Genomic DNA, 144,179 nt, shown 5'->3' with positions numbered 1-144,179 from the left:
GGAAGAGAAAATATATTTATGGTATTTCACTGAACTTATTATAATGAAACTTTACATCATCTGTGTACAGAAATTCAGAAAAATTCTGCATGTGAGTCCATACAAGTTCATTTCCATGTTGTTCATTGATTATATATATGTATTATATATAAATACATATAAATTCTCGCTTCATTCTTAACAACCTCCTAAGGTAGATACTGTTCTTTCCCCATTTTAGGGGTGAAAACAATGAGCTGGAGAGGTATTAAATAATTAACCTAAGATCTTATGAATAAAAAAATGAAAAAATGAAAATTATACTACCTGATTCCAGAAATAATGCGTTTAACCTCCAGGGTAAACAACCTTTCAAGGAATTTATGACCCCAGCAAACATTATTAAGAACCTCCCCTTTCAGGGTAAGGCAGAAGCAGGCAGTGTATAGGGAAGTAAAAACTACTTTGTTTAAGTATTTACTGTTTCCTGTAAAGTTATACAAGAGAATCTGATGCAAGGAATGCTTCCATCTGCATGCCAAAGAGGATGAAATGATAACAGAGCATTAAGTACTGAAAATTAATGTAACCATTTATCATGTGTTTGTACACAATAAGGATAGATTAGTATAAAATTTTGAGATATTTCTAGTCTCCCTTAATCTCTCCTTTTACAATGGCATTTTTAATGGCTGGAGAGATATTATGGGGATAAAGCATCTATCTGCCTTGCATGTGGCCACAGCGATTCTATCTTTGTGTAATGCATGTTGTTTCCTGAGCACTGCCAGAAGTGGTCACTGAGTACAGAGTAACTACAGTGCCAGAAGCAGTCCCTGAGCATCACTGGCTGTGGATACTCTCCAGCACACACACACAAAGAGGTGTTTGTGGAAACTGATTTACTGCAGAGGTGTGGACATGTATAGGGATGTTTGGTGAAATGAGAGGGTAGGTCAGTTGGAAGAGTAACGGTCACCGTCCTCCCGTTGTTCATTGATTTGCTCGAGCGGGCCCAGTAATGTCTTCATTGTGAGACTTTGTTGTTACTGTGTTTGGCATATGGAACACATCATATGGTAGTTTGCCAGGCTTTGCCCTGCGGGCAAGATACTCTCTGTAGCTTGCCGGGCTCTCGAAGAGGGGCGGAGGAATCGAACTCGGGTCGGCCGTGTTGACTGGGTGCAAGGCAAACGCCCTACCCGCTGTGCTATCGCTCCAGCCCAGAATATTAGGATATTTAGGGAAACATTTCACAACCCTTGGATATAAAGGTAAAGGCCCTCCCGTTGTTCATCGATTTGCTCGAGCGGGCCCAGTAACGTCTCCATTGGAGATTTTGTTGTTACTGTGTTTGGCATATCGAATACATCACGGGTGGCTTGCCAGGCTCTGCCGTGTGGGCGAGATACTCTCGGTAGCTTGCCGGGCTCTCCGAGAGGGGCGGAGGAATCGAACTCGGGTCGGCCATGTTGGCTGCGTGCAAGGCAAATGCCCTACCGCTGTGCTATCGCTCCAGCCCTTGGCAATTAGAGTAATTATAAGAAAGACTAAGCTATTCTAGAAGAATAGAGGAAGATTTTGGTAGTTGTGCTAATAACAGATTTTTTAGGGTCAAACGAGCTATGTTTTTTGTAGACATTCAGATATCTTAGTAGGCTTTGCAAGTAGGAAAAGAGGAATTACAGTCAGAAATATAAAAAGCACAGATATAAACAAGGTACTTAACTGTCATTAAAGGACTTTGTAATTTTGCTTTTCTAATAAAATTTGGAATACAGAGGTCAAAACCTGAACTAGGATTTTATTCTCATAGAATTTATTTCTGCTTGAAAGAAGTAGTTTCCCAAAAAGAGGTTTCCTGAGTCTCCTTTTTCCTGAGTCTCCTTCTATGGGTCTTTGTCTCAAAGGCTTCATGCATTTAGGACAGTTCAGATTCCAGACAGTGTTTTTTCCAGTACACATTACAAAGAAGACCACACAGCCTATATAAACTTCCAACTTTCTGCACTGGGTTTAACGTAAAACAAGTTTTAATGTAGAACAGGTTCACTATAATTCTAAGAATCACACTGAACTAGAGTGTGAATTTTTTAGGTACTTTCCTAATTGATAAATTTAGCACAGCGGTAGGGCGTTTGCCTTGCATGCAGTCAACATGGCCGACCGGAGTTCGATTCCTCCGCCCCTCTCGGAGAGCCCAGCAAGCTACCGAGAGTATCTCGCCCACATGGCAGAGCCTGGCAAGCCACCTGTGATGTATTCGATATGCCAAACACAGTAACAACAAAATCTCCAATGGAGACGTTACTGGGCCCACTCGAGCAAATCGATGAACAATGGGAGGGCCTTTACCAGTTTATTCTCTTTAATCTGGTATGTATAATTCTATCATGTGAAAGTATTTTGTTGTATTTATAAATGTAGGTGGACATTAGGCTCTTTCTCACTGTTTCATCTTTTATTTGATCTTATTTTTTGGTATTTGGGTAATGTCCCACTTGGCTGTGCTCAGGGATCACTCCTGGTGGTGCTCAGGGAACCGTAGTTAGTGCCTGGATTGGAAGCTGGTTTGGCTGTGTCCAGGGAAAGCTCTCTATCTGCTCTACTATCTCTCTGGACCCTTTTAATTTTTATTTATTTGTTTATTTATTTATTTATTTATGTAGGAGTACTACTATTTATTCAGCCACTGATTAAGCTGATTGAATTTTGCATGAACTCCACTCTCCAGATCCTTTTTAAAAAGTTTTATTTTGGGGGCTGTTGTAAATAATATTGCTATAATATCCCTAACTATATTTTCCTATCCACATATATAAAGTGTTTTCAATGAAATATAAATGCTACATTGATTGATGGTACAGCGGTAGGGCGTTTGCCTTACGCACAGCCAGCCCGGCTGAGCCGGGTTTGATTCCTCCGTCCCTCTCGAGGAGCCTGTCAAGCTACCAAGAGTACCTCACCCGCACAGCAAAGCCTGGCAAGCTCCCCATGACGTATTCAATATGCCAAACACAGTAACAACAAGTCTCAAAATGGAGAAGTTACTGGGCCCGCTCAAGCAAATGGATGAACAATGGGAGGACAGTGCTACAGTGCTATATTGATTGATATGTACAATTATCTATCAAAAACTGTCACAACATCAACAAGATCATGTTTTTCTTTTTCTTTTTTTTTTTTTTGTAGGAGTACTGCTATTTATTCAGCCACTGATTAGCTGATTGAATTGTGCATGAACTCCACCTTACTTTTTTTTCATTTTTTATAATTTTATTTATTGAATCACCGTGAGAGCAGTTACAAAGTTTTTGGGTCTAAGTCTCGGTCATACAATGCAACACCCGTACCTTCACCAGTGCCCATTCTCCACCACCAAAAACCCTAGTATACCCCCATCCCACACCCTCCCCCTCCCTGTGGGGCAGATGATTTCCATATTACTCTCTCTACTTTGATCACATTCAATATTTTGACACCAGACCCACCATTATTATTTGAGATTTTACCCCAACACTCAGATATGCTGAAAGGGCAACAATAGACAATTTGTGTTCTATTGCTGCTTATGAATATCATATGATGTCGCATGGCTGTAGTAGGGCCATGTGTTTTTGAAATTCCAAAATTTTAACACTTAAATCTGGAGGGATTTCTGCCAAAAGCCACTGGGTTTCGAGATTTGTTTCTGAGTCTCTGGGATCAAGGCCGTTAAGCAGTTTGATCAGGAGCTAGAGAGGCCATTCGTGGGTGATGACTTGGGGTCTCGTTGGGGAGGGGAGGACAGGCCCGGCTCCCTTCCCCACCCCCCCCAACCCGTGAGGCCCAACAAGTTTCGTCACTGTGGGCCCAAGCCTGACTGTCCAATGGCCTATGGAGGATGATGGCCACCGAGCTGCCAAGAGGGAGCAGGTGGAGTGACAACACCCTTTACTCCCTGGGGTGGCCCGGCGACAGTAATGTACTATGGGGTCCAGACGCATTTCTGCCAAAAGCCACTGGGTTTTGAGATCTGTTTCTGAGTCTCTGGGATCATGGCCGTTAAGCAGCTGGATCAGGAGCCAGAGAGGCCATTCGTGGGCGATGACTTGGGGTCTCGTTGGGGTGGGGAGGACAAGCCCGGCTCCACCCCCATCCCGTAAGGCCCTGTGTGTCTCCTCACTGGGGGCCCAAACCTGACTATCCAGTGGCCTCTGGAGGATGGCGGCCACCAGGCCGCCAGGGGGAACAGGTCAAGGCACGAAACCTATTCCCACCTGGGTTGGCCCAACACCAGTAACCTACTGCAGGGACCGGACACATTTCTACCTAAAGCTGCTGGTTTCCAAGATTCGTTTCTGAGTCTCTGGGATCATGGCCATTAAGCAGTTTGATCAGGAACCAGAGAGGCCATGCCTCCAATTATATAGCTGAGCCGGAGGTGGTTTGTGGGTGTGTTTCCCACATACCTAACTTTTGGCTGTTTACTTTCTTGGTAAACTTTGCCCCAAGTTTTTGGGGTCTGGCCAAAGGCACAGCAGCAATTTTGGGGTATCTGGAAGTCTGAAGGCGCCATTAGGCTGCTGATGCACTCGCCTCACAGGTACAGATTGACCTGCTGGCATCACCATACCCCCAAAGTCATGTTTTTCAATTGGTTTTTGCATCACTCATTTTTTTGTTCATTTGGGATTGAATTTTCCTTCCACTTCTGTCACAGATTTTTTTTTTTGAGGGAGGGGTTTGGGCCACAACTAGAAGTGTTCAGTGATTGTTCCTGGCTCTATGTTCAGGGGTTACTCCTGGTGGTGCGTGGGGGGACCATATGCAGTGTTGAGAATCAAACCAGGATTGGGATTGGCCTCATGTAAGGCAAGCACCTTACCTCCTCTAATATCCTGGTCACAGTTTTTTTTTTTAATGTAATAAGCATGATGTATAAGTATGCGTTATTGGCCACACTATCAAATTTTCCTTACAAAAAAATCCTATACAAATTGAAATTAAATTATATATTAACATTTTTCATAATTAATAACTTATTTTAACTCATAATTGATTAACATTTCTTTTCTTATTGCGGGGAGGGAGGTCCATTGGGCTGTGCTCAGGACTTACACCCAGCAATCACCCCTGTGGTGCTCGGGGGACCATATGGGTTACCAGGGATCAAATCCAGGTCAGCTGTGTGCAAAGCAAGTGCTCTACCTGTTGTACTATCTCACTGGTCCCAAGTGATTTTATTTTTAATGGGTTATCAGCTGATGGTTTAGGCAGGTTCTCTTTCAATTTATTAGAAAAACATGGAATACTCAACTTTCAAGAGGCTTGTTCGTTTGTTAATAGAATCATTCAGCTTCTTAATATCAGTATTATTACTTCACAGTCTTTCTTTAACTCCTTAAGCCTTTTATTTAGCAAATTTACCACATTTGGGGATTATTCAGTCTTTGCATTCAAAAAGAAAGAGGATTTTTTTTTTGAGGGGGGAGGGCATTGTTCACATTTGGCTGTGCTCAGGGCTGACTCTGTGCTCTCAAGATTATATGTGGTGCTGGGACTCAACCAGGTTTGGTAAAAGTGCTTTATCTATGCACTATCTCTTCTGCCCTGGGGATGATTTTTATTTTTATTGTTTTTTTTTGGGGGGGTGGTCATACCCAGCAGTGCTCATGGGTTACTCCTCTCTCTGTATTTAGGAATTATTCCTGGTGGGGATCAGGGGAACATATAGGATGCAGGGAAAGGAACCTGGGTTGGCCATGTGCAAGACGAGTGCCCCACCCCCTGTTCAGGCATCAGTGGACACCTTCTTTTCTTTTTCTTTTCTTTTCTTTTCTTTTCTTTTTTTTTTTTTTTTTGGTTTTTGGGTCACACCTAGGGATGCTCAGGGGTTACTCCTGGCTCTGCACTCAGGAATTAGCAGTGTTTGGGGGACCATATGGGATGCCGGGGATTGAACCCAGGTCTGCTGCATGGAAGGCAAATACCCTACCTGACATACTATCGCTCCAGCCCGGTAAATTTTTTAAAGTGGGAGAAAGGGACACTGTAAAATAAAAGGGCCCATGGAGACTAGAAACCCCCAGAGGCACTTAATCTGTGTAGGTTTTTAGGTAGAAAGGGCTAAGGAGCAATCATCTATAGAAGTCAAAGAGCTTTCTGAGCAGCTCCGATCTGTAGTTTGAAGACCGCTAACCCTGAGACTATAAAACCCAGCTCCCAGAAGAGAACAGCGCAGAGTCTCCTGCCCCCACACCTGGCTGTCCTCGCCGGGGCCCCTTGGTGGAAGCGGGTTGAGTTTCCCTCCCCGCCCTGACCAGGGCTCCAGCAGCCGAAGACTTCCAGAACCAGCCACCACCATGCTGAGACCACTCTCCACACGCATGAAGGTACCAGCAGAGGAACAAAGGCATGCGGGTCCCAGGGCTGAGGTTTCCAAGCCTGCTCGAATTGGGGCTGAGCATCCTCCACCCAGATCCTCCATATTCCAGTAGGCAGGGGTCACACCCACCAACTAGCCCCCTGGCGCCATGTAATCCCATCAACGGCCAAGACCCAGAGACTATAAAACCCAGCTCCCAGAAGCGCGCGGCCGCATTTGCGGCCGTGCGACATCTTATTATCTCATTCCTACTTTGGACAAACTGGTAGGCTACTGAATGTAACCTGCCCACGCAGCAGAGTCTGGCAAACTGCCCATGGCATACCCAATATGCCAAATACTAGTAACAATGATGGGTCTCATTCTCCTAACTCTGAAAGAGCTTTGGATATGGCACTTTTTAAAAAAATCTCAGGACTAGGATGCGAAGGAGACATTACTGGGGCCTGCTTGAGGCAATCGACGAATAACAGGATGGTCATGATCGTGATCGTGAACCCTGGGTTACGCTGACAGGTAGACTTACTGATGCTGGAGTCTCCCAAGCTGTGTGAGAGTTTCATTGGAAAAGCGTGATCATTTCAGAAAACTCTCATCTGTGAGAACATTTCTATGCTTCTCTAGGATTTGGGAGAAATCCTTCTGACGAGCCCTATATGAGTCACAGTTTTCTAACTTTGGGAAAATCCCATGAAAAATCTCACATTTTAAAAATAGCAGTGGTCACTCCCGTTGGTCCCCTGGGTGGAACACGCTGTGCCAGAGGTAAAACCTGGGCCTTCTGCACCCAAAGCCTATACTCAATCTCCAGACTCCTTAAATTTCTTTCTATAACTTGCTCTGAGACAAGCTCTATAAGTGCTTCTTGAAACCATGACTCTTAAGGGCATTCTTAGTCTACACGGATAAAAATGGTACAAAGGCAGCACTGTACTTGGTTTGTGTTCAGTGCCCTGAAGCAGAAATCCCTTTAAGGCCTTTTTGCTCGCTGTTAATTGAAAAATTAAACAGATGTCTAGTGGAGAATGTTACTAGAGACACTTTTTTGTGCAGTTTGGCAGGACTAGAGGTCATGATAGCTTAACCTAGCATCTAATGGCAAACCCTAGCCAAGAAAGCTAGCAAGGTAAGTATATAACCAAGGAAGATTATTCTTAGGGCAAAGAGGAAAAAAATCATTGTTTGCAAATTTCTGAACGTTGTTGAAAATAGCAGTATATTTTAAAAACAGAATATTATTCATTTCTGCCAAGAACAATTTAATTCTACTTTAAAGATTGAGATGCAGGGGCTGGAGTGATAGCACAGCGGGTAGGCTGTTTGCCTTGCACGCGGCCGGACCTGGATTTGGTTCCCAGCATCCCATATGGTCCCCAAGCACGGCCAGGAGTAATTTCTGAGTGCATGAACCAGGAGTAACTCCAGTACATCGCTGGGTGTGACCCAAAAAGCAAAAAACAAACAAATAAAAAAGATTGAGATGCAGCTGACTCTGTTTAGTCCCCAGTACTTACATGGTCCTGAGCAGTGATGGGTGCTGCAGCCCCGAAGGCCCCCAGATACTGCCAGGGTGGCCAGGTAATCTCCAGCTCTGCATCCTTAGGCTCCAGCATTGAACTATCAGTACAGTGGCTGAGAATCACCAGGAGTGTCCCCAAAGGCCCCTGAACACTGCTTAGGAGACCCCCACAATATAAAACTGAGAAGAGGTGGTATGCCAAATTCAAACCACAGGAAAGGGCAACAGTTAATGAAAGGCATGCATTAGGATTGTAAAATACACAGAATTTGAAATGCAGACAATGCTATTTTATAATTATTAGTTAAAACCCTGATAAAGATTTAACAATAAAATAACATCTTGGGGGCTTGAGAGTTAGCTCAGGGATTCGAGTGCAGGCTTTTCCTGCAGGAACCACTGGTTTGGTCCCTGGTTGGGTGGGTAGCATAGATGCTACCCTATGCACTGCCAAGAGTGACCCCCAAGCCCTGAGCAGGAAGTAGCATATGAGTATTACCATAAATAAATATTAAGATAAAATGTAACACTTTAGAACTATCAAGTCCCGAAGAGCACATTCACCACAAGGCATAGCTTAATTAAGATTTGATACTTGCTTTAACAGGTGGTAAAGGAAAAGGATAGTCCCATGAATCCTAGCAGCTGATAGTAGGCTAGGCACTCTATGCAGGAATGAAATTTCATTTAATATCACAAGCACATGAATTATGGTTCTTGGAGCTGTATGACTTGGCAGTCCTGTAAATGTCACTTTTCCACTAAGTCTACTAGCCAGTATCAGTTTCTTGTATATTCAAGAGAATCTTGAGGGGCTGGAGAGATAGCACAGCGGGTAGGGTGTTTGCCCTGCACGTAGCCGACCCATGTTTTACTCCCAGCATCCCATATGGTCCCCTGAGCACCGTCAGGAGTAACTCCTGAGTGCAGAGCCAGGAGTAACCCCTGTGCATCACCAGATGTGACCCAAACAAACAAACAAAAAAAGAGAATCTTGAAACACAGAAGCAAGGAGGAGAAAGATGAAAATGGGGTGGGGGGTGGGAGGTGGGAAGACCAGCAAGAATGAGGGCAGGAGAAAGAAAATGGAACTTTGGAAAGAAGAGGGTGTCTTTGTTCAGTATAACAAAATAACACAGATTCAGTGGTTTACCAGTAACATAATTTTATTGGTGTTATATTTGAAGGCTGATATCTCCAAACCAGCTTAGAGTATCAGCACAATCAGATTCTGGGTAAAGTGAGAACTGATTTCTAGATGGAACCCTACATGCTGTGGCCAAAGGTGACTAGAGTTGTGTGGTGTGTGTTTTTAGTTTTTCGTTTGGGGGCCGCATCTGATAGTTTCAGTTAGGGTTTGCTTCTGACTCTCTACTCAGGGGTCACTCTTGGTGGTGCTTGGGAGACCATATGGGGCTCTGGGGAATCGAACCTGGGTCAGTCATGTGCAAAGCAAATGCCTTACCCACTAGTGTTTTTAGAAATATATATATATATATATATAGAGAGAGAGAGAGAGCGCACTGTAGCACTGTTGTAGCACTGTTCTCCTGTTGTTCATCAATTTGCTCAAGCGGGCCCAGTAATGTCTCCATTTTGAGACTTGTTGTTACTGTGTTTGGCATATTGAATACATCACGAGTAGCTTGCCAGGCTTTGCCATGTGGGCGAGATACTCTCGGTAGCTTGCCGGGCTCTCCAAGAGGGGCGGAGGAATCGAACCCGGCTCTGCCGGCCCGCCTGTGTGCAAGGCAAATGCCCTACTATGGGTACAGATCTTTTTTGTGAGGATTCTGCCTTTATGAACTAATCACCTCCCCAAGGCCCAAATCACCTAATACTTAGGGATTACGGTTCAATATAAAAATTAGGAAAAGAGCCCATAGAGATAGTACAGTAGTTTGGGCATTTGCCTTGTACAACACACACCCAGGTTTGATCCCCAGCACCTCATAGGGTTTCCTGATCACCAAGAGGAGAGATCCCGGAGCATAGAGCCAGGAGTAAGCCATGAGCACAGCTGGGTGTGCCTCCCTCTCCCCCACCAAAAAAAAAAAAAAATGAATTAAGCGAGGAATTAGTAGGTTGGAGAGAAAGGATAAGAAAATTTCCCTTCCTCTACTGCAACTGTCTCTTGTGTGCATGGATTTTCTCTGCTCTCCAAATGCAGAAGTTCTTGTTAGGTATGATTTGGAAGGTTGTTTATCTATTTTTTTGATTCTGGAAATGCCAATACCATGAATTTACATTGAATTATATATATATATACATATATATATATATATATTTGCTTTTTGGGTCACACCTGGTGATGCACAGGGGTTACTCCTGGCTCTGCACTCAGGAATCACCCCTGGCGGTGCTCAGGGGACCATATGGGATGCTGGGAATCTAACCCGGGTTGACCGCATGCAAGGCAAACGCTCTACCTGCTGTGCTATCGCTCCAGCCCCATATCTTGAATAATTTTGCAGCATTCCCAAACCCAGCAAATGACTGACCAATCATGCCGAGTAAGGAATCTTCTACTTTTAGGCAACAGGGAGAAAATTGCATATTTATCTCTAGAAAAACAGAAGAGAGAGAAATGGGAAGAATGAAAAGAAAATAAAAAAGATCCAAGTCACTTAGGTCACCACACCTGGTGTGCTTGAGACTGTGAGGTTCTAGGCATTGAAAGAGAGTCTGAGTGTACAAGGCAAGCGTCTAACCTCTGTACTGTGCCACTATGACCCCAGTCCCATGTGTTTTGTTACATATTTTGGTTTGTAATTTTGCTATTTGGGTTTTGGAGGGAAATTCAGACCCATTAGGCAAGAACATTTGTGGAAATAATTGAGTCAGGATATAAGCCTCAACCACCCTCAAATAGACAGCTTTTAAGCAGCACAATTTAGCCTGATAGAATCCAAAATTAAATTTGATCTCTCCATTGATCTGCTCAGCCTGTGAGTAGATTCTTTGGGAGATTTGAGTCCTACTGCAGATACTCCTTTGCCTTTGAGCTTCAGCGTTTTCATTGACACCATCTCCAGCAGGTGGCAGTGTTCCCCACTATTCGCCGAGGCTTTTTAGCGTTCCTTGTCAAAGAACATGGTCCCTTTTCCTTTTTTTCAGTTTGCGTCTAATGGCTGCCTCCAGTGCATCTTTGTTTGGAAAATACTCTCCCACTGATCTTGGAACTGAGGACAAGAAGCAAATTTACAACATGCTGAATTTACCAATGTTGAATTTCCTGTTTGATCTTTAAGACCCTAAACCTGATGCTCACATTTCAAGACACTTAAAGGCAGAAAAGGTATCAGTAATTGTATTGCTCGCTTCTGCCCATCTTTCCCCATTCCAGAACCTGTCAATTGTCTCCAGTCAGACAATAATCTGTTCCCTTCACTCAGTCCTGTCCAAGATTTGGAAATACCACTGAAATCCATCTGTAGTCAAATTTCTCTTTGATTTATCTAATTTCCTAGAAAAGTGAGATTATTTTTTTCTACTAATTTTCATACATGAGGGGAAATTAGGACATTTTCCTGGTTTCAATCCAGGATTATTTATTAATGCTCATGTAATCTAAGCACATAAACCCTTTGGGCTTAGGTATCTTCATTTGTGAAGTGGGATGGGTGAACTAAAGCAGTGTTTGTCAAGTGTGGGGTATATGGTTTCCATCAGTGCTCAGAAAAAGTTTGAGAAAAAATAAAGTAAGGAATCTTTGAGATTTTTTTCTTTCCTTTTTCTTCTTCTTCTTCCTCTTCCTCCTCTTTCTCTTCCTTCTCCTCCTCTCCTCCTTCTACTTCTCTTCCTGTCTTTGGGCCATACCCATCAGTGCTCAGAGATACTTCTGTATGTCTTCAGGAATCACTTCAGATGGGGCTTAGGTGACTATATGTGGTGCCCGGGATCAAACCCCAGGTCAGTCGGATGCAAGGCAAGTGCCTTACCAATTATAAGACCTCTCCGGCCTTCTTTAGGTTTCTTCTAACTTGTATGCACTTATATCATAATGCAGTGTGCCACAGCTTAATAGTGAGAGTAGTATGCTACCAGATGGTTCTTTCTGGAGTTAGTAAGTAGTGCGAAGAATGAAGAAAGGATGAATATAGCTGATACTTGATCTAGGGAAAAGCAAGTCAGGTTCAACTTTCTACTACATAGCATCTCAAGTAGATGGCACTTATGCCAAATAATCTCTGGTACAACAGATACTTAATAGACCTTTATTCTTAAATGATAGAAATTCTTTGATATATTCATTTATTTAAAACTGAAATCTGACTTATTTGGTATGTATTTAATAACAGGCAATTTTGGTGTTTTTTTTAAAGTTTGCTTCTACAGAATGAAATAATAATTTTACCTTTGGAAAATAATAAATTTCTACTGACCATAATATTCAAATTACATAGAAAACAATAAAGGAAAAGTGAAATTCTTTTCCCTCCCTCCCTTTTCTGTCCTCAGAGACAATCAGTTATCTTTTCTCTTGTTCATCTAATTTGTTTAAAATTGGAAACAATTCTCGTCTTATCAAAAAACATTGTAAAAAAGGGGCTAGCTTGTACTACATTGGGTAGGGCGTTTGCCTTGCACATGCCTAAACTGGGTTCAATGCTCAGCACCCATATGATCCCCTGAAATGGTTCCCAGTAGTGATCCCTGAGTGCAGAGCGAGGAAGTAAGCCGTTGGCACCACCAGGTGTGGCCCCGTCAAATAAACAAGCAAAAGAAATGTTGTAAAAACTGTAAGAGTTCAGGGTTAGAGAAATAATATAGATATTCAGTTGTTTGCTTTGCATCCCATTGACCCTGGTTGGAATCCCTGACATCATATATGATCCTCCAAACTCTTCCAGGCTCACTTCTGAGCACAGAGCAAGAACAGCCCCTGAGTACTTAAACTGCTGCGTGTGCCCCCCACCCCAACCCGACGATAGAGTTCATGTGTGTTCCTTTTCCAGCTGTTTTTAATCTTAATAATTATACGGTCATAGTATAATGATCAAAACTGAGAAAACATAAGGCAGTGAAATAATTGATATGAAATAACCTAGATGGAATTTGCCACATTTTCTAGTGTTATTCTTGTTTTGTTCTAATCTAGGACCCCACATTTGCATTATTAGATTTGTCTCCTTGGTCTAGGAGGAGACTATTGTTTGCTCATTTAGTTTTGGGCCTACTCAGGATGTTCAGGACCACTCTCTACTCAGTGCCCATTACACTCCTTATGGTGTTCAGGAGACCCTGCAGTGCTGGGGAGGGAACTGTGAATAGTTCATGTACTGCTCTTGGAGGCTGGAAAAGTAGTGTTATGTAGATACAATGTTTGGAAACACTAGTGTGCAGGAAAACAGCAGATAAGTACCCAATGAACATAAGTACCTAATAAGCATAAAGATCTGAAAAAAGAGATTTTCAAGGTGAATGTTTTTTCAGTGTTTGTTACCTTTCTTAGTGATGAATAATAGTGACAGAATCACCAGAGAGAAATGTATTTATTTATTTCTTTTTGGTTTTTGTTTTAGAGCCACACCCAGCCATGTTCAGGGTTTACTTCTGGTTCTGATGTAGGCAGGTAGACAGGGAGGGCCCCCTCCCGAGGCAATGACAAAAGCCAGCCCTGCAGAAAATAGGGAAACAGGAACTAAGGCTTGATAAGACCCTCACCTGGCTCCAGCAACAGACCCAAAGAAGCTCCTCTAGGAACAAAAGGCCAGGAAAGGAATTGCAAAGAAGACCATCACCGCTCCCATCCTCCCTGGCAACCTCCTTAGCAACGGGACATTTACCTGGGAAGAAGCCCCACGTGGGGGCAGTGGGGCCCACCGACATCAGTTCTATGCTCAGGGATCACTCTTGGTGGGGCTTGGGGGACTACATGGGGTGCCAGTGATTGAACCTGGACGGGCAAGGTAAGGGCCCTACCTACTGTACTATCTCTCTGACCCTGAGACATGTATGTAATAATGAACTAACTATTGTGGACTGGAGAAGTAGTACAGGGGTTAAGGTACTTGCCTTTTCATGTAGCTGAAGAGGCTTGACCCAAGCACCACATTTGGAGCCTCTTGCACTGCTAAGAGTAATTCCTGAGCACTGCTGTTCCCCCCTCCCCCACCAAAGGAACTATTCAGTTGGAGTACGAGTGCTAGTAAACCACACCCTGCTGTGCTCAGGGGCCGCATGCAGTGTGTGCTAGGCAAGTCCCAAACCTTCCGGTCCCTGTAGAGTTAATTTATAGCACGTAGGAGTCTCTTTAGGCAGCAAATAAATCTCAAAGAAATTGCCTTAGCAGACTGTCTATAAAATGTGAGACTTCAAGGTGAAGATTCAATCAAGATTCTGTGTTAAGACCTCCACAAAATTTAAGATAATGCCCCATTGATCCTTTCATCTAGACAAAATATTTTCTAAGAATTTTAAGGAAGATCTAACAGCAGATATCTGATAAGGACCAAAAAATACAAAGGTTTGTTTTTGAAAAAAGTATAGATGTCAGTTTGTGGGCATGGAGTAAATGCAATAAAAAACCATTAACATTTTAATAGAATTGGAATGATAAAACCTCCATTAGCTTGGATTAAGGAAGAATGCCACAGTTAACAATGCACAAAAGTAGGCTCAAGAAATTGCCTGGGGTAAGACACTTGTCTTATATTGGCTGACCAAGTTTCTATAGCCAGACTGGCAAAAATGTCTTCCCTCAACTTCCCCAGCACCTACAGGAATGACTGCTGATCACAGGAGTAAACTCTGAGCACTGCAGGGTGTGGCCCCCAAGACAAACCAAAAAATGCTATAAAACAAGAGTCTATGGGCAGGAAGCAAATTGAAAGACCAATTCAACTATGAGTTAGTTTTCTTTTCTTTTCTTTCTTTTCTTTTCTTTTCTTTTCTTTTCTTTCCACTCCTTCCTTTTCTTTCCTTTCTTTTCTTTCCTTTTCTTTTCTCTTCTCGACTAGTCTCCTCTCGTCTTGTCTTGTCTTGTCTTTTTTTTGTGGGTTGTGGCCACACCCAGTGATGCTCAGGGTCTGTACTCAGGGATCACACCTGGCAGAATGGTGAGGGACCACATATGGTGCCAGGGATGGAGCCTGGGTTAGCTGCACGCTAGCAAGTGCCTTATCTACTGCACTATTCCTCTGGCGCCCATGAGGTAGTTTCTCATGGAAAGGCAGATTGACTTAGAAGTCATAGCATGACCTGCAGAGCTGGAATCCAAGGATGATGGCTTAGGAAAGGATTTTCAGCAAGAAGAACTAGTTCCAGATGGAGAACCGTCAACAGTCAGGGTGAGTGGCTAGTAGGAACCTTCAAGTTTGCCCTTTTCGAGTAGGAGTGTTCACTGTGGTTATTCTACCCTTGTTTTAGCATGACAGTGTTGTGATGGAACCTGTTTTGTCAGTTCACAGATTTCCTGATGAAGAGGAGCAAGAGCAGCATTAGATGTACTTCACGTTGGTGCTAGTGCATCATATTAGGTCCTGGACCTTTTCTATATAAAATTTTCTACCTTTAAAATTTTTTTATAGAACAAAGGCTCATAACCAAGTGACCAAAACCAACTGTTTACCACACATTTGGGAAAGGGGGTGAGTATAATGTGTATATTTAGTTGTGGGTGTACATGTGTGAATTATTGCAGCAAGAGAGTGGATTATAAGTAATCACGCTTTCCAAATATGGTGGTCGATGGCTGATAATTTCTCTCCTTCCAATGACTCTTTCCACTAAATTGTCTTTCTCCTTGGCCCTATTACTTTCTTTGATCAAAATAGAAACTGATACTTTCATCTTAACTTTAAGGGATCTTCTCCCTCTTAGTCACTATGTAAACACGATGAACACACAGAGAACCCCTCACCCCCAACACTTTCAGCTGCCCCAGAGGAGGCGCCAGGTTTGTGAGTCAAGTCATCTTGGCTATTCAAACTCCTGTTTCACTAATGGCTGAAGGCACCATATTACTGACCCCAGCTGACATCATGTAGAAACAAAGAAAGTGCTTAGCTTCGTCCTTCCCAAATTCCAGAACTGTGAGAAAATAAGGGGTGACTGGTCTTTTCACTCACTAAACTGCTGGCGATATGTGGTAAAGTAATAGTGAAAACAATTACCAAATGTCAAGATATTTTCTTTTCTTTTTGTATTTTGTTTTAGGGGGCCGTACCCAGCCCTGTTCAGGGCTTAACTCCTGGCTCTGTAGTCAGGAATCACTCCTGGCCAGGTTTAAAGGATCATGTGGGGTACTGGGGATCAAACCTGGCTTGGTCACATGCCAGGTATACACCCTACCCACTGTATCATCTCTCCAGCCTCCTGTCAGTGTATTTTCTATTATTTTAACTTTACTCTGTGGGCTGTCAAGATTGCAAGTGTCAGACAAAAACATCAACAAAAAAGCTGCTTCCTTTCCTTTTTAAAAATATGTGTGTGTGTATATGTGTGTGTATACAGACACATATACATATAATTTTTAGTTAGTCATTTTCTTGGGCCACAGCCTGTAGCACGGGGGCTGCTACTCCTAAACCATGCAAACTCCTGCACAACTAGCATTCTCTCTTTTAAACTATCTCCATGGCCTAATGTAGCCAAGTGTTCAAGGAGACTAAATTCCTGAAAGGCTGGCCCCTAGATGTTGTGGTCATTACTCGATCCACAGCTTAGCACAGTGGTGGCATAAATATCTATCAGTGCAATAATTTAACAATGGACACAACCTTCTTACCATACTATTAAAGAGACAGATGAAAAAGGTGCATTAATGCCCAAAGGTAGAGAGAGTATGGGGAATAATGTCTGCTGTGGAGGCAGAGGGAGGGTGGGAAAAGGGGGGTATACCATTGGTGGTGGGGAATGTGCACTGATGGAGGGATGGGTGTTTGATCATTGCGTGATTGTAACTCAAACATTAAAGCTTGTAACTATATCTCACGGTGAATCAATAAATTTTTTTAAAAAAAGGTGCATTAAAACAACGTGGTTTTTTTGGGTGTGGGGGTCGCACCTGGTGGTGCTCAGGGGGCCATTCCTGGCTCTGTTCTCAAGGATCATTCTTGGTAGTGCTTAGGGAACTATTTGCAATACGAGGATTGAGTGGTGTTGGCTAAATGCGAGGCCTTAACCTTTGTACTATCTCTCCAGCACCTAAACCAACTATTTTACCAAGGATTTTTTTTCTTCTTTTTTCTTCCTGTTAGCAAAAGGGATGCCTAAGAAGCCACTAGGATGATCTGAAGAAAAGATTTGTAGGAGTAAGGTAATGGTCATCACTAATTTTTTCTCAATATCCTCCTTTAGCCACAAATAAGAACTATTCTGCACAACATAATAAGTATCCATTCCCTACAGGTATGTAAAAAAACTTTGTCCTTTATTGTAAGCATTAAAAAGCAAACTATGAGTGTTTTTTTCTTTTTAGCAGTTTTTTTTTTTATAGCTAGACGAAGGAGGTGAAAACACAGTAACAACAAGTCTCACAATGTTACTGGGCCTGCTAGAACAAATCGATGAACAACGGGAGAACAGTGACAGTGACAGTGACAGGTTGGGAAAAATAGTTAAAGCTGTGCATTCATGCTAGATCTTTCTCGTCACTCTCCAGTTCAAGCCACAGTTTTCTTTAAAGAATATTATTTAAAAATTTTAATTGCATATCTGTAACATAACATGTAAACTTAATATATACCACATTTAGATCAGATATATCTATATATGACAGTATAATAGCCATTGTGGTAATAGCACCTGTATCACATAACATAAACGTTATTTCTTTTTAGTAACTGGAACTGGAATTCTAGCCTCTTAGAAAATTTGATGATAATAATACAATACCACTGTCTATTTTCACTCTAGCGATCCTTATATCTCTCAATGTAAGTTTTTACACTTACATAACTTTTTTTTTCTTTTTGAGCCACACCCAGCGATGCTTCAGGGTTACTCCTGGCTCTACACTCAGGAATTACTCCTAGTGGTGCTTGGGGGACCATAGGGATGCCAGGGATTGACCCCTGTCGTCCACGTGCAAGGCAAATGCCCTACCTTCTGTATTATTGTTCTAGCCATCTTACCATAATTTCTGTTGTCATCTTTCTTATTGGTTGTCTCCTCTTAATACTCTGAGAACCAAGATGTTCTTTTTGCTTTCACAAGTTTGGCTTAGTAAAATTTTTTCTATGTGATTTCAAGCAGCACTTGTCTTTCTTTGTCTGACTTTTCTCAGCATATTACTCTCATAGTCAAGTCATACTTTCACAAGTCATAGGTTGTCCCCCTTTTTCATAACTGGTTTTTGTTGTTGATTTTTGGGTGTGCTCTGGGCTTACTGTTGGCCTCTGGCTCTGTGCTCAGGGATCATTCCTGGTAGGGCTTAAGGGACTACATGCAGTACAAAGATGGGATTTGGAACTGGGTCGGTCTTCTGTAAAACAAGTGCCTAACTGCAGTGTCAACTTCCTTTATCTTGACTGAATACTACTTCATTGCATATACATATCTCATTTTGTTAATCCACTCAGGTTTGCAATGATCCCATTTACTGACTCTTGCTTTTGTTATTTGTGCTTTTGGTGTCATATTCAAAATATCATTCAGAAGACCAATGTTGGGAAGTGTCTCTTTATGTTGTTCTAGGAGCTTTAAAGTATCAGGACTTAAGTTGAGAGTCTGATACATTTCACCAAAGCCCTAAAGTTTTCATTGTTTAGACTTCTTACTCCCTTTCTTAGATTAATTCCTAAGAATTGAATTTATTTTTTAAAAGAATTATGCTTCTGATCCTAGTTTTTTCCTCTGTTATTTCATTCTCAGTGTATAGAATGCAACCTGTTGCTATGTGTTGACTTTATATCCTTAACTAAAATCATCCATTAGTATCTCCAGCAGTAGTTTGGTTCTCTTTCTCTCTCAGCTTTTTGGCCAAGCCTGGTGATATTCAAGCAGTACTCTTAGCTCTGTGCTCAAGGGTCACTCTTGGCAGTGCTCAGAGAAACATGAGAAGTTGGCGATTGGACCAACTGGTCAATTGCATGCAAAGCAAGTGCTTTAATCCCTGTACTAGCTCTTTGGCTGTTTGGTTGAGTCTTTTGGGATATATGTATATATATACATATATTCCATATATGTTCCTATAGATGAGGACCCTTATCCTATTTCATACTGCCAGCCACAAGTTTTGAATGCCACTTGAATGCAGTGAGAGTCTGATCTGCTCTGTGATTCTCCCGGAGTCCCAGACTAACCCTTATTTCCCTGAGTGGGATCGTTTCATGCAGTACAGCTCTCTACTGAGATGTGAGAGGAGCTACAAGTAATACAAATACCATCTGAAATAGCTTCAGAAGGGAAGGAAGACACAAAGAGCTTATAACTAATAATGGGAAGCTCTCTTTTAGTATTTAGTTATTTGTAGGATTCATACTAGTGCTTTCTGGAGAAATGTCTAGAAAAATATCTACATTTAAAAGATTTAAAAGCAATATTTGTAATTATGATAAATGACACAAGAGAAAGCTTTCAGACGGTTGGAAGAAAGAATAACAGGTTCACATCTATAATTATTATATTTTTCTATTCTGTATTATTTAGAAAACAGTGACAAAACAGATAAAAATAGAGATTGATTGCTTAAAAATTAAAGCCATTGATTTAGATCTCTATTTGAAAGGTCAGTGTGTGGGGGACGAGAAAGGCTCTGCAGTGATCAGAGTGTTCAACATAATACATTTTAGCAGAGGACCTACAAAGAGCGCATCAACTATTTATGTCATCTACATCAAGTTGCTGGTCATTTCACTTATTAAAGAAAATAAGAAAGGAATTTAATTTGGACAATCTTTGAGTGTAGTAACAATGCAGTTTTGGAAGCAACTGTTAAAACCACAATTAAGGCTGATTTATTGTGTTCACTAATTATTCTATACAGTTAGTCTCCCTGAAGTTTTACATAATTTTCTCTTTATTATAAGCTTCTATTTCTCCCTAGAGCATTCTCCATCAAGATAGGTAAAGAACACAAGTGCATAGAAGCTCATTTATTATAGTATGTGCACTAGATGAGCAAACATTAAGTCTTAAAAATATTTTTGTATATGAGGCTGGAGCAATAGCACAGCGGGTAGGGCGTTTGCCTTGCATGCGGCCGACCCGGGTTCGTTCCCAGAATCCCATGTGGTCCCCTGAGCGGGGTAATTCCTGAGCGCAGAGCCAGGAGTAACCCCTGTGCATTGCCGGGTGTGACCCAAAAAGCAAAAAAGAAATTTTTTTTTTGTATATTAGATACCCTCGACTATTTAGCAGTTTCAGCTCTAACCCCTGGATAAGGAGATCCCTTGGGAAGGAGGAGAAAGCAAAGAGAAACCAAAACGGAAAAAGGAAACCAGAGTATTGCCTTCAGGAATAGACTTAATGCTGGGGAAGAGGAGAAAAAAAATTGGTGTCTGTGTGGGGGGACAATACCCAGTGTTGCTCAGATTTTTTTTTTTTTTTGGCTTTTTAGGGTCACACCCAGCAATGCTCAGGGTTTACTCCTGGTTTTGCACTCAGGAATCACTCCTGGCAGTGCTCTGTGCTCAGGGATCACTCCTGGTGGGATCAAGGGCCCATGTGGAGTGTCAGGCATCAAACCACGTGGGCTGTGTGCAGGGAAAAAGCCCTAGCCACTGTATTATTGCTTGGCCAGAGGAAATTTTTATCCAGCGACGCCTATTAACTGCTTGATATTTCTTTCAGCCTTACTAACTTTCTGCCCATGTTAGTGATCTTTCCATTCACTAAAGAGAATTAGAGGGACCTGCTGTTTCGTGGCCAAACCGTTTCCTATTTTATTCCAACCCAGACTGGACTTGCCTGAGACCAGTGGAATTGCCTGGAATTGTGCTGGTCCTTTAGTGCTGGTGACGCACCCCTCTACTCCGGACAAAGGCTCTGCAGGGTGGAAACGGAAAAGGATCCCCTCTCCTCAAGCCTAACACCAACAGGCAGGAATGAACTCAGTCTTCCCCCCAAGGTATCGAATGACAGAACTTCTCAGATGCAGTGAGACTAATCCGCACCTCGGGTTTGCTCTAGGGAAGGAGCAAAGTAGGGCAGTGTTAATGACGGGGACTCTGGGGACAGGATTAACAGTCTGAGAAGCCAACGTGGGACATTTTACTCCTCCCCCGTCTCCCAGACCTATTTTGCGTCATTTAACTTCATCTTCATACTCTGCGTCATTTAACTTTGTCTTCATTTTGCCTCTCCCCACCAAGTTGTAGGAGATTCTCAAAGGAGCACAGATCAGGTTCTCACTAACAGCCTCCATTTAGCGGAGCACCTAGAAACCAGGGACTCCTTATTCTCGGTTATCCTAAACATAAAGATTTCTCTAGTAACCACAGCACGGTGTGATGGCGATTTCCCTCTCTGGAAACCCACATAGAGGCCTTTCTCCTACTCTTGCAGGATGTCCTCTACTTCCTTTTCCACTTGTCATCTCTGCTGGGTTTCAACTGACCAGATCCATACACAACACCGGATCTCCAAAATATTAACATTGATGATTCAGCAAGTTGCTAACTCCTGTAGAAGCCTCGCAAGAGGATTTTGCATATAAAGTCCAAGTTTTATGGTGCCTCCTAGATGTCTAAGAACACTGTAAATACCCCGGTTTAATTAGTAATCTTGGAGTTAGGTAATGGCCCTGTGGTTTCTAAGTTAGGTCTTCTGTGGTTTCTAGTCTTCAGGGGCTGCCTGCAACTCTGATGTGCTCATCTACAATCTTCCTTCTCCTATGCCGCATAAATTCTCTTTAGACCTTGCCAGGCACCTATTCGCAATTACTGTAATACACACGCAACTTCTATCTCCCAGATCCCAAAACATCCCAGTACCCATAGCCTGGGTCTCAATTCCGATGACTTCTGGACTCAGATGTTCTACTTGCGTTCTGCTTTCCAGGCGGGAAGGAAAAAAAAGAGCGGGTGGAATGGGTGGGAGAAATTCTGATACGGGTGTTAATTGATGCTGATTCTCCCCCAGCAGAAGGTCGACAGCCGGCTTTGGAGCTGATCTGAGTGGACGTAAATGCCCTCCAGTTCTCAGCGCGTCTGAAGCAGCTCTCCGCGGGGATAGGCCAACCAATGGGATTGAAAGCAGACTTGACAGGTTTGTTCTGGGCAGGCAGCCATAGACAAGGTTCTCCGACCAGATAAGTCACATGGCCAGAAGTCTACGGTAGGTGGGGCGCGCTCTCCAGCTCCGGGGTAGTGACTTTTTGTTCGTTGCAACATTGGCGACTCCGAGGAGCGGGATACCGCAGGAGAGACCTCTTTGCCCCGCTAGCACAGACCCTGAAGATTGCGCTTTAAGGCGCAGGGTATTAGCAAGCGAGACAACGCCAGACTCCGGGCCCTGCATGTTCTCCCACTATTGGAAATAAAACCACAGTGTTAGCCCCTGCAGAGCCAGAAGTTCTCAGCGCCTTTATCTCGCTCTGTGGCAGCGGAGGGAAGTGGGACTAGTGCTTGGGGGAGGAGGGCACTCCCGCTTCGAGCTCTGCAAGAATCAGACACGGTGGTCAGCGGAGCCGAGAGGTGGGGGCACGTGCCGGGATCCGGGTGCTTGTGTAACCAGCTCCTGAAGCGCCAGCCCCGACAGCGCCGCCGCCGCCGGCGGCTCCTGGAAACCAGTTTTCCCGCCGCCACTGGGTAGCCTCTGGGGTCCCGCAGCCCGCGCCAGGCGGGAGTCGCCGGGCGAAAGCGGCGAAGCACTTGCCTCCGGAGCTACCCTAGGGGAGTGGGAATTTGGAAAGTTCCCCAACTAGGAACACACGTGACCGCCTCCTGAAAGTAGTCCCGGCTGTGGCGCGTATCCCTCCACGTCCTTTGGAGCCCGCCTCGGTTCGGCGCCCCGCCCACTCGCCGGGGCTGCCTCTTCCTACCGTCCCGTCCTTCCCACTCGGGGCCCGGCCGGCCCGGCCTCCGGCGTGCGCCGCCCGGCCAGGGCAGCGCGGAACCCGGGGCCGTCCCCTCTCCCCGGGCGGGCCATCCAGCCGGGTTTTCGCTGTGGCCCACAAGGGGCGGGGCGAGGTGGCCTCGGTGGACTGAGCCCGGGTCCGCTGCACTGGACCGAACCCGAGCCCCGAGGGGAGGGACGCTGCTTATGTTCTCAGCGAGCGGGCGTGTGCACGAGCAGGGCTGCGGGGCGCATTCCTCCCGGAGCGCTGCGTGCACGTCTACCTGCACGGTGGTCCTTCGGGACCGAGACGCTCGGGGCCGATGTGCCCCTGACTCCTCGCGCCCTGCCGGGAGCTTCCGAGTTGCCTGGGAAGCGGGAGGTGGGGCAGTGAAAGGGAGCCGGATGAGGTGATCCACGCTGGAGACACAATAGGGGGTTGTTCTTTGTGCCGAGACTGACACCTTGAGGACACGGGGGACGGGGGAAGGGAGGAGAGGGGGCTGGGATTTCTGCAAAGGCTTGCAGCAAGCAAAACCCTTGCGAATGCTCTGTGACCCGACAGCGGTGCACAAGGGAGAGTGAGCCGTGTCCGTGAGCGGGGGGCCGGGGTAAAGAGTTCTCGCCGGAGGCACGGGCCTTGCCATTTCCCCTTCCACTGACCAGTGCAGCCACCTGGTCCCCTCCACCTGTGCTGGGTGACCCCACACTCCGAGCCCAGTGATACCCCTCCACGCACCCACCGCAGCTCTCGGCTTTCACCTCCCGTTACCACCTCCGCTCCCCTCCCCCCAGCCCCCTGCGCCTTCCGAAGAATCCTCGGCGAGGTTTCCGGGCACAAGCCGAGGCTTCGCCCGTTCTCCCCCGCTCTCCACCCCCTCCGCCCTGCGTTGCTGCAGAAGCAGCCGCGTCAAGTGCAGTTCCTGGCGGGCTCCTCGGAGCAAGCCCGAGCGAGCCCGGGCAGTCACACTGGGCATGCTCAATGGCGCCTGCAGTTGGTGGGTAGGGTGGGGGTGCTCAGCGCAGGAGACCGCGGCTGCCGGTCGTGCGCCCCCGCCCCCGCGTCCCGTCCAGGGCCTTCCCTGCCCGGATCGGCCCGGGGTGCTCGGCCGCCCGCGTCCCCGCTGGCTCCGGAGGAGCCCGGGCTCCTGGCGCGGCGGCCGCGGCGGCGGCGGCGGCGGAGGGGGCGGGCGGTGATGTGGCAGGACTCTTTGTGCGCTGCGGCAGGATACACGCCGGGGCGCCGGGCCGCGGCGGCGCTCAGTTCTCTCCTCTCGGAAGCTGCAGCCATGATGGAAGTTTGAGAGTTGAGCCGCTGCGAGGCGAGGCCGGGCTCAGGCGAGGGAGATGAGAGACGGCGGTGGCCGCGGCCCCGAGCCCCTCTCAGCGCCCGTGAGCAGCCGCGGGGGCAGCGCCCTCGGGGAGCCGGCCGGCCGGCGGCGGCGGCAGCGGAGGCGTCTCTCGCCGCCCCTCGGGCTTCGGTTCTAGCCGTGCAGCCGCTTCCTCGGCTTCTGCTGCCAGGGAAGGTGGAAGCCGCGGGTCGGGCGCGGGCCGGCTGCGGAGGCGCGGCGGCGGCGGCGGCGGCACCTCCCGCTCCTGGAGCGGGGGGCAGAGGCGGCGGCGGCGGCGGCGGCTGCAGCAGCGGCAGCGGCAGCAGCAGCAGCAGCGCGGCGGAGAGGCTCGGAGGCGCCTGTCACCATTTCCAGGGCTGGGAACGCCGGAGAGTTGCTCTCTCCCCTCCTCCTGCCTCCAACACGGCGGCGGCGGCGGCGGCACATCCAGGGACCCGGGCCGGCCGTAGACGTCCCCCCCGCCGCCGCCGCACCCCCCCCGGCCCGGGCTCCGGAGGCCGCCGGCGGAGGCCGCGGGGCCGAGGACCCGTCGTCTTCTCCCCGCGCCGCCGCCGCCGCTGCCAGGCCTCTCGCCGCTGAGGAGCAGCAGGCCCCGGGGTCGCAACCATCCGGCAGCCGCCGCAGCAGCCATTCCCCGGCGGCGGGCCAGGGCCAGGCGGCCGCCGAGCGCGGGGCATCGGCCCCCGCCAAGTCCAGGGCCGTCTCCATCCTGCAGAAGAAGCCCCGCCACCAGCAGCTTCTGCCGTCTCTCTCCTCCTTTCTCTTCAGCCACCGGCTCCCAGACATGACAGCCATCATCAAGGAGATCGTGAGCAGAAACAAAAGGAGATACCAGGAGGATGGATTCGACTTGGACTTGACCTGTATCCATTTCTGCAGGCGCCTCTCGTGTCTCTCTCCATCTTATTCCCCTGCTTCTCGCCGCTGTCGTTTCTCTCTTGTAACGTGGGAGTGGAGCCCCCCTCCCCCCCATTTGCCGTACTTGGGGTTGAACCTGGTGGGGTTCTAGGTCCTGTGCATCTCGGGTCTCTCGAGTGCATTCGAGCCAGGGCGTGTTCGGCTCCTCGGAACCTTTCCCTGGTTGCAAATGTCAGGGCACCGGTTGGTTTCTTATTCTTTGGGGGGGGGGGTGTGGGGGTGCGGGGTCCTCTTCCCGAAGGCTATTGTCCGCTAATACCGAAAACTGCACAGTTAGTGGATTAGTGAGCTCGTTAATCCGGTCTCCTTAAATGAACAGAAAAGTCGACGGTTTGAGATTGGACATGTTTCGATTAAATCTTGGCTTTAGGCCCTAGATCAAGGGTATAGATCAGATTAACATGAAAATTAGTGGTGCACGTAAGCATGTTGCATCAGAATCTTGCAGTGATTGTTTTAATTTCCTGGGTTGCATGGATAGATTTTTTTTTAAGTGAGTTGTGAACTGATTTGCATAACTTTGGGAGCAGAATCGTTTTCTGCACACGTGGAGCTCGTCTGAGGACAAAAGTAGGTTTGTCTGTTTAAACCTGGTTAATTACGACTTCGAACTGTATTAGAAGTTTGAGATCAATATACCTCCCTGTGCGCTCATGCTGGAGCTTTGTTAAATTCGCCTTTTCCTCTCCCGATGCGGTGATGGAGGATGGGACATGACGTTTCCAGCCCAGTAGACTTTCATATTCAGCCATACCTAATAATTTAATGGAGATTGAGTGCTTTTTGATCCCAGAGATAAGGTGCTGTAGGCTCAAGGGTATTGTGTGTAGCAAATGGTGATTGTCGAGATTAAACTTAAGTTCTCAGTGGAAATTTAAGTATTATTAAGTGAAGCCAGAATTGCTACTCACCATATTTGGTTTCAGGTCCTCTGACACCTTTGGGTATCAGTCCATTCGTATATAATACCAAGTATAGTCTACCAAGTAATGCCCAGAAACGCTGGCGCAAGTGCATCACTCAGACTTCAGATTGTATGTGTGAGCTTTTTTCACAGTGTATTAGATTCACTGAGTCAGCTAGTTGAATAAGAAGGAAACCCAAGAATTTTAACTGTATAGTTTTGGTTGTCTAAAACTTAGGCCTTTGTACCTCAAAAAGATAGTGGTTATTGAAAGGCTCTTTGCGGTTTCAGGTATAACAAACTGGTTTTGATGAAGGATAGGGAACACAGTCTTTCTTTTTTGCAGAATGGAAAGTATCACAGGAATTGAGAATTGCTGGTAGGCTTGAAAAACAGAATTAAGTTATTGTTGTGAAGTGACTAACATTACATTAAGGCCTCTGTTTAAAATCCAAAGTTTGATTGTGGATTGTAGCAGTGGGCAGTTTTCAATTAAATTATGTAATTGCATAAATGCTAATCGACTACTCTTAGTAAAAGTTTTTTCCTAAATATCTGTAAACATTTTGCTGAAGGTTAGAGTAGTATTAAAGCATCTTTGTCTTGCTAAAAATGGAAGATAGCATTTTTTGAAGAAAATGTTTTAATATCCAAGAGGTTTTTTTTTTTGATTACTTGCTGCATACAGATGTGCAAGGAATTTTTGCCTGCGTTTTGTTTTGAAGTAAAGATTTTGAAGAAGTAGTAACACAGTAATTTCATGTTGTTAAGTAGAATATTTGAAAGACTTGGAAAATGCAAGCTTTCTGTAATTGAAAAGCTTGACTAAGGGTGATTTGATCTGTTTCCCCAGAAGATAATTATGGAATAACTCTTGTGATTTGTAACATAACAAAAACAATTCACTATAGATGTGACTAAATGATAGTAAATCTATAGGGAAACTTGTTTTTTAACGGTATTTTGAAAAACCTTCATTGAAAAAAATTTTTAGAGTGCTGTTTGGTAGATTTGCTCTTAGTGTTCAGTACAGTTGTGTATTTTCTTTATTTAAATTTATTTGGACTGTAGGACTAATGTTTTAGGAGGTTCTTTTGTGTGAGTTGTGAGGTGATTGGCAATATTGCCTTTGCTGTCAGAGTATGTGTGTCTTTGTGAAATTCAGGTGACTTGAAACTTTTTCTAAAACTGCGGTATGCATAGAAAGCACTATTGAATTTTGCATTAAATGACTAATAACACCCAATTTCTAGAATTGTGGTTTTATTGAGCCAAATGTTGATATGAAAGAAAAGTCATTTAGGAAAAAGTCAGTGAAGGACTTGCTTTTTTGACAGCTGCGTTTACAATAATTTTGATATACCCAAGAGTTTTTGGTTTGCTTGGTTTAACTTTGGTGTCTTGTGTTTATTGTGGGAGAATAATAGAAATGGTCATTGAAGACTGTCTTTGGCTGGTTGTGTTACCTTATTTCAACAGCAGGTCAATTAAAAGTCAATTCTTTTATGAAAGTAGTGATTGGTGCATTTTTTATTTGATAAAGATTAATGATTTCTGAGGGAAATTGAGGGCCATAATGTAGTTTTAAAGTATTTTTACCAAACTGCGATATTTCAAAAGTAATTTGTTGGTAGGTCTTAATTCTCATTTTTAGTGTGGAAAGTAGTACTGAACAGGAGACTAGAAAAACTTTACTGTCTTTAGATTCCATGGAAACTTTGGGGCTTCTCTTGTATTTTATTGACAAGTTTGCATCTTTCCAAATATTAACCTTTATAGGTAGTGCTTTTAATTTGACTTTTGAAATGATCCATATTATCTTTTAAGATTAGCGATTACTGAAATGACCATATTGTTAAAGTTTTTCTAAAAAAAGATTTTATCCACAAGTTTTATTTTACACTGTTTTGTAGCTACTAAATTGTATTCTTTTCCTGCACAATAGAAGGGGCCATCTGATTACTCATAGTTAATTACAAACTTCATTTCATAACTCTTACTCGAGAATAGAGTATCTGGAAGGAGAATAGGCTAAAATTTATATGATCTTTCATACAAGAAATTTTATTGCTACTCATTGTAAATATTTGTTCAATAGTAACTATCATCAATACAGATTTACATTGCCTATATTTTACAAGTTAGTTTCCAAATGAATCAGCATCATAAAATATAATGATGAATAAAATCATCTGAATTTCAGATTTTGTTTTAGAAAGATGGTGGTATAGAAAACAGCATTTATGTGTATTTTAGGATTTTATTTTGGCAACGTGAGAATTTGATGTTGAGAATGAGATGTTGATGTTTAAAATTTTTTAAAGAAATGTAATTACTGTACTGCTAATATTGTTTCTGGAATATAGTGTAACTACCTCACACCGATATTTTAATTTTTGTGAGTAGTAGTAGATCTGCTTTTTCCTAATAGTCACAGAAAATACAAAAACCCTATAATACAGAATTCTTCATTTTTGATAAGTGAAACCTTCAGTTCCTATTTTCAGATGTTCTTATTTTGAAATTTGCCTCATTTTCTCTTTGTTCATTTGATAATAGCTTCATTTTTAAGCCACTTGGTGACTTTGCTACTTTCACCGAGGCAGTATTTATTATGAGAAAATCGAGTCACAGAATTGCAGCATTAATTAACTCGATGAGCATTTTAGCTTTAAATTTCTATTGTAACCTTTTTAGTTAGATTAAAAATGGTAGGAAAATGTTGTAACATATATGAAATTAGAGTTTGTAAGGAGAAATTTATTTATTTTAAAATTTTTATTAGTGAGAAACCATGAGGTACAGTTGTAGACTTACAAATTTTGTACTCGGGTTTTAATTATACAATGATCAAATACCCATCCCTCCACCAGTGCCCATTTTCCACCAACACGGATCCCAGTATCCCTCCAACCCCCCATCCCCCCCCCAGCCCCCCCATCCCACCCTGCCTCTGTGGCAGAGCATTCCCCTCTGTTCTCTCTCTGTAAGGAGAAATTTAAATGTGCGCATGTGTCTGACAGTTTTTCACTTCCTTGAAATGTTAGACCTTGGTAGAACTACATAGTAGAAGATATTAATGATAATATTAGAAAGAATTTATATGGTACATTTTTTCCCCCTGTAGATTCTTAGTTCTGAAATTTTATTTCTCTTGGAAATTTTTCTTCAGATGCTGTCTTCCTTTCCCTCTCCTCTTCCCTCCCTCCTTCTCTCCTTTTTTCTCCCTGTTTCCCAGTCTTCCTACCCTCCTACATAAACATGATTTTAAGCCAGTATTGGAGAATTCTTTTATGGCCTTGATTGAGAAAAGATGTTAGAATTTATTCTAAGGATACATTTGTGTCCTTTTGTGAGATTGGTATCAATAGTGAATACTCAGTTCTATATTACAATTGCTTTCTATCAGCTTTAAAATTAATGAGTTGCTTTCAGAAATATTAATAACTTTGTGGTTAGACAGAATAATCTTTTAATTGGTAAGGATTTGCCACGCAAACTTTAATTCTTTCATATGGACCGTATTACTGCTTCCTGCCACCATTACTAGGTGGTCAAAGTATTTTGGTCTGTGAATAATGATGCTTTTTGTAACTATTGAATATGTGTAGCTACTAATGTAAAACACTTTGATTTGTCAGCAAGGGTGAAGTTGATATATTTGATTTGTCTAGTTAATTCTCTCTAATTTTTGAAAATTTTTTTTTATTGTTAAAGAAGTTAGCTTTTTGTTTTCTTTTAACGTAAATAGGCACAGAATAAAAAGGCTATTGAAAATATATAAAAGGAATAAGAGCAATTTAGGAGGTGACTTAATTTGGGTTGGGAAGTTTGTGTTTACTTCAGTATAGTTAAAACAGATTCTGTTGAATTGCAGTAGTTATGAAATTAGAGGACCTGTATCTGTAATAGGTGTCCACACTTGTTGGTAGTGTTGAGAATATTGACAAATATTACCAGCAAAAAAAGTTTATAACCTGTATGTAATTGGAAAGGAAGACTGTTTATATGTTGTGTTTTAGGTTGTTAATATACTCACCAGCAGTATAAAACATGAAGTTTGGGAGTGAATCTTTTAAGTGTTTGAAAACCACATATGTATTTAGTTAGCAAACTGTTTCAAAACTATAAAGTCTTTGAAAGATATCCCTGGTGGATTAGGCTTTATAATTTTCAAATACGATTCACTGTTTAAATTATATTAGTAGTTTTATCTACACATTGCATACATATTTTATTTTAGATTTTTAGGTGACAGTGTAGGCTGTGGATGTTGATTGCCTGGGTTCATATTCTGGTTGTACATCTTAGTGACTGGATGACAACAGGTAGGCTGCTTAGTCTTTTTCAACTTATTTTACCTGGAAAATGAGCTGATAATGGTGCCAACCTAAGTTTATCCTGAATAAGCGAGATGATATAATTCACTTAGCATTTTCATTGCCACACTCTTAAGTACTTGTAAATGCTGCTCTTAAAATTTATGACTTCAGATTATCCTGATAATGAGAAATTACTTATATTTTTATTTATGGAGTAGTGACTGTAACTGATTTTCCTTGGTTTGGACATACTAAATTTTGTTGGGGCAGTGTGTTAAAATTTGGTTTTAACTACGAGGGGTTTAATAAAAGTAGAGATATTGTTTAAAGAGCTAAGTGGAACATGTCTGTGACTTTACTGTTTTACCAAAATAGTGTAGGAAGTTCTGTGCAGTCACACAGTTGCTTGAAGAACATTTAAATTTTATTAAAAGTAAAAGGCCCTTAAAAATAATTTTATTAAAATAGTAAAGTAAAAGCTTCCTATTATAATGGCATAATGCAGTTTTATTTTTTTACCTTTTTTTTTGCTTTTTGGGTCACACCTGGCGATGCATAGGGGTTACTCTTGGCTCTGCACTCAGGAATTACCCCTGGTGGTGCTCAGGGGACCATATGGGATGCTGGGAATCGAACCCGGGTTGGCCGCGTGCAAGGCAAACGCCCTACCCGCTGTGCTATTTCTCCAGCCCCCATAATGCAGTTTTAAAACAAGAACATGATGTTTTATTTTGCACTAAAGACAAGTCAGGTTAAACATATTTGTAATTTTAATTTAGGATGAATAATCTCTGCCTCCACTGAAAGAAAATTTATAAAGACTATGTAAGTGACATCAGTAAAGGTATATCTTAGCATTTATTTTAAGTTCAGGTTTTTGGGAGGTGTCATTAAATGTGGACATGCCAAAGTTTTATTTATTATGATAAAATTAACTGTAATCTGGCATGCATTAATATAACATTAAAATTGAGTTTAAAGCCTTGATATTTTTATTGGCTATACTTAGCTGTGCTCAGGACTTACTCCTGGCTCTGTGCTCAGGCATCACCCCTGGAGGGTTTGTGGAACAATATGGCATGCTTGGGATTGAACCCATATTGGACATGTTCAAGCAAAGCACCCTATGCGCTCAACTACTGCTCTGGCCCTATTTTACTCCTTTTCACGTTGATCGAGAATCTCAGTATAATTTTAGGTCCTAGCAAAGAGAAAAAAGCTGAAGAATTGTTTTTTTTCCTAATTAGATATAGGGAATGATGGAATGAACTAGATTTGCCTAGTAAAGACCATCATGTCTGTAAGGTATCTTTCTTTTTCCTCCTTTGTGCTTTTTTACCAGCTGTGTAAGAATGCCCTTTACAGTGAAAGCACTTGATTTCAAATGGGTTTTTGCTTATTTTTAGGAGTTGAGAGTGAATTACATACGTGACTGATTTGGTGAACTTTATGTTTTTGTTTTTGCTTTTTGGGTCATACCAACCCTGCTCAGGGCTTACTTCTGATTCTTTGCATAGGGATCACTTCTGGAGGTGTCTGGGATCAAATTAGGGTTTTAACACCTTATGCTATCTCTCTGGCCTGAGTTTTACATATTTTGTTGTGCTATATAAACTGCCTGCCTTTTTGGTCTAAGGCTAGGTTGTATAATTATACTAAATTATAATTCATAAGAAGTTTTGACATCTTATGTGGAAAAAATCTACATAGACATTTAAAAAAGAGATTTAACTAGTTGATACAGTATTAAAATACTAATTTTTTAAATAGTGAATTAGTGAATTTAGCATATTAAAGCTCTTCAAAAATAGTTTTGAATTTTATTTCCTTGGAGTTTTACAGATTTCAGGCAAAATATTGTTCTTTTTAGTGGTAATTGAAGGCATTGCATTTTGCTAATCTTGTATGCTTACATATTTGGTCTTTTGATGACAGTATTATTTAAGGTATGAAAAAGTGTTTTGAATTGTGATTTGAAGTAGGTATTCTGTGACTTACAAAAGATACTATACATGTTCACATTTGTAAAACCTACTTTAAACTGGCTGCCACTTCTTATAATTTAGGATATTTTTGCTTTCATGAATGAGTGAGATTTCCTTTTTTTTTTTTGTTTTTGGGTCACACCTGGTGATGCACAGGAGTTACTCCTGGTTCATGCACTCAGGAATTACTCCTGGCGGTGCTTGGGGGACCATATGGGATGCTGGGAATTGAACCCGGGTTGGCTGCATGCAAGGTAAATGCCCTACCCGCTGTGCTATTGCTCCAGCCCCGAGATTTCTTTTTGAGTATTATAGTTGCTCTTAACTGATAGGACCTCTCCTATCAATAGGATAGAAAAACTGTTCTACTTTTAAAATGAGTTTGGGAGCTGTTAAGTTTGACTTCATGTTTTGTTTTTTTTTTTAAATGTCTTTGAATTTGAATCTTTAGAGATGAAATGGAAGGCTGTGCTTTTCGGTTTAATTTTTTGTGAAAGTTTCTTTGTGCTGCTTTAGCTATGTAATGTTAATTTTAATATTTTCTTGATTTACAAAATATGAAAAATAAGAATTTAAAAACATTTTTCCCATTTTGAATGTGGAATAATTAGCATATTCCAGAACAATGTCTTATATTTGTTTAGTTTTATTTTATCCAATTAGCAAAGCCTTTTCTGATTCACTAGCTTATTTGCAGAGAAAATAAAGAGGCAACCTAAGGAAAGAGCAAACATCATTTTCTTTTTTTGTAGTTAGTAATCATAGCTTCAACAGAATTAGTAACTTGTTAAAAGCTAATAGGAAATTGAGTCCGTAGGATATGGGATTGTTGGGCGTTTGGTGCAGTATTTATTTTCTTTTCATTGATTTATGGTTCTCAAATTTGAGGGAGTATCAGAATAATCTGGAGTGTTTGTTAAGCCATAGATTACTTATACTACTCCCAGAATTTCTGACTCATTAGTTTGGGGTCTGAGAATTTGTATTTCTTTTTTTTGTTTGTTTGTTTGTTTTTGGCCCATACCTGGCGATGCTCGGGAGTCTGGGGACCATATGGGATGCTAGTCATCAAATCCAGTTGGACTATGTGCAAGGCAAATGCCCTACCTGCTATACTTTCTCTCAGCCCCCAAGATTTTGTATTGTTAAGTTCCAGGTGTGATGGGTTTAGGGATCATGCTTTATGGACATATCTCACCGCAAGCAATTTCTGAATATGTTTATCTCATTTAGATTAATAGAATTTGTACATATATTATTTAATTTTATCTATAAATCCTAAATTACTGTGTGTGGAGGACATTATCCTACTAATGTAGATGAGGAATGAATGAGCTTTGAAATGCAGTTTAGGGCAGGAGAGAAAGTACAGGGGCTAAGGCACTTGCTTTGCATGTAGCTGACTTTATTTCAGTCTTTGGCAACTCTATAGTCTCCTGAACACTGCCAGGAATAATACCCAAGCACATACTGGGTGTAGCCACTCAACATCTCTGGATGTGGTCCAGATGCCCCCCACCAATTCCCCCCCCCAAAGATGTTATAGTGGAATGGAAGTTGCATAGATTTGACAGATAGCTAGACCCTTGCATCTAAAAACAGTCACAACTACTTACAAGATTATATAATAATGTGGGGGTGATTTTAAAATAAATCTATGTTAATAATTGTAAATGCTTAATTTGTAAATGCTGATTTCTTGGGTTTGGTTTTTTGTGCCACACCCTGTGATGCTCAGGGTTACTCTTGGCTATGAATTTAGGAAATAATCCTGTTAGTGCTTCGGGACAAGATGGGATCCCCAGGATTTAACCCGAGTAAGTTGCATGCAAGGCAGGCGCTCTATCCCTGTATTATCTTTCTGGTCCCTATATATAATGACTTTATATATTAATATGTATGTTTCTTGGGGGGAAAGGGGTTTCAGGAAAAAAAGTTGTAAGGTCTAGTTAAATTCTGCTGAGCCACTTAGCAGTTATGTAATAAAAGACTCTCTACTTAACCTTAATGAACCCTAGTTTCCACATACCCAGTGTGGTGGTAAAAATTCTTGTAGGGTGGTTATTTAGGTTTCTTCTTCGAGAACTTAGGTACTTGTCTTGCACTCTGCTGACCCCTGTTCAAGCCCGGCACGACGAGTGTTCCCCTAAGCACATCTAGGAGTAATTCCTGAGCATAACTGGGATCAGGGCTTCTTCCCTTCTGTGACTCCCTCCTCCACAACTACTCTCCCCCCTCCCAATTATAAATGCTTTCAGTATATTGATTTTCAACTGGTGGTGATTCCATCTTGTCTGGCATTTGGCATTGGGCAATGCTAGAGATATTTTGGTGGTCACAGATGAGAGTTTGGGGAAGTGAATACTTTTGGAATGTAGAGGGCAGGAATGAGACAGAACATCTTACAGTGTATAGGACAGGCGTTGCTACAGTTGTCCTTCCCATCTCTCCAAACTGCCAACTTGAGACCCTAGTTTAGAGTTATCAAGTAACTGGTCCAAAATTTTATATTCATGACTTTCTATAAAAGTGACTATTTTTGCTCTTTGTGGTATTTAAGAAGGTTTAATATCCAAGTAATCCAAAAAAGTTTATTTAAAGAGGACTTGCATGTTGTTTGGCTGATTGTTAAAGTGTTGCTTTGAACTCCTGTTAGAAAAGACTGACAATATTTTCAGTAGATGTAATGCTAAAATATGATACTCAGATGGATGTTACCTAGAACTTATATGATAGTATAAATATGTTTTATTAAAAGCAGACCTTTTAAAAAATTTTACTTTTCTTAATTTGGGCATTGTGGGGCTGTTGACAGATAATTTGCTCCTAGTATGCTTTTTTTGATTAGTGCATTTTTCAGTCTTGAATTCTAAAGCTGTTTTTCTTTTAGTCAGAGACATTAAATTTATATTAAATGGCAAATTTTTGATATAAAATCTTTAAAGATGAAGATACTAGGACTGACTGAGGTTCCCCGAGATGCACTTTCTAAATCATGAATTTGCTTTTTGTGTTGAACTGATGTTCTTCGTTAAACCACTTAAAACATGTACTAATGTGAAGCTCTTAGGGTATGGGATAAGAGTTTTAGGTTCAGTGGGTGAAGAGAAGATATCCAATGAGTACTTGAGGGGTTTTTTTTCCCCTATTTTTTTCTTTTTTAAATTTTAAGTAAATGAAAAAAATTTATCCACTTTTGATCTGTCAAATTTCCTTTTCCTATTGTAGAAATTTTTATGATGAAAGTGGATATGAAAATTATTTCAAATAAGCGATTATGTTTGTACTCAAGTGATTTTTAGCCCTGTTGCTTTCCTGTCTTTAATCGGAAAGGTTATGGCTTGTCATATTACTGTTCTTTAAAGCATATTTTGATGGGTATGATGTACATTTATTTTAGACTGTTGCCTCAGTAATTGTGATAGTCATTAGTAAAGATTTGATGTACATTTGCATCTATTTCTTTGTGGTCAAAATTTTATTTTTTAAAGGTTTTATTTGTAAGATAACTGAAACGAAAATAATTTTAGCTATTAACTAAATAACATTTTTCTGTGATTTTATTAATATAGTTAGAGCAAAAAATAGTGAAGAACTCCTAAAATTTTTAATTTATTTTTCTTTTTGGGCCACACCCGGCAGTGCACAGGGGCCACTCCTGGCTGTGAACTCAGGAATTACTCTTGGCAGTGCCCGGGGGACCATATGGGATGCCGGAGACCGAACCCCGGTTGACTGCGTGCAAGGAAACTCCCTACCTGCTGTGCTGTTGCTCCAGCCCCCTAAAATTTTTTAGAATAGTTTTTTTTCTAAGTGAGAAAAACATAAGGAAATTTTGATCTAGTTGTGGTGTATACTTTTTTGGGTGTTATTCTTAGTGTATAACATTCTAAATACAACTCTAGGTTATAGTATAACTTTGTATTTCTGAGTTACACGCAATGTGAAATAATACAAATCATGAACATTAAGGCTAGTTGGAGTCTTTTTAATACTGGAAAGTTCACATAGAATGTGATTTTTGTGCAGTGTCCAAGAACGAAGTCTTGCCATCTCTTACTCAAATTTAGGAAAAAGTTAAGATAATGTAGTGATAGAAGTGGTTTTGACATTTCTGTTTTTGGAATCACCTCCTAGGAATTTTTAGACTAATATATATATATGTATTTTATATATATATATATATTTTTTTTGCGAGGACCCAAACCCTGCAGTACTCAGAGCTTACTCCTGGCTCTGCATTCAAGGATCACTCCTGTGGGCTCAGGGGGATCATAAAGGATTCGAGGAAATGAACCTGGTCAGCTGCGTGCAAGGCAAACATCTTACCCTCTGTACTGTCCCTCATATTAGTTTTTAAGCTTTTGTAAAAATAAAACTTAATGGTTTGCTATTTGCATTTTTCTGTACATTTAGACTGTTGCGTCAGTACAGTCTATTACTATATAGTTATTTTTACCTATATTTTGTACCTATATTTTATTTTATTTTTGGTTTTTGGGCTACGCCTGGAAGTGCTTAGGCCTTATTTCTGGCTATGCACTTGGATCACTCCTGGCAGGCTCTAATAGTTCCTGTATCTGTATTTTAAAATACAAAGATGCTAGTTGAGAACTAAAGATTGCCAAAAGTTTAGCTTTAGTCATTAACTTTTAAAGGCTTATATAAAATGTATATATATATATATATACACTTTTTTTTTTTTTTTTTTTTGCTTTTTGGTTCACACTGGTGATGTATAGGAGTTACTCCTGGTTCATGCACTCAGGAATTACTCCTGGCGGTGCTCGGGGGACCATATGGGATGCTGGGAATCTAACCTGGGTTGGCTGCGTGCAAGGCAAACGCCCTACCCTCTGTGCTATTGCTTCAGCCCCTAAAGTGTATATTTTGTATATTAAGTGAAAAGGTTTTAACATGATATTAATTTGCATAATTATTTTGATACTATTTTTTGTTGATGTTGGGGCTATACCTGGCAGTGCTTATTTTTGGCTCTGTGCTTAAGGGTCAGTATTGGTGGTGCTCAGGGGACCATATGTAGTGCTGGGGATCAAACTAGGGTCAGTCACATACAAGGCAAGTGCCTTAACCTTGTATTATCTTTCTGGTTCCCAAAGATTTTGATTCTACAGCTAGCAGGGTGTTGGCCTTTCATGCAGCTGGCCTAGGTTCGATCCCCCAGCATCCGTATAGTCCCCTAAGCATCTCCAGGAGTAATTCCTGAGTGCAGAACCAGGCGTAACCCCTGAGCATCGCCAGGTTTGACCCCAAAACAAAAAAGACTGAAACAAAAAGATTTTGATACTTTGATATTTTTAGAGTCCTAAAGGTTGAACTTAGGTCCTCATTTATGTGAAATAAATGCTACACCTCTGAGCTGCATCCAAGGCTCTTAAGATTTTTATGCTTTCAAGCTCAATACTTAACAGTTGAAGTGTAGGAATTTATTATTACTATATCTAAACATGAAACTGATTATTTTCCTTCTACAATCAGTTCTTATACCAGTAAATAATTTCTCTATTTTGTGTTTGTAAATTTTATACCACTACAGAAATTTTTTCTATTGTAATTTGTTTTCATCTTCAGAAACTTGGGTTTTGACAAGTATCATAGTGTATCATAGTATCAACTAGTACTGTCCTGTTGTTCATCGATTTGCTCAAGCGGGCACCAGTAAAGTTTCCATTGTGAGACTTCTTATTACTGTGTTTGGCATATTGAATACGTCACGGGTAGCTTGCCAGGCTTTGCCGTGCAGGCGAGATACCCTTGGTAGCTTGCTGGGCTCTCCAAGAGGGGTGGAGGAATTGAACCTGGGTTGACCGAGTTGGCCCTGTGCAAGGCAAACGCCCTACCCGCTGTGCTATCGCTCCAGCCCAAGTTTCATAGAAGTTTTTTAAAATTAATTGGGTATTAGGCTTAGTATTTGGTTTGTCATAATCAATTTTATTTTATTAGTGATATTGTTTTTTGAGAATCTTGTTTTCATGCCAAATTATTAATATCAGAAATAATAGTTTAGATATGATTTTGTTTTCACAAATACAACTTTAGTCTATTTTTTGTATCAGACAGTTTCAAATTAATGTCTGACAAAGTTTGCTTGGATCTGAGTTGAATAGGCCATGCAAAGAATAATGTTCCATGTTTTTTTTTAACTTTTTCTTTTGTTGTACTGGGGAACAATAGGATTTTGCGCAGTACCAGGCATTGCTCCACCCCTTAGCCCTCAGAATGTTGTCTTTTGAATAGTTAATGTGTAAAAAAATTATTTCTCTTATGTTAAGTGAGGCACATTTGTAGGTGAAATTATTACTAAAGTACTAAAAGCTTACTAGTATTTAAAGAGTATGAGGTATTAGGAGCCCCTTTCTGTTTTTTTCATTATACTCCCATCTAACTATTGATATTTTTGTCTTTGTGAGTTGAATGTAATGATTTTCTTAAAGTTTATTAAGTGATTGAAGAAATTGACTCCTGGGGACTGAAAGATAGTATAGTGGTGTTCCCCAAGCATCACTAGGAGTGAGCCCTGACCACTCTCTGGTGTAGCCCTAAAGCTAAATAAAAAAAACACCTTCCGGCTCCAAAAGCGAAACAATATTAAAAAATTGACTCCTTAGCTTTAGTTAAACATTGTTTTAGTGTTTTTGAATATGATAATTCTAAAACTAATCATTTTAGCAATTTTGCTTTTATCTCCAATTGTAGTTATTGGATCCTTCAGAAACAAAATTTCTAAAATTGAGTTACCTGTTTAAATCAAGCAATGCAGATGTTTTCATGTTAACATATTTAAAAATAGCATATAGGGGCTGGAGAGATAGCACAGTGGGTAGGGTGTTTACCTTGCATGCGGCTGACCCAGGTTCGATTCCCAGCATCCCATATGGTTCCCTGAGCACCGCCAGGAGTAACTCCTGAGTGCAGAGCCAGGAGTAACCCCTGTGCATCGCTGGGTGTGACCCAAAAAGAAAAAAAGAAAAAGAAAAAAAATAGCATATAGTTAAGTTTTCAGATAGAATTTTGGTATTTTAATATCTGCTTTCAGATTTATTTGAGATACTTTTATTTAGGTAATTATACTTAATTAAAATGTTTTCAGTGGGAGTATAAATTAATTTGTAATGTTATAACAGGTAATTTTTTTTTCCCTTTTTGGGGTCACACCTGGCAATGCTTAGGGTGTTACTCCTGGGTCTGCACTCGGGAATTACTCCTGGCGTTGCTCAGGGGTACATATGGGATGCCAGGGATCGAACCCACGTCAGCCATAAGCAAGGCAAATGCCCTACTTGCTGGGCTATTGCTCTGGCCCCATAGCAGGTGATTGTCACAAAATCCGTAATATTTTTCTCATATTTATGAATTCCAATATGTCTGTCTAATTTAAAACCCTTTTAAGTCTTTCAAATAAATGTTTTAAGATCACCTAAGATTAATAGGGATTTCTTTGATCGACAACTTTTTAAAGTGCAAATTGGTCATATATATTACAGTTTTGGTTAAATTAATAGGAATACTGAAACCTTGCCCAAGACATGTTTGACTAGAATTTTGTTAGTGGCTTGTGTGTGTAGTAGTTTTTTTAATACTTGTAGATTTGTTCTTTTTGCATCTAAAAAATCAGTAGTAAGAAATCTTGGAGTCTGTTTTTTTTTTTTTATAATTCTAATATTGAGCGAATTGTCACTAAATGTTACAAAGTTTTTGTTCTTAAACAATTGACATTTCAGGGCCGGAGTGATAGTGCAGCAGGTAGGGCATTTTTTTGCCTACCATGTGGCCGACCTGGGTTCAGTCTCTGGCATCCCTTATGGTCCCTCGAGCATCGCCAGGAGTGATTCCTGAGTGCAGAGCCAGAACTTAACCCCTGAGCATCACCAGGTGTGACCCAAAAAGCAAAAAACAAACAGTTGACATCTCTAGGCATCTTCTGTACTATGTTGAAATGTCTTCCCCCCGCCCTCCCCCCCCCCCCCTAAACATTTTTGTTTAACCAGAGAGTAGCCGAGTGTTTTCGTGTTTTTAGTGGGACATTTTTGGTAAAAATAAATGGTAAAAGCCTTGTATTGTAATAGAATGCTATTATAGCATAGCATACAAATTGGACTACAGCAGTTAACCATGAAAGATATTCTTAGGTACTTTAGTGCTGGGTCTGTGCTATAACTTTAACCTGTGTGATCTTTTCTATGCATCATTAAGATTTAGAAAATCCCGAGTTAGCATTCAAGTATATAATTTTGACAAGTATGTATAATGCATAATTGGAACTAAAAAATATTTACAAAGATTTTTTGATGGGGGTGGAGGTGGAGGATGGTACTCAATGGTACTCAAGTCTTATTCCTGGCACTGTGTTTAGGAATCACTCCTGGAGAGACTGGGGATCAATAGGCTGCCAGCAATCAAACTCAGCACGGCTGCATGCAGAGCACATGCCCTCTTGCTCCCCCTCCAACTCCCAGTTTTTTTGGTAGGAGCAGAACTATCTTGAGGGTACAGGGGTGTGTGTGTGTGTCTGTGTGTGTGTATGTGTGTGTATGCACATAGAACTATATATATAGAGAGAGTGTGTGTGTGTGTGTGTGTGTTTTAACAGCTAAGTTTTGAAACAGGAAATATCTCTTATCATATTCATCCAGAGACCTAGGAAGAAGGTCATTGTTTGGTATACTCATTAGAATTAGTTGGGCAACTTAAGGTCTTAGAAGAATACAGTTGTAGATTTGAGTAGTTGTAAGTATATTATTTACTAGTTAACAATTTCTATTAAATTTAGTTGAGGGGACTCATTCCTCAGTATTGTACAAAATATTTGTACATTGGATTTTATTAACATTTTTTTCCAGGCTTGCCTGCTTCAGTTTTATTGAAAGAAATTTAGAGAAATGTGAGGGGAGAGAAAGCCACATGTTGAAGAGAGAATATGAGCTTCTCCAGAGTGATGAAGCCAGTACATTCGATTGGAGTTTTGCTGGCATTATTAGTGCCTTGAAAAGATTTTCTTTTGTGATTCTAATTTTCTTAAATTTAAATAATTAACTACATATAGTCGTAATGTATCTGACTTGAAATGCCTTCAAAGCAACACTTAAATCATTAAGAAACAAAGTTGTTTATGACTGGAAATTATCTTTCTCTATTTATGTACCTGATTACATGTGCCTTTTTTCTTACTGTTGTGTGACCTCTTCACAAAATAATTTTTATCTGCCAGTGGGCATTTGCTATTTTTAAAACTGATATTTCTTCAGGCTAAGTACTATAGTTTCTTTACTGTGTTTGGATTATATCCATTTTTTTTTTTTGCTTTTTGGGGTCACACCTGGCGATGCACAGGAGTTACTCCTGGTTCATGCACTCAGGAATTACTCCTGGCAGTGCTCGGGGGACCATGCTGGGAATCGAACCCGGGTCGGCCTGGGTCAGCCGCGTGCAAGGCAAACGCCCTACCTGGTCTGCTATCACTCCAGCCCCGGATTATATCCATATTTTTAATCTTTTTCTTTCTTTTTCTCCACCCCCTTAGTTTCCTTTTCTCTTTTGCCCCATCACCCCTTTTTTCCACCCTCCCTCCCAGCAGTAGTCCGGGACTGCAGGCTTGATGCTGCATTGGGTATACTCTCCACTCTCCGGGTGTTCTGGGAATTAAGTCTGGACCTTCTGTATGCAAAATCCATGTTCCAACCCATTGAGCTTACTCTCCAGCTTAATTGTATTATTGAATTTTTGGTCATTGGGCCATACCTGGTGGTGCTCAGGGTTTCTAGGTGGTGCTGGGAGACATGTGGTTGTTATAGGGGATCTATTCCTGGGTCTCCTGCTTAAGAAGCCATGTGTTCAACTCTTTTGAGCTCTCTCTGCCTGCAGGAACTCCCCCCCCCCCATTTTTTAATTTAGAGCAACACTATTGTGAATACCATTTTTTTTTTTTTTTGCTTTTTGCATCACCCGGCGATGCTCAGTGGTTACTCTGGCTCTTCACTCAGGATTTACTCCTTACTGTGCTCGGGGGACCATATGGGATGCTGGGAATTGAGCTCGGGTCAGCCGTGTGCAAGGCAAATGCCCTACCCACTGTTGTGAATATCTTTGCAGTGCCTTCCTTCCTTCCTTCCTTCCTTCCTTCCTTCCTTCCTTCCTTCCTTCCTTCCTTCCTTCCTTCCTCCCTCCCTCCCTCCCTCCCTCCCTCCCTCCCTCCCTCCCTCCCTCTTCTCTCTCTTTCTAAACTTTGCTAGAGTATATTATTAGAGTGGGACTGCTAGAATAAAAGACTTAACACATTCATTGCTCTTTGTTATAGGTTGCAGGTACCTTGTCAAATGAATCAGTTTTTAGTATTGCTACTAAGTAGAAGAGTTACTAGCAATTATGTTACCTTTAAAAGATGTGTTTTGATTTGAAAAGTGAAATCTAAACTTCTGGGGTGTGTATGAGTATGTGCCCCGCACGTTTGGTTTATTTGATTTTGGGCCACACCTGACTGTGCTCAATTGCCCCTGGCTCTGTGCTCGGAGGTCGCTCTTGATGGGCTCAGTGTGCAGGGGATCGAATCTGGGATGACTGCATACATGGCAAGTGCCCTACTTGCTCAGTGGTCTCTCCTGCCTCTTCTCATAGGCTTTAAAATTACAAATTAAAATTTGTAATTTTAAGTTACAAATCTGAAAATGGCATTTAGTTTCCTATAGTAAGTGTTGGTACTTATTTAGTGCTTGGTACAGTATCACCTAGTACAAGTTCTTTTTGTATTTATTCTGTTTCTCTTTTTCTGTCTTTCTATTTCTGGTTTGTTTTTGGGCCACATCTGGCAATTAGTAATTAAGGCTTACTCTGAACTCTGTGGTCCCTGAGCACTGTCAGGAGGAGTTTGAGTGGAATAACCGCTGAGCATCGTCAGGTGTGACCGGTGTGACCCACAAAGACACACACACACAGAGCTTGCCTTGCATTTTGCTGCCCTGATTTGAATCCCGGCATTGCATTTGACCTCCCTAGTACTGCCTGTGGTTTCAATATAGAAAGCAGATCCAAATAATTAACATCTTTAATAGGGGAAAATGAAATCTAATAAATATAAATTCTTTTTTAAATGAAAAAGTCATGGAAGTCCGTGAGAGTGGTTGGATATTTAAGTGTAACATGATTAGAAAATTTAGTCATATGGCGATAGCTGGAACATAAACTTGGAATATATTTGTTCAGTTTTTTTTTTTTTTTTTGTAGGCTGGAGGACACAACTTTTTGGCAGTGTTGAGGGAACCCAGAGGCTCCTCCTGATGACTTCTGGCACATAGTAAATGCTTCTGATACTTCTTTTTTTGAGCGGCAGAGGAGCTTCCCCACCTGTGTTGGGGAGCTGGCAGTGGAGACCTTGTAATTAAGTGTACATGTGCTCAGGGAGTCTTGCGGAATGGGACTCAACCTGAGGTGGGTCTTGAGCTAACTCAAGGCATACAGTCTGATTCTTTGAGCTGTTGCCACGGTTCCATATTTTGTAAATTTTGGTAAATGCTTTTACAGTCATTTTTATTGTGCTTTTTTTTGGTGGGGGAGGTCTGGGGGTAGAAATTTAGCATTTAAATGCAGAGCTGATTCTAAATATACATGGGAGGGTATTTTATGATAATTAGGAAATAGACTTGTAGATAATTTAAAAGCAAGCATAATTTAAAATATGCTAGCAAAATAGTATAGGTTCATTATTCTAAGAATAGAAAATGTAAAGCAAAAATGAGAACAAATATACTTCCATTACTTAAAGATTTGTGTCTATGTTTTCTTTTATCCAATTGATATTTTGATTTCTTTTATCCATTTGTGTCTGTTTTCTTTTGTCCAATTGATATTATACTCTACATTTTCTTTTGAAACCCTTTTTATTGGTCAAGAATGTCAATATTTCCATTTCTGTAATTAAAAAAGTATCCAATACTTGAGATAATAATAGAATTCCTCTATTTGACTCAAATGCGTCTTCCTTTTGGCAGGGTTATCTAAAACTAGTGTTTCTCAACCATTCTCTGACCTTGGCCTTTTTCTGACCTTCTCTTCTTGTGGATCCCCTGTTCTAGTTGGCCCTTTGCATCATGCCGTGGCCCCCCCCATGTAGGGGATTGCTTTTTTTTGCCCTTGAAATATCCTGGAAGATATAGAAGCCATATATTCCCCAGTTGAGAAGCACCAGTCTAAAATAGTACCATGAAAGTATTGTAGTCATACCTGTAAGTTTGGCTTAGGTAAATTCTTAAGTGTTTTAGAATAAAGGGTAGTCAACCGACTCTCTCCTCCCTCCCTTTTAAAATGATAGAATGATGGGACATTTAAAAAAAGAAAACAATTGAGAGGGCCTAGGCGGTAAGCAGAGCTGGTAGGGCATTTGCCTTGCACGAGGCTGATGACTGTTTAGACCCCAAGCATCCCATATGGTTCCCTGAGCTTAACAGGAGTGATCTGAGCTCTGCTGATTGTGGTACCAAAACAAAAAATCACTCAGAAAATTTTGGAAAGAAACTAATTCATATCCTAGGGACCTTTTTAATTTGTTTAGTTTTCTTTTTGTATTTTCATTTAGCTTGTTCTATTCGATGTGTTCTCTGTAAATGTATAATAACTTGTTGAAGTCTGAGATTTTGAGGTTGAAGGTAGCTTGGCTATCATAGATGATGCTGTGTTACATGGAAAGAAATTATGTCATCACATTGCAAGTTAATATGATTATCTTGGGGCTGGAGCAATAGCACAGCGGGTAGGGCGTTTGCCTTGCACACGACCAACCCAGGTTCGATTCCCAGCATCCCATATGGTCCCCTGAGCACTGCCAGGGCTGATTCCTGAGTGCAGAGCCAGGAGGAACCCCTCTGCGTCGCCAGGTGTGACCCAAAAAGCAAAATAAATAAATAAATAAAAAAAAATAATATGATTATCTTGGTATGCTAAATGATCACTGACATTGAAAAATATGAGAATGTTTTCTGCTCAGTTGTCAATTTTATTTGTTTTTGTAGGAGGAAGTATTTTGTTAGGTGTCAGGGCTCTATAAGAAAGTTAACTTACACATCATCCATTCAACCTATTGGTTTAGCATTTTTTTTTGTTTGTTTTTTTGGTTTTTTTTTTTGCTTTTTGGGTCACACCCAGCGATACACAGGGTATCCTGGCTCTGCACTCAGGAATTTCCCTTGACGGTGCTCAGGGCACCAGATGGGATGCTGGGAATCGAACCCCGGTCGGGCCGCATGCAAGGCAAATGCCCTGCCCGCTGTGCATGCCAGGCAAACGTCCTACCGCTCCAGCCCCAGCATCATTTCTTGAACCTTGCTTTATTTACAGTTTAGTGGGACTTGTAAAATATGATTTAAAAATTATTTTTACACTTTTATAAACGTGTTTTATGAAATGGGGCTGATTGCTAGCCTTAAAACTCAGTTCCTGAACCAGAGCTAGTACAGAGGGTAGGGCACTTGCTTCGCACCCCATGGTCCCCCTGAGCAAGTCCAACAGTGAATTCTGAGCACTGCCAATTGTAGGCCCCCTCCGTTCCAAAAGAAACAAAACTCAAATACCTAGTTTCTACAAGAAAAGCAGACTAAATTTATACTCTTAACCTTTACTAATTTTCAAAGTGAAATACCCATTGCCACCTTTAGGTGAATGAATAAAGCATAATATTAAAGAAAACTCTTGATTAGTTTACTGGAATTTGTGAGTTTTGAGTAATGTTTGAATAGAATGAGTCCAGAATGGGCTTGAGTGATAGCACAGCGGTAGGGCGTTTGCCTTGCTCGAAGCCAGCCCGGCCGAGCTGAGCCGGGTTCGATTCCTCCGCCCCTCTTGGAAAGCCCAGCAAGCTACCGAGAGTATCTTGCCCACATGGCAAAGCCTGGCAAGCTCCCTGTGACGTATTCAATACGCCAAACACAGTAACAACAAGTCTCAAAATGGAGACCTTACTGGTGCCCGCTCGTCAAATCGATGAACAATAGGACAGTGACAGTGGCAGTGAGTCTAGAAGTAGATGTGCAAAGAACTTAAAAATAATCAGAAAGGGAGGCTGTAAACCGCTGCAGTGGAGGCATAGGTTTGTGCTAAAAATACAGGAGATTTGAGAGGTTTAATGGAGATTAAGAGGAAATGAGAATTGGACAGAAAGTGTATGATGTAATTGTAAGTTATATAGAGTTAATTTTGAGATGAATTCTTAAGTGTTGTATTTTTGTTTCTTTTGTTTTTGGCCCACACCTGGGTGCTAGGACCTTCCGGCTCTGCCCAGGACTGACCCTTGTTGCTCTCTGGAGCACTAGTCAGCTGCATGCAAGCCCAGCACCTTACCTCCTGTGTATTATCTCTCTGGCCCTAGAAGTTTTGTTTTCTACCAACTGTGGTGTGTGACATTGTTGAACATGCTAGATATTGATGGTCTTGATTGGAAATGAGATGAAGTTTCTACTTCAATATTATCATCGCATAAATTCTAAGCATTAAAAGAGATCTTAGTGGTTTGTTGCTGCTGCCGTTTGTTGCTGGAAATCCCAGACCTCACACATGCTACCCGTGAGCCACATCCCCAGCCCTCTTAGTGGTTGTTTGTCTTAATTTAATCATCGTTATAGTAGGAAAGTGAAAACCAGAAAGGTTAAGTGATTTGACCTATTATACAACTCGTTAGTGGCATAGCCAGCTATTTTTTTTCTGTTGTAAAGTGATTTTATTAAATTGATTTGGACATACTGTAGGTCAGATAATATTTTCCAAAAGTACCAATCATGGACTTTAAAACCTGACTAAGATTCGTAGCTTCAGAAGTGTTAATCGTCCCCCCCCAGAACAGCGTGTTAAAATAATTCAACTATGTAGAAATACAGAACTCTAGGACTAGACGAGAGGTCGGCTGGCGGCCGCTCGTCATCATGCCAGCTATTAATATGGCAACCTGACTGTTAATCGTCTTTACTTTTCTCTACAAAGTAGTGCATTTTACAAACATTGAAAATTTTGTTGCTGTTGTGCAGCCTTATTTCTTTGTTTATTATGGTCTGGGGGCCACACCTGGGGTGTTTGGGGCTTAATTCCTGGCTCCTGACTCAGCTGAGGATCACTCTTCGCAGGGCTGGTGCTGGTGCTGGGGATTGAATTTAGGTTGGTCACATGCAAGGGAAGTGCCCTACCTGCCTTATCGCTCTGGCCTCTATTTTCATTCTTGTCTCAAAATACTTTAGTTCTTTGACTATAAAACATAAAATGTGAAAGTGTGAAGTTTTTGTTTTTAATGCTTTGAATATGGAACTTTTCTTATATATAAGTACTTTTTTTATGTGTCTGTGGTGTGGTGGATCTTGAATGTAGGGGCCTGGCACATGTCTCCTTTATCATTCAGCTGTGTTCATTGCCAACTTAGGTATATTTTTGGTGTGCTAAGGAGAGGGATTTGAAAATTACCTTGTTGTGTATTGTTTTTATTGTTTTGGTGATCTTTTTAAGAGTTAATTGGCCTGAATTTCTTTTTTTTTATTTTTTCCTTTTTGGGTCACACACAGCGATGCTCAGGGGTCATTCCTGGCTCTGCACTCAGGAATCACTCCTGGCGGTGCTTGGTCACCATATGGGATACTGGGGATCGAACCCAGGTTGGCCGCGTGCAAGGCAAACGCCCTACCCGCTGTGCTATCGCTCCGGCCCTGAATTTCTTTTTAACCTGTATTTCATAATTATATATGATGGGTTTACATTATTAGCTTTTTATTAGTATAGGTGTGTTTTATATATGTAAAGCTTTCTTTTTTTTCCGGCTCATCCTATTTTTTTTTTTTGCTTTTTGGGTCACACCCAGCGATGCACAGGGGTTACTCCTGGATCATGCACTCAGGAATTACTCCTGGCGGTGCTCAGGGGACCATATGGGATGCTGGGAATCGAACCTGGGTCAGCCGCCTGCAAGGCAAACGCCCTACCCGCTGTGCTATTGCTCCAGCCCCTGGCTCATTCTATTTTTAAATTAATTATTTTTTTTATTGAATCACCATGAGATACAGTTACAAACTTTCAGTCATATAATAATTGAGCACGCATCCTTAAAGCTTTCTTTTTATAATTATTTTATGCCATTTATGTGTTTGCATTGTTGCGTATTTCAGATACTTCCTTAACTTAAGTACTCAGATATTTATCCAAACATTATTGCTATGGGATTTCCTGCAGAAAGACTTGAAGGTGTATACAGGAACAATATTGATGATGTAGTAAGGTAAGAATTTTTAATTTTCTATTTCATAATTGCTGCTTTATTTATGCTGTATTTTCAGTTTGAAAAGCTTTGTAAACTAGAGAAAACAATATGCTTGATGATTTAAACTTTTATTTTTATTATGTTAGTGCTTCATAACTGTCTTTTTTTTTTTAGTGACTTAGTGGACTTCTGGATTAAGTTCACTTGATAAGAACTGACCTTTTACATACTCAGGTGTATGTGATATGGCTTTATGGATTCTGTATAATGCCTCTTGCCAGATCATTGTAATGAGTTACAGTATGATTTTTATCTTTTATTTCATAATTGGGTACTACGCTTAAAAACTCTTTTTTTGCTTTTTGGGTCACACCCAGCCGATGCTCCTGGGTTACTTCTGGCTCTGCACTCAGGAATCACTCCTGGTGTTGCTTGGGGGACCATATGGGATGCTGGGAATCGAACCCGGGTCAGCCGCGTGCAAGGCAAACGCCCTACCCGCTATGCTATTATTGCTCCAGCCCCTAGGCTTAAAAACTCTTAGTTACTGGTTTGTGTACTTCAGTTTATTCATCCTAATATTTAGATAACTGATACCCTGTATTTTTATGTAGTTTATAATAGGGCTTAAGTATACTAAGGAACTTGGTAGTAGAGATGTAGAAAGAAATTTTTTGGCGTATCAGTCTAGTTTTGTCCACTTTATGATTTTTCATAATTTTTAAAGTGTATAATTCAGTTCAGATATATTTATGACAGGAATACTTCTAGTGGTCTCAGGAATTTGTGTCTGCTGTGTAAATCATGTTAATATATTTCCTGATTTCAGAGTAAAAAAAGTATTTTTGAATAAATTAAGTATAATTTGTCAGAATGAGCTTTAATGGACTATATATATATATATATATATATTTGCTTTTTGGGTCACACCCAGCTATGCTCAGGGATTATTCCTGGCTCTGCACTCAGGAATTACTCCTGGCGGTGCTTGGGGGACCATATGGGGTGTCGGGGATCAAACCCAGGTCAGCCACATGTAAGGCAAATGCCCTACCTGCTGTGATATCGCTCCGGCCCCTATAATGGATTTTAAAAGTTAAGAGTTGGTTATTTCTTTTCCCATTTGTTGTTTGTGAGAATTGTCTTCCAATGGTAGGAAAATACTTTGCAAAACATTTTACAGATGAGAATCTTTTTGTAATAGTTATATATTATATTTGCCTCCTTATAGCCTTACATGATAGCCATACATTATTTTCCTAACTTGTTAATTTTTATCAATAGACTATATTTTGGTGGGGGGTTGACATAACTGGCTGGGCTCAGGGCTTCTAGCTCTTTGCATAGGTATCATGAATCACTTCTAGTAGGAGTTGATGGCAATGTGGGGTCCTGGGGATTGAACTTGGATTTTCCATGTGTAAGGCAAATGCCCTATCCACCATACTATCTCTGGCCCCCACAATGTACTGTTTTAAACCAAAGTCTACTTATATTTTTGCTGTACAGTTTTCTCTTAGTGTCTCTGGAAGGTTGACTGCAGGATCCCATGTACAACAAAATCTACTACCAGTGCTCAAATTAATCAGTCATATTGTTTGTGAGTAGCTTGGGTACTTTAAGTCCACTTTAGATTGCTTAAAATACCTAATGTAAGTGCTACATAAATAATTTTTGTACTATATTGTTTAAGGAATATTGGCAAGAAAAGGGGTTATATGTATTTAGTAGAGGAGCCATTGTACACCTTCCAATATGGTGCATACCCACTCATGATTGTTGGAATTCACAAGGAGAGTCAACTGTATTGAATTGTGTCTAGTTGGGTATTTTTTCAGTCTTTATGTTAAAAATTAAATTCAGAATCTATAAAAATGCCAAAAATAGAATCCCTTAAAACTTCCATCTGATTTCTGTTATGATTATAGATGCCACATGAGACTGTCAGAGGTACTGTTTAAGGACTTAAAAAAAGGAAAATAGGGCCAGAGAGATAGTACAGCAGATGGGGCACTTGCTTTGCACGTAGCTGACCCAGGTTCAATCTCCAACACCACATATGGTCTCCTGGGCATCAGCATATGGTCAGAGGTGACCCTCAAACCAAAACCAAACCCAAAAAGGGAAAATGAATTTGCCTTCTCATAGTTAGATATGATGCAATTCAGGAATACTTATCATCACAGACCCATGAGAGGGACATTTAAATTGGCTGTAATAATACACATCTATGAGAATGCAGTGGGTGAGGCTGGAGAAATAGTGTAAGGGTCAAGGAACTTGCCTTGTGTGCAACTGGTCCAGGTTTGGTTTCTGCACTGCGTAAGAGTTACTGAGCGTTTAGCAGGGAAAAGCCCTGAGCACAGCTGGCCATAGCCCCAATACAGAACAGAACAAAACAAGACCAAAAAAAAAAAAACCAAAAACCCCAAAACAAAAACCCAAGCAAAAACAAACATGCAGTGGGTGATAGAAAAAAAAGTAAAGTAAATCTTATCCAGTGAAATGGAGAATACGGCGCATGAGCAGTGAGAGTCACTGGGCCATGCACTCTGTGGTACAGGAATATTGGTCAGTCTTATAGCTTAGATCAGAGCTTCCCCAAATCATTTGGTTTACTGTCCTGAAAAAAAAAAAAAGAGAAGAAAGAAACAAGCCCTGCATTTCTCCCTACTTACAGAAGTTGATTTTGCTTGTGAAAATAGTCAGGAAGCACCCCCAGTAGTATTCAAGGCAACTACTGCCCTCCTTAATTGTTTCAGTGTCCCCCACAGAGGTGGTATCACTTTGGGAAAACCTGAGAGATAAATGATCAGTGCAGTAGCAGTATTATTATCTTCTGTTGTTCTGTGGTTTTTTTTTTTTTTAAGGTGGGAAAGGGGGTTTGGGCTGCACTGTATACTGGGCTGTGCTCAAGGCTTATTCATGATTCTGCTCTGCTCTGGCATCACTCCTGGCAGTGCTTGGGGGAATCATTTGCAATGACAGGTTTTAATCAGCATCAGTCTCATGCAAGGCTAGTGCCTTCCCTCTTACTATCTCTCTGCCCTACCGTTTTTAAAATAGGTTTCATTTTAATATTTTTGTCTTGTGGCCACACCTGACAGTACTCAGGACTTACTCCTAGCTCTTAGGGCTCACTCTTGGAGGTACTGAGGGGACTATGTGTTGTGCTGGTGATTGATTAGACTGGGATCTCCCAGTGCAAGGTACGGACCCTAACTGCTGGACTATCTTGCTGACTTCTTCCCCCGATCCCCCGTTAAAACAACAGCAGCAGCAGCAGCAGCAGCAGTAGCAGCAGCAGCAGCGTTCGTTAAGGAAGTTATGCAGTCTTTCTCTGAAATAAAAATGAAAATGAGGGGTCTGGAGCAATAGTGCAGTGGGTAGAGCATTTGCTTTGCATGAGGCTGACCCAGGTTTGATACCTGGCATCCCATACGATCCCCTGAGCCTGCCAGGATTGATTCCTGAGCTCAGAGCCTATTTTCTTGTACCTTTTCTTTTCTTGAAGAGGGGATGGTGGCTTGGGACCACAACCAACTTTGCTCAAGGATCATTTTTGGTGGTGCTAGGGGACCCTGTGTGGTGCTAGGAATCAAACTGGGATAGGCAGCATACAAAGCAAACTCCTTAATCCCTATACTATCTGGCACTCTTTTTTTTTTTAAACCAAAACTTTTAGTTGGATTTTCTCTTGCCTTCTAATGGGATAGCTAAAACAATTTTAAATACTATCTAATTTTTTGGGGGGTTTGTTTGGGCTATGCTAAGGGTGACTCCTGGCTCTGTCTCAGGGGTCACTTCTGGTGGGTTTGGGGGACCATATGGAGTGCTGGAGATTCTACTCAGGTTGGCCATATGCACGGCAAGCATGCTACCTGTTGTACTATTTCTCTGGACTCCCAAATAGGAAATTTAATGTAGATTTAAGACTTGACCGTTGTACTTTATTGCTTTGAGTAAAATTAAATTGCATGATCTGAAGAGAGAGTTATCTGAGCCAGAGCCAGGAGTCAACTCCTGAGCATCCCCAGGTCTGGGCTCCTCTACTTTCCCAAATCCACAAATAATCTTCATCCTAAAATTTTCAAACATTCTTTAATTATTTTGGGATGTGGTTCGTAGTAGAGATTGTGAGGTAAATGCAAAGAATTTTGTGTCAAGTTTTAGCTTTTCCTTTTGAGGTTGCTTCTTAGGATCAAGAATTAATATAAAAAGTTGGGGTAAGAGTGATAGTATAGGGGTTAGGTTGTTTGCCTTGCATGTGGCAGACCTGGGTTTGATCCCTGACATCCCATATGTTCCATGAGCCCTGCCGGGAGTAAGCCTAGAGCATCGAGTGCAGAGCTTAGGAGTAAGCCCTGAGCATAGCCAGATGTGACCCAACCCTGCAAAAAGGAAACTGCAAACAAAAAAAAAGGGAAGGAGAAACAATCCAAGTCAAATTTTTTGGGTATCATTTGACTGCAATATTTTGTTTAATAAGTAATCAGACTTGATATGGTGAGATAGTTGACATTTCAAAGAAGGAAAACTGAAGAAGTGATTTTTTTCCTGATATTTTCTTCTTTCCTATTATTACCACCTCTCCTGTGTCATGTTGCTACAAAGCTCTTACTCTAACCTGTTGGTAATATGAAACAGTGTTTTATTCAGATAACTGATTATTCTTTGATATGTATGTTAATCTTTTCCCTTGGGTTAAAACTGAATCTGTGTGATCTGGTATAAATTTAAGCACTCTAACAAATTGATGCTTCATGTGTTTAATAGACACAGCTTTAAAACTGTTTGTCCATAATAAATCAGGAAAATGTATGCTTAATGGAGGTGAACTGACATTCTAACTGCAGAACCTCTAATAGGCCACTGTGCATTTTAAATCTCTGTAGAATCAAATTCTTATATGCTAGCATACTTTTCCTTCCCTGCCTTTTTCTCTCTCTTTCTCATGTACCTTCTCTCATCTTTTCCTTTTATAGTATTAAATATAATTTTTATTTTATTTTATTTCTTTTTTTGCTTTTTGGGTCACACCCGGCAATGCACAGGTGATTACTCTTGGCTCTGCACTCAGGAATTACTCCTGGCAGTGCTCAGGGGACCATATGGGATGCTGGGATTTGAACCTGGGTTGGCTGAGTGCAAGGCAAACGCCCAACCCGCTGTGCTATCGCTCCAGCCCCTAAGTATAATTTTTATAAAAATATTTTATGAAACAATTGGGTAACTTAAAATGACAGACTCCTATAACAATATTTTGTTCTAGCCTCAATTAGTATGAAATAATCCTTTTATTGAAAAAATTTCAAAAGTGGGAGAATTCTATTTAATAAGTAAATGTTTAGAGCTTAATCTGGTGACTATATATAATGATTAAAAAAAGGCTATTATTATTTTTGGGTTTTTGACCGCTCCAAGAAGTACTCAGACTTAACTTTTGATTTTGTGCTTAGAGATCACTTTTGGTGGTACTTGGGGGACCATATGGGGATTGCACCCAGATAGGCTGCATGTGAGACAAGCACTAAATCCTCCTATTATCTCTCTGACCTCAAGATTCTATCGTATTTTATTATTTTTTTTTTTTGGTCGTACCTGGTTGTTATAGCAGCTTATTCTTGGCTCTGCACTTAAGAGTTCACTTGTGGTGGGGCTCGGGGAACCCATATTGGGTGCTGGGGATTGATCCCGAGTCATTCATGTGCAAGGCCAGTGTTCTAACCCCTGTACTACCGCTCTGATCCCAAGACTGTATTATCTTTTTTTCCCTTCAAGTTCATATTTATTTATTTTCAAGGTCTTATTATTTTTTATTTTTATTAGTGAAACACCATGAGGTACAGTTGTAGACTTCCAAATTTTTGTGCTTGGGTTTCAGTTATACAATGATCAAGAACCCATCCCTCCACCAGCGCCCATCCTCCACCACCACGGGTCCCAGTATCCCTTCCACCCCCCATACCTCCATCCTACCCTGCCTCTGTGGCAGGGCATTCCCCCGTGTTCTCTCTCTTTTCTTTTGGGTGCTGTTATTTGTTAAAGAGGTATTAAGTGGCAGTTATGTTTGGTCTGTAGTCTAAGACTGTATTATCTTTTATATGATAGCTTTATTTGTTTTTACTGTATATTAGAAATTTTATTATAATTGAATCTATTGTTTTCCTCTTAAAAATGTTCCTTTATTTTAAAAAATACAGTTTATTGCTGAAGAAGTTTTCCAAGTATTTCCTCTTAATTAATATCTGATCTCAGTCAACTGATTTTCACTAAAAAGGAGAGTAAGGCTATTCTGTTAAAAATAATTGAAAAATGGCAAGAGAGATTATGTGGCAGGTATGGTGCTTGCCGTGAACATTGCTTCCTGTGTTTGATCTCTAGCACTCCTTTTGGTCCCTGAACCCTGTCAGGTGAGGTCCCTAAATACAGAACCAAGTTAAACCATGAGCACAGTCTGGTGTGGCCCAAAACCAAAATAAATAAAAAGAATGGGGAAGAAGGGCCAATAAAGTGGTTCAGTTGTATAGAATGTGCCTTGCTCCGCCAAAAGTAAAAAAAAAAAAAAAAAAAAAAAAAAAGAAAGAATTGGCAAAAGGTGAGTGAAGGGAAAGCTTCTAAATAGAGGGAGGATAGCAGAAAAATTCCAATAATTTTTTGTTTCAGGGCCAAATCTGGTGGTGCTGAGGGCTTACTCCTGCCTCTGCCCAGATATTTGTTTCTGGCAGGGCTCAGGATACCTTTATGTGTTGTGGGGATAGAACTCAGGTTGTTGGTGTGCAAGGCAAGTACCCACTGCTCTATCTGGCTCCTTTTCCTACATTTAAAAAATGTTATAAATTATATAGTTCAGCCACATTTATTTGGTACTGCCACAGGTTTTGTGACTACCATTTTTATTAGTTTTCAAAACATGTTTGTCAGCCCCAAAGAAAACCTTGTACCCATATGTGGTCCTAGGGATTGAATTTGGGTTGGCCACCCACTGTACTATGTATCAGGCCTCTACACGTGTTATTTTGTTAAATTCTTAAATCTACCCTCATTATATTATGGTTTAAAACAAATATATACTCTGCCCCATGTGCCACAGTTGGTAAATAGTGAGGTTGAGTGAAGTTGAGGGCTAGAAGTTCTGTCAGATTGCAAATGTGATTTATTAAATAACCATGTAATCTTCCATATTAGTGGACAAAAGCTGGAAACTCTAGACTAATTTAGCCTGTCCTTTAAGGAGAAATTTTGTTAATTTTAAAAAATTTAATTTCTTAAGGCATTGTGATTTCCAAAATTACTCATAAGGGCCGGTGAGGTAGTACAGAGGACAGGGCACTGCCTTGCATGAGGCACATCTGGGTTTGATTTCTTATTTTTGGCTGATTACAGTGTTTTCCATACACTGTGGAAAATCGTTAAGGAAGATGTTTTCTGGTATTATTACACCAGAAAATTTAGGATTTGGTTGTCTAGATTGAAAAGAACCATATATAGTGCCAAACACAAGTGAAATGAGGACAATAACAGAAATTATTATGAAATTTCTGTAAGAGTATCAGAAATAATGAGAGTGCCTCAGGAGTATTCAGGGTCATTTTGGAAGGACTGGGGATATGAATGGTATCATCTTGACAATAGAATTTAGAAAGGTGGTGGAATAGCACTTCAAAGAATCTGTGTTCAGCTTAGAATTGTGTACCAAGCCTGCCATCAATGAAGTGTGAAAGTAGGGGGGGAAGCAGCTCCAGAACTATAGAAATGTTCAGAAAACATTTCTTAGGTTATTAGTCATGATGCCCTCACAAAGCAAGGGAACAAACCATGAAGGTAAAGCTTTTATTTTAAATAGTCTCCAGCTCAGAAGTAACAAAAGAGGGTGCAGGATGCCATAAACTGAGTAGTCACCACTCATCGGAGCAGAGTTAGATTCTTGGGAAACTAGATGAATTAGAAACAGGAAGTAATTAGTAATATGTATTGATTCAACCCAAAATTGTAATATTGCTGTTTGAAGTGAAGAAAAGGAAACTTTTTGATACTACTTGGTTTTGCAAACCTTCTCTACCATGACAGAAAATATATAGGTAATCGTTAAATCTACAGTAGTAGTTTGTATAGTATCGAAATTTTCAAAGAATTCAGGTAATTGAGGGTGGTTGCTTTGTGGGATAAGAAATAAAGGTTTGAGAGTGAATGCCATGGAGTCAAGTATTCGTTTTTACTTGTGGTGGAAAATAAGTAAAATTCACTCCACGTTTACCACTTTTGAGTCTGCACTTGGATGTTATTAAGTACTTTTACTTTGTTATGCAGCCATCACTGATATTCGTCTTGTAAAAATTTTTCTTGAGTCCACATTCAGCAGTGTTTAGAGCTTACTACTGGCTCTGTGCTCAAGGATCACTCCTAGCAGGGCTTGGGAGACCATAAGTGGTTTTGAGTAGCATACCCAGGTTGTCTGCAGCAAGGTGAGCTCCTACCTACTGAACTATCTTTCCTAGCCCCCAAACTTTTTATTTTACTTTAAGAATTTTTTTAAAATCTGAAACTTTTTATTTAGTGTGGAGTGTTCATTTCTTTTTAATAAACTTAATTTAAGAGGGGGGAGTATTGTGGGTCACTCCTGGAGATGCTGGGGGAGCAGCAGTAGTACATATGTGGTACTAGGGATCAACCAGGATCAGCTGCTTGTATGGGAGATACCTTATTTTCTGTACTGTATCTCTCCGATCCCATTTTTAAGAAATAATTTTTACTGAAACATGGGTAGGGCGTTTGCCTTGCATGCAGCCAACACGGCCAACCCGAGTTTGATTCCTCCGCCCCTCCCGGAGAGCCCGGCCAGCTACCAAGAGTATCTCGCCCGCACGGCAGAGCCTGGCAAGCTCCCCGTGACATATTTGATATGCCAAACACAGTAACAAGTCTCACAGTGTTACTGGGCCCGCTCGAGCAAATTGATGAACAACGGGAGGACAGTGACAGTGACAGTGACATTATTTATTAATCGTCACTTCCCATTCCTCCTTCTAACTGCTCTCAAATACTGTTCTCCTCTCTCTGTGTTTGACTTTTCTAGCTACCTTATAAAAGTGGAATCATACAATACTTATCTTTTTGTATCTTGTTTCTTTTAGCATAATGTCTTTAAAATTTATTGATATTGTGATATGTTTGATTTTCATTCACTGATGGACTCGTGGTCACTCCTATCCCCCCTCCATTATTATTATTATTATTATTATTATTATTATTATTATTGCTTTTTGTTTGTTAGTTTGTTTTGAGACCTTACTCCTGGCTCTGTGCTCAAGGGATCACTCCTGCCAAGCTTGGAGATACCATATTTCAGGGATTGAACCTAGGTTGGCTGCGTGCAGGGCAGATGCCTTATTCACTGTACTGTCTCTTACTCCCATTATAATTTTTTTTAAGGCCTATACCCAGAAGTGCTGGGGTGCAAGGGCAACTCTCCGTGGTATTTAGACCTGCTGGTACAGTTTTGAAGGAAGGTGCTTAGAGTGCTAGTGTGAGGTTGGATCACACCTGGGGAGGTGAGGGGTGGTGCTTGCCTCTTCCCCCTATTTTATTTATTTATTTATTTATTTACAGTTGTAGATTTACAATTTTTTTGTGCTTGGGTTTCAGTTATACAATGATCAGATACCCATCCCTCCACCAGTGCCCGTTTTTCACCACCATGGATAATATCCCTCCCACCCCCATCCCCCCATCCCCCCCTGCCTCTGTGGCAGGGCAATCCCCTGTGTTCTCTCTCTCCGTTTGGGTGTTGTGGTCTGCAAAAGAGGCATTGAGTGGCAAACATGTTCAGTCCATAGTCTACTTTCGACATGCATCTCCCCTCCTGGGAGGATCCTCCAAACATCCTTTATTTGGTGCTCCCTTCTATATCTGAACTGCCCTTTCCTCTAGGATACCCGGCTGGCCTCTAAGTTATGGGGTAATCCTCCTGGTGCTGATCTCAGCTATTCTTGGGTATTAATCTCATACTTTGTTACTTTATATCCCCCAGATGAATGCAATCTTTCTATGTCTATCCCTCTCTTTCTGACTCATTTCGCTTAGCATGATACTTTCCATATTGTACCACTTGTATGTAAATTTCATGACTTCATCTTTTCTAAGAGCTACATAGTACTCCATTGTGTAGATGTACCAAAGTTTCTTTAACCAGTCATCTGTTCTTGGGCATTCAGGTTTCTTCCAGTTTCTGGCTATTGTAAAGAGTGCTGCAATGAACAAACAAGTGCAGATGTCACTTCGACTATACATTTTTGCCTCTCTGGGATATATTCCCAGGAGTGGTATTGCTGCTTCCCCCTATTTTTAATTAAAATAATGTTCTAGGTGTCTTCACCTTTTAAATTTTGTAAATAATTCTAGTTTAAATGTGGATGAACCAGTGTTTTCTGCAGCTGCTTTTAGTTTTGGTGTTAAGGTGTTGTTCCCTTTATGGTGCTTTGGCAACCATGTGATGCCGGGGATCAAGCCTGGGTCTCAATTCCTTTCAAATAATATTGGTTGCAGTGTTTTTCTTCATTCTTTCATTGGCTTTTTTACTATGTTGATGTCTTCTTTCATGAATAGTTTGTAATTTGATGCAGTCCAATATATTTTGTTGCCTGTATTTTAGATGTCACAGTCATGAAAGCATTGCTAATTTTAGTAAGGTCATGAAGCAGTTATCCGCTGTTTCCATTTTATAGATTAAAAGTTTTACATCTTTGTTTAGGTTTTTGATCTGCTTTGAGTTAATTTTTATATATGGTTTAAGATGACTTAAGATTTTATATGTTAAGATTTTTACATATGGTTGATTTTTATGCTTTTATGTTTAAAAGCTTTATTTATGTTTAAAAGTTTTATTTTTATGTTTAAAAGCTTTTGCACGCAGATATTCGGTTTTCCCAGTGCTGTTTGTTGAAAAGACTGACCTTTCCCCATTGAATGCTCTTAGCACACTTGTTAAAAATACAATTTTCATCATATATATTGGCTTTATTTCTTGGCTTTCAATTCAGTTCATTTGGTGTGGGTCCATGATTCCTAGCTTTGTAGCCAAGCTAGTGCCACGCTTTCTAGCTTTGTAGTCAGTTGAAATCAGAAATTTTGAGACCTAAAGCTTTTGTTCTTCAGGGCTTTTTTTGGCCATTCAGGCTCTTTTGATAGTCTATATGCATTTTAAGATGGAATTTTCTGTTTCTGCAAATAAAATTTTTAGAATTTTAATAGTAATTTGCAATTTTTGTGTTGGGCAGTATCAGTCTTTACAGTATCAAGTCTTTAGTTCAAGAGCACTTGCCTTTCATTTCATTTGGGTCTTTAATTTCATTAAGCTTTATTTTTTTTTAGTTATATATCTCTTACTATATCCATAGATTAAGTAAAAAAGAGGGGAAGGAGTGTCGCTGAGAGTATACTGGCTTTGGATTTGATCCCTGTATTGCATGCCCCACCCCTTACACTCAAGAGTGTAACCCTGATGGCTCCAAACATTGCCTGGAGTGGTTTCCTTAGTGTCTCCCAATAGCTTGTGTGTGTGGGGGGAGGAACCCCCCAAAACAACTGGATTATTTATTCCTTTCACTTGAAAAATATAAGTTTGAAAAAAATTCTTTTGGATTTTTAATTTTTAATACAGAAATACAACTGATTGTTGCATATTTTGTATGCTACTACTTTGCTGAACTTGTTTACTGGAATGGTCTTCTATTATTGTGTAATATGTTAGCTGTGGAGTGATTTTCTTTATTTCTTTTGGTTCTTGGGCCACACCAGGCTTTGCTCCTGGCTTGCTTTTGGCTCAGCACCCAGGGATCACTCCTGGCAGGGCTTGGGATTCTGGGGATCAGACTCAGTTTGATGGCATGCAAGGCCAATGCCTTACTCTCTGTATCATCTCTCCAGTCCTCCTTTTTTTATTTTTAATAGCCTATTGGTTTGTGTGTGGGCTAGTGTATGGGCCACTTCTAGTGTTGCTCAGAAACTATTTCTTGTCCTGTGCTAAGGGGGTAATTCTGGTGGTGCTCAGGGGATCATGTATGTTCCCTGGGATCATGTGGGTCAGTGGCAAGCAAGGCAAGCACTGCCCTATCTGCCTGGCCCCAAGACTTTTAATTTTTTTTAGAACTTTTTCAGTTTCACAAGTATATTGAATATAAGTTACAGAGATTTCCTGTACACCTCCTCCTTCCACATGTGCATTTCCTCCACCATCATTAAGTGATGCATCTACACTGACACATCATTATCATCCAAAGTTCATAACCTTGCGTTTGAGTTTATTCTTGGTGTTGTATATTTTGTGGATTTGGATATATTCATTATCTGTGTCCTCCATTTTATATCGTATTGAATAGAATAGTTTCATATAATTGGACTCATCTAGTATATTATATACTCAAAACTCTGACGCTCTGACCATGGGAGTGAAGGGAAGGAGGCAGGGAGAGAGAGAGAAAGAAAGAGAGAGCGAGAACATTCTGAGTCTGTGTTGAAGGCACAAGCCTTGCATGTCACCACCATGGTATGATCTGCATATGGTGCCCTGAGCACAGAGCCAGGGGTCACTCATGAACCCAGGAATAACATCTGAGCACTGTGGAATGTAGCCTCCCAAAGATAAGAAAACCTGTGCTTTTATACAATTTAGCAATTTATTTAAAATCAAATAAGTGAAAAATCATACAGATACTGAAGAAGACATTTTATAGTTCCATAGAAAACTTAAATATACTTTGACTGGATGGTCAAGCATATGTTCCTGTTGGTATTCACTCAGAGTTGGAGTTTCACATGGAAAACACCTATACGTGGATATTATGCTTGAATGACTGGCCTAAAGGAGGACTAAAAAATGAAGAAAGGAAAAAAAGGACTTAGGATAGTAAATCCTCTGGAAGCCATTTCAGTCAGTGGGGATTGCAACAGAAGCAGTCTGCTTACTTCTGTTCTCCAAGTCCACAATCAGAAGCTGCAGTTAACAGCCAAAACACAGATAGCTGGAGGATGCAGTCCCAGAAACTGGTGCAGGCTCCTTGTGGAGTGGTGCATAGCTGCTGTCGAATAAGGCTTGAAATAAACCAAAGCTACCTTATATTCTGTATGAACTTTCCCTGGAAAATTGCAAACTTTTGAATAGGGTCCACAGGGGCGGGAGCTATAGCACAGCGGGTAGGGTGGTTGCCTTGCACGAGGCCGACCCGGGTTCGATTCCCAGCATCCCATATGGTCCCCTGAGCACCGCCAGGAGTAATTCCTGAGTGCATGAGCCAGGAGTAACCCCTGTGCATCACTGGGTGTGACCCAAAAAGCAAAAGAAAAAAAAAAGGAATCTGAATAGAGTCCACAGCTCCAAAGTAGTGACATCAGACATTATTCCTGTACAGTTTTTGTCTAGGTAGGAAGATGGATTCCTGGTGCTTCCTATTTTGCCACTTTCCCTAAATTGTACTTTATTAATAATTTTCAATAACATTTTGACCAAAAAATGCACATTACTAGCTTTTTAAGAGCAATTTGATAGCAATTATTTGAGAAAACTAAAACTTTTAAACCGTAGAGATTATTCACTGCCACATTTGTCTTTAATAGAATTTAGACTTTTTATATATTGAACTTATCAGAAGTAAGTTTTGTTAGACTTGTTTTCTAGATTTTTCAAGTTTTGAGAGTCTTACCCCTGCTCTTGTCAAAATTTTTGGTTTCTATTTTTCAAGTGTCTACAATTAAAATTTCTCATTTTCCTTTGGAAGGTGCAGTTTTCTTGCCTTTTCCCACCTTTCCATTGTATCAAACTTATAAGGCTCTAAGCCAGTTGTGGGCATGAAATCCTTGGGAGGAGAGAGGAGGAAGTGGGAGGGGTGGCCATGGTGAGTGTTTCCTAAGTAATGTTTGAATTTGTTGAGAGAACCCACAAAGAAGTTTAATTTTTTTTTTTCCTCTCAAGAAAAAAAAAACAAAGCAAAATTAGGAAAATACTGTAAGCGAAGTCAAAGTTCTTGGTTGCATGTTGACAGTGAGTCTAAGTTTGGTCAGAAAGGAATGAAAAGTTCTATGACTTCTTTGATGGGCTTGCATCACATCCTGAGAGGTCTACTTTTAGCTTTTCCCTCTCTGGAGAAGCTCAAGTTCTTTCCTGAACACATTACTCGCTTGCTCTCTCTCTGTATATATATATATATATATATATATATTTTTTTTTTTTTTTTTTTTTTTTCCCCCCCTTTTTGGGTCACACCTGGCAATGCACAGGGGTTATTCCTGGCTCTCATGCACTCAGGAATTACTCCTGGAGGTGCTCAGGGACCATATGGGATGCTGGGAATTGAACCCGGGTCGGCTGTGTGCAAGGCCCTGCCCGCTGTGCTATTGCTCCAGCCCCATATATATATTTCTTTAAGTATTTTTTAAAAAATGGGCTGGAGAGATAGTACAGTGGGTAGGGAGTTTGTCTTGCAAATACTGCACACCCAGGTTTGATCCCTGGCACCCTGTCTGGTCCCCCGAGTCTCTCCAGGCTTAAGCCCCTCCCAAAACCAATTTTTTTCTTTTTCATTTGAATAAAACCCTTTTCACCTTAAAGAAGGTTATATATCATGTAATAGGTAGTTTTACACCTAGAGGTGCTCAGGACTCACTCCTGCCTCTGCCCAGGGATCACTCTTGGAGGGCTTGAGGGAACCATGTGTGGGGCCAGGGATCAAACACAGGTTGTCTGCTTGTAAAGCAAACATCTTACCCACTGTACCGTCTCTGGCCCTAAGTAGTTCATAGTTAGAGAACCAGGCTTGAAGGATTTGCAGAAGCTCACAGAAGCAAGGCATAGTTAAAGCATGAGAATAGTGGTTTTAGGAGATTTTGCTTAGATAGTTGTATCTTTAAGTCCTGATGCCATGACTGGATATTGTTGACTGTAATCATAAACAACTAGTTTTTTAGGAATTGCCCCTTAGCACACTGTACCTTGCTCTCAGTACCTAGTAAGGATTCACTGTGTAGGGAATAGGAGAACCTTATTGATTGTGACCTGCACACATGGTAAGAGTAAACTAGAAAAGGGACTGTCTTTTCTACCTCTTGAAAATCTCTTCAAACTGAATTGGTTTTTGGGAGCTTAGAAGCCTAAACATGACATATATCCCCTATAAATTTCCTCTGCCCAAATATATTCATAATAAACTACTTATTTTTTTTTTCTTTTTTGTTTTGTTTTTGGATCACACCTGGCAATGCTCAGGGGTTACTCCTGGCGGTGCTCAGGGGACCATATGGGATGCTAGGGATTGAACCTGGGTCAGCAGCAAGCTTGGCGGATGCCCTACCCACTGTACTACCGCTCTGGGCCTTGCTTCTTATTTCTTTAAATTTCTTTAAAAGTCTTATACTCAGATTTTTTTTTAAAGATGAAAAACATTTTTTCCCATCAACCCTCATGATGTTAGAATGTATGTATACTGGGGCCTTTCTTGGTGATGTTCAGCCTTGCCGTGCTAACTTGGCTTTTGGCCAGCTGTGCTAGGGAGGGGGCATGTGGTTCTGGGTATCAGACTCAGGGCCTCAAACATGCCAGACATATTCTGTCACTTACGCTCTTCCTGTTCCGTTATACCCTGCTTTTAAGAAAAACAAAGTTGGGACCAGATAGAGTGCATCCTGTAAAGCACTTGCCTTGCATGCGGCTTACCTGAATTTATTAACCGGATCCCGGCCAGGAATAATCCTTGAGAACAGAGCCAAGAGTAAGCCCTGAGCAGAGCTGTGTGAGGCCCCAAAACAAATGAGGACAATAACAAAACAGAAAGAAAGAAAGAAAAAATAAAAATATGCACATCTGTGAATTTCTTTGTGTGTATGTGGTGGCGGGTGGGGTGGCGTCTACACTTGATTATGATCAGGAATCACGGCTGGTGGAGGACTGGAGGCATATATAGTGCCAGGGATGGAACTTGGGTCAGCTGCATGTAGAGCAAGCACCCTAGCCACTGTACTCTCTCTGGTTCTGCCATTAGCTTTAAAATTTTTTGTCTTTTAATGAACTTAGTAGTTTTTCATTTTAATAGATAAAACTTACTATTATTAATTGATACTTTTAATTTTCGTTGCTTTGGGGTCACAGCCAGGTGGTACTCAGGACTTTGCACTCAGAGATCACTCCTCAGGGATGGAATCTGGATCAGCTATGTGTGTGCGCAAGGCAAGCACTAGATCTGCTGTAGATAAGAACAACAGGGTGTTAGGTAGAGAATCTGAAGTGAAAAGTAATTAGGAGCTCCTGCTCTTAGAGAGCTGGAGTCCATGTGGTGGTGTTGGCACGCCACACAGTTCCAGGGGTTCTATGTATGACAGACATGCTCTCCAGCCGTTTGGGACTACCTTTGGGACTCTGAGTTTTCCTATTTTTTCTACCTCTAGAATCATAGAGCTAACTCATGGGATTATACTTTATTTATTGCTCTTTTGAATTTAAATATTTCCTTCTACTTCAACCCTTATTGTTTTGTCTTTACCGTTTATATATATATATATGCATACACATATATATACCGTTTATATATTGAATACTTATTCAATAAGTAATTTTCTCCATTTTTTGACTTGTTTTGTATGTTGTATGTGTACATGCACACATATATATGTAAATTCTTTTCTGCTATGTTGATTGGTGTACTTAGGTTATTTCTTTCCTGACTTAAAACTGGTATTATTTGTAATTGTTTACACTTAATTTTAGTTGTAAAGCTTTCTGAAGTCTTTTAGAGTTAAATTGTGAATTCATAGCCTGTTTTTTAAATGAAGTGTTTTAAATCTGTTTCACTGATCTGTGTCATATCTAAGTATGCCAGTATTTCCTTCCTTCTCTGATGTGAACTCTGAAGTTATATGAACACTTTCTCTTGTTTCCTGGTACTTCCACTAAAACTTGTTCCTCATTTCTAATTAGAACTATGCTCTGGGTTGTCGTTCCCTTATTAACCTACTCGAAAAAAAACTAAGTATATTAAGGAATTTTTGGAAAGTTGCATTTGGTTAAAAATATTTTTTAGTGAATTTTGATAATTTAAGTTCAGGTTATTTGTTGTCTATTTTATTTTCATGCTGTATTTCTAGAACTTGATCTATACTGTGCTCCAGTGAGGTTTTTTTCATAGATATATCTTTTTTTTTTTTTTTTTTGGCTTTTTGGGTCACACCCGGCGATGTTCAGGGGTTACTCCTGGCTTTGCACTCAGGAAATACTCCTGGTGGTGCTCAGGGGACCATATGGGATGCTGGGAATCAAACCCGGGTCGGCCGCGTGCAAGGCAAATGCCCTGCCCACTGTGCTATCGCTCCAGCCCCTTGTGCTATCCAATATAATAGCTACTAGCTGCGTTTAATTTTATATTTAAATTAAAAAGAAAGTAAATTTACTCATTATCATTTTTTTAGTCAGATTTTACATGCTACATGTGGCCGTTGCTGTGTTGGAAGGCACAGATATAGAATGCTTTCATTATTATGGAAATTCTTTTGGATGTTTTATTCTAGACAGTTTGGCTTTGCTTTGCATTCTGAAAGTTGTAATTTTCAAAGATGATGTATGAATATATATGTATATATTTGTGTGTGTGTATATATATACATATATATATACATATATATATATATATATATATTTGGCTTTTTGGTCACACACAGCAATGCTCAGGGGCTACTCCTGGCTCTGCATCCAGGAATATTCTCACAACTGAGAAATTTCTGGGATTTTTTTGGGAGAGGAGTTTCCATCACTCCTGGCAGCAAGCACTCAGGGGCTGCTTTTAAATCCATATCCACTCATTCCAGGACCTGGTTTGTCTTGGAATTTGTTGATTGCCTCCCCTCCATCATAGGTCATGTTTTTCTACTTTGCATGCCCAGTAAATTTTAGTTGTAGAATATTATATATTATAGGTTTCTGGGAGATTAGATTGTTATTTCTTTGAAGGTACTGAGTTTTCACTTTGGTAGGCATTTAAATGAACAGAAAGACCCTTTCTTTTTGTAGGAAGCTAATTGAACCCTGGAATTATTGGGCTTGGGTTTCTTGGTTATGGCAAGGCCAGTCTCAGTTTAGATTCTTTTCTTTTCGGCATAGTATTGTTTTCTGTGGTGAAACCTTTCTTGGGGTCTCAGTTGAGTACTTGGGGTGCTCAATAGGTTTCTGCACTGGGTTGGCTCTAGTGCTCCTCCCAGTACTACTCTACCTCATGATAATTTCGGATCTTGCACATAGGCAGCTAATACTTTGCCAAAGACCTGAGGTGAATTTTCATATTTCTGTTCTTTTTGTTCTGTTTTGGGACCACACCTGGCTGTGTTCAGGGCTTATTCCTATTTTTACACTCAGGGATTATTCCTGGGGGAGCTTTAAGGGCCATACGGGGTGCCTGGGATTAAACTCTTGTAGGTCATGTGCAAGGCAAGTGCCCTACATACTATACTATTGCTTTTGCCCCCAGAATTTCCAGATAAATTTCTGAGATACTGCTTTATTTCCTTTTCTCTGATACCCTGTTCCACAAAATCTGGCTACTTTATTCTCCCCATCTCCCATGATCACCATTCTCTGCCTACTTTCCTTGATAGAACCTCTGGTCCATTCTTTTCTGTTCTGTCAGCAAAGAGCCTCCAGGCTGAAAGCAAGGCAGTCATGAGGGTTACCTCATCTTTCTTTCTCTCTCTCTCTCTCTCTCTCTCTCTCTCTCTCTCTCTCTCTCTCTCTCTCTCTTTTTATAAAGAATCATAAGCCTGTGTTGCTATTTTGTTCAGGGTCAAAAGATGGTCACTTCATATGTTTTGCCCAGAGGTAATTACAGAGGTAATTCTTGAACCAGATACTATACTGGTCAAAAATATAAACTATCAGAAAATATAAGATGGTCTTTGTATAATGAATACTAATATAAGGAAAAAAATAGAATAATTATTTCAGGCATATTAGAAACATTTAACTTTGTGGGAGAGACCTTGTGCACACATAACAGTACTTACGGATTACTCCAGTTTCTGTGCTCAGAGGTCACTCCTAGCCGTATGTGGTGTTTGGAATTGGGGGCTCATGTGTGGTGCTGATAATCAAACCGGGTTAGCCTTGTGCAAGGCAAGTACCTTAACTCTTGGATTCTGTCTCCAGCCCAGAAACTGCATACTTTGCTGCTATTTAATAATTTATGTCCAAATTTTGCTGTATTAAATTTTAGCAGTATATTTATGTTGCTTTTCTCTGGGAGTGAAAGAACTAGCATTTTATGTGACTTGCCCATTAACTAGTGGCAAACATTGCAAAATAACTCAAATAGTTATTTTGTGGGATATATAATTTTATGGAAGTTTAACCCCATAAGTAATTTTTCTTTTTGGAAGTGATTTAAAAAATGTTTTATTTAAAAATTTGTCTCCTTCCTCCCTCCGTCTCTCCTTGATTGTGCCCTGGCGCCCCATATAGTCTCCTGAGCCTACCAGTGATTCCTAAGCACAGAGTTAGTAGTAAGCCTTGAGCACCACCAAGTATGGCCACAAAATCCTCTCCCCCCCCCCCCCCCCGGGCAAAACAGATAAACTAAGAAAGCCTCATGTAGTCATGTTAAACTATTTAATGTCTTTACTGTTTCCTGAATGGGAAGTAGAAGAATTTAAAATTGGGAAACAAATTCTAAGCACTTATGCATGTAATTTAAAATGCTTGAATTTTAAGACAATAAACATGACTTTGAATGTGCACTGTAGACTTGTAGCTAAGTTTATCTAATAAAGATATATGAAGTTGAAAAGTAGTTTTTTTATGCCTGGACTCTTGGAGAGAGATTGAAAGAGGTAACACAGTAATAACATTTTAAACGAACTTCTTCGATAATCATTTTTCACTGAGATAAAATTTGTGATTTTAAAAAAACATTTTATGTAAACTAATTATTTGTGAGCCTCCTCTTTTATATTTAGTAGCCCAGGAGATACTTTAAGTGGGATTTAATCCAGGTGTGTCTGGTCAATTAGGTGCTAGGTATAGGCGCAACCAGCAAGTACTTAGAGGCTACCTGGGCTCTGTCTGGCAGTACTTGGGGAGCCATGTGGTGCCTTGGACACAAGTTTATGTTCCTCTAGACCCCTCTTCCCCACCGAACTAACTCCCTGGCTCTCTAGGGATCCTTTGGACAAGCTCAGCAAGAGGGTATGTAGAAAAACTTCATGAGTTGTTATAAATAGTAATTGCATATGGGGCACATGAAAGGTAATTATTTCATTAGGAGTACTGTGACCACAAATAGAACCTCTGCTCTTTATTTGTTTTAATTAAGAAGTAGCACGTGGGGCTGGAGAGATAGCTCAGAGGACTGTGTGCATGCTCAGTGTGCAGGAGACCTTGGTTTGATCCCCAGAACTGCATGGTTCCTCCGGCTCAACCAGGAGCAACCCCCGAGCACTGCTGGATATGGCTCAGAAACAACAAAAAAAGCAGTATATGAACATACATGCATATATATGTGTGTGTGTGACACACACTACATATATTTGTAAATCCTAAAAATATTGCTTATAAGAAGTTGGGCTTCAGTTTTAAAAAGTGGCTTTACACACACTTTTTGAAGCAAAAAGAGTGTGATATCAGTTCTGTACTTTGGGGGAAATATGATAGGATGGAAAAATTTTTCTTTTGAAAGTAGTATATGTTATGAAGTTTGTGTTTTTTAATTTTGGGTCATACTCGGCCACAGTGTTTTGGGTGCTCGGGGAATCAAGCAGCACGGAGGATTGAATCGTGGTCTCCCATATTCAAAGCAAGTGCTCTGCCCTTTTGACCCATCTTCCTGGCCCTATAAGAAGATTTAACAACACACTTTTTAGAAAATAGTGAAAACCTCCATCACTCCCTGAAATCCTGTGGTAATTACTATAACCTTGTTGGTATGTATTTTATCAGTCTTTTTATTTTATTTTTAACTTTATATTAGTGAATCACTGTGAGGTACAGTGACAGACTTATAAGCTTTCGTGCTTACATTTCAGTCATACAATGATCGAGTACCCATCCCTCCACCAGTGTCCATTTTCCACCACCAGTGGTCCCAGCATTCCTCCCAACACCACCTCCCATTTCTCCCCCACCCTTCTTGCAGGGCACTTTCCTTTTCAGTGTTGTGGTTTGCAATAAAGATATTAAGTGGCCATCATGATCGGTCTATAGTCTACTTTCAGCCTGCATGTTCCGTCTCGAGTGGGCCCTCCTAGCACCCCTTACTTGGTGTTTCCCTTCTCTGTCTGAGCTGCCTTTTCCCCCAGCATGTGAGGCCTGCTTCTAAGCTGTGGAGTAATCCTCCTGGTACTTATTTACTATTCATGGGTGTTAGTCTCCCAGTCTTTATCAGTCTTTTTAAGTCAGTTTAATGTGTTTGTCCAGCTGCTACTTGTGAATAGTATTTTCTGAAATTGGACAGTTGCATATATATCCTTATTATTGTAGTGTTGACTTATACTACAAAACTCAGAATGAACTAAAAATAACTTGTTAATCCTACGAGGTACCCTTTTGGGGTTCACCTCTAGTATGTAGGCTTTCAGTGAGAAAATAGTGTTTTGCATTTAAGTTCCCACTTGTTCATTTCTATCAGAATAGACCCATAGAGAAAGGTAAGCCATGTAAAAATATTTTCTGAATTTTTATAATCACATTTCATTTTATGAGAATAAATGACAAGACCCAAACCAATCTGTGCTAATAGATTTGACTACTTGGGATTTTAGGGGCTGGAGCAAACATAGTAACAAGTCTCACAATGGAGACGTTACTGGACCCGCTCCAGCAAATCGTTGAACAATGGGAGGACAGTGCTACAGTGCTACATTTTGCAAATGAACATGAGTTTTTCTAGAGGGCACATAGTGAGTGGGTGTATCATTTGTTTTGATTGGGATGACTATTACTAAACTCAGAAATGGGGGCCAGAGAGATAGTACAGTGAGTAGGGTATTAGCTGCTGCAGCCAACCTGGGTTTGTTTCCCAGTACCCCATATGGTTCTTATTTATTTATTTATTTATTTATTTTTGCTCTTTTGGGTCACACTTGGCAGTGCTAAGGGATTACTCCTGGCTCTACACTCAGTAATTATTCCTGGTGTTGCTGGGGGACTATATGGGATGCTGGGAATCGAACCTGGGTCTACCGTTTGCAAGGCAGACACCCTCCCCACTGTGCTATCACTCTAGTCTCCCCATAAGTCCACCAGGGATGATCCCTGAGTACAGACCCAGGAGTAAGCATTGAGCACTGTTGGGTATGGCTCCCAAACAAAACCAAAACAAATCCTGAAACTCAGAATTATAATATATAAGATCTATGACTTTCACTATATGCAAATTTTACTTAAGCTAAAACAAACAAACAACTCCCCCCCCCCCCCAAAAAAAAAGTACAAATACAGAAATTTAAAAAGATGGTGAGAGACCAGAGGGGAATAATGTGTAAAATAGCCTTTTCTCCCCCTTAGTGTATTCATGGGCTGGAGTGATAGCACAGTGGGTAGGGCATTTGCCTTGCATGCGGCCGACCCAGCCGACCCAGGTTTGATTCCTCCGCCTCTCTCAGAAAGCCCAGTAAGCTACAAGAGGATCTCGTCCGCGCAGCAAAGCCTGGCAAGCTACCCGTGGCGTATTCGATATGCCAAACACAGTAACAAGTCTCACAATGTTACTGGGTCTGCTGGAGCAAATTGAGGAACAATGGGAGGACAGTGACAGTGACATTGTATTCATAGTTCAGTAGAATTCTTGGTGTAATCAGGAATTGCTTGGCTGGTTGAAGTAGTAGTGGGTTAAAATGTAGAAGCATAAAGATAACATTTTCTGAATCTACTTAAAGTTGTGGGGCCAGAGAGCACAGTGGATAAAACTTCTTCCATGTAAACAAAATAGCCACATTCCTTCCCTGGCACCATATTTGATCCCTAAGCACTGCCATGAGTGATCCCTGAGAACAGAGACCGGAATAAGTCCTGAGTACCAGGTTTTTCCCTCACCTTCCCCGGAAAAGTTATACTTACAGAATATGAAAGTGAACAGTTCTGTAGAGCCTATTAGCACTCACTACAGTGAAAGTGACTGTTTTCCTTCATTTTTCTTTGATCTTCAGTAAGAATTTATTTTATTTTATTTTATTTTTTTGCTTTTTGGGCCACACCCAGCAATTCTCAGGGATTACTCCTGGCTTTGCACTCAGAAATAACTCCTGGTGGTTCTTGGGGGACCATATGGGATGCCAGGGATCAAACCCGAGTTGGCTGTGTGCAAGGCAAATGCCCTACCCGCTGTGCTATTGTTCTGACCCGTTCAGTAAGAATTTTTAATTTGTTTTTATGATATATGCCATCTGGTGGCTTACGGAATCTTTTCAGAGTGATTTTTTTCTTCTTATATTTATTTATTGAATCACTGTGGGAAAAGTTACAAAGCTTTCAGGTTTAAGTCTCGGTCATGCAATGATCAAACACCTTTCCCTTCACCAGTACTATTTTTCACCACCAAGAACCCCAATATACCCCCCTCCCACCCCTCCCAATGCCTGTGAGGCAGATGATTTCTACTTAACTCTCTCTACATTGATTACATTCATTATTTCGATAAAAAATGCACCATTATTGTTTAGAATTTCCCCCCAACAATCAAAATTGCTGAAAAGGCATTGTGAAATACTTTGTCTTCTATAGCTGGTTATGAAAATCATATAATGTTGTGTGTCTGCCATCCCGGCCGTGCAGATTTTGAATTCCTGGAAAGAGCCAGATAATTACGAGATTGGTCTCTGTGTGTCTGGTGTTATGGCTGTGCCAGAGAGCCGCTCGTGGGGGGCAACTTGTGACCTCAGTAGGGCGTGAAAGACGAGCCGGTACCGGCCCCCTTCTCATGAGACTGCAGTTGCCCCGTCACCGCCGGCTCATACCTGGCTCTCCTATAAGCTCTGAGGGGGGGGGCCACCTTGCTGCGGGGGGGGTGGGGGGACACAGCGGAAGAAGCAACACCCTTTCCCTCCCGGGGAGGCATGGCGCCATAGTTATGGACTAAGTCCTTTTGCCTCAGGAGCCATGGCTGTGCTGGAGAGCCACTCGTGGGAGGCAACTCATGACCTCGGTAGGGCGTGAAGGATGAGCCCATACCGGCCCCCTTCCCATGAGACTGCAGTTGCCCCGTCACCGCCGGCTCATTCCTGGCTTTCCTATAAGCGGTGGCCACCTTGTATGCGGTCCAGAAGCATTTCTACCAAAAGCCGCTGGGTTTCGAGATTTGTTTCTGAGTCTCAGGGATCATGGCCATTAGGCAGTTTGGTTAGGAACCAGAGAGGCCATGCCTCCAATTATATAACTGAGCCAGAGGTGGTTTGTGGGTGTGTCTCCCACATACCTAACTTTTGGTCGTTTACTTTCTTGGTAAACTTTGCCCCAAGTTTTTGGGGTCCGGCCAAAGGCACAGCAGCACTTTTGGGGTATCTGAAAGTCTGACGGTGCCATCAGGCTGCTGATGCATTCGCCTCACAGGTACAGATTGACCTGCTGGCGGCAGCATACCCCCCAGAGTGATTTTTATCTTACTATTTAATTTTGGTTTTGTGGCCACAACTACTCCTGACTATTTAGTGCTCATTCCTGGTGATGCTCAGAATACCATATCTGTTACTAAGGGTTGACCTGGAGTTTGCCACACGCAAGACAAGCACCTTAATCCTTGTACTACTTCTAGTCTCTCATAATGTTTTTTAAAGCCACAGACTAGTATTTATGGGGTAACTGATGTACTTATCACGTAAATATTTTGATTATACTAGTTTGAGAAATAATAAAGGTCAAATATCTAGTAAGGTAATAGAGTTAATGCATTAAGAGTTGATTTTACTTACAGTATCTGCAACTAATGTAATATAAAAATATATCATTTCATACTGATTTTTCTTACACATTCCTTGCCCTCCCCCAGTTTCTTTCTTCTCTCTCTCTCTGTTTCTGTGTACTTCACAGTTGTATCAATATCTCAACAGATTTCAACACATTAAATGCATCAGTTTTATTATTTCTATGAGTCTTTTGGTCTGCCTTATTTAATTTTTAAAAAAATTGTGGTTCTGTGATTTCTTAATGGTGGTTTTCAGTGTGTATAATCCCCGTGCATAAACCATGCCCATCACCAGTTTACCCACTTCCTTCCCCTTAGGACCCAAAGCCCCTTCCCAACTATTGTGTGCATCAGTTCTCCCACTGTGTTGCCTTTGGCACCGTGCATCTCTAAGACCATGCGGTGCATCTTTAAATCCCACACCTGAGAGAAAGCTTCCTGTATTTATATTTATATTTCTTTCTTACTTCACACAGCACAATATCCTCTCGTTCCATCTATGTTGTAGCAAGTTGAATAATTTTGTTCTTTCTTAGAGCTGTGAAGTATTCTAAAGTATATATACACACACACACACACACACACCACAACTTCTTGATCTATCCATCCAGAGTGAGCCAATTTTAGATTAGTTGTCTTGGCTTGCTTTGTGGTTCTCTTCATCACCTCATTCTGGGTATTCTTTTCCTCTTAAGTTGGAGTTTTTAGTTTCTGAAACTTGTCATCATCTTTCATTTTTTTCTTATTCTTGGTGGCACACTTCTTTGAGACCTTGCTCATTTAAAAATACTTTTATTATACATAATATTTTATTATGGTCTTCTTTGGTAACCATTAGTTCTAGGCTGGGAATAATTTTCTCCTGGTTGGTTTTACTTCCAGTTGTCCACAGCCAGTGGTTTACATCCATTGTTGCCATTAAATTGGGTGATGTCATTCTGATTCCAGTTTCTTCAACCTATTTCTTCCTGAGCAGTTTCTTAGATTTTATATTCTTAGATTTCATATTTCACTTCTTAGATTTCTTGTCTCTTTAGTAGTTAGAATTTTTACTTGAATATTATGCCTTTATATGTATTCATTTTCATCATCATTGTCATATACTCATTTTGGAAATTGATAACCTTCAGTTTTGTTATTTTACTTGAGCTTTTATTTTTCTTTTCTTTCTTTTTTTTTCTGAAAGTTTGCTGAACCTATTGGTATTTAAATACACATACCTTTGAGTTAGTTAGAGTAACATGCTTACAATATATTGTATTTTTTGCTTTTTTTTTTTTTTTTGGGTCACACCCGGCGATGCACAGGAGTTACTCCTGGCTCATGCACTCAGGAATTACTCCTGGCGGTGCTCGGGGGACCATATGGGATGCTGGGAATCGAACCTAGGTTGGCTGCGTGCAAGGCAAACGCCCTTCCTGCTGTGCTATTGCTCCAATCCCAATATATTGTATTTTTTGTTGATTTTAAGCAAGGTAGGTGAGGGGGAGGAGGAGTTGGAGGGAAACACGTTTGAGAGGAACATAGGCTTCTCTAGAGTGGAAATAGCAAGCAAAGAAATGTTGAGATATATACTCAAAGAAGAACACAGGCTTGAAGAGCAAGCAAATGTATTGCTATTGGTTTTAATAACCAAAAGGTGTTAGAAAAATTTTTTTTTTTCTTTTTGGGTCACACCTGGCGATGCTCAGGAGTCACTCCTGGCGCTGCTCTGGGGACCATATGGGATGCAGGGAATTGAACCCAGGTCGGCCACGTGCAAGGCAAACACCCTGCCCACTGTGCTATCGCTCTAGCCCCTAGAAAATATTTTTTAAAGTTTCGGTAACTTGGTTACAATAGTGAAAATGTTTATAGTATTGATAGTTACTGTACCTCACCACCACCAAAGTGCCCACAGCCCTCTACTGCTTTATGTCACCTCTGGTCATTTCTTGATTTTTTTCCTCCTCCCACTGATTGTTAATTAGTTTTGTAAATCAAGGCCAAGGGTTTGTTATTGTTTCATTCTGTCAGTTCCCTTGTTTTGTCTTTCTATCCCACAGATGAGTGGGTTTATGTGGTATTTATTTGTCCTTCTCCCTCCCACTTATTTCAGTACAATTAATGTAGTGAACTGCATGATTCCATCTTTTCTTAGAGATACATAGTATTCCAGTGTGTGTGTGTGTGTGTGTGTGTGTGTCTGTGTGAGTATGTGTGGGTATGGGTGTGCATGCATGCATGTATACCAGTTTATTTATGTATCTATCATTGGGTATTTTGAACTTACTGGAGTCTTGAAATACACTCAGTGTTTCTTTTTTATTCCACTATTTGCTCATCCTTATATACTTCTAATCCTTATATTGCCTGACTCATAGGACTTAACAAATTTGGAAACACAGGGTACCTAAAACAGTGTCCTACATCCAGCAAGTGTTTATGTTAATTATAATTGTTGTTTAAGTTTTTATTCTTTTTTCCCCTGAGCTACACCTGACAGTACTTAGGGCTTATTCCTGGCCCTGTGCTCAGATATCACTCCTTGCAGAGCCCAGGAGACCAAATGTGGTGGTGGGGATTGAACTGGGGTCAGCCTTATGCAAGGCAGGTGCCTTAATCCCTGCACTATCTCTCAGCTATTTTTCAGTTTCTTAACTCTTAGACATATTAGCTGTATGACGTAGAACTATTGTGAAATGTGAATAATCTCTACCTCTAAGATGTGTGTGAACATCAGATAATAAAATGTGAGAATTTGCTTAATAAACTTCTGTTTGGAGTTAATAGTTACACCTGCATCTTCCAAGTACTGAAAACACTTGGTTTGAAAGAAAATGAATTTTGAAGGTTATTTTATTGTTTTTGCTTTTTGCTTTTTGGGTCACACCCAGCGATGCACAGGGGTTACTCCTGGTTCATGCACTCAGGAATCTCTCCTGGCGGTGCTCAGGGGACCATATGGGATGCTGGGAATCGAACCTGGGTGGGGCTGCGTGCAAGGCAAACGCCCTACCCACTGTACTATCACTCCAGCCCCTTGTAGGTTATTTTAAATATGTGATTGTACACGACTCTTGCAGAATGTATATGACTTAGATGAACTTGGGCTTAATGCTGTCTTTTATAAGTTACTTCGTAATACTCAGCCATCATTGTGTTAAGATGAAGAATATACAAATATTAATTCCATGAAAACAGCCTTACTTAAGATTGTATGAATCTGTGTAATGCAGCAATTATTTAAGAATGAGCCCATTGTATGTTTAGGCACAAAGAGCGAATATTTATAGTAGGTGTGTTTTTTTTAATTTGTCTTAAATTAAAGTTGATTTGAAAATACTTTTCTTAATCAAAAAAGTAATTTCATGTTAGTTAATTTTGTGTTAATGTTTGCTTTTTGTTTTCTTTTAAGGTTTTTGGATTCAAAGCATAAAAACCATTACAAGATATACAATCTGTAAGTATGTTTTCTTATTTTTATGCCTGCAAATACCTTACAAAGTAATTACCAATTAAAATTTTCTTGTTACAATGAAATAGTTAAAGAAATCCTTTAATAGAACTGTATTTCTAAAACAATTCGAGAATATGCTTGAGAAAGTGGTTCTTTAGAAAGTGGTGATAAGATAAAAGAGTGTTGGTACAGATTCATATTACTTGACCTGCTGTAAGTGATTTGTTGTCTTATCCCTTACCCATGTGGTAACTTGAAATGTAACTCATAGAACTACTTCTGTTAAAGCATTCATATCTTTTACATGGGAGTATGTTTCAGGGTGGAAAATTTTTTTATTCTTTCTCTGTTGATTGACTGAAACAGCTACTAGGGTATTTTATAATTGTGTAATACAAATATATTGCTAAAATAGTTGAATTGTGTGGTTTTTGTTGTCTGGAGCAGGGTTATAAAGATTGCACATTTAATAACCAGTTGACCATAGCTTTAGGTTTTTTTTTAATTTTTTAAAAATTTTTATTAGTGAAACACCATGAGGTACAGTTGAAGACTCACAAATTTTTGTGCTGGGTTTCAATTATACAATGATCAAATACCCATCCCTCCACCAGTGCCCATTTCCCACCAACATGGGTCCCAGTATCCCTCCCACCCCCCATCCCCCCCATCTCACCCTGCCTCTGTGGCAGGGCATTCCCTTTTGTTCTCTCTCTCCTTTTGGGTGTTGTGGTTTGCAAAAGAGGCATTGAGTGGCAATCATGTTTGGTCTATAGTCTACTTTCAGCATGTATCTCCCACCCTGGGAGGATCCTCCCAACACCCTTTATTTGGTGCTCCCTTCTGTATCTGAGCCCCCTTTTCCCCTACCATGTGTGGCTGGCCTTCAAGCCATGGAGCAAAATTCCTAGTACTGATCTTGGCCCCTCTTGGGTGTTAGTCTCCTTTTTTGTTATTTTATGTTCCCCAGATGAATGCAATCTTTCTGTGTCTATCCCGCTCTTTCTGACTCATTTCGCTTAACATGATACTTTCCATGTAGTACCACTTGTATGTAAATTTCATGACTTCATCTTTTCTAATAGCTACATAGTACTCCTTTGTGTAGATGCACCAAAGTTTCTTTAACCAGTCATCTGTTCTCGGCACTCAGGTGTTTTCCAGATTCTGGCTATTGTAAAGAGTGCTGCAATAAACAAACAAGTGCAGATGTCACTTCAACTATACTTTTTTGCCTTTCTGGGATATCATAGCTTTAGTTTTTTATCTTGGCTTTTTGAATAGGGATATAAAAGTGGAAGAAAAATAGAGGAGGGGGAGAATTAGTTTTTCCCCCATACTTTCCAAAATAGTGACTCTTTTACAATTTAAAAAAAAGTATTAAATATGTGATATTTCTGTGCCTGGCCTTTAGTTTTCCTGTGACAAGTATTGCTTATGCACTTGGAAAATTAAAAATTGAAACTATACTGATTCACTTATAATTTCTATAGAGTTTATCAAATATATGAGCAAAATTCTTTTTTGCTTTTAAGGGACATTTAGATTAACAGAAAGAATGAATGAAAGATTTTCAATGCCTTGTAGGTGGTGGGAAATTGCTTTTGTATCTTTACTAGTGTTTTTTTTTTTTTGTTTTTGTTTTATCATCTGCATTTCTTTCACTTATTTATTTTTCACCTTCAGTTCTAAGACTAGACCTAAGTAGATAAAGCATGTCTGGGACATGTGCATTATAGCGAATATTTAGCCTGTCCTGATCATTACAAAATAAGAACAGCAAGAATATTTGCAGAACTAGTGATCTTTATTTTCTAGTAAGAGCTCAGAAGGTCTCATGTACTCCAACGAAGAAGATCTAAATATAAAGTCTATTCCAATGTTTATGCTTACAATATCTTCAGAGTCACAAAAGAGCAAACATATGAAGTGCTTGCCATATACTAGTCATTATAAAATATGTTGGAGATATAGAGATGAATCAGATTTAGTTCTATTTTTAAGGAAGCTTACAATCTACTGTGAAATCTAAACAAAGTATTGTAGAAAGGAAATTCTTATCTAGAACAGAGCTGCTTAGAGAATAGAAATAGTAAATGTACCTCAGGGAAGGCTTTGTCAAAAAAGGCATGTTTAAGGTGGGATATTGAAAAGAACCAGTGGAGATCGATTTTCTGTCTGTTGTAGATAAGCAGAAATAGCACATATGCATCTTTTTGGCATTATAGTCTTTAGATAGAATATGGCAGATATACTCAGACTATGATGTGCCTGTGGAGGATATGGTGATAATTAAAGTAAAAGGTGCTATAAAATTTTTAAGTTTAGATAGACCCTAGTTTTCAAATGAGCCATGCGTCTGCCATTTTTGTTTTTGGTTTTGGGCCACACCAATGGATTCAAGTCTCACTCCTGATTCTGTATTCAGAGATCACACCTGATGGGATCAGGGGACCATATGGGGTGCCGGGGATGGAACCTGGGTTGGCTGCATGCAGATCTTACCTGCTGTACATTGCTCTGGCTCCTGCCTTCTTTTCTGATTAATTTCATGTGCAATAAGCTTTGTTGCAGCTACCATATTCCATTTAATGAGTTACTTAAGACTTTTCAGAATCAGGCATTTGGAGAAACTCAGAAGGAAAGTAGAAAGGTGTGAAAAGAAATTCTGACCTTTTCAAAATTCAATTCAAGTTTAACATATCCAAGGAAGGGAAAGGAAATTCTTTTCATTCTTGTGCATAGTGGCTTCTTCCAGAATTTAGAATTTTGGCTTATACTAATAGTATTATGAGTCATTTGCATTATTGTGAAATCTGGCACTGGGGACTAGACTGTTATTTCCAGACCCATTGGAGTCCCAGATTAATGAATTGTCACTATTAGCTGAGAGTAGTTTTTGGTGTATATATTTTAACTTGTCATCTCTATTCTATTTAATGGAATACTGAACTCTCACATATGGGAAATACCTTAAAATATTCCCATCTCCTCAGTTTACAGGTATATTTGAGGCCTAGAGAAGTTAAGTGTGTCTAATAGATAGCAGTCTACCTGCTATTTATGTCTATAGTCCCTATCTGTTTTTTGTTTGTTTTAACCTACCCACATTTTACTTATACTAAATTTTGGTGTAGCATGTTTTGACTTTTGATGTCACTATGCAGTTTTTGCCTTCTTTCTACTCACATTTATGTTTCTGATTTGGGATGAATCTTGCATGCAGCAGCTGTTTCTGTTTTATTTCTTGTTTATTTAGTATGTTAAGCATATCTGATGTATATCTTTGCAAACATATCAATTGAAAGATCTTAAAATATTTTTGCTAGACATACTTGTTTAATAATATATTAAATTTTCTGTGACAAATTAATAAATAAGAGTTCTTCATCTTTTTTTTTTTTTTTTTTGGTCAGACCCAGCGATGCACAGGGGTTATTCCTGGCTCTGTACTCAGGAATTACTCCTGGCGGTGCTCGGGGTCCATATGGGATACTGGGAATCGAACCCAGGTTGGCCACGTACAAGGCAAATGTTCTACACACAGTGCTATCACTCCAGCCCCCCAAATTCTTTATCTTTATATGGAATTTCTAAATTTTATGATATATTTCTGTTTTCATTATACATTCAGTACATCCTTATAAGAGGACAAAACTAGCCTCATTAGTAAATTCCAGTTTTTTTGGTGCAGTAAAATTGAGTATTAGTAGTGTAAATGTATAGATGACTATACCTGCCAAGAACTTGTGTTGGACAAACTCCATTTGCCATTTGTTTACCTTAATTTTTTTTGTTGAGAGACTAATCACTAACAGTTACAAGGAACCCTGTGTTTGTACATATGGGTCAGCACACTCATAATATATGTAAATAAAGAAGAGTCTTGATTCTTACCCTCTTTGACTCTCCCCTCATCACTTTCTTTACAAGAAAGTAAAGTCCCACTATATGATCTCACATATTCTCTTTATATATCTGTAGAGGTTTTCATAACATTTTTGTTTCACATTTTTTGTCCCTCTTTGTATATGTCAGATATTGCTCTTGTAGAAAGGTTTACTTGAAACTTTTTTTAGCACTGTGACACTGTCCTCCCATTGTTCATCGATTTTGCTTGAGGGGACCAGTAACATCTCCATTGTGAGACTTACTACTGTTTCTGGCATATCACATACGCCATGGGAAGTTTGCCAGGCTCTGCTGTGAGGGCAGGATACTCTTGGTAGCTTGCCAGACTCTCTGAGAGGGACAGAGGAATCGAACCCAGGTTGGCCTCGTGCAAGGCAAACGCCCTACCCGCTGTGCTATCGCTCCAGCCCTTAAACTTTGTTATTACTTTGTTTTAAAACCTTTTCTAAAAGTTTGGAAGTATGAAGCAGCAGTAAAAAAAATCAGCTTGTAATCAGAGATACTTTCTTGCTCTGGCTCTTATATTTATGTGTTGTGGTTTGGGGAAAATATTTTAATATTCTTACAGATTTTAGTTTTGTCATATATAAAATGGGAAGATCAACCACAGATTATTTAAAATCATGGAAACTATTTTAATATGGATATATCTGGTAGACATTTATTATTTTATTATTTCCATTTTCCTTCCGTTTCTTCTCTTTAACAATAATAATTGTCAATTGTATGTTTATAAGGTAGTCTTAAGCAGGGTTTGCCGAGCTAAACATTTTGGGCTTCTTAAAGAACATGGGAATTTTAGAGAATCAAAGTTGCATGCAACTCATGTTTATTTTTTATTGAGCTGTCATGGGACCAGCTTCTTACAATTGTTTCCTAGACTCTACCTCCCATTCTAAGCCTTATCTTTTTATGTGATTCATCCTTCTTTATGGATTCAGTTCTAATATGAAATCTTTATTGTTGACAATATTGATCTTTGCAGTGTGTAGTCAATTATAGATTGTGATTTTTTTCAGTCTTTTATTCCTAATATTTTATATGAATGACGAGGAAGAATTTGTATGAGTACATTTGTATGTACATGTGTGAATGTCTATCTTCGTTGTCTACGCACCAACATCCAATTATGATGAAGGAGAAATTGAGAAGTTCTACATGGAAATGGAGAAGTTCTATAAAGAAGACCACACCTTCTACAAGATCATTGTGGGTGATTTTAATGCCCAGATAGGACCGAGAAGATCAGCTGAAGAACTTCACATCGGGACCCATGGCCTAGAATGGAACGAACAGGGTGAGAGACTGTCTGAGTTCATCATGTTGACCAAGACCATCCATGGTAACTCACAGTTCCAGAAGGCAGAATCTAAATGTTGGACATGGGAGTCTCCCGGTGGACGATTCCACAACGAAATAGACCACATCATATTCAGTCGACGGTTTTGCCTGCCTGACCAATGTCGCTGTTGTCCCAAAATTTCGAACGGGATCGGACCACCGTCTCCTTCATGCAAAATTCTACTTCACAGAGCGGGGAGAAAGGGCTGCAAAATTCAAAAAGAGAACTCCCAGAAAAACCACCAACTGAGAACTCTTTGGCACTATTGCAGCAACATGGGAAGATGCCATTGTTGACAACATTGACGAGGAATAGGATCGACCGGTTCAGCACCTCCATGAATGGGCGAGGAACGCCAAGAGAGAGATAGCCACAAAAAAATGCCTGTCTTCGAAAACTCTTGAGCTAATTCGCCAGCGTGGTTTGGCGCATGCCTCAGGCAACTGCAAGCTAAGTCCGAGCTCGCAAAGCAGTGCAGAGGTGCTATCAAGGAAGATCTCAGAGAGAAGAGCAGAAGTACTGGTAGATGCGGCAGAAGCTGGGAAAAGTATTCGTTACGCCCGCCTGTCCTTCGCCAACTACAAGACCAAGATGACTGCCCTCCGGCGTCCTGATGGATCCATCACATCCTCCAGAACGGCAATGTAGAAGATTATCCATGACTTCTACTCAAATCTCTTCAATAGCCATGTCCACTTGCCGACATACCAAATTCCACAGGATGGATATGTCCTTACCAACATTCTCCCTTCCGAAATCCGACACGCCATTTCGTCGGTAAAGAAACAAACAGCACCCGGCCCAGACAAGGTCAGACCTGAACACCTGAAGAACCTGCCATCAGTACTCATCAATACACTGGCTCGGCTCTTCACTTGCTACCTGTCTGAATTCAAGGCTCTGTCCCAATGGAAAACCAGCAGGACCGTACTACTGTTCAAGAAGGGAGACATCCATGACATTGGCAACTATCGCCCAATCTGCCTATTGTCTGTCATCTACAAGTTGTTCACTCGAGTCATCCTAAATAGGATTGGCAGAACACTAGATGAAGGACAACCATGCAAGCAAGCCGGGTTCCGCAAAGGATTCAGCACCATCAACCATATCCACACGATAACCAGGCTCATTGAGGTTTCTCGGGAGTTCAAGATGCCGCTCTGTTTAACGTTCATTGATTTAAAGAAGGCCTTTGATTCTGTTGAGACAGAAGTGGTCATTGAAGCCCTAGCCAATCAGGGCATTCAAGCCCAATACATCAGGATCCTCCGTGAGCTGTATTGCGGATTCACTACCAGGATCTCACCATTCTACAAAGAAGTGATCCTTGATGTCAGGAGAGGGGTGCGGCAGGGTGATACCATTTCACCGAAACTCTTCAGTGCCACCCTCGAGAACATCATGCGACAACTGGAATGGGAAGGAATGGGAGTGAAGATAGATGGTCGGCAACTACACCACCTCCGCTTTGCTGATGACATTGTTTTAATAACACCAAACATCAGCCAAGCGGCACAAATGCTGGCCGACTTTGACCGTGAGTGTGGAAAGGTAGGACTACAGCTGAATCTTACGAAGACAATGTTTATGAGAAACAGCCTTGTTCCTGACGCCCCATTCGCTCTCAATGGAACGACCATCTCTGAATGCAACAGCTATGTGTACCTAGGTCGAGAGGTCAACATGACAAATGACCTGGCACCCGAGCTGTGCAGGAGGAAGAGAGCGGCTTGGAACGCCTTCAAGAACGTCGAAGAAATAGCTAAGAGGACGAAGAACCTCCGGCTCCGGGCACATCTCTTTGATTCCACTGTTCTTCCTGCATTAACATATGCCTCAGAGACCTGGGCCCTACGCAAACAAGATGAGAACGCTATTCAGGTCTCCCAAAGAAGAATAGAAAGAGCTATGCTTGGAATATCACGTTTCCCTCAAATGAGAGAAAGAATCCGGAGTTCTGACATCTGTCGAAGATCAAGGATCAGGGATGCTGTCTCATTTGCCAAGGTGTCGAAAATCAGATGGGCTGGTCACGTAATGAGATTTAAAGATGACCGTTGGAGTAGAGCTGTTACTGATTGGATTCCTAGGGATGTCAAAAGACCGCATGGCCGCCCACCTCTCAGATGGTCAGACTTCTTCGTGAAGATCATGAACGATCGGTTTGAGGCCCTTCATGTTCCCGGAGCGAACAGATGCCATTGGGCTACACTAGCACGCGACAGGGACAAATGGAGACGTTACTGGCGCCCGCTCGAGCAAATCGACGACTAACGGGAAGTTAAGTGATTAAGTGAATTAAGATAGGTTTTGCAACTGCTGAGTTTGCCATAAATTTGAGAAAGTGCGAGATATTTAAAATTTGGAGATTTTGGAATTATTTTTGTTTCAACTGTTAAGTTTTTCTTTTAAATATTAAGAAAAAAATTTTTGGCTTGGTCAGGTGGCCTGAGTGATAGTGTAGTGGGCAGAGTGCTTTGCCTGACACGTCCCTGGAGCTCATCAGGAGCGATCCCTGACTATAGAGCCAGGAGTAGGCCTCGAGTGTTGCCAAGTGTACCCCAGAAACAAAACAGAATTTTGGTTGGTTAGAATTTGGATTTATTCGAATACCTCTGACTACAAATTAACATAGAATTCCTTCTTGACTCTATTGGTTTTTAGAAACATTGCCTTTAATTACGAGGAAGCCAATGCACGGTTATCAGTAGGTCACTACTATTCAAAAGAAAAGCTTGGTACTAGAGGGTTAAAATAGAGCTTAAGGTACTTACTTGCTTTACTTGTGGCTGACCCCAGTTTGATCCTTGGCATCACATTTGGTTCCCAGAACACTGGCGAATGTGCTTACAAGACTCCCGTCTTCCCCACAATAAAAGTGCTAGAGAGATACAGTACAGAGGTTAAGGTGCTTGCCTTGCATGCACCCAATCATAGTTCGATCCCTTGCATTGCATATGGTCACGTGAACACTGCTAGGAGTGATTCCTGAGCACTGCTGGGTGTGACTGTCGCCCCACAGCCCAAGAAGACAAATATTATCATGTCTAAGTAATGCTAAATATTGAAACATTTTAATATTCTGTATTGACATTATTCTCTTTTAAGTTTATAATCTGAGAGATTATTTTTGTGTGTGTGTGTGTGATGAAAATGGAACCATCTTTTATTTATTTTTTTAAAAATTTTTATTAGTGAGACATCATGAAGTACAGTTGTAAACGTACACATTTTTGTGCTTAGGTTTCAATTATACAATGATCAAATACCCATCCCTCCACCAATGCCCATTTCCCACCACCATGGATCCCAGTATCCCTCCCTCCTCCCATCCCCACCCATCCCACCCTGCCTCTGTGGCAGGGCATTCCCTTTTGTTCTCTCTCTCTCTCTCTCTCTCTCTCTCTCTCTCTCTCTCTCTCCTTTTGGGTGTTGTGGTTTGCAAAAGAGACATTGAGTGGCAATCATGTTTTGTCTATAGTCTATTTTCAATATGCTCTCCCATCCTGGGATGATCCTCCCAAAACCCTTTATTTGGTGCTCCTTTCTCTATCTGAGCTCCCTTTTCCCCTAGCATGTGTGGCTGGCCTCCAAGCCATGGAGTAAAATTCCTGGTACTAATCTCGGCCATTCTGGGGTGTTAGTCTCCTATTTTGTTACTTTATGTTCCCCAGATGAATGCATTCTTTCTATGTCTATCCCTTTCTTTCTGAGTCATTTTGCTTAACATGATACTTTCCATGTAGTACCACTTGTATGTAAATTTAATGATTTCGTCTTTTCTAACAGCTACATAGTACTCCATTGTGTAAATGTACCAAAGTTTCTTTAACCAGTCATCTCTTCTTGGGCATTCAGGTTTTTTCCAGACTCTGGCTATTATAAACAGTGCTACTATGAACAAACAATTGCAGATGTCACTTCGACTATACTTTTTTGCCTCTCTCGGATATATTCCCAGGAGTGATATTGCTGGATCAAATGGGAGCTCAATTTGAGAGCTTATTTTATTTATTTATTTATTTATTTATTTTGGTTTGTTTTTAAATTTACCTTGTTTTTAAATTTATTTATTTATTTGTTGAATTACCATGGGAAAGGTTACAAAGCTTTCAGGTTTAGGTCTCAGTCATGCAAATATCAAGCACATTTCCCTTTACCAAAACTTATTTTTTACCATGAAGAACCCCAATAAAACCCCACCCCCCACCCCTCCCAGTCCCTGTGGGGCAGATGAATTCTTGTTAACACTCTATCTGCTTTGATTAGATTCATTGTTTCAATAAAAGATTCACCACTATTATTTAGAGTTTACCCCCCCCCCCCCCCCCAAATCAGACATGCTGACAAAGCATTGTGAAGTGATTTGCTTTCTACAGCTGGGTTCAAGAATTATATGTTGGTTTTGGATTTCTGCTATTTTACTTATTGACCCTGGAAGTATTTCTACTGAAAGTCAGATAGTTAAGAAATTGGTTTCTGTTCTCTGGAGTCGTGGCCGTGCTGGAGAGCCGCTAGTGGGGGGCAACTGGTGGCCTCGGTAGGGCGTGAAGGGCGGACCGAAACGCCTCCCTTCCCATGAAGTTTTAGTCGCCCCCAGTCCCCCGGCTCACACCTGCTGTCCACAAGGCTCCCATGCGCCCGCCATCTTTCTTTCCAGAGAGGAGAAGGCGACTGGGGCAACACCCTTTCCCCTCCGGACAGACCTGATGGCCTGGATTAACGCATAGTCCGTTCACTTTTCTGCTCCAAGCTGCCGGGTTCTGCATTAAAGTCCTTGTGCTTCTGGGGCCGTGGCCGTGCTGGAGAGCCGCTCGCGGGGGGCAACTGGTGACCTCGGTAGGGCGTGAAGGACGGACCGGAACGCCCCCCTTCCCATGAGGTTTTAGTCGCCCCCACTCGCCCGGCTCATACCTGCTGTCCACAAGGCTCCCATGTGTCCTCCATCTTTCTTTTCAGAGGGAGGAGGGCGGAAGGGACCAATACCCTTTCCCCTCCGGGCAGACATGATGGCCTGGATTAACGCATAGTCCTTTCACTTTTCTGCTCCAAGCTGCTGGGTTCTGCATTAAGTCCTTGTGCTTCTGGGGCTGTGGCCGTGCTGGAGAGCCGTTCATGGGGGGGCAACTGGTGACCTCGGTAGGGCGTGAAGGGCGGACCGAAACGCCCCCCCTTCCCATGAGGTTTTAGTCACCCCCACTCGCCCGGCTCATACCTGCTGTCCACAAGGCTCCCATGCGGCCGCCATCTTTCTTTCCAGAGAGGAGAAGGCGACTGGGGCAACACCCTTTCCCCTCCGGACAGACCTGATGGCCTGGATTAACGCATAGTCTGTTCACTTTTCTGCTCCAAGCTGTCGGGTTCTGCATTAAGTCCTTGTGCTTCTGGGGCCGTGGCCGTGCTGGAGAGCCGCTCGCGGGGGGCAACTGGTGACCTCGGTAGGGCGTGAAGGATGGACCGGAACGCCCCCCTTCCCATGAGATTTTAGTCGCCCCCACTCGCCCGGCTCATACCTGCTGTCCACAAGGCTCCCATGCAGCCACCATCCTTCTTTCCAGAGAAGAGAGGGCGAATGGGGCAACACCCTTTCTCCTCCGGCAGACTTGATGGCCTGGATTAACGCATGGTCCGTTCACTTTTCTGCTCCAAGCTTCCGGGTTCTGCATTAAGTCCTTGTGCTTCTGGGGCCGTGGCCGTGCTGGAGAGCCGCTAGTGGGGGGCAACTGGTGACCTCGGTAGGGCGTGAAGGACGGACCGGAACGCCCCCCTTCCCATGAGGTTTTAGTTGCCCCCACACCCCCGGCTCATACCTGCTGTCCACAAGGCTCCCATGTGGCCGCCATCTTTCTTTCCAGAGGGAGGAGGGTGGAAGGGACCAACACCCTTTCCCCTCCGGGCAGACATGATGTCCTGGATTAACGCATAGTCCTTTCACTTTTCTGCTCCAAGCTGCTGGGTTCTGCATTAAGTCCTTGTGCTTCTGGGGCCGTGGCCGTGCTGGAGAGCCGCTCGCGGGGGCAACTGGTGACCTCGGTAGGGCGTGAAGGTCGGACCGGAACGCCCCCTTTCCCATGAGGTTTTAGTCGCCCCCACACCCCTGGCTCATACCTGCTGTCCACAAGGCTCCCACGTGGCCGCCATCTTTCTTTCCAGAGAGGAGAGGGCGAATGGGGCAACACCCTTTCCCCTCCGGACAGTCATGATGGCCTGGATTAACGCATAGCCCGTTTACTTTTCTGCTCCAAGCTGCTGGGTTATGCATTAAGTCCTTGTGTTTCTGGGGCTGTGGCTGTGCTCCAAACTTAACTATGATTTTCAGAGAGAAACGTTGGGTGGTTTACTTACCATGGATCACTTTGTATATAGAGAGATGTCTTGAGGAAAGTCCTAGTTCCCGCATACTCGAACTGTGGTTGTAGAGGCTTCTGGTCACCGGGGTTCCATCTGTGGGAGGCGGAATGCAGTACCTACCCCATCTGGGGCTTCCCGATGATCTCGGCTCTTTTTGGAACCTGTTTTTGGTTTTTTTTTCCTTCGGGATCTGTGGATCCCGCCCTCCATGTTGTCCTTCTCTTTGGCTGAATGTTCGAGAGCTTATTTTAAAAGATGACTTTTGATTTGTCCAAAAACAAAAGGTCTAATTAAAAAAAAGTTAGTGAGTAGTATGTCTTGAAATTTTGATCCCTTTCAGTTTGTTTATTTTTTTACCTGTACGGATTTTATATTTGAACAAATATCTTTGACTTTTGAAGTTTGAGAACTGTTTATACTTTCCTCTGAGAAAAAGGTAATATTGAAACGAATTAGTGGCTTATATATATTTATGAAATAGATTCCACTAACTTGAAGAATTTCTACAAAGGGAAAGTTTATTAAGCAAATTTGAAGGCTAGATATGAAGCTGAATTTGCAGATATTGAATATTTGTGGCATCACATTGTTTGTATTCTTAACCTTTGAGGCTATAGTTTTCTTAATTGTAAAGTGGGATAGAACTGTCACTGTTACTGTCCTCCCGTTGTTCATCGATTTGATCGAGTGGGCCCAGTAACGTCACCATTGTGAGACTTATTGTTACTGTGTTTGGCATATCGAATACGTCACGGGTAGCTTGCCAGGCTTTGCCGTGCGGGCGTAATACTCTCGGTAGTTTGCCGGGCTCTCTGAGACAGGTGGAGGAGTTGAACCCGGGGCAGCCGGTCGGCCTCATGCAAGGCAAACGCCCTACCGCTGTGCTATTGCTCCAGCTGCAGGATAGCAGCAGTACCTGCTTTATTGAATTCTTATGATAAAAAGAAATAGTTGATGCATTTAACATTATAAAGATTTAAAAAGTTTCTTATCATATTTTTTCCTTAAGTACAAAAGGTAACCCTGTATCCGTTTAAACCTTTCTTTTAGATGTGCTGAAAGACATTATGATACCGCCAAATTTAACTGCAGAGGTAGGTATAAATGAACTGTTATGTAACTTAAAAATAATACATTGAGTTTTAGTGTTTTGGCAGTAATAACAAGTTAGAAATATATATCATAATGATGCTCTTCAAAAAATTTGAAAATGAATTTAGTTTTCTATTGTTTTATCTTGTGTTTTGTTTTGGTTATACCCAGTGGTGCCCAGGGACTATTCCTGGATTGGAACTTAGGAACTCAGAGATGCTCAGAAAAGTATGTGTCAGGGATTGCATGCAGGACTCCCAGAGATACAAGTATCAAATGAACTCACTGGCAAGTAGTGTTAAAATTTTTAGACTGCAGTAGTATGAGGAGAGCTAGTAAAATACAAAATGGGCTAGCGCAATGGTACAGTGGGTAGGGCGCTTACCTTCTTGTGGATGACCGAGGTTCAGTCCCTGGCATCCCATATGGTCCCCCAAGCACTGCCAAAAGTAATTCCTGAATGCCGAGCCAGGAGTAATACCTGAGCAACAAGCAACACTGGGTGTGGCTCTCCTCCCCGAAAAATAAAGTAAAATGTTTGATGTGGTGTCAGAGCAATAGTACAGTGGATAGAGCATTAAAAAAATATATATAAGAATAGTCTAATAGAGAGTCCCAAACTAACAATAAAAGGACAGGATCATTCTTACTTTTGAAAACATTATAAGAAAAAAGCAGAATGATAATTTATGGAGGAATATGGCCTAAAAGATAGGAAAGAGTATAATAATACAGGTAAAGTACTATACCTGATAGATGAAAGCAGGGTGCTTTCAAAAAGTGGGGTTTTCTCGGTTACTGTAAATCAGTTTTTCTCAGAGTTCACAAAAACTTGGTTTTGTTTTTGTGAAACCACTTGAATCATGAATATATTGGAATGTTTAAAAGCTTGAGGCGTTGCTGTGATAGTTTGAAAGAAAAACTGGGAGCCATGAATTAGAGACTGATGCTATTGTACCTCCTTAAAATCTAGATGAGGCTTGGAGATAGCCCAGAGGGCTGCAGCATATTTTGCATCCAGCAAACCAGGTTCCATCTGTGGTCCTCTAGGTACCAAGCCAGGTGGAGCCTCAGGAGCACCACTGTGTGTAACCCCAAAACCAGATTAAATAAATTATAGAATAGACTTTCAGATGGTTTGAGTTGAAGCACTAAATGACTGGGAACCATTTTAGAGTCAGTAAGATAGCTTCTTTTTTCATGAATTTAGTTAGGCTAAGGCTACTGTTTATTAGGCAAATCATGCTGTATTTGAGGTTTTATATCTTTTTTTTTTTTTGCTTTTTTTGGGGGTTACACCCGGCAATGTACAGGGGTTACTCCTGGCTCTGCGCTCAGGAATTACCCATGGCGGTGCTCAGGGGACCATATAGGATGCTGGGAATCAAACCCGGGTCGGCCGCATGCAAGGCAAATGCCCTACCCGCTGTGCTATTGCTCCAGCCCCGGTTTTATATCTTTAAGTAGACATTTAATAGATTTTCCATGGAAATTCTTGTGTTGCAGTGAGAAAGTATAGATGGAATGACAGTCTAGTAAGCTAGATGACTAATTGAAAGCAACCATGATGATTCTCTGTAACTGGTCTGTAGAGGGAAATCTGTCACACCAAGAGATTTAACTGGAAGACCGTATCGTGACTATAAGGAATAGAGAAGTTTGGCTTTATTAATAATTCTTGTGAAAATGCCAAAACTTTGTTTGACATACTTTATACTACAATTATATACTTTTTACAAAGAATATTTTAGTATTTTGTAAATGGCTGTAAAGTCATGTGATTATAACACAATTGCAAAACATCTTGACCACTTACTGGCATTTTAATTTATAAAGTATAAATTATACTCTTTTAAATTTTTCATTCAGAGTAATTTTTGAAATCCTTAGAAAACATGTTTTATTCTGGTACAGTATTATTAAAACATTGCTCCCTTATTGAGAAATGTATTGAGAGCTTTGACAAGAGGTCCATGTTATTTTTCATTTTGGGTTTACCTCAACCGATTTTTTGCTACCATTCCATAGCAGTGTATTATATAATAGCTCTCCTTTCTAATGAATAATTTTAAGAGTCATTGATACTGTTCTTCTTTAGTAAAATTTGAGACAATGATTTTTGTTTTTTTTTAATATAAAGTTCATAAGTAACATAGCTAAAGTGAAACTTATTTCAATAAACAATTAAGGAGAGATTTTTTATTCTGAGTTTATCTTTTTTACTATAGTTGCACAGTATCCTTTTGAAGACCATAATCCACCACAGCTAGAACTTATCAAACCCTTTTGTGAAGATCTTGACCAATGGCTAAGTGAAGATGACAATCACGTTGCAGCAATTCACTGTAAAGCTGGAAAGGGACGAACTGGTGTAATGATTTGTGCATATTTGTTGCATCGAGGCAAATTTTTAAAGGCACAAGAGGCCCTAGATTTCTATGGAGAAGTAAGGACCAGAGACAAAAAGGTAAGTTATAGTTAATGATTTTTCTTTTGTAATTCTGGAAATTTAAATTAAATTTAAACATCTGTTTAAAAACATTTTTGGTAATTCTTATATCTTTATTCTAAAGATATGGTCACGTATACTTTAATAGTCATGTGAGCAAAAGTCTTGATTCCATTCACTTTTTCTCTTTATGCTAGCAGTTTCTGTCTCTTCATGCTAGCAGTTTCATATCTTCGAAGCTAATTTTACTGATTAACTTTTTTGCTTATTTGTCCTCATAAAATTCTTACCAAGTTCCTAAAATAGCATATTGAAAGTAAGTTTTGTTATTTTTTAAGTTGAATTTGATATTTTCAAGCTTGCTTGAGATTAAAAGGTATTTAGATTGATAACTTGGATGCCTTTACCAAGTCAAGTTTATCTTTATAAAGATTATGGTTTGTAAAACAACAAAAATATGCTTTTATATAAATATCATTTGTAATTAAGTTAAGAATCTCCTTATTCAAAAAACTAAAGACTATTGAAAGTGACAAATGTAATATGTACAGTAATTTGAAAGTATTTATTTGCAAAAATTGGTGGTAATTTGCAAACAGCAAATTAGGGAGAACTTCTACAGTGATTTTCAAGGGTTTTCTTTTTTTAATAGTGTGACAACACATTCTTGCATTTCTTGCATTTTGTTTTGTTTCTAGTTTTTGGGCCATGTCCAGTGATGCTCAGGGTATACTCATTGCTCTGCACTCAGGAATCACTGCAGTGCTTTTGGGGACCAGATGGGTTGCCTCGTGTCAAATCTGGATTGGCCGCGTGCAAAGCAAGAGCCCTGTGCACTGTGCTATCTCTCTAGCTCATGCTTCCATTTCTGATGAAAATTTTTATTTATTTCTTTGTCTTCAAAAAGGGGAAAACTTTAACCCATTCTGGATATATGGAAAACCTCATTTAGAGAACTATTGAGGTAGACATTACACCCTTATGTGATCATATGATTTTTTTTTTTTTTTTTTTTTGGTAGGAAGGTGTTTTAGTTTTAGGCCGCAGCTGGAGGTGCTCAGGGCGTTTATTCCTGGCTCAGTACTTAGGGATCACTTTTGGTTGGGCTTACGGGACCTATATGCAGTGCTGGGGTTTGCTGTGTTTGCCAGCACTATCTGTCTTTGTGTCTGTCTGTCTCTCTATCTCTTTTTCTTTCCCTTTTCCTTTCTCTTTCTCTTTCTCTTATTCTCTTTTCTCTTTCTCCCCCTCCCCTTCCCTTCTCTCCCTCCCTCCCTTCCTATTAAACCATTGTGAATTACACAGTTATAAAGTTGTGCATGATTGGGTTTTGATCACACAATCTTCCAATACCTTTCCCTTGACCAGTGTACATTTCCCACAACCAGTGTCCCCGGTTTACCTCCTTCCACCCTCGTCTCCTCTTTCCCACCTTTCTTCCCTCCTGCTTTGGGCATTTTGGTTTGCAGTACAGGTACTGAAGGTTATCCCATATATCCCTTTACCTTCTTTAGCACTCAGTTCTTGGCCAGAGTGATTATTCCCAACGATATTGTCATAGTGGGTCCTTCTCTATACTAACTGCCCCCCCCCCCACCCCCTCCCCGCATTGGTGCAAGCTTCCAACTGTGGACCAGTTCTTCTGTGCCTCATTTCTACTGTCCTTAGGTAATTGGATTTTATTTTTAATTTTCTGCTGGGTAGTTGCATTGATTTCTTTTTCCATTCCATCCTTATCTATCTCATTTCATTTGTCTTTGTGACTTTAAAAATTATGTCACTATTCATTTGTGATAGTTTGTAAAAGTTGAATTGATCATTAATAGATTGCCTTACATTTCTGCGTATTGTGTGCACCCTGGAATGATAGTACTGAAATGAATTCCAGAGCAGAGGACTGGAGATGTTGACACTGGTTCATCTCTTCAGGGAAACACTTGCTTTTACTGATTAAAAATATAGAAGGTAAATTGTTCTATACTTTGAGAATAAATGTTGGGCACTATTGGTTAAAGAGACTGAATTAGAAGAAAACCATAGAGAAGTGGGTCAAATTAAAGTACATTTATAAAAGCAGTGGTAGAAATTTAAAATAGGGTCACTGAACAGCAAGCATTTTGATAGTTAAAAAAAAATCAGGTAAAAAGAATTTGTAATAGGTACTGGGGAAATGATTCAAAGGGCTGGAGTGCATGCTTTCCATACAGGATCCCAATTTGATCCTCAATCAGCACCTGGTCACCAAATACAGAGCTGTGAGTCACCTCTGAGCACTGCTATAGTACAGGCCTCAAACAAACAAATTATTTCAAAGAACCTTTGTATTGTGGAGCTAGAACACTAGATTAAACTAGAGGTTTAAAAACTGTGTATGTTGTATTCCCTTACAAAATGTAACATCTATAAATATCTCCAGTAAAAGTATACACAGTATACACATTTTTGCTTATAGTTCTTAATTGCACTGAAAATTATCTTAGCATAGTAATTTTTTTCTCATTTTTGTTTTCATGTAAAAATCAGTTGCAAATAAATTTAGAGATGCATATTAGCCAAAATTAAATTTTAGTGTTCTCAATAGTAGTGAAAAGGCTGCTTTAATTTTGATTGTTAAGAAAAATGATACATTGAAGCTATGCCATTGTCTTTCACTTGGCAACTTAGATGGCACCATTGATAGCCAGTCAGTTCTCACTTTGCTTTTGGTTGAAACAAGAACTGAAAGCCCTATTGCATAGAAAAATGGGAGCAAATGTAATCTGTAGAATCTTGCCAGATGAAAAGTAAGCTTGTGTCAAGAATTAAGGATAGGCCAAAAAGCACATGAAAAAGGGCTCTACATGAGTAATATTCAGGGAGATGCAAATGAAAACAATGAGATAGCATACCACAAAGATTGACACACATCAAAAACCATGAGTGTTGGCTTGGATGAGGAGGACCTTAATTCATTGCTGGTTGAGAATGACGATTGGTTAAACCTTTCTAGAAAATAATATCCATATGATCCAGCAATTCTGTTTCTGGGAATAGACCCTAGGGACCCAAAACACAATACAGAAAAGCCATCTGCACTCTGTGTTCATGACAGCGCTATTCACAAGAGCCAGAATCTGGAAAGAACCCAAGTGCCCCAGCACAGATGAATGAATAAAGAAACTGTGGTACATCTACACAGTGGAACATTATGCAGCTGTTAGGAAAAATGAAGTCATGAAATTTGCTTATGCGTGAATGGACTTGGAGAGTGTCATGCTAAGTGAAACCAGAGGGAGAAGGACAAATAGAATGATTGCACTCATTTATGGGATATAAAAAAAAACCTCAACAACATAGTATGTGAATAATACCCCATAAATACAAGGGCTAGGAAGACTTGTCCACGGTTAGGAAGCTTGCCACAAAGTGGGAGAGGGAGTACAATTAGGACAGAAGGGATGGATCACGATGGCAGTCATAGTTAGAAATGATCACTCTGGACAAAAACTGAGTTGTGAAAGGAGGTAGAGTGATATGCATGATACCCTTTCAGTAACAGTATTGCAAACCATAGTACCTAAGAAGAAAATGAGATGGGAGTGGAGATAGGAAGGAAAGAAGGGAGGGATGGAGGCTGCAGGGGTGGAGGGTGGGAGGCAGGGAAACTAAGGACATTGGTGTCAGAAAATGTGCACTGGTGAAGGGATGGGTGTTGGAACATTGTGTGGCTGAAACTCAGTCATGAACACCTTTGTATATCTCATGATGATTCCATAAGTTTCCAAAGAGTATTCACAAGTAGAATTTTTAAAAATTGTGTTACTATTTGATGAAAATTAGTGACTGGGTAATAATTTGAAAGGAAGTAGTATTTTTCAATTCTTATATGACCTGCTTCATGGTATAAAATCCCATTCTTTTTTTTGAATGCACAAAATTCTTTGGTAGAGATAATGCACTGGTGTTTCATGTTCTAACCTACAGACATGTTGGATGATTCCTAAGGAATTTGTCTTCTTCATTTTCAGTTGTGGCTTTATTTCCTTCTTTGACATTATAGCCAGCAACTCCAGAGTGTGACTTGATCTGTTATTTTAAGTTGGGAACAAATAAATGTTTCTGCCTGTTCTTTTCTAATTAAACTTTGCTTTCATGTGTTCAAACTTTCCCCTTCATCCCTTCTCTTACTCGTCTATCCCATACTAATGTGTCCATGTACTGTCTGATAGAGGTTGCTTCTTGAGAAAAGTTGGCCATTTGCTTTTGATAGTGAAATCTAGACATACAAGATTTGGGACATTCCATCCTGTCATGTTTAGGGATCAGAGTGAAACTCAGGAGCCTGGGATGTGAGAAGCATAGACTTTGTATGAGTGAGATTCATGTTTGAGCTGTAATAAACATACAAAATTCCAAGAATATATAAACTTCATTATATTTTATTTTGTCTGTTTCTAGTTTAAGTTTGAGCCAAGAGAAATTGCCATAAAAAAGTAAGGAAGTATTTTAACTTGTTGGTGGGAAAATATTTTAGTGATCACAGCCTTTATAGTGGATGATTTTAAGAGTTAATGAGACAGTTTTTACAGAAAAGTTGGAAAATTTCGTGAGGCAGTTCTCTTTGTAGAGGAAGTATATTTAATGAAATGGTAAGCCTTATGAGAAGCTGTTGTGAAGTACCTTAGAAAGCTATTTACGGTGAATAAAAATAATAAAATTATGAAATTTTATTTTTTGCAGCAATTTTTCATATTATAGGTGTAAAGTTAGACCCCAAAAGAACATGCTTTGATTATGATTTTTCAAACAATTGATGACAGCATTTTGAGTAGATGTGATTCTCCTGACAGGTTGTTGAAATTCTTCCACACTGTCAAGTCCACAAGCCCTAAAATGACAAAAGAATTCTGAGACATTTCAGTTACCTCTGAAAGGGTCAAAGATTATGTAACACAGATGAAATTGATCTGTTTTGACAAGGCTTCTCACTTTATACTCATCTTTATAAATGCTGTGGCATTTAACGATCCTTGATTTAATTAGAACAAGGAGAATAGGGCTTGTTGATCTTAAAATACCATTAGGCTCCCTTAAATTCTTTGCAATTTAATTGTCCCTAAACTTTCAAATATATCACATGTACTTAATAGACTGCTAGTGAAATAATGTATTTTTAATCTTTAATTGATATAATTGTTGTCATCTTAAGAAAACTTAGCTTAGGTATAGTAAAACTATTGTTGTATGGCTGTGGAATTCTACCAGAGAATAGCTTAAATATAATTGGTTATCCCAGAGTACTTTTATTTTTGAAACATTTGATATTAGATTTATTACTTTATCAATATTTCATCTTAGATTTAATCTGTGATTTCTGTTTGGTAATTCTGTCACTGATACAAGAGATTTATGCAATGCATCCACTTTTTATATTATATGAAATGTTTTTAATGTTCTTGTATCAATTTTAATTATAGAGAAACATTAAGAAGTTGAAAAATAATTACTATTTTTTGTGACATTGATTTAGCAACAGAATGGTTCTTTTCCTATTTCTCATTTTCTTCCTCTACTTCCCTCTGTTTTGATAAAAGAAGTGCCAGTTGTCATATTTTGGTAAAGGGTTTGTAGACTTTGCTGAGACTCTCCTCAAAATAATTTGGCCCAGAGTCTTGATAATCCCTCAGTGGACTTGGTACAAAATATATTACATAGTGGTAAGCATCATCTGACCATAAAATAGGCCATTGTATTGGTAATACCCAAACAATACTTTTAAGTTTTGAATGTTGCCAAGAAGTCAGAGTACAATTAATACCTCCTTTGATGAAAAACCTGTTCTGAGAACAAGATAACTGCTTGAGGGGAGGAAGATTCCTTCTATCTTAATAATTAAAGCAACAACAATATTGTTATAGGAGGCATAACTGCATATGTAGTTTTGAGCATATAACAAATTGTTACAAAACTCTACTATTATCTAGCTCTCCTTTTCCCATGAAAGCATCACATAGGCCTGACAATTCTCAGGAGGATTGCGTGTAGTCCAATGACTCATCCTCTCTGTATCTGTACTTATGTTTTATATTTATAATAGCGAACTTAAAATATGTTTTATAAACTAGGGGTGGGCTATAAACTGAGATAGTTCATGTGGAAGAGCATGTGCTTAGTATCTGTGAGGTCCTTCATAATTCATGCCTCCCTTACCCCTAGCACCATGGTATATGGCCCTGTAAAATATTTCTATAAATTATGGACAAAGAATGAAGACATCCTGGGGCTGGAGAGTTAATACAGGGGTTTACGTGCCTACCTTGCATATAGAAGACCCCAGTTTGATACTGGGCACTCTATATATGGTCCCTAAGTACTGCCAAGCATAAAGCATAAATACATCATACTTTCCTGAGCAAAAAGCCCAGGAGTAAGCCCTGAGCATCTCAGAGTGGTGCCTAATTTTCCCTGCCTCCCCCAAAAAGAATTTAAGCATTTGATGAATTATCATAAGTATATTTATGTATTTTGGAAGAATGATTAGGTAATGTTTCTGAATTTAACATGACAATTTATCTCAAATCTTTTCTAAAATTTCATGAAAATATGCAGTGATTTTTTTTTTTAATTAAAATTTTAGGACAGTGATTTGAGCTTTTGACTTTCGTTATTGAAGCAAAAGTTTGGGATACAAGTTTATATAATTTTATGATTTATGTATACAAATGTATTAGACTTTGAGACTTAAGTCTTACAATAATAATAATAGATATTAAGTTTATTGTAAATAATTTTAAGAGGGAAAATTTTCTAGGTTCTCTGAATAATTTTAATAGCTTAATTATAGTAATAGACTATTTTTTACTAAATTACTTCATATAGGGCTGGAGCGATAGCACAGCGGGTAAGGCATTTACCTTACACACAGCCAACATGGCTGACCTGAGTTCGATTCCTCCACCCCTCTCAGAGAGCCCGACAAGCAACTGAGAGTATCTCGCCCACACAGCAGAGCCTGGCAAGCTACCCGTGATGTATTCTATATGCCAAACACAGTAACAAGTCTCACAATGTTACTGGGCCCGCTCGAGCAAATCGATGAACAATGGCAGAACCATGACCATGACCAGGGCTGGATCGATAGCACAGTGGTAGGGTGTTTGCCTTGCACACAGCCAGCCCGGCCAAGCCGGGTTCGATTCCTCCGCCCCTCTTGGAGTGCCTGGCAAGCTACCGAGAGTATCTTGCCTGCACAGCAAAGCCTGGGAAGCTCCCCGTGACGTATTCAATACGCCAAACACAGTAACAAGTCTCAAAATGGAGATGTTACTGGGCCCGGGCTCAAGCAAAATCGATGAACAGTGGGAGGACAGTATTTGTTTTGTGTTTACCTCATATAATTATTATATATTATTTGTATATTATATAATTATCTAGTGAAATTTTCCCAATTTTCAACAATAAAATAAGATTTAAAATTTTTTTTAAATTGAATCACCGTGAGATGCAGTTATAAAACTTTCATGTTTGAGTTTCAGTCATACAATGATCTAACACCCATCCCTCCATCAGTGCACAACAAGATTTTTTAAAATCCTCTTTTTTACTTTTTCAGAAGTTCCTAATAGAACATTTAAGTTTTTTTTTTTTAATATATCCTCTGATATAGGAGTTTAAGCCTCTTATTCAACTTTACATTCAAGATTTTGCACTGTGAAAACTCAGTAATTTTCTAATTAGGCTCATTCTAAGTGATAGATCTGTAAAGTCTTTTCCAGGCCATTTATATATGTAATTATTCAAAATTGTATCTTCTGATCTCAAACCAAATATTCTTTGTGTCACATTGTTTTTCTGACAGTTTTTTTTTTTAAGTTGTTTTGGTTCCTAAAGTAAAAATAGAAAATTAGGGTCTGGAAAGATAGAATAGCAGGTATGGCTCTTGCTTTGCCTGTGACTGACCAGCATTCAGTTTCTGGCAGCCCACAAGGTGCCCTGAGCCTACCAGGAGTGATCACTGAGCACAAAGCCAGGAGTTAAACCCTGAGCACTGCCAGGTGTGACCTCAACTTCCCCTCACCTCTCCAGAAAAAGAAAATCTCTTTAAAATATAGTTGCTCTGTAAGGTGGAGTTCACGCACAATCCAATCAGCTAATTAGTGGCTGAATAAATAGCAGTACTCCTACAAAAAAATATATATATGTTGCTTTATTATAATAAACTATAGTTTCATGTCACAGCAAACCAATTTAAAATAGTGTAAACAAAAGGGCAGACACTTACTGATTTAATATTTTCCCAAAGCTCTGGCATAGATCTAGAAGTTTTAACAAGCATCAGGCTCTCTCTGTCTTACTGTTCTCTAATTTGTTTTCAGGCAGTCTTCTGTAAGTTGTTCCAGCTTTGCATTCTGTATAGCTGCATGAAAAGAGACCCAAGATTTGAGCAAAAATTCCAAGATTAGTTTCTGGTTTACCTGGATTAGGGCTTGTACCAATTCCTCAGCAAACACTCTGGCCAAAGACTTGGAACACTTAAAATCAAAACTAAAGAATGAGGCCTGTTCTCTAACCAACTCGCAGTCTCAGAATGATAAGGATATTGTACTGGGAGAATATCAGGATCTCATTGGGGCAGGGAGGAAAGGACCAGCTCCACCCCCTTCTCATTAGGCATCACGCATCTCGTCAGTGAGAGCCCAAACCTCACTATCCAATGGCGCCTGGAAGATGGCGGTCACCGGCCCGCCAAGGGGGAGCAGTCAGAAGGACAACACCCTTTCCCCCCTGTGGTGGTCCAGCGCCGATAACCCATTGTGGGGACCGGATGCATCTCTGCCAAAAGCCACTGGGTTCCGAGATTTGTTTCTGAGTCTCTGGGATCATGACTGGTTAGCAGTTTGATCAGAAACCAGAGAGACCTTGCCTCCAGTGATATAGCTGAGCTGGAGGTGGTTTGTGAATGTGTCTCCCACATACCTAACTTTTGGCCATTTACTTTCTCGGTAAACTTTGCCCCAAGTTTTTGGGGTCTGGCCAAAGGCACAGCAGCAATTTTGGGGTATCTGGAAGTCTGAAGGCACCATTAGGTTGCTGATGCACTCTCCTCACAGGTACAGATTGACTTGCTGGCGGCACCGTACCCCCAAGTAGTATTATGGTTTTTTTTTTTTTTTTAATACTCCAGGGCCCAAAGCAAATAGTAGGACACTTGTCTTGGGTTCGGTCCCCGGCATCCCATATGGCTCCCAAGTCTCACTAGCCAGAGTAAGCTTTAAGCACCATTGTATGTGGCCCAAAAGTAAAAAACTAAGACAAATCTACACTATGTCTGAATTTACAAATGACACTGAAAAATTCACTAAAGTAGATAGTTATTTTTTAAAACAGGAATTGAGAAAACTATTCTTGTAGAGAATTTATTATAGAGAAAGATGATCTTGGACTGTTGATGCAAAATATGAAGAAAGCATTTCATATCTTGTGTTGTACTCTCAGGCTGTATTCTGGTTTGATAGTATAATGGCAGTGTTTTATATGTTCTGATTTGTTTTGTTTTGATTTTTGGGCCACTCCTGGGTGATACTCAGAGATAACACCTGGAAGTGATCAGGGACCACACATAAATGGTCCTTACTTGGACATACTCTCTCTGGTCCCATTGTGTCCTAGGTTGGAAAGATATGTATAATCTGTACTTTTAAATTTTACAGTTTTTAAGACACTAATTATATACTATAGAGGTTCCAAACTTACTTCTACGCCCTCCCCACTTTCAGAAAAACGTGTCTCAGCACCCCTCTCAATTTACTCTCTGTAAGTAAATAGAAGCATTTCTCAGTTGCACCCTTATTGGTATCATCCTCAAGACAATAAAATAAATAAATGGTGCACTAAAGAAACATCAGGCAAATGTAAATTTCAAAAGCAGGAGAGGATATTAATCTCAGTGTATTTATAGCAAAACACATGGAACTAGACCAAGATTGTCCTCTTAACATAGGTCACATTTAAGAGTGAAGACTTTCGGGGCTTGGGAGCAAGGTCAAAAGTCCTGAACTCATGTTGCATATCTCAGAGCCCAGAGTTTGATTCTTGGCACCATGTAGCCTTGAGCACTGAATAGTCCTGGAGTTTCTCTGGGTGTGGTCCCAAACCCAAACTCAAAAGCCTTATGAATTCAGTGTTGACTATCACATTGAAATATATTGAGCAGAAGCTGGAAGAGAAAAGGAAAAATAGCTATGAATGGAGCAAAAAGCAGGTAGAAAATTAGAGCATGGAGGGATGGTGTAGGCGTTATGGCACATCATCTTGCTGGTCCCATTTTTTTTTATCTCTGGCACAGTGTTGTTCCTGGAGAATGACGGGGTGTAGTTAGTCATGGACAATTTTTATTTTTAATTTATTTTTTAAAATTTATTTTATTCACGAAACACTTTGAGGTACAGTTGTAGACTTACAGATATTTGTGCTTGGGTTTCAGTTATACAGTGATCAAGTACCATCACTCCACCACTGCCCATCTTCTACCACCACTGATCCTAGTACCCCTCCCACCCCCAATCCCTCCACCCCACCCTGCCTTTGTGGCAGGGCATTCCCCTTTGTTCTCTTTCTGCTTTTGTGTGCTGTGGTTTGCAAAAGAGGCAGCGAGAGGCAGTCATGCTCGGTCTATAGTCTACTTTCAACATGCATCTCCCATCCTGGGAAGATCCTCCCAGCACCCTTTACTTGGTGTTCCCTTCTGTGTCTGAGCTGCTGCCTTTTCCCCTAGCGTGTGCGGCTGGCCTCCAAGCCATGGAGTAAACCTCCTGGTACTTATTTCGGCTATTCTTGGGTGTTAGTCTCCTATTTTGTTACTTTATGTTCCCTAGATGAATGCAATCGTTCTATGTTTGTTCCTCTCTTTCTGACTGATTTCGCTTAGCATGATACTTTCCATGTAGTACCACTTGTATGTGAATTTCATGACTTCATCTTTTCTAACAGCTACATAGTACTCCATTGTGTAGATGTACCAAAGTTTCTTTAACCAGTCGTCTGTTCTTGGGCACTCAGGTTTTTTTTCCAGAATCTAGGTATTGTAAACAGTGCTGCAATGAACAAACAAAGTGCAGATGTCAGTTCGACTATACTTTTTTGCCTCTCTGGGATATACCAATCCCAGAAGTGATATTGCTGGGTAAAATGGGAGCTCAAATCCTAATTTTTTGAGAATTGAGTCATGGACAATTTTTAATAATATTTTACAATTGCTCCCTGTCTTGGCAGTCACCAGTCACATGTGGGTTGGCCTAGATAGCTCTTGGCACCACAGGGGCTAGGCAGGACTATATTCCTGGGCCCTCACAATGAAACTACTAGCCTGGTTGGCAAAAATTGCCAAGGCTGGCATTTTGTCACCTGAGCATTGTTTGGGAGCCTACTGGCGCCCCCTCTCCCCCACTTCCCGGTTGAAAAGTAGTGGCATATAATAAAAATAATCTGTAAAATGTTTTTGCCATCCACGAAAAATATCTCTAAAGGAGTAGAAATATCCAAATACCATTTCTTGATTATAATCCAGTAGATTTAGGTTTTCATTTATTTTATTTTTTTGGTATTGTGGTTACATCCAGAGATGCTCAAGGGTTACTCCTGTTTCTGCACTCAGGAATTACTTCAAAGGGATGTTCAGGGTACTTAACGGGTTCCAGAGACTGAACCTGGGTTAGCAGTTTACAAGACAAGTGCTCAAACCTGCTGTACTATTGCTCCATTTTATAGGTATATCTTTTGAAAGGTTTAATTAAATCAAATCACTCATTTGGAAATTTAAAAATCTTGAACATTTTTGGGTCAGTGATAAACTATAAATTCATATTTGAGAACATTAATCTAAAAGGAGATTAATGAAATGAAAATTTAAGTTGGTGAATTAGCAGTCAACCATTTGAATTAATAGTTTTAAGCTCATCAGTGTATAATCTAGTAAAATCAATAAAGGAAAACAAAAGTATTAGAGAAAGGAGTAAATAAATTTTTGAAATGTACAAATGTTTTTGTTGTTGGTGGTAGATTTGAGAAAAGAGATATAATGGATTGGAATATTTCAGTTGGAAATGAACAGCTTTTTTGATACTGTTTTTGGGTCACTCTTGGCGGTGCTTAGTACTTACTCCTGACTGACTACTCAGCAATCACTCCTGGTGGGGCTCAGGGAACTATTTGGGTTGCTGGGGGTCAGGGATCGAACTGGGTCAGCCACATGAAAGGCTACCCTACCTGCTGTGCTCTCTGGCCCAGAAATGGACAGTTTTTAATAAAATGTTACAATTGCTTTAAAGTATAAATCATATATAATTCTATAACATAGAAGCCCTTCAGAAGAACCAGTGTGAAATGCATTTTTAAGTGATTGCTCTCAAATCTTAAAGCAACAAATAATTTTTCTAAATTAATTAGGGTATTAGAAAATTTGTGAAACTTCCCTGGTGATTGCTTACCAAAGCCTTTATAACAAATCTGGTTTTTTAAAAAAGTACAAAAGCAAGAAGATAGCTTGGCCACATGTAAGAACACATGTAACAGAGTTGTCCAAGGTAGAATTGGAAGAGTTGGGTTGTCTTTTTGTTTTGTTGCGGAATTACGTAGTGTGATGATTTTACTCTTACTTGGATTGCATCCAAGAAATTTGAGTGGTAAAAAAATGGATAAATTGGAAGGGTTGGAGCTAGCTCAAAGGGCTACTGCACATGCTTTCATATAGGCTCAATCCTAGGAATTACTTGGTCTCCTTAGTACCACTGGGAGTGGTCTCGAAGTAGTGGTGAGGTTTATCCCTAACATCCCACCCCCCAATTGGAGAAAATATTATAGTTCATAGAAACTGTCAGTTATTAGCAAGATTTAGGAGGCGACCAAATTAGAAAGCGACAGGAAATTAGAAGTGGTATTTTGAGAGGTATTTCAGAGTCCTAACCTGGATTTTGGTGTTGGAATAGCTGTGTGGAATCAGTACGATTATTCTGTGTGCGCTTTAACTTCTGGTTTATATGCATTTTGTGTGTTTATTGTGTGTGCACGTATGCTCATGTTTATGTATATTTAAGGTAGTTGATACAATGACTGATAAACAAATCTCTTCCTCACCTTACTATTTTACCTATACTGTGGTGCTAGTGGTTGAGCATAAACTCTGGAACTAGAGTGCTGGCATGAAGTCTATTTCCATTATTTATAAGATATATAAGGGCTGGAGTGATGGCACTGCGGATAAGGCGTTTGCCTTGCACAGGACCGACGTGGCTGACCCGGGTTCGATTCCTCCGCCCCTCTCGGAGAGCCCGGCCAGCTACCGAGAGTATCTCGCCAGCATGGCAAAGCCTGGCAAGCTCCCCGTGGCGTATTCGATACGCCAAACACAGTAAAAGAAGTCTCATAATGGAGACGGTACTGGGCCTGCTCAAGCAAATCGATGAACAATGGGAGGACAGTGCTACAGCTGCTACAGATACATGTTTTTATTCGATCTATAAAACAGTATTACCAGTAATGCCCCCTTTTTTAACTTAAGAAAAATTTCAGAATAATGCTGATAACACAGTTGAAGTGCAGTAAATAGTGGTAGTAGTGGTTTTACGCTCAGGTATTGGAGCAAGCAGTGTATACTTTCACAGAAATAAATGGTAGATTAATGCAAGAATATGAAAGTTTTGATTTGGGGCTATGTGATGTGCTTTTGAGATTTTCAACTAGAAAGATATAGCCAAATAGCACTGCACTGTAGCACTGTTGTTACTGCGTTTGGTATATCGAATACATCGCGGGGAGCTTGCCAGGCTTTGCTGAGCGGGCGAGATACTCTTGGTAGCTTGCCAGGCACTCCAAGAGGGGTATAGGAATTGAACCAGGGTCGCCTGCGTCAGCTGCATGCGAGGCAAACGTCCTACCCGCTGTGCTATTGCTCCAGCCCAATAGCCAAGTAATGGGAATTTTTGTAAATTAATTTAAAGTCACATTGAAATATAAAACTTTTAAAAGTAAGTGCAAAAGATTGACAATTACCATGTACGGTTGTCTTAAAGAAGATAGATCTATGATAAAAGTTTTGAGGTTTGTCTATATTTAGGGACAAGAAGAAAGACATCCAGCCAGTTATGTGAAGAGAGATTCTTTTAAGAGAGTGTGTCCTGTGTCCTAGGGCCATGGGAAGCAAGACTTTTTTTTTTTTTAAATGGCACTTAAAAAGAAAGCCTAGGATTAGGAAACAGCAGGAAGTTTGGTTTTGAAAGCACTAATGACTACTAAGAAATCAGTTGTATAAAAATGGTTTTCTGTGCTTTAAGTAAAGACTATTCTTTGAGTGTCCTCTCCTGTATGCAGAGAGGATATCGTTTAAGAGTTTAGGGGTTTGGCTTTGAATTGTTAGCTGCTTTTGGATAAAGACTGTATTAGTTGAGCTTATTATTAAGAGGAGTCAGCTTTTACTGAACTTTTAGTAAGAGAATTAAAGCGAAATGCCAGAGAGGTGATAATAGAGAAGTTGATAAAACAGAACCTTTGTAAACAAGAGGGACTTCTATAAAATATCAGGAATGAAAAGTTGGAAGAAGCAAATTTTGAATTGACTGACTTCTGGGTTCCAGGTGAAGTATGAGCAGAATTCATTGAAGAGTGATATTTGGAACAAGATAGAAAGAGAAGTGGTGTGAATAGTGTGCTGAGGTCTTGTGATCAAGAGTGTAAGAAGTTGTTGAATGATATGGGATGGGTAAGACTGAGTAAAGAATTAGGTAGATGGACTACCTCATAGCACTGCACTGTATTAGGTAGCACCAAGAATGTAGCCTTCCCTCCTTTCTTGTAAACTTGAAGGGAATGAAGGCACTGTTGACTGTTTGAGATGATGGCCCTAAGAGTGTGGTATTCTGATAAACTGAAGATTGCTAAATTAAGTTGTTTTGAAAGTTATATATGAGAAAAAAAGGCTAAAAATGTAATTTTTTTACAGCAGAAAAAAAATGTATAGAGAGTAGAACTATACCTTTGGGTTGACCATAAAAATTCTTGGTTAGAATATAATTTGTTAGAGAATAAGATAATTTTATTAATTCTTGGTTAGAGAATAAGATAATTTTATTAATCTTAGTGTAAATGAAAATAGGAAAATTAAAAAAATTTTTTCTTTAAAAATTTGAAGTGGTACTTTAATCTCTAACAGCTTTAGGTGAGACCCTTTTTATATGTGTAAAAAAATTTTTTGAGATCAGTAAAATACTAATTTCTTTGATTCTTTTGTTAATTTTGATACTTGATAGTATGGTTAGGACACTTAATTTGCACTTGGTGACCCTTCTACATACAGTCCCTGAGCACTACTGGGTGGCCCAAAACACAAATCAAAAAGATATTTGAAATCCAGTCTCTATATTCAAAGTGTTAACGTGTGATATTTGAAATCCAGTCTCTATACTCAAAGTGTTATGTGTAATTTTACATGAATTATTGTTCTCGGTATATGCATTCATGAAGAATTTGTATTATAAATTGTAGACATTTCAATTTTTTATTTCAAATCCTACAGTTAGCTCTATTCATTGTATTGTTAATTAAAATTTACTAACTATACTAACTACGTTGTGGCTTTAGAGAACAGATTAGTGTGTGGGGGAGATGTTAAGGTTGATTTCATACACATTTGGGCCTTTTAAGCTTTTTGTTTCTTTCAGTCTGTACATTTTGAAATTGAGCTACTGGCACATTACAAATTGATAAAAATTTCGAAGTTAAAATACAGAATCCCTGGGACAGAGAAATAATGTAGTGGATAAGACACTTGACTTGCATGCCCAGCACCAAATACAGTCCCAACAGAGCACAACTGGGTGTGACACAAACACTCTGCCCCAAAAGTACAGAAACCTTAATTGTGTAAAGTGAAAATATTTTTATTTTTCAATTGTCCTTTTAATTACTTTTCTTTGAATTGTGTAATCAATGTTCAGCTCATACATAAACTACTTATGTAATGTTGACTGCTAATTGATTCAGACTTTTTAATAGTAACCTAGCCCTCTTATGTAAAAATTTACAAAGTGTGTATAAACAATTCCAGATTGATAATATTATTAATCATGCTTATTAATCACTTGCTACACGAGTAGATATAAAGCTTTGCTACGTGAGTAGATATAAGGCTTTGAAAACCTTTGATTTCACACACCTCAAAAGAGATTTCAGTTATTTCACTAAACTCCAAGCAATTTGATAACTTAATCTTCTTATATACTTGCCTTGACTTAAATTTTTTTAATTTTGTTGAATTTTTGACTAGAAAATAAATTTTCTTACGAAAAGTTTTCCCCTTCTGTCTTCTGTTTCCCTCAACCTGCCTTGTAGTTCTCTATTTTATCTTGATCAGTGTGAATGGCAAGTTATTTGCTGGAATGGTATAAATAATGTATATATAATAAACAGTTTTAATTGTGGGTGTAAGTAGGAGGGTGTTTAATGGTGATGCATTAAAAAAGGTTAAAATAGTTCATTTTTTAAAAGAGGGACCATTTTTAAGTTTAAATTTTAATGGTAAATTTTATATTAACTTTGGGAACAGTTCTTCAAAGTAATACTACTTTACTATTGTTCATTAAGAAAAATAACATAGAACCAAAATTCCATGTTTACCAATGCCACAACTTAAGTATATACAGAATTTTCAGAAATTTTAAATTAGAATTTGTATAACATTTTCAAGTTTTAGAATACTTTTGTGTAACTGCATTTGGTGTTTGATCCTCCTGAGAATCCTGTGGAAAAGGTAGGGTGTTTTTTTTTCATAGTCTTCATTTTCCTGAGGAAACAAATCTACGCCTTTGTTTTGATTTTCAGTATTTAAATCTGAATTTAAAGCCTAAATGTGATCTTTGCACTATGGTCAAAATCTTAAATTATTTGTCCTGATTAAAAAGGCTTTTATCTTTAAAAAAGTGTTCTGTATATTGTAGTTTAATAAAATTATGCTAACATTAACAAAAAAGAAAAATAAAAGAAAAATTTAGGTCAGGGATGTAGCTTAGCAATAGAATATTTGCATTGCATGTATGAGGCCATGAGTATAATCTCTGACACTGCAAAATACAAAGCAAGACAAGCAAAAAAATACCCTATTGAAAAAAACTATATGTATCTGGCTTCTAACATATTTGTCTATAAAACTCACATAAGTGAACCATATACTTGAAAGAAGAGAGACAATTTCTGTTTAAAGTTTTAAAAACATTGGGGGAGATTCAAATGTCAATAATAACTTAGAAATATTGTAGGGCTGGAGAGAGAAAACAGCCAGCAGAGTGCTTGCCTTGTGTGTGGCTGAGCTGGGCCTGATTCCTAGTGCTGTGTATGGTGCCTTGAGCATTTCAGGAATAATCCCTGAGCACAGAGCCAGAAGTAGGCCCTGAACATGGTTGAGTATGACTTAAACCACTCCACCCCAACCCCAAAAACAAAAGAGAAAAGAGTAGTTAAGTTTTTTTTCGTGTTGAGCATACTTTTAAGGTTTTGAATATTACTTTTAACTGCCAAGCTTCTTAATGTTACTTGCCTTTTATCTCCAAGTTAAATATTTGAATATTTCTGATTGCATTATGTATTAGGATAAGAAATCTCAAATAAGTGCTCTCATACTTCATTTATTTGGTATCTTTAGTGAATGCATAGCCTCACAGTGATTTTTTTCTTTAGGTAAGCTAGTATTCCCTTTTAAGTGCTACCTCAATATATTGCTGTATATATGTTTATTTAGAGAGTGAGATGATAACGTTCATAATACTTAAAATTTATAAACATGATGCATTTTTCTTGTTTATTTAATAAAGAAATGTATGTAGCTTGGGGACACCTGTAAATATTTGTTACAGGACGATTGATGCATTTATGTCAGCTACATACTTTTGTTTTGTGATTGAGTGTTACCTTTTCTGGATACTATTGCTGCTTTTTAAAGGCTATATGCCTTTATGTAGTATGCTGATTTTGATGTGCTTTTCCCGGAAAATGGGTGACCACGTTTTTGAGGAATTTGTGTGTTTAATAAGAGCTGTAAACCTTGAGGGAGTCTTTCATGTCAAACTGAAGAATGGAGAACTTTTACACTTATTTGGGATAAGCAGTGATCTTGGCTTATTGGGTTTATGGATCAAAGCATTAGTATGGCTGTTGTCCAAATGAGTTTGTAATAATTGTATTTTAAGAGAGAAAGTTTGTTCTGGTATGTTCCTTTGTGTTGATGTTGCTCTGATTTACTCTATTATTGAGTTTAAATATTAATCACTTGATCAAGTTTCTAATGTATATCTGTTTTTAGTGGGTAAACCCAGCTACCGTTTATAATTTAGTGAAATAACTATAACGGAACTTTTCTTTTGAATTTGGCTTTTCTTTTCCTTTTTTTTTCTTTTTCTTTTTTTTTTTTTTCTGTCCACCAGGGAGTAACTATTCCCAGTCAGAGGCGCTATGTGTATTATTATAGCTACCTGTTAAAGAATCATCTGGATTATAGACCAGTGGCACTGTTGTTTCACAAGATGATGTTTGAAACTATTCCAATGTTCAGTGGCGGAACTTGCAGTAAGTGCTCTAAATTCTCATCCTTCCATGTATTGGAATATTTTTCTTAATGTATCTAGAAGTTTATTTTTTAAAAAGTTTAGAAGAAAATTTACCACATTTAAAAATGTTTGTAGGAGTGTCATATTTCTGAATTATCTGAATGACTTTAGCTCAGTTCTTCAGTACTTTGGACTAAGATGGTCAAGAATAAAGGATTTTAATGTTTTTCAAACCAAATTATATCTATGAAAGAAATATCTGCTGTAATCCTCAAATACAGCTCAAATTCTGACAAGACGAGTAATAACTTATTCCCATCAGAGATCTAACATGAAAGTAGTAGTGGGATTCGTCAGTTTACTGGACTAGAGCAAGGACTAGTGTCTTATTATATTAGGAACATTAGAAATTGACAGCAAGATGAAAGAAAATGGACAATAAAAGGACAAATTGGTAAGACATGGTGACAAGCTGAAATATATTGAATAAATAGGTATGAGTCAGAGTATTGATTGTTAAAGAAAATGTAGATTTAAATCCAGTTCCAGTGCTTCTTGTAAAAGTACTATTTAACCCCAGGCACATCAACTTTTTCTCTGTGTTTGCTCATGAATAAAATGAAGATATTTTAATGTTGAAGATTTTCTAGATAAATATTAACTAGAGCTCATGTCATTGATAGCTATCTTTAATTTATTTCTCCCTAAAAAACTAACCTCACTAGACCAAAGCCAGTCATCCTGATCTTGTTCTGATTCTTCCCTTTTGTCAGAGTTCTTAGCTAAACTTATAAATGAAATCGTAATACTTCTCTCTAAAATAGTTGAGGAAAGGTGAGATAAGGCAGTATTATGCAGTTCTCTAAGAGTTTACTAGTGCTGTGGTTTTCCATGCCAAGTTTTTCTATTAGTTTCTACCTTAGAAGTATTATATATATATTACGTATATAATATATATATATATTTATGGGTCTGGGAAGATAATACAGTAGGTGGATTATTTGCCCTGCACGCTGCTGACCTTGGTACCCTGTATGGTCTCCCAAGCTCTGCAAAGAGTGATCCCTGAGCATAGAATCAGGAGTAAGCCCTGAGCACCTTCGTGGTTGGCTCACCCTCGCTCCACTGCCACCCCCCCCCTCCAAAAAAAAGTACATTTTATATAGAGTGCATTTATTTATTTGTATTTCTTGAGGACTTAGAAGGTAACTCATTGGTTGAGCACTTGTTTTGTATGCATGAGCCCCTGGGTTTGATTCCTGGTTGCCCGACCCCTGACCCTCCTCCCCATCACCATAAAACTTCTTTCAATATTTTATATTGAAATTAATCTTTCATGATTTTTTTAGTGGTTATAGTTCTTACGTTTTGTTTCCTAAAAGCACATACATAATTTAGAAAATTTCTGTCCCTCAACTTAAAGCTTGAAAATTAGTTTCTTGACGCTACTTAGATAGGTGTGCTCACCATCATCAGATCTTTTTAGATCAAGGCACCTTTATCAAAGACAAATTTATTCATATAGCATGTGAAGGCTTCTAAGAGATGTTATTGAAGGGGCCACAATATGAATCAATAGCAAAATTCATGTCTTAAAGGCACGAGACTTGGATTTGATCTCTCTGGTGTTGCAAACTGACAGGACCAGTGAGATAGCATAGGGTGAGGCACCTATCTTGTGTGTAGCTGACCCATGTCCACCACATGGTTCCTCTGTGTAAGGCCAGATGTAACCCTGGATGCCCCTGAGCGCTACCAGATGACCCAGAAAATTCCTGACACCTCAGGACCAAAGCAGCACTGCATTCTTGGGCTCCCTCTCATATTAAACCTCCATACTGATTGGCTGAGAATCGTCAGGAGAAGCCCCTGCCACTCTGAGCATCTCTTTAGAGCCCCCCCGCGCCCCCCCCCCCCAAAAAAAAAAACACTAAGAGAGGTTATTCATGCTTTCATCATCTCAGTGCAGATTTTAAAATTGTTGGATGCAAGGCACTGGACTGTGAGATGTGACTGACTTAGGAACATAACATCATAAAAAAGGAAAAAGGAAAGAAATACTCAGGCTCTCCGTATATAGTATAGATACCAACATAGGAAAAACTTTCGGGAGATAATGAGAGAGAACCTTCAGTTTATTTATTATACCTAATACATTTTTTTACGTTGACCTTCCTAGCAAAAATTTTCTGTCACGTCTGTGCCTTGCCTGAATTTAAATGAATTATTATTATGGTTGTTTCCTAGTGTTGCATTTTAAAATTACTGCATACTGAAATCTTTTTTAATCTTTATAATTTTTAGTTGTCTGTTAGACTCTGATTTAATTGTATAAAAAACACTTATTACATAAATAGTATACAATTAAATGTAAGGTTATATATCTAGGTTATAATTGCCATATTCAGAAAATAAATTTTGGGAGAATTGTCATAGTTTTGTGAAGGAAGTTCATGTGTTCTTGAATATTGGAGAAAGTAGTTTAAATTAGCATTAAATCTGAAGGAAATAAAGGCAATGGAAAACTTCAATCAAACATTAGGAAGAAATGCTGGCTAAGAAATTGACAAGACAGTGAGATGAGTGGAACTTGTGACTAGCTGTTAAAGGAGCCTGGATTACCAGTATTGATGTGACTTTGAAATAGTAACAAGTTGTAATTCTTGAGGCTCAAGCTGTATATTATATATAATTCTATATGTGTAGAAATCATTGCAAGAGAGGGAAATGGTAGAAAGTAAATTAGTTATATGATTTACTTTAAGCCACCAATGCTTGGTAATTATGTGGGATTTGATTTGTCTTGTTTGTTCTTTTGACCACTTATATCTTAAGATCTTGTCCAAGCTTTGATTTTTGTCAGAATACTTTGTAGAAGAAGGAGGAAAGAACGCTGTATATCTGAGACTTGGGTACGTGATTGTTGATACCGGTAGCATATTTTATATTAGGTGAAAGTGAACTGTTGATATAAAGATACAGTAGGTACTTGGAAAATATGGGTTGTAGTTTTATGTGAGGGAATAATTTCAGAAGTAGCTTAAAGAGGCATAATAGTTAAATTTTCCATGTGAACATGGTGTGGGGCTTAGGGAGCAGGAAATTCAGAGGGAAGATTGAGGAAGATTGAGATGGGAGAACAGCAGCAGTTGGACTGAAGGAGGAATCAGTGAAGAAATCAAAAGTGGCAAAAATTAAATCTATAAACAATTAATGAGGTTAATTGTTTTTGTATTTGATCGTTTTCCTAATATTTCAAGATAAAAGTTCCCATATTCTACATTTTTTAAAGTGTTGTTAATAAGCAATTATCAATGTGATTTTTTTTCTCTCAACTATATCACTATACCCAGAAAGTTAATCTGATTTTTGCTTATTGGTACAGATCTTTTCATATTTTAAGAACTTAAGTCAATTGTATCAAAGGCTATATATCAGAATTGTGTCTTATGAGTTAGTAGAAACCTACTAACATAGGAATTCTGATAAGCTAGGTCTTATTTATCTTTAGATAAATATGCATTTTAATGTAAAATGCATATTATAAGGAAAATCTTTTAGTGATTTGAGGAAAATTTTCTTCACATATTTTTATTAAAGCTCTTAATTTCTGGAGAAAATTCTAAGTAACTCTGATGTGAAGTTAGCTGTTAGTTGTTTATGTAATGAGATTTTGAAGTTCCTTTATTTTTGCTTTTTGGGTCACATCCAGCGATGTACAGGGGTTACTCCTGGTTCATGCACTCAGGAATCACTCCTGGCAGGGCTCAGGGGACCATATGGGATGCTGGGAATCAAACCTGGGTCAGCCGTGTGCAAGGAAAATGCCTTACCCGCTGTCCTATTGCTCCAGCCCCCTGAAGTTACATTTTGATGTAGTTTAATTGAAACACTTGATGCAGTTAATTTTCTATTTAAAATCCTAAAATCAGGACTATCAAATTCTGAATTAGAGGAATTTGAATTAACAATTAAAAATCATAAGGCATTTTTATTCAAACTTCCTTTTATTACAGTTTTTAAATTATTTGTTTCTTAGCTTAGAATTCCCAGTGAAATTTTAGTATCACTTAAAATCTTGTAGAATGGCTCATTTTACTTTGTCCCTGACAAAAAATAAAATTTTTTTGACAGGTTGTTAGTGTGAAGCTTCCAGCTCTTTTTGTCTGCCTCCAGCCCCCCATATTTTTTGGGGGGAGGGGCGTATATAGCAGGTGGGGGGGGGCACACCCTGCTTGCTCCTAGCTGTGCACTCAGGGATTGTTCCTGGCAGGACTTAGGAAACTATAAGCATTGCCGGGTTTGAACCTGGGCCTGCTATGTGTAAGGCGAGTGCTTTACCCACAGTACTATATCTCCCGCCTCTGCTTCTAGCTCTTGGAGTGCCTTTTTGTCACGATTAACATCTCACATACCTACATGCTTTCATCAAATCTATTAATGTGATGTATTACTGGTATTTAAGTATTGCATATATGAGCCAGTAGGAATTTATTAGACTGGAAAATTAATTTAGCTTGGATAAACAATTTGGCATGTTCTCAGTTTTCAGTTATTTTGATAAGGAGGATACACTGGTGCTAAAATTTTTGTCATGTACATACATATTCCTTGTGAACTTTATGTAAGCTTAGGTTTTTATATTTAGTTTTGCTTTCTTCAAGACCCATTTCTTATCCCCTCAGATTAATTGTTTTAAAAAAACTTTCTTAAATCACTTATTTTTTTATTTCCTTGCCATTTTTTAATTGTAGTTTAACATGTTTATAGTAGTATTCATATTTATGGTTTTAGTGTATAGTTATTAAAAGGCCCATTACTTTCTACTAATGTCCTTATTACTTCTAGTCCAGTTTTCCTGCCCTTCCCCAGCCTGCTAATGATAGTTTTGTGATTCAAAACATAAAAACATGAATTTGAAAAGATAGCTATACACCCGTGTTTATTGTAGGTGCTTAGTACAATAGCTAAGAAATAGGAATTGCCCAGCAACAGAGAAATGGATAAAGCCACTGTGGCATAAGCACACAGAGTGGAATACTATGCAGCAGCAAAAAAGCTGAAACCTTACAATTTAATGGAATTTGAGATCAGGTCAAGTAAAAGGGAGAAGGACAAGCACTGGATATCATCTCAGTCATCTTAGTATGTAAAAGAACAAAATAAAAAAATAGTATTGAATGACAAACCCTTGGCCTAGGATCATTTTCAGAGAACTCTTAAATGTTCTACAAATGAATAATGCTTTGTTTAGACTGTTCATGTAATGTAAAAAATTTAAAATCCTAGGTTCTAAGCACTTTCTAAGTAAATTTCTATCCTTAGTCATTAGATATAATTTTACTTGGAAATAGATTTATAGGGGTTGGGCGTATGGTTGAGTGAGAGAACACTTAGCAAGTACTATTTGAGGCCCTGAGTTCAGTTCCTGGTACCCCATGATTCTTCCCACCTCCAGCACTGCTTATTGTACCCCCCCCCCCCCAAAAAAAGAAAACAGTTAACAAATCAAATAATATGGTCTTTTCATCTCTAGAAACAATTCACTTTTAATTGTATTATAAATAGAAACACCTGGTACTTGTCATGTGACTTGTTTTGTTTTTTACTAGCTATTTATTTTGGTTTTGGATCCTCCCTGGTAACTCTTGGCTCAGTGCCTAGAGATCATGCCTGGCATTGCTTGGGGGACCCTATTTGATGCAGGGGATTTGAACCGAAGTTGGTCAAGGCAAGCACTTTATGTACCTCCTGTTCTGTCTTTCCAGTCCTAGTTATTTTAAAACAGACTCAGAGCCCAGCCTTTATATTTTTATGAAAATGAATGTGATTCGGAAAAATAAAAAAATTGTGCTACAGTTTTTGGTTTTACGTCTGTTACATTTCTTTGCATTTAAAATCTTTTTCTCTTATGGTGGCGACTTTCTATACCATTAAAAAGTAAATAGGGAGCTGGAGAGACAATACATGGGTTAAGCACTTGCTTTGCTTGTGGCCAACCATGGTTTCATTCCCTACATCAGTTGGTTCCCCATGTATCATTAGGCATGATACCTGCGTACTAAGCCAGAACTAACCCCTTTGTACTCCAGGTTTTGCCCCAGAACAAACAAAATTAAAAGAGACTTAGGCAAATGACTAGAGAGCTGGATCACATGTTTTGCATGTGGGATCCCCAGGTTTGGTCCCCAGCATCTCAGAGCATTTCTGGGTGTGCACTCCCCTCCCCTGAATAGAAGCAACAAAACCAAACCAAAATGTGAACTATAAGTAAATTCAGTCATTAGTATTCTTCTGGCTTACATTTATACGATGTTTGAATTATTGTATTTTCCTTCCTCTTAGTAAAACTGAATTGTATGATTTTATTACAAGGTAGTGGCTAAAATACTATAGCAAAAACGTTTTGTTTCTTTTGGGGAAAGGGGCTTGGGGCATACCCCCTCTATGCTTAGTGCTTAATCCTAGCTTTGTGCCTCAGGGATCACTCCTCGCAGGGCCCAGGGAACCATAATGTGCTGGGGATCAAACCAGATTGTCCACTTGAGCATTTTTCCAGCCTTACTATCTCTCTGACCTTTCTTCCTTTATTCTTTTTTTCTTTTTTTTTTCTCTTTGGGCCATAGCTAGGACAGTTATCAGGGGCTTCTCCCAGCTCTGTGCCTTGGGGGTCTCTCCTGGACTTGCTTAGGGTACCACACACTGATGGAATCAGGCCTCCTGCATGCAAAGCATGTATACAGCTCATTGAGTGACTCTCCAGCCTACAGATCAATACCGTCTTACAGTTGATAAGGTGCCAGAAAGTTATTTTAGTATCCTAATGCTTAAAATAATTTATATAGTCATGTGCTACAACTTTTCAGTCAGTTATGGACTATGCAAGCATTGGTCACCCTAAAAATCTCATTGCCTATGGTAACTCTCACTGATGCATACAGTGATTTATGCCAGGAGCAGGCATGCACGTCTTACATTTTTTGCCTCAGTTGGTAGCACATTTCTTCTCTGTTTGACTAATACCTACAAAATCTTAGATGTGTCGGTTTCTGTAAATATACTCTATGATATTGGCACATTAAAATTACCTGATAAAATTACCTGATGATGTATCTCTTGGAATATCCCCATCATTAAGTGACTCATGGCTGTATTGTGATTTATAGCATAATTTAAAAAAATTGTGCTACTACAATGCAAGAAGTCTAATATTGGGACCTATAGTTTGTAAAATGGAATTGTCTTATCAGTATTCGAACTTTCAGTTAAAGATTTACATTGGGGAAATTTTGCATTGTTTATGTTTTTGGACCTATGTTTCTTTCATTTTAGGTCAGGGCTACAGATGTAGAACAGTTATTTTCTGTGTATTGCTAATAATGTTATTCATTAAAATAGTGGTTCTTTTTTTTCACAGTTTGACAATTAAGAGAATTTTCAGTGAAAATTAACCAGTATGTATTTAACCATGCAGATCCTCAGTTTGTGGTCTGCCAGCTAAAGGTGAAGATATATTCCTCCAATTCAGGACCCACACGACGGGAAGACAAATTCATGTACTTTGAATTCCCTCAGCCATTGCCTGTCTGTGGTGACATCAAAGTAGAGTTCTTCCACAAACAGAACAAGATGCTGAAAAAGGTTTGCACTTTACTTTTATTGGGAAAGATATCCAAACTTGTCTTACCTTACAGAGTAACCTGAAATCAAAACATATAAGGAAGGAGAGGGTAAAGAATTTGTGATCAAGAGCTAATGAGTTTTAATTGGTTTATTAGATCTACACATTCTTTGGTTTCTATGTCATTGAGGAGTCATTATAAATAATCCTCTTTGAAGGAAAATGCCATATGCCATTGTAATTATAATTTGTAAATGAATTTGCAGATTTGTTTCTGAAATTTATAAACGTGATTTTTAAATATAGTTTATGCAAAAATATGTGAAGCTGTTAAAGATTGTATTCATTCTCCTTTCAGTTATGATCTTAAAAAGAATGAAAGAATGGTTAATTGAAAAGTTATCATGGGACCTTTATTTTTTAAAAAAATTTGCCCAGATCTTTTTTGAAATGGTGCAAACTACTTTTCCCTCTATTTTGGATTTGTTTTAAATATGGATCATTTTATATTTAGTTTCCTCTCACTCAAGTCTTCCTGCCCCCCTTCCAACCCCCCCAAAGCATCACAAAGAATGAGCCTTGAACACAGCCAGAAGTAAGCCCTGAGCACAGCTGGGTGTGGCCCTAAGGTTAAAACAGTGTTAATGTTTGGGTTAGTCTAAGGTGCAAAATTTAGGTGATAATAAAATCTCTAGCTTTATTGTTACTGCCTTGTTACATGCTCTTGATAATGTATTGATAATTTTTATACAGTGTAATAATAGGAGTATTAAGGTTCCTGATTTTTCAGTTTTTCCTTTTTTTAAGAAAAGAGAATATTTCACTTAAATTTGACTTTGACTTGTCAATAGTAATACAATTTTCTTTATGCAGAATCAGAGTACCTTGAAAATAACAGAATGTTAAACTGATTTTATTCCCCACCAGATACCCATTTACCCATTTCTGTATATGTTAATTATATCTTAATAATTTTGAAAAATTATTTTTAATAGTTCAAGAAGCATTAGCAAATGTTTTAAAATTAGGTAGTTTTATTTCTTCCTACTATTTGACTATTATATATAACATGTTATATTTTCTTTTTAAAAAATACCGAAACACTATTTCTCTGTAGATTTAGGAGGAATTTATTCTTGTAGTTTGTATCATTTGCATATTTTTCAGCACATAGAAATGAACATTCGATAAATTATTTATACTTGTCAACTTTACATAGATTTACTTTTATGTGATTTTTTTCCTTCTAGTAAAATGCTGAGATTGAACCAAAACAGTATAATCATGATATACATAGAACCTTTGCTTTTGTAGATTACATATTACTAGCATATTTTCTTTTGACTAAATATTCTTAATAATACAGTAATTTTGCTAAAGATAATTGAAATTAACAGATTTTTTAGAGGACGTAGAAGGTTGCTTTGCTTAGATATTGTTAAACATTGAAAGAAATTTAAGACAAGATCCTTTAAGAGTCTTCCCATCTTTAAAAAGAAAACTTGAGGAGCCGGAGTGATAGCACAGCGGGTAGGGCATTTGCCTTGCATGCAGCCGACCCAGGTTTGATCCCCGGCATCCCATATGGCCCGCCAAGCACTGCGAAGAGTAATTCCTGAGCATGGAACCAGGAGTTACCCCTGAGCATTGCTGGGTGTGACCCAAAAAGCAAAAAGAAAAAAAAACTTGATAACTTAATACAAAACACTTCATGACTGTTTAAGGCATTGGGTAAGATCACACGGTTTATCTTTCTTGTTAAAGAATACATATAAGCACAGTTCTAGGAATTATGAAACAATATTTGCTTTATTTGGAAACGAAGTTCTGATGTAGTTTTTTTTATCAAAGCCTTATTATTAGAGGGTTTTTTTTTTTTTTTTTTTTTTTTGCTTTTTGGGTCACACCCGGAGATGCTCAGGGGTTACTCCTGGCTCATGAACTCAGAAATTGCTCCTGGCAGTGCTCGGGGAACCATATGGGTTGCTGGGAATCAAACCTGGGTCGGCCATGTTGGCTGCGTGCAAGGCAAACGCCCTACCCACTGTGCTATCGCTCCAACCCCTAGAGTTTTTTCTTTAACTAGCATTTTGTAACATAAAAGTAAAAAGTACTGCTTCACCCCCCCCCCCCCCCCATGTTTTCATAGGTAATTTTTCAATCATGAATTGCAATAGAAGAAAAAATATGTTTGTCTTCTTTGGGAAGTTGTAGAACTTTCAAGAACTTTTGTTTAAGATATTGTAATTTATAACTTGTCGAAACAAAATTCAATTGGTTTGTGAGTTTTTTACAAAAACATAAGCAAAAAAAATTTTATATATAGGTATTTAGATGTGATTTACAATAGTATTAATATTAATGGTTCAAGATTACAGTGTTGCTGTACTACACCCTTTGCCAGGCTGGTAGCATCACTCCTTCCACCACCTACAGGTCCCTTTCTTTCCTCACTTCCCCTCCTCTCTTATTAAACTCTTAAAGTAGAAAAATAATGAAAAGTTAATATCATAGTAGATGGGTGATATCTGTTCAGAATATCAAATGATATATAGTTTGTTTTGTTTACTTCTTGGGACAGATGCTGAATACTGAGGACTTTTTCTTTTTCTTTTCAAATACTTCTTTTTTTTCCCCCTTAGGACAAAATGTTTCACTTTTGGGTAAATACATTCTTCATACCAGGACCAGAGGAAACCTCAGAAAAAGTAGAAAATGGAAGTCTATGTGATCAAGAAATTGATAGCATTTGCAGTATAGAGCGTGCAGATAATGACAAGGAATTCTTAGTACTCACTTTAACAAAAAACGATCTTGACAAAGCAAACAAAGATAAGGCCAACCGATACTTTTCTCCAAATTTTAAGGTCAGTTAAAAACGTTTGAGGAATTGGTGTATTTATGTGTTGGGGGTTGGGGATGATGTGGTATTCTAGATCTTTAATTGGTAAAAATTTGCTTAACCTATTTTTATGTTACTAAAAGCAGATCTTTTGCTACAGTAGCAAAAGTTCCTAATAAAATTAAAGATCATAGAGAACCTCTGCACCACCCCACCCCACTCCCCTCCTTCTTATTCTTTGCCCCATTTTTTGTAGTGGCATAAAGTCTGGAGCAGTGGTTGTGGGGTGAGTGGATGAGCTGCTGGGATATAAAATATGGGGTGTTCTCACTGTTTTCCCTCTTGTCCACTTGTGATTTGTTCTGAGCCCCTCCAAGTAATCTTTAAAACAGACTGGATTGTGTTGCTTCTGTTTACACATTTTAAAGACCTTTTGTTTTGTTTTAAATATGAACTACAAAGACTTGTATGGGATATTATAGGCCTTTTTCTTACATCACCTCTAACCACATTCTCTCTCTGGGTCCTACAAGTAACCCAATACAATATTTCCTCAGTTCTTTTTAAGTTCTTGTCGGTGAGAGACAGGCTTTTTATTCTTCCTTTACTTCTTTACTTTTTTTTTTTTAAATTTAGGCACTGTGACTTAGAACTGTTAACAGAAATAACATTTTGTGAGTTATTAGTAAACAGATATACAGTGGTAAGTACAATGAAAAAATAAAGCAGAGGAAGAATAGAAAATGATCTTGCTATTTTCTTAGTTGGATGGTTAGAGATGATCTTTTCAACAGGTGATATTTACTCAGAGCAGGAATGAAATTGGGGTCCTATGCAGATGAGCACTGTCAGGCTGGTCTGGGGAACTGTGGCACTGTAGGGCCTGAGCTTCACCACATTCTCATGCTTTAACATTGAACCTGGCCAAAAATTGTTGAGTGGCCCATGTCCTCCTGAGCAAATTTTGGGTTTCTCTTCTCCCTGTGGTCCCCTTGTCCTCCCCAAATACATTGTAAAACTGGAGGGAAAAGAAAGTAAAAATGGAGAATAGAAGATAGGACAATTGAGAGGCTGTGCTATAGTTTCGATAAAAATGAGGTTGCATGAACTAGAGTAGTTCCAGTATGGGTGTGAGAGATAGTACAGAAGTTTAGGTGCTTGCCTTGCACTCAGCCAACACAAAGTTTGATCCCCAAGCATAGTGTATGTTTCCCTGAGCACCATTGGGTGTGACCCCCAAACAGAATAATAAGCTACCAGATTTAGTATATGGTAATTTGAAGAGGAAACTAAATAGGTTTATTAATGGAATGAATATTGAATACAGAGAATTGATAATGCTCTTAGATAATGGGAGTGGCCATAGGAATAATAGGTTGGACAAGGAATTTAAAGTCAGCTCTGATTAAAATTGTACTAACCATTAGACATATGGCCTTTGGCAGTTAGCTAATCTTTCTGAGCTTTAGCTTCTTCTCTTATAAAATGGAAAATCCACGTACAGGAAGATTTCTGAAAGGGTCAGGGCACTTGGCTGGCGTACACAAGGTTCCAAATTAACCCACAGCACCACATAATACCCCTGAGCACCACTGGGTGTGGTACTAATAATATCTGACCTGGACCTCCAATCTGTGGAATGTTGAGAATGGCTCCTGGACCCCCAAACATCACTGTAGATGTCCAGAAAAAAGGGGAAAAAATATATATGCGTGCCATATAGAGTTGGTTAGACCTTTGCCTAGAAGGCCTTTGACCTACTAAAAGAGCAGTGGTTATCAACCATAGAGTCAATGCAGGTCTGAAGACTTAAAAACATTTGAAAACCACCGGGGGGAGGGGGTTGGGCGGAGAGACAGACAGAGACTGAGATAGCAGGCTGGAACAAACACACCCTTCGTGCAAGAATCCCGGGTTCTAGTCCCCAGTACTGTGTGGCCCCTTGAACACGCTGGAAATGACCCCTGAACACTGAGACTGCCGACTGACCTCCAAACAAATAAAAAGAGAAAAGGAAAAGCAATGGGTTTGAACTCTGTACGATCTTAGCTTTTCTCTTCCTCCTCCTCAACATTAGGTAAGGCTTAGGGGAAATAGAATCCTAACCATCATTATTGATCACTATAGTATTTATGTAGTGATGTTTGTTCAGATACATGGATTTTGAGACAGGTAGGAAGTGAAACATACTTTTGTAACTCATGCACTTATGAATTAAATTCTGTGATTTAAAATATGAGAACTTTGATGAACTTGTTCCAGTATATTTCTTTTTCTAGATGGACTTAATGCCTTAGATTAATGCTTATTGTAAAAAAAAAAAGTGTTCAACACCCCAAGTTATCTTTTCAGGAAATTACAATAGAGTGTAGGCAATCTCATAATTACATTTGTCATGGTACTTAAAAGTGGATCTGTTAAAAAAAAATCTGTGTTGTAATTCACTATCACTATCACTATATCACTATCACCTTGTTGTTCATTGAGCGGGCACCAGTAATGTTTCCATTCGTCCCTATCACGTGCTAGTGTACCCCGATGGCATATTGGGGGTTCTTTCAGGGTCAGGGGAATGAGGACCATCAGTGTTACTATTTTTGGCTTATCGAATACTTGCCAGGCTCTGCCGTGCAGGCAGAATACTCTCAGTAGCTTGCCGGGCTCTTCGAGAGGGATGGAGGCTTTTGGGGCAGCCTCTAATCACCTTTACAGGTGTTCCCAGTCAGGCATATATGTGGGCAGGATACTCTCAGTAGCCTGCCTGGTTCTCTGAGAGTGAGAAGTGGTGAATAAGAGGTTGCACGACCTCAAATGTGGCCATGCACTTCCAGGAGCTTGGTTTTATAGTCTCTGGATCTTGGCCATTGATCAGGTTACACGGCAGTTGGTGGGTGTAACTGTCTAGCTACTGGAAGATGGGGGATCTGGGTGGAGGAGGCCCAGTCCCGATCCGAGCAGGCTTGGAGATCTCAGCCCTGGGTCCCGCACACCTGGGTTCCTCTGTGAGGACAGCCAGGCGTGGGGGCAGGAGACTCTGCGTTGTAATTAAATACAAATTATATTTAAAGACTTTTTTAAAATTTAATTTCTTCTTTTTCTAGGTGAAGCTATACTTCACAAAAACAGTAGAGGAGCCATCAAATCCAGAGGCTAGCAGTTCAACTTCTGTAACACCGGATGTTAGTGACAATGAACCTGATCATTATAGATATTCTGACACCACTGACTCTGATCCAGAGAATGAACCTTTTGATGAAGATCAGCATACACAAATTACTAAAGTTTGAATTTTTTTTTTTAATCAAGAGGGATAAAACACCATGAAAACAAACTTGAATAAACTGAAATGAATGGACCTTTTTTTTTTTTAAATGGCAATAGGACATTGTATCAGGTTACCAGTTATAGGAACAATTCTCTTTTCTTGACCAATCTTGTTTTACCCTATACATCCACAGGGTTTTGACACTTGTTGTCCAGTTAATAAAAAGATTGTGTAGCTGTGTTATGTATATACCTTTTTGTGTCAAAAGGACATTTAAAATCCAATTAGGATAAATAAAGATGGCACTTTCCCATTTTATTCCAGTTTTATAAAAAGTGGAGACAGACTGATGTGTATACCTAGGAATTTTCATTTTGTGTTCTGTCACCAATTGAAGTGGCTAAAATAACTTTGTGTTATACAGGTTCACATCCAACCCCTTTGCACTTGTGGCAACAGATAAGTTTGCAGTTGGCTAAGAGGAGTTTCTAAAAGGGTTTAGCTACATTCTAATGCATGGATTCAGGTTAGGGGAAAGGAGGGAATGCTTAGAAAGGGATATATTTTATGCTGGATTCTGGACCATATACCATCTCCGGCTATTTACATACACCTTTCTTTAGCATGCTACAGTTATTAATCTGGACATTTGAAGAATTGGCCGCTGTCACTGCTTGTTGTTTGTGCATTTTAAATTTTTTTAAAGCATAATGGTGCTAGAAAAGGCAGCTAGAGAGAGTGAATCTGTATTGGGGTACAGGAATGAACCTTCTATAACATCTAAAAATACACAGATGAAGGGATATAAAATTAAAGTGATCATAGATAAGAAACACAGCAACAATGACTTAACCATACAAATGTGGAGGCTATCAACAAAGAATGGGCTTGAAACATAAAATTGACAATGATTTATTAAACATATTTTCAGCTGTAATGACTGCTCCATCTCCTGTGTAATCAAGGCCAGTGCTAAAAGTCAGATGCTATTAGTACCTACACCCAGTCAACAACATACACTTACCTTATTAGTTTTCAATCATTTACCTGCTGTGGATGCTTCATGTACTGCCTGCAAACTTTGTTTTTCTCATTAAATATAAAATATTTTGTAATGCTGCACAGGAAATTTCAATTTGAGATTCTACAGTAAGCTTTTTTTTCCTCTAAAGATTTATGATGCACTTATTCAATCCAGTAGCTGTCAACCGTTCCACCCTTTTGACCTTACACATTCTATTACAATGAGTTTTGCAGTTTTGCACATTTTTTAAATGTCATTAACTGTTAGGGAATTTTACTTGAATACTGAATACATATAATGTTTATATTTAAAAGGACATTATTTGTGTTTAAAAAGGAAATTAGAGTTGCAGTAAATTTTCAACACTGCACAAATAATAAGGCATTTACTTTTTTCAGTAAAAAGTGTCCCACATAATGCTTTATTAATTTGCTATTGAAAGAATAGCTTTTTAAAAAATGTGCAGTGTTGAATCATTTTTTCATAGTGCTAGAATTAGGAGTAGGACTTCAATTTTACTTCTTGAATATCATATTTGATATGCCCAGACTGCATATGATTATTAGCAGAGTACAACTATTGTAAAACTAATGTGAAGCTATAGTTAACAGAAAATATTTTCCCAGAAATTTGGTGTCTTTCAAGTTATACCTGACCTTAAAACATTTGAACTTCCAGACAATTTATTTCTTACTGGTGTAAAATCTCATTTTCAACAACTTATTGGTGCTGAAATTGTTCACTAGCTGTGGTCTGACCTAGTTAATTTACAAATACAGATTACTTAGACCTACTAGAGCAGCATTTGTAGAATTTGATGGTAAATAGATTAGGCAGAATTTCATCAAAATATTTTTAGGTAATAATGTTGACATGTTCCATACCTCGTCAGTTTCATTTAATAAACTTCAATTTTTAACAAAGCTCTTAGGATTTACACATTTATATTTAAACATTGATACATAGGGAATTGATTGACTGCTCATAAGTTAAATTGGTTAAGTTAGAGACAACTCTTCCTAAGATCTTATTGTTGAAATTTATATGCCACGTTACCTTTCATAAAAACTGAAAATTGTTGACTAAAATAAAAACCAACTCTTCATGTTTTGAAAATAGTTACTAATACTGTTATTTGTTACAGTTTGGGCACAGTATATTTAAACAAACTGTATTGTTCCAATATGTAACATGGAGGCCAGGTCATAACTAATGACATTATAATGGGCTTTTGCACTGTTAATATTTCCTTTGGAATGTGAAGGTCTGAATGAGGGTTTTGATTTTGAATGTTTCGATGTTTTTGAGAAGCCTTGCTTACATTTTATGGTGTAGTCATTGGAAATGGAAAAAATGGCATTATATATATTATATATATAAATATATATTATACATACTACTACTCTCCTTTATTTCAGTTACTATTCCCATAGAATTTGACAAGAATTGCTATGACTGAAAGGTTTTCAAGTCCTAATAAAAACTTTATTTATGACAGTATTCACAATTAGCCTGAAATGCATTCTGTAGGTAATCTATTTGATTTTCTGGAATGTTTTCTTAGACTTTTTGGATGTGCAGCCGCTTACATGTCTGAAGTTACTTGAAGGCATCACTTTTAAGAAAGCTTACAATTGGGCCCTGTACCATCAAGTCCTCTGTAGAGCTCCTCTTGAAAAAAAATTTTTTTGCCATAATTATTAAAGGGTAGTTGAATAAATAGCATCACCATTCTTTGCTGTGGCACAGGTTAAAAACTTAAAGTGGAGTTTACCGGCAGCATCAAATGTTTCAGCTTTAAAAAATAAAAATAGGGTACAAGTTAAATGTTTAGTTCTAGAAAATTTGTGCAATATGTTCATAACGATGGCTGTGGTTGCCACAAAGTGCCTCGTTTACCTTTAAATACTGTTAATGTGTCATGCATGCAGACAGAAGGGGTGGAACTGTGCACTAAAGGGTGGGCTTTCACTGCAGTGTTTGGCAGAGTTGCCTTCTACCCTGCCAGTTCAGAAGTTCAATTTGTTTTCATATAGAATATATATACTAAAAAATTTCAGTCTGTTAAACAGCCTTACTCTGATTCAGCCTCTTCAGATACTCTTGTGCTGTGCAGCAGTGGCTCTGTGTGTAAATGCTATGCACTGAGAATACACAGAAAAAAAAATATGTGTACAGGATAATGCCTCATACCAATCAGATGTCCATTTGTTATTGTGTTTGTTAACAACCCTTTATCTCTTAGTGTTATAAACTCCACTTAAAACTGATTAAAGTCTCATTCTTGTCATTGTGTGGGTGTTTTATTAAATGAGAGTTTATAATTTAAATTGCTTGAAGTCATTGGAATTTTAAATAATAAGCAGCCAAATGTGATTAAGAAGTTTCTTATAAGTGGTTTTTTTGGTCTTGTTTCACACCTCTCCCCCCCACCTCTTCCCTATCTGGTATGGCCCTTTTCCAGCTTGGGAATAGAGAATTAGTTTCATGCTTAAGAGAGAGGTACTTCACTTTTTTTAGGGCCTTAGTCAGCACTCAGTAGTCTCAAGTACATAATAGTAATACTAATTAGAACATTGGTACATAGAACTAATGTTCTAATTCTAAAGAAGTTCCAAGATTCTTGACAGATTGTGCATATATTTTTAAGTAAGCTGATATCTGGGGACAGTTCCCCAGAATGGATTCTGTATTTCAGATTTGTTCATTATGGATTCTGTATTCTTCTGTCAACAAATGAGAGACTTCATTTCTCATTGTCATGTGCCATATAAATTGATACTCTAGAATAATATAAAGGACTTGGTGTACTTAAATTTAAATTTGTTGTTATATTTTGAAAAGTTTAAAGACCACATAATATTCTTTTAACAAAGCATAGTACGGTAATAAGTGAAGATATAGCCTGTACCAGTGTCATGAAAATCAGACCATTTATGTTACAGTGGAAATTATTATTTCAAGTTTACATTTTCTTCTGTGATTCACTAGAAGTTAAATATGAAAAGTCCATGCGTGTGCCCACATATTTTAATTTTTTTTTTTTTTTTTGCCTTTTTGGGGGTCATACTCAGTGATGCTCAGGAGTCACTCCTGGCTCTGCACTCAGAAACCATTCCTAGCGGTGCTGGGGGGACCATATGGGACGCCGGGGATTGAACCCGGGTTGGCCGCATGCAAGGCAAATGTCCTACCCGCTGTGCTATCGCTCCGGCCCCTAAATTAATCTTAATGTATAAGTATGTTTGCTTACTGGAATCTAAAATTCTGATTTATAAAATGATTTTGGTGATGTCTGAAAAATAAGAATTAGTGGTATTCCCCTTAAGCTCCCTGTTCTTACATTGTAATTGGAACTAATTTTGGTTAAGTGAATGCCATCACCATTTCCACTGAGAATTTTAAAAAATCACCAGCATTTAGCTTGCAGGCTTTCAGAGGCTTCCCATAAAACCAAGACCTTTAAATTTAGTTATTTACTGCTAATGTGGAACTTTTTAATTTAATTCTTGCCTGATATTCCATTCCTAAAGCTTAGTCTTAAACGGCTTAAGTGTAACTTTTGATTAACAGTGTTGTTAGTGCAGAAACAAATGTTTGTAAATGAAAACTAAAAAATATTTAGTCTGAACTGGTACAAGGACAACACTGAAAAAAAAACAAAATAACAATATTTTTTAAAATTTAAAAGATGACATGTTGAGACTAGTTTTCTTATAAAATATATAGCTATACAAAGCCTAATGATTAAGTTGCTTACAGTTTTTTGTCTTTGATTCCAAAATTTAGAGTAAGTCTATTCTTTTATGACCAAAATCTTGCTATTTTTTCATCTTTGAAGAGATTTTTCCTTAAAATAGTCAATGTAGATAGCCATCTTGACAAATCTATATTGGTTGACAGCTTTAAAGGTATGAAATGAAGACAGGAAGGACAATAATTTCATTATTGGGTCATAAATTAGATACTTACACTTTTCCATGACAAGGTAATCAGAATTTCACCACATGGAGACATAGCCATTATTAATATCTTAGTGACTAAACAATGTTTCTGTAGTTGTCTTTTTTTACAAAATGAGATATGTGTTATGCATATTGTCAAAGCTTTTAAGCTTAGCATTGTCATGAAATTGTAGAATGTTTGGTTACATGAGAAAATGGTTGGTGATTAGATTCTAATGTTACAGATACAGCTTGTGTGCAGTTACTACAGAGAGCCCTTTGCAATTCAGTGGGTTAATCATGAATGTTTAAATATTGTTGGCTTTGGGATGACATGGCAAAGTAAATAAAAGTTGCATTTATTTAGTATAGAACTTTTCAAAAACCATTTAAATATTTGCATTTTGAGATTACATGTTAATATGTACAACACCAGTAGTTAACTTCATCACCTCTATTTCCCTTCTAGGTTAAAAAAGGATGAGCTTTTGAATTCTGATAGTTCTCTGATTGTTGTTCAAGTTAGAGTTCATTAGTTTAACACCTGATTAAAAAAAAGTGAGGAGGAAAAAAAGAAGGTACTGTTGGTCTATCACTTGTCTTTAAATCTGTGTGCATATGTCCATCACACCACTAACAATATTTCATGTATGGAATTAATTCCACCTTTAATTCTGGAACTTACCCTCCTTTTTTAATATATATATATATATATGAGTAAATTTAATTGCCATATGTAAGCATTACCACATTTTAAAATCTGTACATTTTTAAAACCAAGTGTTTACTAAAGTGTTTATATTTTTCCTTTTTTTAAAATTTAAAAGTAATTTATATCTCCCTTGTTGCATGTGAATTCTCATCTACCCTTATAATGGTTAGTGATTTTATTTGTGTGGAATGGAGCAAGGTTTGTAGTCATGGTTTTCGTGTATTGGTTTTTAAAAATCTGCTTACTATTTTGAAATTCTTAAAATGTTTAGGTGTGGCTTTTTACAGCCTATCATTTATTGGCTTTTATTTGTAGACCCTTAGGATTTTCTGTCTACTGTATACAGTTATTTAGATGAAAGCCCACAATTACAAATGTCCTTTTAATTTCTATCTTGTTACTGCCCTGATGTGCTCTGTGTGTGTGTGTGCACTTGCACTCGTACAAACGTGGGGGTGAGGGTGAGTTTAATTTTTGAGAGTACTAGACTCCAACACTAGAGATTAAATAGTTTTATGCAGGCAAACAATTCTCAGTGGAATGTCACAGTTCATTATATTGAAAATAATGTTAACCCTGAATGACCTTTGACATATAGCAATGACTTTTGGATATTTATTAATTTGCTGGTAGTGTCTGAATTTTGTGCATTAGTGAGTTATTTTCAAAGTTGTGCATTTTACCAAAGTTCGTGTATTGGAAATGTTGTATCAAGCTCCATTTGGTTAATGATGGACTTAAAAATAGAAATGCTTTCCTGTGGAGAGTATTTTTTTTCTTTAAAAAATTAAAATTTAATTATTTTGAATATTTGGTTTTAAATTTTTTATTCAACGAATCAAATCCTTGCTATATACAGTAGACATTATGAATACATTAGTGATTAAAACATACATCTCCTATCTTACCTTTGAGAAGTTTTTATGCTAGTAAAGGAAACAGATTTTATTAAATAAGTTTAAACAGAATAATGTGCCAAGTAATATGCACAATATATACAATACATGTACAACATGTATGTAATGCAACAATAATCACCAAACATTTCCTAAATTACCACCCCCTTGAAGTTAAATGGGGGTCAGTGGATCTAGTTCATTCAACTGAAACATATATTTCAAAAGTAATATGACAGTTCCAAGTAAAGACATTAAAAGTTAAATTGTACAGTTCCTTCAGAATCTCTCTTCTTTGTCGACCAATAACTTGACATGTCCTAGTTGGTCTCAGCTGCCACCCTGTGTGAGTGACTGTATGGAACAACTTCCTCAATTCTTCTCCCTCAACCTTCCTTCCCCAAACCACCCACATGCACATGTACACACACACACACACACACACACACACACACACACACACACACACACTGTATTAAACAGTATGAACAAGAAACAAACTTTTTACTGGGGTTCTGGGACATTCTCTTACTGAATTATAATTGTCTTCTGCCTAATTCTTTGAAAGGATTAGGGAAGGGTTTCTTGAACAAGGAAGGAGTTAATATAGTAGAGGGCTGGAGAGTGACTACAGACACTTGGCCTTGCATGCAACTGACCAGTGTTCACCCCCCCCCCCCCGCCCCCTCACCCCCCCATACAGTACTGAGTTCTGAAGCTCTGGGAGTATTGCCAAATGTGACCCCCAAACAAAAAAGGACAAAAAGATTTGGCGGAATGTGAACCAAGGAGATTGAACTCAAAGTTCAATTCAACTCAAAGTTCAAAGAAGAACATGCTTTGCATGTGGGAGTCCTGGATTTGATCCCCAGGACCACAGGGTCTCAAGCACTGCTGGGAGTGAGTCCTGTGTACTGTTCCAGAAACAGCATTATACCTTCCCCGTGGAGAAAATGTGGCAATTAAAAAAATTGCATATTTAAACCACAGGATATGACAGAAAACTAATTGCAAATCACTTGACACTTATGAACACAAGCTGTGTCAGGCACTAATCTTAAGATGCTTTGGGATACACGGTTGAGCAGTAGATTCTCCTTAAGGCTTTTCTTCTACCAAGAAACAATAGATGATAAACAATAAACATACCTTAAATAAGGCAGTGAGTGCTATGGGGAAACATGGAACAAGGTCTCCAGATTTTAGAATATTGAAGCCTCAAGATCAAAATGCATTTAGTGTTCTCAATAAAATTTTATTCTCATTTTTCACAATTTGACATTAATTCCTATGTCTTTGTTTTGGGACCACACCCCATGATGCTCAGGCCATACACTCCTGGTTCTGTGCTAGCAGGGCTCAAAGGACTGTTTGGGGTCCCAGGGATCAAACCCTAGTCTGCATGCCAGGCAAATGCCCCCAGTATACTATCACTCCACCCCATAATTCCTGTGTCTAAGATCATCATTGGTACATCAACACAGAATGTTTAAGAATATTACCCTACATAGTCAAAATGTTCTAAAGTTTTTAATTTGATCAGATCTATAGACTCTGTTTCTTTTCATCCTGTTCACTTAATTTTTTTTTTTAATGACTTGCCGAGTATGTGTTTGTGCTTTGCAAATACATGATGCTACGTTTTGGTTGAGTTGTTATAGCCTTAAACATTTCTGTAAAGCTTAAAGGAAATGTCACTTGATGATTTATTGGTAGGAAACAAGTTATAAATTTCGGGTTTTTTTTGAGAAACAAAAGATAAAATTTATGACCTGAGTGCTATATGTTTTAATTTTTAACTCATAAGCAAAAACATTTGGAAAATTACCAATATTTAGTGAAAGAAATTTTCCCTCTAGTGACCTTACTTGAAATTTCATGAGAAATTAAAGTAATTGGGTGTAAGCTGCACAACCTTCTTCCTCAAACACTCTGCTGTGAACATAAGCTGTTTTTTTTTCTTCTTGTTTCATTTATTATATACTCTCAGTCTGTCTCCTTCCTCCTATCATTTTCTCTTAAGATATTCTGTTAAAGATTTTGATTTGTTTTTAACTGATTTTTTGTCTTTAGTGAATTTTATATCCTTATATTCCACAGATAGGTGAAACATCAAACACTCATGTTTTTTCTTCAAAAAACTTCCTTTGTACAAGTCCCTTGAACTACTTCCGCTTTGCTGTAAGAAAGCAGTATTTAATGAACAGTTTTCTGCCAGGAATTGAATCTGGGCCTCAGTCCTGCAAATCTTATGTTCCAGACTGTTGAACCATCTCTCTGGCCCAAAATTTCAGCTGAAGCATATCCCGTTGTATAAATGTACTACACTTTATTCAGGCATCTGTCAATGAATGCTAAAATTCCTTCCATATTTTGGCTATTGTAAATAACACTGCAAAAAAAATGAATATAACATTTTGTGTTAATGTTTTCAAGTCTAGCTAGAAACTGAAAAGTGAAAATTGCTGGAAATGGCAGGTTTATCTTTAGTTTACCAAGGAGGCTCCATATCTTTTTCCAAAATAGTTGCACCAGTTTATCGTCTTTCCACAGTGCACAAGAATTCCTTTTTCTCCAACACTTCTTGCCACTTTTGAAGGAAACTACTCTTACCAAAGGTGTAAGGTGGGATTTCTTTGTGGCTACATTTGAGTTTCACTATTGGTCAGTGATGATGAAATTTTTCCTTTGGTGACCTTACTGGCCTCTTGTCTCTATGCCCTTTAAATTGGGCTTGTTAATAGGAGTGAGTTCCTCATATACCTAACATATAACCTCCTGATCAGAGATATGATGTATACATATCTTCTTCCACTCAGTAAGCTTTTCTGTTTTTCTTTTACTATACAAAAGCTTTTTGTTCAACTGTACCTCATGGTGTTTCACTAATAAAAATTTTTTTAAAAAAAGCTTTCAGTTCAATGTCCCAATTGTTTGTGTTTTCCTTTCCCTAGGTGTCAAGTCCCCCCAATGATATGATATGAAACATTTCACATAAAGAAGTTATAGGTAAAATAGAAGGTATTTTTTGTGTAGTTTGTCATTTGGTGTCTTATTTTAAAGTCCAGTGCATTATGAGTATTTATTTTTATTTATAGATGGAATTGGGCTGGAGCACAGCGGGTAGGGCGTTTGCCCTGCACGTTTGCCCTACGGCCAACCCGAGTTCAATTCCTCCGCCCCTCTCGGAGAGCCTGGCAAGCTACCGGGAGTATCTCACCCGCACGGCAAAACCTGGCAAGCTACCCATGAAGTATTCAATATGCCAAACACAGTAACAAGTCTCACAGTATTACTGGGCCTGCTCGAGCAAATCAATGAACAATGGACAGTGACAGTGATAGATGGAATTAGAGAATTGTTTGATTTCATTCTTTGAATATGACAGTCTAGCTTCTTCAACACCATTTGTTTTCAAGGGCATTTGCCTTTTTGCATGGTATGGTTTTATTTATTTTTGGATTTTGAGCCACACCTGGCAGTACTCAGGTCTTACTGCTGGCTCTGTGCTCAGGGATCACGCCTAGCAGTACTCCAGGACGATGGTGCTGAATATCGAACTGAAATTGTGGCTAAAGTGGCTGCATTCAAGGCAAATATCTTACCATCATTTTATCTCTACAGCCCTATCACCAATACCAATATTAGTATTTCCTAATCATTGGTTTATTCCTTTCTCGAAGGGATATGACAATTTGGTATGAAATTTTGAAAAAAAAATGCATCACTTTAGCTTTTACTTTTCTGGTTCTTAATTAAAAAGTAAAGTCTTAGTGACTTTAAAAACATTTTGCATATCAATTTCGCATTTTATTTTCATTGTGAATCAAGTGAGACTTTACAAAGTTTGCTTTAAAAGACTTTAAGGTAGTTGCGTGGATTTCCTCAATGGGAGGGAAAATTGGCATGCAAGTTTATATAAAAATGCGTTTGGAGGGGCTGGAGCGATAGCACAATGGGTAGGGTGTTTGCCTTGCACGCGACGAACCCGGATTTGATTCCCAGCATCTAATATGGTCTCCTGAGCACCTCCAGGGGTAATTCCTGAGTGCAGAGCCAGGAGTAACACCTGTGCATAGATAGCTAGGTGTGACCAAAAAAGCAAATATATATATATATATATATGTGTGTGTATATATATATATATTTGTATGTATGTATGTATATTACTGGGGATGATTCTGAAACTATCAGTGGAATTTGAAAGCACATTCTAATAGTAACACAACTCTGTCTTTAAATTTAAACACCAAGAAGTAAAGACTGGAGAGATAGTCGACTGGTTAAGGTGCCTGTCTTGCAAGTATGTGCTTGACCCTGGTTTGAGCCCCAGCAACCCATTTAGTCTCTGAGCATCTACAGAGAGTGATCCCTGAACACAGCTGGATTTGGCACCCAAACAAACCAGTATTACTCTAATCTAATTTTCCAAGAAATAAGCATGCTTTTACTGTAATGTTTATTCTTTTTTTCTTAAATTTTTATTAGTGAAACACCATGTGGTACAGTTGTAGACTTAGAAATTTTTGTGCTTGGGTTTCAGTTATACAATGATCGAATACCCATCCCACCACGAGTGCCCATTCACCACCACCAGTCCCAGTATCCCTCCCACCCCCCCCAACCCCCCATCACACCCTACCTCTGTGGCAGGGCATTCCCTTTTGTTATCTCTCTCCTTTTGAGTGCTGTGGTTTGCAAAAGAGACATTGAGTGGCAATCTTGTTCGGTCTACAGTCTACTCTCAGCAGGCATTTCCCATCCTGAGAGGAACATCCCAGCACCCTTTATTTGGTGCTCCCTTCTCTATCTGAGTTGCCTTTTCCCCTAGCATGTGCAGCTGTCCTCAAAGCCATGGAGTAGTTCTCCTGGTACTTATCTCGGCTGTTCTTGGGTGTTAGTCTCCTATTTTGTTACTTTATGTTCCCCAGATGCATGCAATCTTTCTATGCCTGTCCCTTTCTTTCTGACTCATTTCGCTTAGCATGATACTTTTCATGTAGCACCACTTGTATATGAATTTCATGACTTCATCTTTTCTAACAGCTGCATAGTACTCCATTGTGTAGATGTACCAAAGTTTCTTTTTTTTTTCTTTTTATATTTGTTTATTGAATCACTGTGGGAAAAGTTACAAAGCTTTCAGGTTTAAGTCTCGGTCATACAATGATCAAACACCTTTCCCTTCACCAGTACTCATTTTTCACCACCAAGAACCCCAGTATACCCCCCCTCCCACCCCTCCAAATGCCTGTGAGGCAGATGATTTCTAAACTCTTCTCTACATTGATTGCATTCATTATTTTGACAAAAGATGCACCATTATTGTTTAGAATTTCCCCCCAACAATCAGAATTGCTGAAAAGGCATTGTGAAATATTTTGTTTTCTATAGCTGGTTATGAGAATCATATAATGTCATGCAGCCATGATTTTGGATTTCTGCAAAGAGCCAGATAATTACGAGATTGGTTTCTGGTGTTATGGCCGTGTCGTGCTAGAGAGCCGCTTGTGGGGGGTAACTCGTGACCTCAGTAGGGCATGAAGGACGTGCTGGTACCACCCCCCTTCCCATGAGAATGCAGTTGCCCCGTCACCGCCGGCTCGTACCTGGCTTTCCTACAAGCTCTGAGGTGGCAGCCACCTTGTTGTCAGGGGGGAAAAAGGCAGAAGGGAGCAACAACCTTTCCCTCCCGGGGAGGAATGGCACCGCAGCTTAACGCATGGTCCATTCACTTTTCTTCTGCAAGCTGCTGGGCTCTGAACTAAGTCCTTTTGCCTCTGGAGCCATGGCCGTGCCAGAGAGCTGCTTGTGGGGGGCAACTCATGACCTTGGTAGGGTGTGAAGGATGAGCCAAAGTTTCTTTAACCAGTCATCTGTTCTTGGGCACTCAGGTTTTTTCCTGAGTGAGATTCTAGCTATTGCTGCAATGAACAAACAAGTGCAGATGTCACTTTGACTATATTTTTTTGCCTCTCTGGGATATATTCCGAGGAGTGGTATTGCTGGGTCAAATGGGAGCTCAATTTCTAATTTTTTGAGGATCGTCCATACTGTTTTCCAAAAGGGCTGAACCAGTCAGCATTCCCACAAGCAGTGAAGGATTCCCTTTCTCGCCCCTTCCACGTCAACACCAGTTAGTTGCTTTTGGTCTTTTGGATGTGGGCCAGTCTCTGTGGTGTGAAATGATATCTCATTGTTGTTTTGATCTGCATCTCCCTGATGATTAATGATGTAGAGCATTTTCTCATGTGCCTTTTAGACATTTGGATTTCTTCTTTGAGAAAGTTTCTGTTCATTTTGTCGCCCCATTTTTTGATGGGGTTGGTTGTTTTTTTCTTGTGAAGTTCAACCAGTATTTTGTATATCCTTGATATCAACCTCTTCTCAGATGTGTATTCGGAGAATATCTTTTCCCATTCTGTAGACTGCTTTGTATTTTGGTCATTGTTTCTTTGGAGGTGCAGAGGCTTCTTAGTTTAACATAGTCCCATTTGTGTATCTCTGTTTTCACTTGCTTGGCCAGTGGGATGACATCTTTGAAGATACCATTAGCTTCAATGTCATGGAGGGTTTTGCCAACTTTGTCTTTTGGATTCCGGTCTGATGTTGAGGTCTTTAATCCATTTTGATCTTACTTTTGTACTTGGTGTTAGGGACAGATCTGAGCCCACTTTTTTGCATGTAGCTGTCCAGTTTTGCCAGCACAATTTGTTAAAGAGGCTTTCCTTGCTCCACTTCACATTTCTTGCCCCCTTATCGAAGATTAGATGATCATATGCTTGGGGGGGAGTTGTCAGTATATTCTACCCTGTTCCTGTAATGTTTATTCTTGAAATTTCTGAGGTAGGCATTTTATTTAGATATATATTTTTTCCGACATCCTAATGGATCTATCATATCTTACAGAAGGGCGATGGAGAAGATTATTCATGACTTCTACTCAGATCTCTTTAATAGCCACGTCCACTTGCCCACATACCACATTCCGCACGATGGATATATTGTTCCAATGTTCTCCCTTCCGAAATTCAACACGCCATCTCATCGGTAAAGAAACAAAGAGCACCTGGCCCAGACAAGATCAGACCTGAACACCTGAAGAATTTACCATTAGTACTCATCAATACACTGGCTCAGCTCTTCACACGCTACCTGTCTGAATGCAAGGTTCCATCCCAATGGAAAACCAGCAAGACTGTACTACTATAGAAGAAGGGAGACATCCACGACATTGGCAACTATTGCCCAATCTGCCTATTGTCTGTCATCTACAAACTGTTCACTCGAGTCGTCCTGAATAGGATTGGGAGAACACTAGATGAAGGACAACCATGTGAATAAGCCGGGTTCCGAAAAGAATTCAGTACCATTGACCATATCCACACGATAACTAAGCTTATTGAGGTTTCTCAGGAGTTCAAGATGCCGCTCTGTCTAACATTCATTTATTTAAAGAAGGCCTTTGATTCTGTTGAGACGGAAGCGGTAATAGAAGCCCTAGCCAATCAGGGCATACAAACTCAATACATCAGGATCCTCCGTGAGCTCTATTATGGATTCACTACCAGGATCTCAACCATTCTACAAAGAAGTAATCATCCATGTCAAGAGAGGGGTTCGGCAGGGTGATACCATTTCACCAAAACTCTTCAGTGCCACCCTCGAGAACGTCATGCGATGACTGGAATGGGAAGGAATGGGAGTGAAGATAGATGGTAGGCAACTACACCACCTCCGCTTTGCTGATGACATCGTTCTAATAACACCAAACATCAACCAAGCAGCACAAATGCTGACCGACTTCGACCATGAATGTGGAAAGGTCGGACTACAGCTGAATCTTACGAAGACAATGTTTATGAGAAACAGCCTCATTCCTGACGCTCCATTCGCTCTCAATGAAACCACCATCTTCGAATGCAACAGTTATATATACCTAGGTCGAGAAATCAACATGATGAGTGACCTGGCACCTGAGTTATGCAGGAGGAAGAGAGCAGCTTGGAATGCCTTCAAGAGCATTGAAGATATAACTAAGAGGACAAAGAACCTCCAGATACGAGCACATCTCTTCGATTCCACTGTTCTTCCTGCATTAACATATGCCTCAGAGACCTGGGCCCTACGAAAACAGGATGAGAATGCTATTCGGGTCTCTCAAAGAGGAATCGAAAGAGCTATGCTTGGAATATCACGCTTCACTCAAATGAGAGATAGAATCTGGAATTCTGATCTCCGACAACGCTCAAGAATTAGGGACGCTGTCTCATTTGCCAAGGCATCAAAAATGAGATGGGCTGGACACGTAATGAGGTTTACAGACAACCGCTGGACTAGAGCCATTACTGACTGGATTTCACGGGACGTCAAAAGATCGCGTGGACGCCCACCTACAAGATGGTCAGACTTTTTCGTCAAGACCCTGAATGGTCAGTTTGAGGCTCTACATGTTCCTAGAACGAATAGATGTCATTGGGCTTTGCTAGCATGCAACAGGGATGAATGGAGACGTTACTGGCACCCGCTCAAGTAAATTGATGAATAACGGGTGATCAAGTGATCAAATGATATTTTTTCTGACAGTGTTAAGGGTATTGGGACAACCAGGGGACCATTATGAACCTGGAATAGAGCTTGGGACTTCCAGGATGCAAAGTTTGTGTTTCAGCCCTTTGAGATATCTCCCTGGCTCCAAGATCTAGTTCATTTTTCAGTCTTTACTATCTGTATGGAAGAGAAATGTATTTTATACACAGTGGTGAAATGAATAAGCTTCTTAGTTTTATTTAATATTTTCATGAAGATATTGGCAGGAATGCCTAATATTTACATAAATATCCTCACAAAAATGAGCTATTTTTTTTCTAAGAGTGGGGATGGTGAGAGGGGTTGGGGCCACACCCAGTAGTGCTCGGGGCTCACTCCTGGCTCTGTACTAAGGAGTCATTCCTAGCAGTGCTCAGGGGACCAAAGATTGCAGTGCCAAAGATTGAGTTGGAGTCTGCTGAGTGCAGGGCAAACACCTTACCCCTGTACTGTCTTCCAGTCTCATCAATTCCTAATTAGAAAACTGTTATAGCTTGTACAGCCAACTTAATTGTTATGAATAGTGCATGAATATTTTAAGATTATTAGTACTGTTTATTAAATGGATAGTAGAAAGAGAAAATGACTTTCAGACTTTATAAGAGTAGGCATACGGTAAAATTTTTCGTTTGGGAGACTCAGTGATACCATTTAATGTGTTAGCTATCTTTGGAGAAGACAAGCCTTTCTATTAAAACCCATCCAGGGAGGCCAGAGAGACAGCTCAAATGGTTGGAGTGCATGCTTTGTATGCAGGGGATTTGGGTTTGATAAAGCACTGCCTGGCTTTCTGAGCACAGGCCCAGAAGAAGGCCTCAAGCACTGCTGCGTGTTGACTAAAACCAAACTAAAGAATGACAGATTCAGTAAAGTTAAAATAGCACTCTGAACCTGATTTCTTGAAGTAAATCTTGGCTGGGAGGTACTTAAAAACCTTGCAAGTTGAATTTTTCTAAAGAAAATTAAACACAATTCCGCTTCAAAAACCTGGACACATTTAAATTTCATAGATTCTGTGACAAATCAGCTACCTAGATACCAAAATGAATGAGCACACAGAAAAAACTGAAGGAAGAAAAGAAGGGAAAGCAGGAAAAAATGCTGGAGAGAGCTGAGACTAAGTACTAGAGGACTGGTGGAAAGATAGGAAAGAATAAATATTATTTTGAGCCGGCAGTACATGCCAGACACTGTAGTAAACATTTTACATACTTGACCCACCCTTCAAGATAGTTTTTATCTCATTTTATGCACAGAAACTGTAAGAATACTTTAAATACCTCGGTTTCACAACTAGTAAGCAGTGAGCTGAATTTGAATGCAGGGCAGCCTGCTGCCTCCTAAACAACTCAAAGGCTTGCTTTACAAAGCAGACAGAACTCCAAAAGCCTAAATAATGAATGGGAAACCGTGTCCTGTCAATATTCTTTATTACTGACAGAGTAAAAGCCAACTTTAGTACAAAATATAAGTCCTACAAATGAACAGCAAAGAGAAACATTTAACATTGAACCATAAAAAAGGCAAGAAAAAGCGAGCAATCCAGAGCTAGAGAAAGAGAGAAGCAGATAGAAGAAAGAAAAGTGTGTTTTGCAAAGTTCTTTACAGATACGATGTAAGGTGTTTCACAGCTGTTTCTCACAACTCAGGCTAAGAGCCTAATGATACAGTGGGGTGGACATTTATTGTGAGATGGGGGCACACACCTGGTTGTGTTTGAGAATCTCTTTCTGGCTTGATGCTCAGAGCTCACTCTCCTGGGTGCTCTGGGGACCATATGGTGCTGGAGATCAAATCTGGGGCTCTGACATGCAAAGGATTTTCTCCAAGCCTTTGAGCCATCTCTCCAGTTCTTCATAACTTTAGCACTGAAGAGAGTAAGAACCCTGAAAGGGATGGTGTTCTACTCTCAAACTCTGGGCTAGGCGCAGAGTTTACTCAGAAATTATGGAGGAGCCGAATTTGCCTCACACTAAATAATATTCTGACTGAATATAGTCCACCAACCCCCTCAAGCTATTGACTAGTCCAAATTGAGATTTGCTCTAAGGATAAATTACACAGTAGATTCTGAAAGCTTTGCATGGAAACAATCTCAATTTTTTATACTGATTACATGCTCAATGTATTTTGGATTTGTTAGGTCAAAATATGTTGTTAAATTAATGTCATCTGTTTTATTCTAATTTCAGAAATATATGACTACTCGAGAATTTTAAATTGCATATATGACCTACATTATACTTCCATTGGATAGTGTTGTTCTAAATGATAGTTTCCAGCTGAAGAATAGTAACTAAACAATACAAAACAGAAACCCTACTTTTACATTTACTTTTTAAAGTACCTACACAGAGACTGGGACTTGCTTTTTGAGTTTTTTGGTGGTGGTGGTAGTTGGGGCCACACCAACTACTCCTCACTCTGTACTCAGATATCACTCATGCTGGAGCTTGGGGGACTTAATATGTGGTGCTAGGGATGAAGTTGGAGCCGAGTACAAGCAAGATAAGCACTCGACTCTCTACTCTCTCCAAAGCTCTCCAGCTTTGCTTCGCTGTTTGACATGATCACCTCATAAAAGATCCATTTGGTCTACATTGTTTTTGAAAGTTGTGGTTAGCAGGAGATAAGGAGTCCCTCCAGCTCTTCCGCAGGATTTGGCAACAGGTGAGTGAGGTAAAGGAAGAAGAGGGAGGCCTGATGTGAGACTGGGGGACTTCCTTTTGTCCCATTTTTAGATTCTTTTTTTTTTTGCTTTTTTTTTGGGGGGGGGTCACACCCGGCGATGCTCAGGGGTTACTCCTGGCTCATGCACTCAGGAATTGCTCCTGGCGGTGCTCGGGGGACCATATGGGATGCTGGGAATCGAACCTGTGTCGGCCATGTTGGCTGCGTGCAAGGCAAATGCCCTACCCGCTGTGCTATTGCTCCAGCCCCTGTCCATTTTTAAATTCAGGTACAAAATTGTTCAAGTTGTATTAACTGAGTAAATGAAATAGTTAACTGAGTACAGGAAATATGTATGTGTGTTTTAAGTAAACATGGTAGTACAGACTTTAGATTGGGTGATAACTGCCAGTTTAGTTCGCAACACTATTTCTCAGGGAACAATCTGGCTTGCCAGGGATTGAACCCGGGTGAGCCCCATGCAAGTGTCTCACTAACTACTGCTCTATTGCTCTGGCCCCCTCACTGCTATTTCTTAGTAGCATTGTAAACATAGTCATCCATTCTATGGCTCAGTATCTTCATCTGTAAAATGTGAGCTTTGAGGGTTGGAGAAATAGTACAGGGGTTATGCTGCTTGCTTTGCATTCTGCTGACCCTGGTTCAAATCCCCAGCATCACATATGGTCCCCCCATGACTGCCACAGGTCACTCCTGAGTACAGAGCTACGAGTAGCCCCAGAGCCCCTTAACCAAAAAATACTCAATAAATACAAAATGAGATTCTCATGTGCAATTTTGAATAGAGCATGAACAATTTCCCGAGAAACATGGCATGCTTTTAAACATATTTGGCAATGTTATTGTGCAATGCATGTCTTGCAAAAGAAAACTATACACAACAACAATAGCAGGAACAACAAAACACTTAGTAAAACATCCAGCCTAATAAGTTGTTAAACATTTTCTCACTTCCCTCCCTTTTGTCCCCACCTGTGTGGCATGTTTTTGAAGCAATTCTACAATGTTTGTGATGGCAGTAGATTTTTACTTTTGACTGCCTGGATACCCTTAGCAACTTGATCTTATGATGAAAGAATCATTCGTTTGTAGGGAAGTAGACGCTTTGTATTCAGAAAAGAACAATAATGTCCAAAAACATCCAAGGTACATGCTCTCTCTTCTTTTTGGCTTTTCCATTCACTCCTCATTACAGCAAAGAACTGAGTAAAATGTTCACCTCATACACTTATATCTGAATCTCAGGCTGATTGGTAAATAGTGATAATTTTTTAAAAAATTGAATCACTGTAAGATACACAGTTACAATGTTGTTCATGACTGGGTTTCAGTCATACAATTTTCCAATACCCATTTCACCAGTGGATAGTGAGCATTTTGGTAACAACATTACTTGTCCATCTTACACCCCTCTGGTTTCTCATTCCCATTTCCCAGACCTTCACTGTCCAAATCAGCCCCTATGTCTCACTCTCTTTTTTCTTTCTCTCAAAACCTACCCTGACTTTATTGGGACCAAAAAACTGAGGATTCTCATATAGCATGGACTGCCCCTGAGCTTCTGTTCTTAGCTCCGGCATGAACCAATCCTCTACCTTTCTCCATCTGCTTCCCTATAATTTTAGGATAAAAAAAATGTCCCTTCTTGTTCCTGCTCCTGTGCTGCTTATTCTTTTGTGCCCTTATTTCTCTTTCCCAGAAACTAAGATCATGTATTGAATTATCTCTTTCACTTATATTCAACATTTAAGTCTCTTTTGGATCATTTCTTGGAATCTATAAATATTCTTAAATTCCTCCAATTTTTTAGTAAAGGGAGAGAAAAAAAGAGAAGACCTTTATTTTTAATTCTACTTAGTTATCACTGTCTTCTTTTAAAAATCAAGCTAAAAAAGACAATCTTTCATTTCCTGACTTTCTTACATTTTATTCACTCATCTTCTATGCACTTAATACCAATTTACTTGTATCTATTTAATATTAATGTAGTTGCAAATCCAA

General features: G+C 39.5%; 1 protein-coding gene and 1 pseudogene across 1 annotated transcript; one reads left to right on the top strand and one right to left on the bottom strand.

Annotated features, from left to right (window-relative positions):
* The first annotated feature begins 24,155 nt into the window (after positions 1-24,155).
* Positions 24,156-127,636, top strand: PTEN (phosphatase and tensin homolog). The gene is made up of 10 exons (XM_056120825.1): positions 24,156-24,236; positions 24,297-25,023; positions 48,460-48,544; positions 76,841-76,885; positions 89,538-89,581; positions 91,808-92,046; positions 110,472-110,613; positions 118,069-118,235; positions 120,858-121,082; positions 124,159-127,636. The coding sequence occupies exons 1-10, from the start codon at positions 24,156-24,158 to the stop codon at positions 124,342-124,344; spliced, it is 1,941 nt and encodes a 646-aa protein (XP_055976800.1). The 3' UTR covers positions 124,345-127,636.
* On the bottom strand, positions 78,554-78,677 carry LOC130029954 (uncharacterized; annotated as a pseudogene).
* Positions 127,637-144,179: the final 16,543 nt, after the last annotated feature.

Source organism: Sorex fumeus, unplaced genomic scaffold (assembly GCF_029834395.1).
Source record: "Sorex fumeus unplaced genomic scaffold, SorFum_2.1 ptg000043l, whole genome shotgun sequence".
NCBI lineage: Eukaryota > Metazoa > Chordata > Mammalia > Eulipotyphla > Soricidae > Sorex > Sorex fumeus.
The sequence above is the reverse complement of the archived record's forward strand: the minus strand, read 5'-3'. Positions and strand labels throughout refer to the sequence as shown.

What these genes read in the sequence shown, in the direction of transcription:
- PTEN (XM_056120825.1), top strand. Translation starts at nt 24,156, where the DNA reads ATGAGAGACGGCGGTGGCCGCGGCCCCGAGCCCCTCTCAGCGCCCGTG. An exon ending in ATTCGACTTGGACTTGACCT is followed by an intron (nt 25,024 to 48,459) that starts GTATCCATTTCT and finishes TTAAGTACTCAG; the next exon opens with ATATTTATCCAAACATTATT. An exon ending in CGCCAAATTTAACTGCAGAG is followed by an intron (nt 89,582 to 91,807) that starts GTAGGTATAAAT and finishes TTTTTACTATAG; the next exon opens with TTGCACAGTATCCTTTTGAA.